Source organism: Salvia hispanica, chromosome 5, assembly GCF_029641045.1.
Source record: "Salvia hispanica isolate PSC_SH4W2 chromosome 5, Shi_PSC_v1, whole genome shotgun sequence".
NCBI lineage: Eukaryota > Viridiplantae > Streptophyta > Magnoliopsida > Lamiales > Lamiaceae > Salvia > Salvia hispanica.
In genome coordinates, this window is record NC_142696.1 from 34,206,877 (window position 1) to 34,328,772 (window position 121,896).

At 37.3% G+C, this 121,896-nt stretch overlaps 15 protein-coding genes and 1 long non-coding RNA gene across 23 annotated transcripts; 9 read left to right on the forward strand and 7 right to left on the reverse strand.

The window, feature by feature from the left end:
* Positions 1 to 1,999: 1,999 nt before the first annotated feature.
* Positions 2,000 to 6,831, forward strand: LOC125191072 (casein kinase 1-like protein 2). Its single transcript, XM_048088534.2, has 14 exons — positions 2,000 to 2,338; positions 2,413 to 2,453; positions 3,270 to 3,339; positions 3,439 to 3,587; positions 3,713 to 3,808; positions 3,897 to 3,967; positions 4,712 to 4,773; positions 4,873 to 4,936; positions 5,014 to 5,098; positions 5,178 to 5,304; positions 5,420 to 5,502; positions 5,574 to 5,637; positions 5,728 to 5,864; positions 6,067 to 6,831. The coding sequence occupies exons 1-14, from the start codon at positions 2,263 to 2,265 to the stop codon at positions 6,364 to 6,366; spliced, it is 1,425 nt and encodes a 474-aa protein (XP_047944491.2). The 5' UTR covers positions 2,000 to 2,262; the 3' UTR covers positions 6,367 to 6,831.
* A 419-nt stretch (positions 6,832 to 7,250) lies between these two features.
* On the forward strand, positions 7,251 to 9,044 carry LOC125191073 (uncharacterized). Its single transcript, XM_048088535.2, is given in 8 exon segments — positions 7,251 to 7,281; positions 7,284 to 7,435; positions 7,512 to 7,730; positions 7,937 to 8,023; positions 8,090 to 8,236; positions 8,470 to 8,496; positions 8,583 to 8,678; positions 8,751 to 9,044. Coding segments are annotated over 8 exon segments (960 nt in total). The 3' UTR covers positions 8,952 to 9,044.
* Positions 9,045 to 20,900: 11,856 nt separating this feature from the next.
* LOC125189035 (putative protein S-acyltransferase 17) lies at positions 20,901 to 24,605 on the forward strand. Its single transcript, XM_048086202.2, has 10 exons — positions 20,901 to 21,220; positions 21,308 to 21,401; positions 22,017 to 22,111; positions 22,196 to 22,363; positions 22,444 to 22,516; positions 22,588 to 22,640; positions 23,364 to 23,455; positions 23,547 to 23,599; positions 23,786 to 23,911; positions 24,005 to 24,605. Exons 1-10 carry the CDS (start codon positions 21,072 to 21,074, stop codon positions 24,278 to 24,280), a joined length of 1,179 nt encoding a protein of 392 aa, XP_047942159.1. The 5' UTR covers positions 20,901 to 21,071; the 3' UTR covers positions 24,281 to 24,605.
* Positions 24,606 to 24,790: 185 nt separating this feature from the next.
* LOC125189034 (lycopene epsilon cyclase, chloroplastic-like) lies at positions 24,791 to 29,114 on the reverse strand. The gene is made up of 11 exons (XM_048086201.2): positions 28,697 to 29,114; positions 27,437 to 27,605; positions 27,004 to 27,136; positions 26,772 to 26,882; positions 26,581 to 26,683; positions 26,199 to 26,342; positions 26,022 to 26,129; positions 25,830 to 25,926; positions 25,617 to 25,745; positions 25,221 to 25,353; positions 24,791 to 25,080 (listed from the first exon to the last, which is right to left on the reverse strand). Exons 1-11 carry the CDS (start codon positions 28,991 to 28,993, stop codon positions 24,915 to 24,917), a joined length of 1,590 nt encoding a protein of 529 aa, XP_047942158.2. The 5' UTR covers positions 28,994 to 29,114; the 3' UTR covers positions 24,791 to 24,914.
* Positions 29,115 to 34,166: 5,052 nt separating this feature from the next.
* LOC125191240 (THO complex subunit 6-like) lies at positions 34,167 to 38,678 on the forward strand. 2 transcript variants are annotated; one of them, XR_007171070.2, is made up of 13 exons: positions 34,167 to 34,465; positions 34,549 to 34,580; positions 34,682 to 34,771; positions 34,934 to 35,004; positions 35,148 to 35,193; positions 35,610 to 35,670; positions 36,126 to 36,179; positions 36,258 to 36,338; positions 36,757 to 36,796; positions 36,947 to 37,056; positions 37,537 to 37,652; positions 38,192 to 38,308; positions 38,399 to 38,428. XR_007171070.2 is itself a non-coding variant. In XM_048088755.2 (13 exons), the coding sequence occupies exons 1-13, from the start codon at positions 34,262 to 34,264 to the stop codon at positions 38,486 to 38,488; spliced, it is 1,107 nt and encodes a 368-aa protein (XP_047944712.1). In that variant the 5' UTR covers positions 34,172 to 34,261; the 3' UTR covers positions 38,489 to 38,678. The 2 variants fall into 2 exon arrangements, 1 of the variants encoding a protein (XP_047944712.1); XM_048088755.2 differs by having other exon boundaries at positions 34,172 to 34,465; positions 37,537 to 37,647; positions 38,399 to 38,678.
* Positions 38,679 to 57,655: 18,977 nt separating this feature from the next.
* On the reverse strand, positions 57,656 to 60,129 carry LOC148926697 (protein FAR1-RELATED SEQUENCE 5-like). Its single transcript, XM_089059219.1, has 3 exons — positions 60,084 to 60,129; positions 58,818 to 59,580; positions 57,656 to 58,655 (listed from the first exon to the last, which is right to left on the reverse strand). Exons 1-3 carry the CDS (start codon positions 60,127 to 60,129, stop codon positions 57,656 to 57,658), a joined length of 1,809 nt encoding a protein of 602 aa, XP_088915345.1.
* A 5,342-nt stretch (positions 60,130 to 65,471) lies between these two features.
* Positions 65,472 to 69,230, forward strand: LOC125186212 (uncharacterized). The gene is made up of 2 exons (XM_048082559.2): positions 65,472 to 65,668; positions 66,624 to 69,230. Exon 2 carries the CDS (start codon positions 66,719 to 66,721, stop codon positions 68,978 to 68,980), a length of 2,262 nt encoding a protein of 753 aa, XP_047938516.1. The 5' UTR covers positions 65,472 to 65,668; positions 66,624 to 66,718; the 3' UTR covers positions 68,981 to 69,230.
* Positions 69,231 to 69,736: 506 nt separating this feature from the next.
* LOC125186811 (Ribosomal L18p/L5e family protein) lies at positions 69,737 to 71,332 on the forward strand. 2 transcript variants are annotated; one of them, XM_048083263.2, is made up of 3 exons: positions 69,737 to 69,893; positions 70,567 to 70,673; positions 70,814 to 71,332. In XM_048083263.2, the coding sequence occupies exons 2-3, from the start codon at positions 70,578 to 70,580 to the stop codon at positions 71,264 to 71,266; spliced, it is 549 nt and encodes a 182-aa protein (XP_047939220.1). In that variant the 5' UTR covers positions 69,737 to 69,893; positions 70,567 to 70,577; the 3' UTR covers positions 71,267 to 71,332. The 2 variants fall into 2 exon arrangements, with proteins under 2 accessions (XP_047939220.1, XP_088914401.1); XM_089058275.1 differs by having other exon boundaries at positions 69,739 to 70,673.
* Positions 71,333 to 71,504: 172 nt separating this feature from the next.
* LOC125187144 (Pentatricopeptide repeat (PPR) superfamily protein) lies at positions 71,505 to 73,930 on the reverse strand. Its single transcript, XM_048083673.2, has 2 exons — positions 73,751 to 73,930; positions 71,505 to 73,609 (listed from the first exon to the last, which is right to left on the reverse strand). Exon 2 carries the CDS (start codon positions 73,527 to 73,529, stop codon positions 71,817 to 71,819), a length of 1,713 nt encoding a protein of 570 aa, XP_047939630.1. The 5' UTR covers positions 73,530 to 73,609; positions 73,751 to 73,930; the 3' UTR covers positions 71,505 to 71,816.
* A 3,250-nt stretch (positions 73,931 to 77,180) lies between these two features.
* Positions 77,181 to 79,075, reverse strand: LOC125186142 (uncharacterized). Its single transcript, XM_048082476.2, has one exon. The coding sequence runs from the start codon at positions 79,021 to 79,023 to the stop codon at positions 77,311 to 77,313; it is 1,713 nt and encodes a 570-aa protein (XP_047938433.1). The 5' UTR covers positions 79,024 to 79,075; the 3' UTR covers positions 77,181 to 77,310.
* A 7,452-nt stretch (positions 79,076 to 86,527) lies between these two features.
* Positions 86,528 to 88,143, forward strand: LOC125189090 (protein ANTAGONIST OF LIKE HETEROCHROMATIN PROTEIN 1-like). The gene has a single exon (XM_048086285.2). It carries the CDS (start codon positions 86,614 to 86,616, stop codon positions 88,036 to 88,038), a length of 1,425 nt encoding a protein of 474 aa, XP_047942242.1. The 5' UTR covers positions 86,528 to 86,613; the 3' UTR covers positions 88,039 to 88,143.
* Positions 88,144 to 100,011: 11,868 nt separating this feature from the next.
* On the forward strand, positions 100,012 to 103,506 carry LOC125188236 (protein phosphatase 2C 50-like). 5 transcript variants are annotated; one of them, XM_089059006.1, is made up of 6 exons: positions 100,012 to 100,147; positions 100,372 to 100,574; positions 101,151 to 102,034; positions 102,120 to 102,464; positions 102,568 to 102,673; positions 102,938 to 103,506. In XM_089059006.1, exons 3-6 carry the CDS (start codon positions 101,237 to 101,239, stop codon positions 103,270 to 103,272), a joined length of 1,584 nt encoding a protein of 527 aa, XP_088915132.1. In that variant the 5' UTR covers positions 100,012 to 100,147; positions 100,372 to 100,574; positions 101,151 to 101,236; the 3' UTR covers positions 103,273 to 103,506. The 5 variants fall into 5 exon arrangements, with proteins under 5 accessions (XP_088915132.1, XP_088915131.1, XP_088915134.1 ...); XM_089059005.1 differs by having other exon boundaries at positions 100,028 to 100,147; positions 100,348 to 100,574; XM_089059008.1 differs by lacking the exon at positions 100,372 to 100,574 and having other exon boundaries at positions 100,034 to 100,147.
* A 104-nt stretch (positions 103,507 to 103,610) lies between these two features.
* LOC125188237 (mitogen-activated protein kinase kinase SIPKK-like) lies at positions 103,611 to 107,176 on the reverse strand. Its single transcript, XM_048084998.2, has 8 exons — positions 106,899 to 107,176; positions 106,730 to 106,814; positions 106,269 to 106,403; positions 105,255 to 105,479; positions 104,989 to 105,171; positions 104,558 to 104,778; positions 104,044 to 104,089; positions 103,611 to 103,963 (listed from the first exon to the last, which is right to left on the reverse strand). Exons 1-8 carry the CDS (start codon positions 106,967 to 106,969, stop codon positions 103,874 to 103,876), a joined length of 1,056 nt encoding a protein of 351 aa, XP_047940955.1. The 5' UTR covers positions 106,970 to 107,176; the 3' UTR covers positions 103,611 to 103,873.
* A 1,870-nt stretch (positions 107,177 to 109,046) lies between these two features.
* LOC125190891 (pre-mRNA cleavage factor Im 25 kDa subunit 1-like) lies at positions 109,047 to 110,668 on the reverse strand. Its single transcript, XM_048088307.2, has 7 exons — positions 110,541 to 110,668; positions 110,404 to 110,445; positions 110,044 to 110,122; positions 109,896 to 109,969; positions 109,737 to 109,820; positions 109,553 to 109,663; positions 109,047 to 109,305 (listed from the first exon to the last, which is right to left on the reverse strand). The coding sequence occupies exons 1-7, from the start codon at positions 110,559 to 110,561 to the stop codon at positions 109,234 to 109,236; spliced, it is 483 nt and encodes a 160-aa protein (XP_047944264.1). The 5' UTR covers positions 110,562 to 110,668; the 3' UTR covers positions 109,047 to 109,233.
* LOC148926698 (uncharacterized) lies at positions 110,459 to 112,479 on the reverse strand. Its single transcript, XM_089059009.1, has 5 exons — positions 112,290 to 112,479; positions 112,098 to 112,190; positions 111,111 to 111,181; positions 110,954 to 111,016; positions 110,459 to 110,877 (listed from the first exon to the last, which is right to left on the reverse strand). The coding sequence occupies exons 1-5, from the start codon at positions 112,363 to 112,365 to the stop codon at positions 110,614 to 110,616; spliced, it is 567 nt and encodes a 188-aa protein (XP_088915135.1). The 5' UTR covers positions 112,366 to 112,479; the 3' UTR covers positions 110,459 to 110,613.
* A 7,117-nt stretch (positions 112,480 to 119,596) lies between these two features.
* Positions 119,597 to 120,980, forward strand: LOC148926699 (uncharacterized). Of its 2 annotated transcripts, none has more exons than XR_016130516.1 (3): positions 119,597 to 119,870; positions 120,025 to 120,117; positions 120,537 to 120,980. It is a non-coding gene; the product is annotated as an uncharacterized LOC148926699 (long non-coding RNA). The 2 variants fall into 2 exon arrangements; XR_016130515.1 differs by having other exon boundaries at positions 119,604 to 119,866.
* The last annotated feature ends 916 nt before the right edge of the window (positions 120,981 to 121,896 follow it).

The window sequence follows — 121,896 nt, forward strand, 5'->3', positions numbered from 1 at the left end:
CGAGCGATGGATCACAACAACGAGTCTAGTCCAGCGACGAGTGGATCCCAGACTCCCACGGTACATGTGGGATCTGGATGGGGGCAGATGGGCCCGGGGTTTAACATCCCTTGGAATCAGATGATGGGGATGATGGCTGGTGCGCCGGGGGGGGGGGGGCATGGGGGGAACCAGGGGGTATGCCGTGGGAGATGCCGGGCGGCGGGCAGGGGAGCGGCGGACAGTCAGCGCCCGGGTGGGGGGGTATGCCCCAGATGCAGCAGCAGATGATGGGGATGATGTGGCAGGGCGGGATGCAGCACGGTATGCATCCCGGGATGCAGGGGGGGTGCAGGGGTCACCGGGAGGGGACACGGTATATCGGCCCTCGCTTGATTTTTTGACGGCTTCGTCTCACACATCGACCCCGGTGGAGACGCAGTTCTCTGGCGATGACCTTCTGTCATTGCATGATATGGGGATCGATCTCGGGGAAGATGATACTCCCGTTCCACTGACGCGGGCCACACCGAAGAAGAAGACGAGGGGGAAGGGGAAGGGCAAGGCGGTCGGCGAGTCATCGCAGCCCGCTGCCCCTGGCCAGAGGAAGTGGACGGAGGATGAGTACGCCGGGGTGGCCAAGGGGTGGCCAAGGGGTGGTTGGAGGTGTGCGACGATCCGCTGGTTAAGAACAACCAGCGGGTCGTCAACATGTGGTCGAAGATCAGAGCTGCCTATAGGAGGCACTGCCCGCACGGGAAGGACTTCAGCAACGAGGAGGTCCGGAAGGGGTGGGAGCGCACCAGGGCAGCGGTGGGCCGTTTTGCGAATTTGTACGCCAACGCCCTCCGTCAGCTCAGAAGTGGGCAGAATGAGGACGACGCCCGGAGGATAGCCGCGAGTCAGTTCCCCTTGGAGGGGAAGTATAAGGAGTTCACCTTCTGGGAGTGCTTCTTGTTGTTGAAGGACTCCGAGAAGTTCCGGGCGGGGTGCGACGCTGGGTGGCCGAAGAAGCAGCGACTGAACTATAGCGGCGACTACAGCGGCAGCAGCGGCGGATCCCACGACCTCCCCCCGGATGCTGAGGAGTTTCCATCCCCTCCTTCATTTACTGGTCGCCCCCGCCCGGTTGGACAGAAGCGGGCGCAGCAGGCTGCGAGGGGCGGATCCCCCCTATCGCCCCAGGTCCAGTCCTCCGCCCTCCCACCCGCCCCACTCGAGTACACTCTCCATTCGCGTAACCAAACGCGGGCTCAGATGTACAAGATCTTCCAAGAGTGGAAGAACGCCACTGACCCCACGGAGAAGATGTTTCTTCACGAGATGCTTGAGAGCATGCGTGTTGATTTGGAGATCGCGAGGGCACGGCTAGGGGGTTCCGACGTGGGCTCAGTTACCACGGGTGGCGGCAGCGGCGGCGGCGACGGCGATGAGGAGTAGAGAGTGGCGGGGCTCGTGTGTTGAAGCCCTTTTTTTTAAAAAAAAAATCATGTACTTTTTTTTTAAATCTTTGTACTTTTTTTTTAATGGAATGGATTATTTTTCCCGTATATATGTCGTAAATTTAATTCCGTATTTTAATCGTAATTTTAATTCCGTGAATGTAGTATATTTTGAATTATTTTTATTGCGGCTGACCTATGGTTGACCTAAATCTGATGTGGCAGGTCGTTTTTTTAGTGTTGTTGACGTGGTAGGGGAGAGAATGACTGGCCTATGGCTGGCCTAAGCACCATTGCAGATGCTCTAATAAAGGAATAAAGGGTAATTGCGGGTTTACACAACTCGATTAGCAGTAAAAATTAGACTCACGTGATAAAACGCCAGGTTGGATGGAAAAGGCATCACGTGATTCACGTGACGAAAGGGTCCCTCGCACGCAAACACCGAACTCAACTCCAACCCATATTCCGTAACGAGAATCAGAATCCCACGCCCCAGCCAGGCGCGTGTCCACACCGCACCCTACAATTTTAGAAAACCGATCAAAAAAAGCGAACACCTTCAACACTGGCAAAAACACGCACACAGTAATATATACGTTTACACATGTTATGAAGAAGTTTTTTCCCCTTTCTTCTATCTCCCCCCTCCCCTTTCTCTAACTACTAACCCTAGTGCCGCTGCTGTTGGAAGTGGGAGTTAATCTCGTTCAAATCGTTTCACTTGTTAGATCCAACCCATATTATGCAGCAGCCGAGATCCATATGTAGGGTTTGATTGCCGCCTAATTTGACGTGCGGAGTGGAGAATTTTCATCCAGAAATCCGAGGGTTTTTGTTGATGGAGCCGCGAGTTGGAAATAAGTATCGATTAGGTCGGAAGATTGGCAGTGGATCTTTTGGAGAGATCTATCTTGGTAGGTTTCTTTTTTTCAGCTGAATTTCTGGTCTTTGGTTTTCTGTGTTACTAATTCACCTCCGGTGTATGCAGGGACAAATATTCAGACTAACGATGAAGTTGCAATTAAGCTAGTAAGTCCTGCTGCTTTTCTAATTAGTTTTAATATGTTTACAATCTCATCTTCTTTTGTTCTATGGTGAGGTTACTCCCTTTTAACAGTTATGAATATTGCTTCTATCTTGGATTTTTCACTATTTGCATGTGTTTGTGTTCTTGTGCTGTAAGGTTGAACTTGACTTGTTTGACTTGTATGCTCTTATGGGATTAATCCAGTCGCATTTTATGAGTTTTGGTTGCTTTGACTCTTGTTTTGTTCATTTTGATGCAACACGAAGATATAACCTCAATCCATATGAGAGGTGGCTACAATATCCTTCAGCTTTAGTTTTCTCATTCCTTACTTCTCGGAATTAATTGCTTTTTCATGATTGCGAGGTTTGTTGTGTCTAGGCTTTCCTGATATTGTAACATTGCAGAAAACGTAACATAACATATTTTCTTCACCACAGCTTTACTTGGTTGTGAAGATGTTTCTTATTTACCCTGTATTGAAATTGACGGTGCTTGTAAAACTACCACTAGGAAAGCACATTTCTATCATTTGATTGAGCAAAGGAGAAGGATTTCTTTCAATTTTCTGTTAGATCACCTCCAACCTTTATTAACGTACCTTGTGGTTACAGAAAGACGGAAACCATTGCCACTTCAAACCTTTGTATACTTGCTCTTGTTCAGTTATTAAGAAACGTAATATAAACAAGTGGCATCATATTCAAGAAATTGTGTGTGCTGAGAATGTTAAGCTTGCAAATTCAGCAGTAGCACACTAGTATTGATGAAATCTTCTTGGCTATTATAGTTTTTGATGCCACGTTTGGTGTTTTCAGGAAAATGTGAAGACAAAACATCCTCAATTGCTCTATGAGTCAAAGTTGTACAGAATTTTACAAGGCGGAAGTAATTCTTCAAGCAGCACATTCACTTTGTTGTTTGCTTACTGACTAACTTTTTATATCAATCATGTCACGGACTCTAACTTTAGCCACAACCCTGCAGCTGGTATACCGAATGTAAGATGGTTTGGCGTAGAAGGAGACTACAATGTTCTGGTTATGGACCTGCTTGGGCCCAGTCTGGAAGATCTTTTCAATTTTTGCAGCAGGAAACTCTCTTTGAAGACAGTTCTCATGCTTGCTGATCAAATGGTCATTGTTTTCCTATTTTAGCTTTATCTCTTTTGTAATGCCATTGCCACTAAAGAATTGTTTTTCTTAGCATCAGTTTTGCATGTATATCTCTAGCTATAAGGTTTGCCTAATTGTTCTCTCAGATTAATCGTGTTGAGTTTGTCCACTCAAAATCATTTTTACATCGGGATATCAAGCCGGATAATTTCCTCATGGGTTTGGGACGGCGTGCCAATCAGGTCCTTATATTGCCAATAGTGTTTTTTTTTCTGTAATAGTGGGTTTTGTTTGCTGAATAAAGTTTGTTTCTGCTATCATTATTATTAGGTCTACGTCATTGATTTTGGTTTGGCAAAGAAATATAGAGACAGTTCTACACATCAACATATTCCTTACAGGTAAGATGAGCATCAGTATTTCAGCAGAAGTTCAACATATGGGAGATTCTCATGATTCTTACTCAATTTCTCATATAGCTCTGTGCATTGAGTTTGATTGTTTGATTTCAAGTTGTGCAATCATCAGTCATGTATAACAGCTTTTTTTTTCTTCCAAAAAATGAGCCGTGTATAAGATCTTGGGCGTATAAACCTGTTGTCTTGAATGAATTTATGTTCATAGCTTTGATAAAGAAATTAAAAGTTTGCAAACTAGTAACTGAGATACCTTTGTGTGTGCGTAAGCATGTTAATATCAGTGGGAACAAGACTCGGCCTTGTTGATATCTATTGGCTTTGATAATAAACATTAGCTATATAGCAATATTTACTTTTAAATTCTGATATACTGAATGTCGTTTTTTATCTGTAAGATATGATCTTTCATCGATCCAGTCTGTATAGGTCAAGATCATCATGTCCAGTTTGAATATATATTCAAGTCCCATCTTGCTTTCACTTCTAGACTGAATTGTTAAGTTGTGAAGTGATAAGTATTATGCTCCATATCACTTTTGCTTATAGACTAGATTGTTTTCACCCAAAGTAAGTACTGAGTAATATGCTGGAGCCTGGAGCAAATCTTTTCTTGTGTCTTTGAACTCCAAATTTTAAAGAAACTTATTTTTCATCGAACTTGTCAATTGTGGATTCAGATTTCTCTGTTTGAAAAAGTTAAATTTTAATCTACTGCAAACACTGCAGGGAGAACAAAAACTTGACTGGGACTGCACGATATGCCAGTGTGAATACTCACCTTGGTATAGGTATATTTCTTTATCTTGCCATGATATTAAAACTTGATTACTAGATTGATATCAGGTAAAATCACTGCTTTATTGAGATGCTATTGATATTGACCATAGAACAAAGCAGGAGAGATGATTTGGAATCTCTTGGATTTGTGCTGATGTACTTCTTAAGAGGAAGGTAAACAGTAAATCATATAGGAGTACTATTGTTTCTATTTATCACTTGGAATTGCCGATTGACATATCCTTGTACAGTCTTCCTTGGCAGGGACTAAAGGCAGGAACTAAGAAACAGAAATATGAGAAAATAAGTGAGAAAAAGGTCTCAACCTCATTTGAGGTAAGTTTATCATGGAATATTGTCGCTGGACATGCTTGCTTTAGGTGTTTGTATAAATGCTGATTTACATTCCTTCCAGGCCTTGTGCAGGGGATATCCAACTGAGTTTGCATCATATTTTCATTATTGCCGTTCACTGCGCTTTGAAGACAAACCAGATTATGCTTATCTTAAGAGGATATTCCGTGACCTCTTCATTCGCGAAGGTCTGGATATTTCTTCCAGTTTTCCGCTTTAGCAAACACAATTCTATGGCACAATTCGTTGAACTTAGAAGGGTGATAGAGAGGTTAACTGTTTCCTCAAATGTCTTCCCTGCAGGCTTCCAGTTTGACTATGTTTTTGATTGGACCATCTTAAAGTATCAGCAGTCTCAAATGGCTGCTCCTCCTTCACGGCCTCTTGTAAGTGTCCACAACCTTTTAAGCTTTTGAAGCATAATATCTAAATTTATGGATCTCTTTACTTCTTTCAGGGCCCAGGAGCTGGGACAAGCTCGGCTCTTCCCCCTGCAATCCCCAGTGGTGAACGGCTGCCTGGTATGTCGTGCACATTTGTACTTTTTTTTCTCACATTGTGTGGTTTCTATTGATCTGGCATTTGAGATCTCTCCTTGTTTGACCTCACAGGAGGTGATGAAGCAGGAACGCTGGTTGGCCCTTCTTCGGGAGATCCTGCAGGAAGAAGATCTGGGCAGATTATAAATTCTAGAATATCCAGAGAGAAGAGTCCAGCTGCAAATGATACAGCAAGCAAGGATGCTGTGGTAAGCTACTAATTTGTTTTTGTTGGGATTTGATAAGGTGCTTGGATTAGTGGATGAAATTAGAAAAAAGATATATCATGATAACCCAGAATCATATAAATTAGACATACTGTCAAATATAAATGTTGTCTTATCTAGTGATATATGAAATCTTGAATTTTTGGTGTTATAGTATTGCTTCTTAGCTCATTTAATTTTGCAGCTGTCAAACTCCACCTTCTTCGGAAGGTCTAGCGGAACACTGAGACGCGGTACTGTTTATGGAAGCCGCGAAACTTTTACTTTGGGAAATGATTCTGATCCTACTCGCTCTAGGACCCCTGAGGCTAGTCCAGCTACTGCAAACAAAACATCAAGTGGGCAAAGAAGCTTTCCGCAGGGTGGATCCTCCAATGCGAAGCATACTTCTTCTGGGGTGAACAGTTCTAGCATTAAGAATTATGACTCTACAATAAAGGGAATCGAAGGTTTGCATTTTGATGATGAGGAGAGGTTTCACTGAAAAACAACAGTAAGCACATGCCTGTAAATCATCAAAAAAAATGTGTGATTTGAGCTGTGAGGGAATTTGAACTTTGTTGGTAATCCAACTCAACTCACTGTCACTGGTAGAGATGTGAATTGAAACACAGGAGATGAGTTGGTGGTTGAGTGGGTAGTAGGGTTGCGTTTATTGGAGTTGGGAGTTGTAGTGTGGGTCTATTTTTTCCATGTGCACTTCTCTTCTTCAGTCAGGTCTGCGGCTGGTCTTGTGTGTAAAATTGGCCAGTGGTCGTTACAAAGTTATTACTACCAATTTCAGAGACTGCAATTTTTATTGTAACCATTTCTAAAAAAATTGGCGCCACTTACTTTTACTGCTTACGCATCTCTGTATCCTTAGATATAGTATATTTGAATAATTGCAACTTGCAAGTTTGAGTGCACTTTTCTGTTTGTATCTATTGAATTTGTTGGCTTTAAATTAGTATTGGATACTGGTCTTAACAATCCTAAATTTTAGGAAAATCCTGTTGTATTTCCTAAACTTTTAAAATGATGTTATAAATCATAGTAGCAAATTTTTAGACTGGTACCCATTCTTCATATTTGATTGATTTATGAGGCACATTTGATCCTATCAAGCGAATTCAAGAATTATGGGTTGGAAAAAATGTAATTTGACTAAAATACAATCACATTGGATTAAAATCTGCTGAAAATTTTGTATTTACTCTATCTTTCTCAGAAAACCGAAAACTAGATACCGGTGGAGGTTGAGGACATAAACGACACCGTTGGCGCCAATTATCCTCTCTCACAGTGAGTGGTGGGGAAAAAAGAAACTATTACTAGGACTATTTCTTCCCAAAAAAAAGGAGCAAATGTTGAATACTTTGGGGGAAAATGGGTGGCGGTGTGGTGATGTTTGGCAGCGGAGACGGCGTGGCTGCAAAATAGTGAGTGGAGTAGAGAGGTGGCAAGTGCTCGAGCAAGTGGACAAGGAATTGAGCAAAGGCGATGAGAGGGCTGCTCTCAATCTCGTCAGGGCCAACCCCGCCGCTCTCCGCTGCTTCGGCGCCGCCCGTCAGGTGATTAATTACTTGCTTTTATACTCGAGTAAAACATTATTCATGAATAGTTAATCAAAATTGGGGATATTTGCAGATTCCACAGAGGCTGTATACTCTAGATGAGCTGAGATTGAACGGGATAGAAACTGCATCTCTTCTATCCCCAGTCGACACCACGCTGACCTCAATTGAAAGGAGCATTCAAGCCGCTGCTCTTTTGGGGGGGACTGCAGTGTGGAAATTATTTGACCTCACCCCTCAGCACATCTTTTTCATCTCTCTTGGATTGCTGTTCCTCTGGACTCTGGATGCGGTATGCCCTTTCGGATAAGCCATTGATGTTTTGTTAGGATCATGAATTGTATAATAAATTTGTTCATTCATATAATTGCACTGGCATTGCTCTATCTCTATGGTTGCATACATCATTTCCTCTCTCTTGTTGCAAAAGAGCTTATCATGCACTATTACTTGCTGCTTTCTTTACTATACTATCTTCTCTGAAGTGATCATGCATAGGTTTCTTTCAACGGCGGGGTCAGTTTCTTGATTCTGGATACGCTCGGCCATTCTTTCAGCCAAAAGTATCATAGTAGGGTTGTTCAAGTAAGGTTCATCTATGTTGATACGCTCCATTCCATTTCGTTGCTCTGAAATCTTGGTATGATTTAGCACGAGGCGGGCCATTTCTTGATTGCGTATCTGCTCGGGATCCTGCCAAAGGGCTACACTCTCACCAGCTTGGAAGCTCTCAAGAAGGAAGGATCCCTTAATGTTCAAGCAGGGACTGCTTTTGTAGACTTGGAATTTCTTGAGGAAGTGAGTCTATTTTAATTAACTCAAATATGCCTGCCTCTATCATCGCAAGGGCTGGAAAATTAATTTAGGAATGCTACTTTTATGGAATGTAGAAGATTATTGGTTGTCTTATCATATCATGTTATTAGCATAGCTCTTTCAGTGATGCTCAGAAAGTGAAGCTAGAGTAAAATTTCTATATATAAACATATGCTTCTTTATCACGTTTGATTTGAATAGTTTTTCTGATTCAGGTGAACACCGGAAAAGTATCAGCCAGTGTACGGCTCAGCCACCACACTTGTACTAGTATAGTCCTTCCATTGAGGGTGTACAGAAAACGACTGATTTCGATGCTCATTTGCAGACACTCAACACATTCTCATGTATAGCGCTAGCTGGTGTGGCAACAGAGTATCTGCTGTTCGGTGCAGCAGAAGGCGGTCTCTCAGATATCAATACGGTTTTCTTCTTCTTGCCTTCTTCATGATAAAATTATTTTGAGTTAGATCTAAGAAGGTTGTATTGTTGATAGTTGGACAGACTACTTGGGAGCCTCGGATTCACTCAGAAGAAGGCCGATGCCCAAGTGAGATGGGCTGTTCTGAACACTATCTTGCTTCTCCGTCGCCATGAAAGAACTCGAGCAGTACTAGCAGAAGCCATGGCTGAGGGAAAATCTGTTGGCTCATGTGTTGACATGATTGAGAAATCCATAGATATTGCAGAGCTCTAACCATGATTGAGAAATATCTGCTATCTATTTGAACAATATGACTTATATGTTTTATTTTTTGACTAAAATCCATTTTTAATTTTTGGTCCTCAATACTACGAATCAGTTCATTTTAGCCCCAAATGTGACAAAACCATAAAATTTTAACGACCAACTCAATTTTAACTCAATTAAATTTGTGCTATAATTTTTTATAAATTGGCCCTCAACAGTATAATTTGGCTTATATTTTCATTTTTTAAATTTTTGCAATATGTCTATACAGTTTTGGGCATAATTTTGAATATTTATTAGTTTTGGGTGTCATTGCAATTAATCTAAATTTAATTTTAGATACAACTTTTAAATTACATACGGCAGTTTCAAATGTACAAACTATAAATGTAATCCACGATGTACAAAAAATAATTTTCCAATCATGCATTTAGGAATTTGTATTAGTATGATGTAGTAGTATTAATTTTCCACTAATGCATTTATAACATTCAAAATAAAACAATTAATTTTCATTACTATAATGTATTAAATGCACACATGACTATTAGCCGTTTAAATTATATTAAACTTTATTCCAATTTGTAATGTATAATATGAAATAAAATAGTTTTAAATTTAGGAAATTAAAATATTTTTTTAATCTTATTGTAAGCGGAGTAAATGAAATATTTTGAAATATAATCCTAATTAATTTATAAAGAGTACTATAAATTTTTGTAATTGAATAACTGAAAAACCATATCCTTGAACGTTACAGATTTCCAAACATAATTGAATTTATCGTGCATGTCTTTTGTGCAAATCTAATTTGCATATTAATTATTAAATCAATATGATGTTCTCTCTCTTTCATCTCCTCTCTTCTATTTATAGTAACGATACCAGCATGCATACCATAACCGAACTTCTGGATTATTTTCTCCAATACTCATATTAGTTGCGGATCCAGACCCCGAAATGGCGGAGAAAAAAATATATTTAAATATTACATATTTAATTTAATATTATTTTTAATAATAAAATAAATAAAATTATATTAATATTTAAGTAGCACTAGCTTCGTTAATAAAATAAAAACATGCATTAGTTTGCAAATATGTATTACTCATTTAAAAATATAAAATTATTATAAATATTATATACATTCAAAATCAACGTAAATACTATATACAAAAGTGATATAAGTAGAGCAATAAATATTTAGATTTAAATATTTAAATGTTTATTTTATTACATAGAGAATAATTAAGATGCATGGATCACAAATTATATATACAAAAATGATATAAGTAGAGCAATAAATATTTAGATTTAAATATTTAAATGTTTATTTTATTACATAGAGAATAATTAAGATGCATGGATCACAAATTATAAGTACGTTAAAAAAAATGCTCTTGTTGAGGGTTGATCCCTTGACCTCTTAGAAAAAAACCAACACCTAAACCATTAGACTACTCCATTTTACATGAAATTTATTGAACACAAAGTATATTTCTAAACTCCACGGAGGGGGCGGATATGCTATTTTCGGCTCGATTCAATGGAAGTTTAGGCTCTCCGAACGACCGGGAGGGCTGCTCCCTAGATCCGTCACTGACTCCAATATCTCCTTCACAATCTTCTGTTACTTCTCTACCATAACGGACTTGATCCCAGCCCTAACTCAAACTCCCACTCTTTCCCCGATCTTCTACTCCGACTCATTCACCTGCCCGATCTGCTACTCCTAGTCCTACTCAGACCACGACACCTCCTCCCCTTTCACCTCCCCGATCTGCTACACCTTCCGCTATTCCACATTTTGATTACCAAGTGAGGCAATATGCATTATCCTTATCTTTTTCATTTTAATCGGATTTGCATCGATCGGAACGACATTTTTATTCTTTGATGAAAAACCGTATTGGTACGTGCTATACTATTGTTACCTGCAATTTTCAATTTTGTTTTTCTCCCGTAAATTGCTAGTGACCTTTTTTTTTATATTTACCTTATTTTATTGTTATAGGATTAGTATAGTTGGGCTGTCATATATGCTATTCTTGGTTACGGGAAAAGGAAAATGGAGTTGCTCAAAGTGAGACCAGAGCAACCGCTTGAATTAATTTGGGTAGGCTTATATGTTTTAGTAACCATCATAGTCGGATTTCTGATGGAAATGTATGAGCAAAACTTCAAAGCCTTTTTCTTAATTGGCATTGGAGTTTGGTCACTGACCATGATTGTGCAGCCGGTGATGGACTATGATGTGATACAACTGTTTGTTTCCCTACCACTATCGATGACTTTGTTTCATTTCAAGTGGCAATTATAGCCGACCGTGCTCCACCTTCCCAAAGCTTATATGAATGAAAAGGAAGCGATTCCCATTTGAGGAGGTTGGCGGCGTCGCTAGTGTTTACGGAAATCTTCATTGCCATTGGACTGGCATCAAAAAGCAGCGTATTTGTACTGTTGCCCTAATCTCCATACTGGTAAGTTACCTTGTAATGGATATATGAGATTTATGTTTATTTGATATTAACGATTCTACTTTGTTTCTTGGTTTAAGATGGTCTGGGATCCGAGTTGTCATTTTTAAGGATAGGGAGACGGGAAAGGGGAGTGGCAGGGATGGGCCGATGTCGGGTGAGGAGAGGTACGAGGAAAGGAGGTGATTCTCGGGTGAGAAGGCTGGCATCGAAGCTGGCGTTTACGATCATCTTCCTCGTCGTCGGACTTGCGTCGACCGGTAATGTCTTCCTACTTTTACTCAGAAATCCGTATTGGTAGGTTCGCATTTAATCAATTTGAATTGGATTCGAGTTTGTTAGACGTTTTCTTGGCTTTGGATTGTGGTCGATCCTGTCATTTTTGGGTGAGGGGCGTTTGTATATTCGCGTTGGTTGGTGGATTCGCCGCTGTGGAGGGCGGTGGCGCGGTGGAAAGGGTGAAGAAGTAGAAGAGGAAAGGAGGGGGCGTGGGTATTATTGGTGGAATTCGCCGTTGTGGAGGGCGGCAACACCACGAGGAGGTTGTGGTTTTCACCGGCGGTGGGAATAGTTACATTGGATACCTTATTAATTATGTTAATTGTTATTGTTTGGGTGTTAATATTTGTCGGCTTATGAATAATTTGCCGTGGTTATTTTGCATGCTCAGTATCATGGGTGTGCTGATTTTTGGGGGCTTAGCATACTTGGGCTATAACTATAGAGACAAAGCTTTCATGAGGGAGAGGGCTGAGCATCCTCATGAAATGGTATACCTTTACTCATCACTAGAGCCGACTGTAATAGTCGCATACATACTGGAGGTACACCAACTAGATTTTAAAGCTTTTATATTGATTGGAGTTGGAAACTTTAGTTTAGTAATGGTAACACAACCTGTAGTTGAAATATGATTTCCTCTCAAAATGGATCCTACTCCACCGCCTCAACCAATCACTAGTAATCTGCCACATCCTCCACCGGGCACTAGTAATCATCCATATCCTCCACTGGGCACCGGTAATAAGCCACCTCCTATAAAAAGCACTAGTAATCAACCACTTCTTCCAATAATTGGCGGTGGTTATTTTGCATGATCAGTATCATGGGTGTGCTGATTTTTAGGGGCTTAGCATACTTGGGCTATAACTATAGAGACAAAGCTTTCATGAGGGAGAGGGCTGAGCATCCTCATAAAATGGTATACCTTTACTCATCACTAGAGCCGACTGTAATAGTCGCATACATACTGGAGGTACACCAACTAGATTTTAAAGCTTTTATATTGATTGGAGTCGGAAACTTTAGTTTAGTAATGGTAACACAACCTGTAGTTGAAATATGATTTCCTCTCAAAATGGATCCTACTCCACCACCTCAACCAATCACTAGTAATCTACCACATCCTCCACCGGGCACTAGTAATCATCCATATCCTCCACTGGACACCGGTAATAAGCCACCTCCTATAAAAAGCACTAGTAATCAGCCACTTCTTCCACTGGGCACACTTCTTCCACCGGGCACTACCTCTTTCACCGGGCACCACTTCTTCTGCCGGGCACTACCACTTCCACCGGGCACCGATAATCAGCACGCGATCTGATAAACAGACCGTCGCCTTTCCGATGATACTATGACTTGAAATGAGGCGATTCTCGTTTAGGAGGCTAGGATCATCCGAAATTTTTGTCACTATCTACGAGTTGGTCTACAAGTTATGTGTTCAGAGTTTTGATTCCTAACGAAGTGTTCATCACATGTATGCATCACAATCCTAAAGTAACTAATAGTAGTAATTTCTAAGTGTGAGCGATTGTCGAATTTTTTTTAAATTCATTAGATCTTATTTTTTTTATAAATCACGTCTTTGCACAATAAATGATTGAGATGATGATGATATGAAAAAAAGAGACGTGTGACAAATTTTAGTGGATTTAAGTTGAGAATGAATTGACCCCCTGTCCCATAAAAATATAGACATTTAGGACGCCACGAAAATTCATGGAGTACTACATAATAGGTAAAGTAAGAGAGAGTTAGAAAGAAAAAATAATTATATTATTGTTAGCGGAGAATGAAGTTCACTTTATTAGAAAGAAAGGAGTTACAAAAAATAGAAGGGGATATTTTTATGGGATAACCCAAACTGGAAAATGTCCTAATTTTTATGGGACGGAAGGAATAATATTTTTCTAATTTGGTTCCTAATATTTAAATAATGTAAGCATAACTCCGTCCGTGCCAACTAAGTTGAGTCACTTCTTTAGGATTCCAAGATTAAAAAATTAAGAAATTATATTAAATAATAATAATAATAATAAAATTAGTTTAAATAAAGTTGATTCTTAATACACCACTATAAAATGAATATTTGGATTCCCTATTTAGTAAATAAAATTCCATTTCCAATATAACACGATGACTTTTTCATTCTCCGTCGACAAAATAGGCATTATAAATAATGTTTTAATTTAACAATAACGAATGCAATTTGAAGCTTATTAAAATATTTTAAAAAATTTATCTAAAAAATACATACTATATTTATTTAAAAAATAGCACTGATGCTCTCGCTAATAAATCTAGCTGAATTTGGCCGGTTCTAAGTTTTTGAAGAGAACAAATATATACTCCTACTTTCCAATTATTTTCTTATCATCACCAGTTACAAATTTTATTTTTCTAAATACTATGAAAATTAAGTAATTTCAGTTTCACCTAATTGAAAAGAAGAAAAACAAAGTAATAATCTCGGCAGCAGTAAGTGACGAAACCAAATTTCAGTAGAATGAAAGTAATATATTGACGGTTAGCCGAAAATATTACAGAACTTGCTCGTGAGAAAAAACAAATTGCTCTACTAAATATTTTTCTATATTTATTATGAAATCTTAGAGAATTGGGCATAATTTTGAATTATGAATTGGACATAATTTTGGCTAAATCTTCAAAATCCACCTGTATTAGCCAATAGACAACGTTATGCTGTTAAAATTAAAGTGTCAATTATCGATATATTATTTGAAAATGCCTCACCCTTATGGTACACGATAAATGCCAATATAAATAAATATGAAATATTTGCTTAAATTTTGGTAGGGTGAGAATTTTCAATATGGATAGCATGAGTTGTGATCAATGTCGAACCTTCTTAAAGACCGAACTAGAGACAAATTTGGGCCACTCAATTTTCTTTATTTTATGATTATAATTAATTTAGAATTAATGTAATATTTTATTAAATTAAAACGTTTTTAATTAATTTTTTTTAATTTTTTTTAAAAAAATTTTTAATATTTTTTTATTCGATAAAAACTTGCTGGAGTAAATAATGAACTATATTCACTACATAATGAACTAGATGAATGTATGCTATGAAGTAATTTTTCGCATTCATTATATATTGAATTTACTTCAACTGAAAGATAATTATGTCATAACACATTATGAAGTAATAAACAAATAAAATGAAGTAATAAACTAATGAAATGAAGTAGTAAACTAATGAAATGAAGTAATAACATAAACTCAACTAAAAGATAATTATGTCATAACACATTATGAAGTAATAAACTAATGGAATGAAGTAATAAAATGAAGTAATAACATAACTGAATGAAGTAATAAACTAACAGAATGAAGTAATAGCATGACTGAATAAAGTAATAAACCAACGGAATGAAGTAATAACTCTAAACTCAACTAAAAGATAATTATGTCATAACACATTATGAAGTAATAAACTAATGGAATGAAGTAATAGCACGACTGAATGAAGTAATAAGTTCATAACATACATTCATTTAGTTCATTATGTAGTGAATATAGTTCATTATTTACTCCAGCAAGTTTTTATCGAATAAAAAAAAAATTTAAAAAATTTAAAAAAAAAATTTAAAAATTTAAAAAATCTAAAAAAAAAAAAACATTTTTATTTAATAAAATACTATTAAATTAATTGTAAATTAATCATAACCAAAAGATCAAGAAAAATGAGTGGCCCTAATTTGGTCTCTAGTTCGGTCTTTAAGGGTGGATTTGTGGTTAATAGGACTCGCCTCTAAATTCAGTAAATCGTTATACAATATTTCGTTTAAGTGATATCAAAATACCGTGGGAAATATTCTTTTACACCGAAGTTATGATATGTAATTATTTATAGCATGATATATAATTATTATAGGATGATAATTGAGAGTTTGATATACTTCATCCGTCTCATAAAAGTATGGGCAATGGTTATGACACGAAAATTAAAATAAAATTGATAAAGTAAGAGAGAGAGAAGGAGAACAGTAGTTAAAGTACTGTTAGTGGATAGTGAAACTACATTATTAAATTGATATTACTTTCTAAAAGTGAAATGCATATATTTTTATGAAACAGACGAAAATGGAAAGTGCACATATTTTTATGAGACACCGGAGTACTAAATTTTGATCATTATATGTAAAGTTATCGATTCGAATGTAAAAAGTTTTCAAAAAAGCAAAGATTATGAATAAGTGAATAATCTTAAGGTGGACATGTGTTATTAAATCATGTTTCATAAGATAACGAAGGAATGGTATATGTTTTAGTGATGGTGAAAAGGTAATTACAAATTTTGTAATTTGAATAACACCATTATACTAAGTTTTGAACATTTCAAGTAATTAAAGTTAACACCTCTAAGCAAAGCAAACTAAGCAAGGGAACACTATTGGGCATGCCTAAGAGACGATGATGACGACGACAATAGACAGACAGACATATTTAATTAGTCTTTTGAATTAATTTGAAACAATAAGCCTTTTTCATATTTGAAACAGTAAAGACTTTTTATGCATAGGGATGTCAGTGTAGTCCGCAATCCGTGGGTTGCCTGAATAACCCGCCAAATTTATAGGGTTAGGGTTGAAAAATAATAGTCTGATAAAATTATAGCCCGATTAGCCCGCACCCGATTAACCTGCAACCCGTTAGGGCCAGACCCGAAACCCGATGGGCTGGCCCGAAAATCTGATAAAATTTTTATTATTCTAATTTTTAGGGGTGTCGAAACGGGTAGCGGGTACTGGTAATCCCGAACCCGACACGATACCCGGTGGGTATCGGGTACTCGTTACCCGATAGAATCGGGAAACGGGGTGGGGTCGGGTATAATTATTTTGGGTTTTGCGGGTATCGGGTATCCCGATACCCGACCGGGTAATCCCGATAGTCCCGAAATACCCGATATGTATATTAATAATTTTTTAATTTTAGTACTTGCTGAGTGAGCTGGCCTTAAAATCGTAATGTAATTTTTTATTAATAATATACTTATAAAACGTGTTTTTTAAGTTTTTAACTTTTGTTTAGTTTGATAATTATCGGAGTAATTGTTAATCCAAGTGGGCTTCGCTGAAATCTCAAGCATATGGATACTGTAGCAAAATGAAAAAAGCAAGGATTTTTGTTGTATACTGTGTGACAGTAGCTATGATTAATCTTCTTAACTTACTTAATCTTCTGGTTCCTTATTTATTCTTGAATATAGATGTATACTTTAACATTATAAAAGATTAATAATTTTAACTTAAAAGTTAGAAATAGACGAAGACAAAGAATCAAAAAATACGTGGCTTGATCTCAATTCTCAACAAAATTAAATAATAAAAATAAAGTTTCAAGTGAGACTATTACGTTAAGCGATTAGTAGTTTTGAAAAATCATCTAAAATATACTCCCTCCGTCCCATAAAAGTTGAGTCGTATTCCTTTTTAGTCCGTCCCAATAAAGTTGAGTTATTTCCTTTTTTAACTAAAGACAAAACATCTAATCACTCTTACTGTATTCCATCATTTACTTTACTCTCTCTTCTCTTTCATACTTTTTTCATCTCTCCTATTAAGTTAATATAAATTCTTAATCTCCGTGCCCAAAAGTTTTGTCTCAACTTTTATGGGACGGAGCGAGTACAAATAATATTTATGAAAAAAAGAAGATTTGAAAAAGAAAAAAAAAAATGTTTCGGGTCGGGTACCCGCGGTGTCGGGTGCGGGATACCCGATTCGGGTATCGCGTAATACCCGACCTGCGAGACGGGTATCGGGGCTAACTTTTGGGCCAAAATCGGGTGCGGGTATCCGACTCGTCGGGTGCGGGTACACGCGAATACCCGTTTCAACACCCCTACTAATTTTTACTCCTAATCCGACACTTAATTCATTGATTAATTTTATAATATAGATAACTAAAAAAAGTAACTTTCAATTTTATACTATTAAATATAATTATATATTAAATATTATTAATATAATAATTGATAAATAAATTAAAAATACTTCAAATTCACTAAAAAATTATTTAAATTTCTAAAATATGCATTAAAATTTCACGAAACATCTCAAATATTAAATATTTGATCGTGTTTATGATTGACTTTAAGCATATAGCTCAAATTTAGCATAATTAAATATTTTACATTTTATGAATATAAGGGCCCGTTTGATAACTTAGTAATGCCTAGAAATAGATATGTATCTCCACATTTCCATCTATTTGATAACCTATTTAGCCCACCACACCGGCCCTTGTTTTTTGATATGGCCTATCTAGGCCCTCTGAAATAGGCTGGAAATATATGGATTTGTATCTTACGATTTTTGTGGGATAGCAATCTGGACTTGTATTGTCTTCCTAGAAATTGAAAATTATACCTTTCATACCCTTTGTCATTCCTTCTATCCATAAGCGTCAACCTTCTTTCATCTCCCAAACTCTACTTCCATCCCCATCTCTTCTCCAAGGAAATCACACCGACATCTACGAAATTTCTTTGGCTGGTACGGTCAATCAAGTCAAGGAGCTCGAGAGGCAGCTCAAAGAGATGAAGTGTTTCCAAAATGCTGACATGACAAAAGTCGACATAAAAGCAGAACAATCTCCAATTGGATCTCAAAGAACAGAGATCTCATATCCGAATCCGCCATTGAAAGACACGCAGCTAATCGGTCTCTTCAAGGAGAAGAGGCCTGATAAGGCTAATTTCATGCATCGGTAATGTGCGAAAAATGTTATAATTTGCTGGGTCTAACACGCTTCCTAAGCCAGGTGTGTGAAGAAAATCGCTAGATCAAGGAAGTAATGAAGGAAATGGTCTAGCGAGAGAAAGGAACGAAATGAGCAGGATTTACAAGGAAAATTGGCGTGACAGAGGAGTCTACAGCTGAGGGCAACAAAGTCATTATCTATACCTCGCTGGGCCCACTCAAACGCCTATATATAGAGAAGAGCATGCAACGCAAAAGGGAGTCTTCTTCACAGTTTTTTTCACTCTTCTTAGCTCACACACTTTACACACACTTGGGAATGGATCTGGGGTAGTCGTGATCGGCGGGGTACTTTCTAGAAAATCTCGTGTTTGGCAACACCGTCGAGTGAGGGCGAAGATACAATTACCTTTAATTTCAGTTGTTTTGCTTGTTTTCACCGTCGAACTTCACTTTTGGGAGTCGACCTTGATGTTGATGATGTTTAATTGTTTTATCGTTCGTGGATCTGCGTTTAGCTGTTTAATTTCAAGTCATTTTGCATAGATCTCTCTGCTGTTAGTCTATTTCTTCAATTGTTATGTCGATCTCTGTTTATTTTGATGTTGAGGTGTTTGATGTGGAATTTGGTGACAGATATGTGGTTGTTTGAGTATTCAGAGTTCCTGGCTTAAATCTGACGTGATGGAAGGTTTCTGTTGTTTGGAGTTCATGTCGGACGCTTGGATCCGGAGTGGATTTAGCGTCTGAGGTTGGATTCGACGTGTGGAAAGATAGTTGTTCGATAGATTCTGTTTTTTTTCCTTCTTGATTTCTATTTTACTTCGTCTAGAGTATGCAGATCTGTTAAGTTCTTCATTTGTTATGCATTAATTTGATTTCAAGTCAGTTGCTCTGTTTTAATTTTGCTTATGTTTTCTTTTTCTTAAGAAGTTTTACGCAATTTTGGTTGTAGAAGACGATGTCACTGTCAGTTAGTACGAGAGTTAGTTATTCTGCCAACTTTTCAGTCGTACCTTACTTTCTTTTAGACATGGTCCCCACAGTAGGTTTATTTCCTAGATCTAGCTGTTAGTTTAAGAATTTTTTTAAAGGTTCCCAAGTCAAGTTAATTTTGATTTTCCTCAACCCAAGAAAATGCGTGGCAGCAGCCAACACCAAAAAAAAAACACTCCCAAATCCTTGAACATGAGTATTACGCATCCTTCTCTGTGAGATCGATCCCTACTTCCCTATACTAGGTTTAGTAAAGTGGTTGAGGGTTTTTGAAAGAAAAAGTGCTCTGTGTGTCCGACGACCGGTATTCCTCGCGACCCACGAGTTCCTAGACCGAGTGATCTGGTGGATTTGCTGGATCTAGGGAACCTGCTATTTCCTATTTGAACACGCAGAGACAAACCAAAACCTTTCAAGGCCTCACACTGTTAGTTCGCAAATATTCCTGCATTTTGACAGATTGCAGCTCACTCCACCAATTAGGCTCCGATATTTCACAAATTACATCGAATCTGGAGAACAAACAACATACGTAAAAGCATAATCATCAGTCCAAATGGAGGGGGGGGGGGGGGGAAAGCTCGGCTGGAAACAAGATGTCCACGAAGACTTTCCCCAATTCGGAGATGGGAGATTGGTTCCTTGGCAGGGAGGATGAGTTGAGCAACTTGTTCATTACCTAGGGAAAGACACAAAGGATTGAATTATATCAGTTTGGAGAATGGGAGGCTCAGACAAGACCGCCATTGCCATGAAGCTTTACAATGAGACGACAGACTTTAATCTGTGGGCGTCAGCAATGTGAAAGTCAGTTGGGGATTATTAACATCTAGAAGGGTAAATATGAAAATATATATTATTATCTTGATACATAAATTTTTAAATAAACATAGGTGGCTGATATAGAATGATTTAACTAGCTTATCAAACACATGGAAGTAAAATCATTTTGTTCTATAACTAGGACGTGAATCTACATCGGGCCCTATCTTGACAATATCCCACACTACTTAACAAACGAGCCATAACTAATTTTCATCATTATTTATTGGATTGATTGCATGTTAATTTTATCTGTAGCAACTCGATTAACCCATTAGGCTAGCCCGAAACCCGACCTTTTAGGGTTAGGGTTGAACTTTTATAACCCGAAAGAAATCACAACCCGACTAACCAGCATCGATTGGCCTGCAACCAGATTGACATCCCTAGTTATGCGGACAAATAACTTGACTAAAAAAATACTCCCTCCGTCCACGAATAAGAGTCCCATTTTTTCATTTTGGTCCGTTCATGAATAAGAGTCCTGGTTCATAATCACCATAAATGGTAAAGAGACCCCACGTTCCACTAACTCATTCTAGTCACGTATCATTTAAAACTAATATATACAAAAATAAATGTAAATAAATAAATCCAATAGAAATTCACGACCAAATATGAGTATGGAATAATTTAACCAAATCCATTGAAAATATTACTCCGACGACTCAAATAAACTGCTTCATCAGTCTAATTTGAGAATGTTGAATTCGGACAAACCAAAGTTTAGGCTAATTTCTCAACTAATCCCGACCATCTAAATTTCAATTTCAAATTGAACATTCATCCCTTTTGTGCTGAAACCCAATTTGATGGCACTCCAATGGCTGCTGGTGTGCCATGGATTAGCGACGCTGTTGGTAGTGGTATCATTCCTGTGTGGTCAGTGGCCAATTTTTGAGGGCACCTTCATCCAGCGCTTCCACTTGTTCCTCACTTTCGGCGCCTACGACTATTTCCGGTCATCCTTCCCACTCTTCTTATAATCTTATCTACTTGTTTCTCATTCTTCCTCTCTCTCTCTCTCTAATAAGTAATTGCGATGCAGCCGATTTGTGCTCTTCTCTTGCGGCTCTAGGGCCGTCGATGCGCTTCACTCTGTTGAGTACTTCTGCTGCGACCGTCCCAACCCTATCATACAGGTACAGCTTCCTTTTCTTTTGCAATTTATGTTATGTTTGTTGTCAAAGTTGTGTTTTTTCCTTTGATTTTGCACATATAGAGACACTCTTGCTTTATGTATTCTTTTTTATTCAACTGTAGATGTAGATTTTGCATGTTAATTATTGATTTTACCGCATTTGTTTTTATTCAACTATACATGCTCATGGATTGTGCATAAATGCTTAAACACCTTCTTAACATCTTCCTAATAGGACCTGTAGTATAAATGCATGATCTTTTTGATCCAACAACATCATTGTAGTATTTAGTTTGGAAAAACAAAAATCTCACTTTTTCCCCCATTTTCTGCACATAGTCTGACACCTCTTGTTACCGTGTCTTCATCAGGGAGATACTAGGAAGATCTTTTTCTTTATCTGCAACTATTTTTGGTATTATATTTGAGCTTATGGACATTCATTTGGTCTATTTGGCCATAAAACCCCTCTCCAAGTGTTGTGGTGGTCTGAACTAAAAAATTAAGTTAAATGTAATGCTGAACGGAGAAGTAACAAACGTATTAATGCCTGAAGAACAACTTTCACTGTACGTAAAGCTGTTTGGTTTTAAGATTTTATTTTTAATTTATGCAGTTGATATATTTGTTAATTATTGGATCAACGTATTACATCATTGCAAAGTCATCCTTTGTCTACATTCCAGGGTATTATATAAGTGGAATGCACAGGTATATTCTGTATTCTTATGGCTGATGTTTGTCCCCTTAAGGAAACATATTTGTTACCTTACTCTGGAAATTATGTATTATCAGGTATACAAGCTTCTTGGCAGTTGGAGTGGGTATTATCCTCTTTCTGTTGACTAGCTTTTCTGATCCAGGGGTTGTGAAATCTTCCAATGTTTCTCTGTACCTCTCTGCTTATCCATACGATAACATTATCTTCACAGAGAAAGAGTGTGGTACATGCAAAATTCCTAAGTAAGCTCATTGTTCTGGTTTCAGATATCCAGAATTATTCTAACAAATTAAGTAGTGGATTTTGATTCTTGCATTACCAGACCTGCTAGGTCAAAGCACTGCAGTATATGTGATCGCTGTGTTGCTCGTTTTGACCATCACTGTGCATGGATGGTATGTATCACTGAATTCCTTTTCTGAAATTTAGTATCTCATCCAGATAATGTCATTTATTTTTGTTCAAGAACAATTGCATAGGAGAGAGGAACAACAGATACTTCGTGGCATTTATTCTTTGGTGAGTAGTAAACACAGACAGCAAAATAGAATGTTTAAGCTTGCTGTTTCTCTACGATTCCCTTTTGGCAATGTTTGACACATTTCTCTGAGAACAAATGAGTGTATGAAAATAAACACTGTAGTTTTCCTCATGATTTAGCTGCACAGAATTGTGCATGTGGGATCAGGGACGGAGCTAGAAATTTATGTTGAAGGGGGCAAAAAAATATATAAGAGAATTATAAGAATTTGAGGAGGGGCATTTAGTGAATAAATTAAAATAAATAAATTTTATTACAGGTTAAGTACATATACATAGGGAAAATTGAGGTGGGGCATTTGCCCCTTCTAGCAATAAGCTAGCTCTGCCCTTGTGTGGGATAACTTTTCAGTCGTCTTAATGTCTTACTTACACTATTCTATATATGATGCACTAATTTTAAGGGGGCTATATTCTGAGTTGCAGAATGTGAAATTATTTGAGACGAAAATCTTAAGACAGAATGCATAAAAACAAGGAGGTATACCAGAACTGAAAATGGGTACAGAAATTAGAGATGGTCAATTGTAAGTGGCAGAGCTTTAGATGCTGACATCAGTTAAGAAGCTTCATTGGTCTGATATAATTTTCAGATGAGGACCTTCCATGATAAAAATGTGGACCCAAAATATCAGAACCTCATTATTATGAGTCTCTCTTGCTCTATGGTTTCCCTTAAATTGTATCTTAATGCTGATGCAGGCATTTCCTCATCTGCATGTATGGAATTCTTGCGCTTGCATTAATTCTTGCTGGTAGGCTGAAAGACTTGCAAGTTGTCCACATTCTAACAGGTTTGGTTGGTGCTAATCCATCCTTTATTTGCCATGGCTCTGAGTCTTTGTCTAATGATAAATCTATTCTCTCATTCTGTGGGTATTGCAGTTTATTATGGCATTGAAAATTCTTACAGAGAGTTGGCCCCACTTGTTTTACAGGTAAGTTGATTAATTTGATCTCATTCTAGATAGTTGCTCTGCTAGCTTGAACAATCCATCACCACTTCAATTTGTTTTTAACTGCATGTTGACAGTTCTCTGTCGGCGAGTTTCAATAATATCGGTTCTGTGAAAATATGCTTATTCAGTCACGCATTCTGATAACGATCATCTGTCTTATGGCAGTGGTTGTTGAACTCCCATAACACACAAATCCTTGTTATGGTGTTTCTGGCTGTTATTGCTCTGCTATTAGCTGGTTTCTTCACATACCATGCCAAACTCTGTCTTACAAACACTACTACAAATGAGGTATATTTGTCTCCTCACATTTCATTCCACAGTGTTGGTTTGCGCTCAGTAATATACCCCTTGAGTTCGCTCTTATCTGGTGTTAAACTTCAGAGCTTTAAATGGCAAGAGTACCTGAGCTGGCAGAGGAAGGTGAATGAGGCGAAGACGAGTGCCGAAGCTCTAAAAGCTAGTTTAGGCGAACTAAATCAAGAAAAGAAGCCTCGGGAGAGCAAATGGAAGACATTCTTTAGAAGATCTCGTCTGGAAGAGATACAAGTGGTTAAAAACAACATATATGACAAGGGATACCTTCATAATATCTATGAGGTGGTTGTTCCCTTCTCGTCAAGGCGATCATTCTTACTGATGAAATCAAAATCAGGTTAACTCTCTCCTTGATTCGATGTATCTTGATTTTTGCTAGCCACGCGCATTGCATCCATCCGAACTTAATCCTCACTTATATCTAGGTCATTTTTGTTACTGCAGTCTTGTTTTCAATTTTCTTTGCTGGAAGATTACTTTTGAGTGTTATAGATGGAGTAGAAAAGAGATAGAGATATATTTTGGAGTATTAACAATACACCTTCCAACTTAGAAAACTTAATCGTCAAAGGATGTAAATTTGTATTTTATGTAACAAACAGTTGTAAATGGATTTGTACTTCATGGGCTGTTACAGCTAGCAATTTTATGATCTCTTATAAATTAATATCATGCTCCATACATCTAATTTTATATTGCCCTTTCACAACGTTAATAGTCGTTATGTAATATTTTCAAACACTTTGATAAAGGGTAAAATTGTCAATGTAACCGTTGAGAGACAATGAACATATCACTGATCCAGCTTGGTACGATCTATTATGCATTGAAAGAGTAACATTTATGAAAACATAACCAAATGTGAGTATATATTATAAGCTAGATATAAAAGTTTATGTACATTAGAAGCCAGACAAGTGCAATCTGAAGGAGGATATTTAGATGGGAGTGGAAATTTGGAGTGAAACATTGTAATCTATAATGTAATATAAGTTTTTACCATAATTCCACCTGTAGGATCAGATATGAGATGATTGATTAGGCTCTTTCTCATGTCATTGGGCGCTATCACAAACATATACAGTGCAAACAAGAGGAGATCTCCTGACGACAGAGTCGAGCCGAGAAATCCCTGTGACATCCTGCCAGATTAACAAGCTCAGACTCAACAATGCCACCAAATAATAATCAAACTTTAGGCTCTCTTTTGTGAACTTGCTACAGCATGAGATAATGTTCGATGCATCAATGGTTCAAAATGCTAGTATTACATCATACTAACCATTTAGGCAAACGGAAAAATGAGTGGAAGAAAGTCCTTATGCCCTCAATATCCAGTTGCAGTATGAGGGCTAATCCAAAGAGGAAGAATGCTCGTTGTCTTTTCCTCTCCTGCGGCCAAAGGGCATTCCACGCTGAAATTTGACAGACATTAGAGCTTTCACAAGTACGTTTGTCTTGCACAGCCATTGACAATGCAGACAATGAGTTGAGTAAAGAAACACTTAACAGATTAAACGGAAAACTAGCTAAGAGAAGCAGTCTGAAATCATGCACAACAGGTACACGTATCTTTACTAAAGTAACAAATATGAGGTTCGAATGCATATCAAGACTCAAATGATAATAAGCAGGCAATCAATGGCATATGCATGTTTGTTTTCATGTAACTCTCTACCTTGCATTGAGATATTCTCCGAAATTCTTGAGCTGACGAGCATGTTTTTAACATGGTCTTGTCTCAAAATATTCGCAATAACAGATGCATATTGTGGAGCCTCTGAGAGGGATCTAACAACTGAGTAGCCTGTTTCACGAAAGGATATGTTACGACTCAACTCTTTCATTCAAACAATGATCACTAAGGTGTTCATTTGTTCTGTACTATTACCTGTGGCTGGATGGACCATGCTAGCAGCTGCACCAAAGGCGAGGTTCCTCTGTTCAGTGTTCGGCAAGGATCCACCAACTGGAATATAAGACCACTCCTGCACAACATTCATGCATCTGTTAAAATCTCAAGGAGCATGGAACCAAAGGTTCTTGTTAAAATAAGGATACACTGATAAAGCCAGGGAAGTACCTCCTCATAAGTTTTTGCAATGCGGATTCCCATAGTCTCCAGTCTTGACATCAGCTTATTTTTTAATAGGTCAAACGGCATTGCATCTTTTGATGCTAAGCATGTTTCCTGCTTAGCATTTATGTTAGTTCAATACTCCGGCAATATAAAACACTGTATGATAAAGTTTGATCAAACCTCAAAGAAAACTCTTGTGGGGGACATAGGCATGGCATAAAGAAATGTTGGATATTGTGCTTCCATGCATTGGACTTTATGTTTCCAGTAGTCTCTATAATCCATAAAAACCATCAGGCTGGGATCGTATGGATTGTTTTCCACCTGAAAAAATAAATATGCATAGATATAAATTGGTAAGAAAATGGTTATTGTGATGTTCAATTCAAGAAAGTACACATAATGGCATCATGTATTTAATATAAAGTTTATAGATGAATGCGAGTATGATACACCAGCAAAAATAAGTAGTATTAAAATGAAGTCACTATCTTCAGTTGGTGAAAGTTGCTGTGTTAGATATCAACAGCTTTAATATTTTAGACTTTTTAAACATTCCTACCTCAACCTCGATTCCATAGGCTGTCTGGACTGAAACCCTTGGACCCCCAACCTCATACTCTAGGAGTTTCCCTGAGGCCGCCCCGGATGCTACAGTAGCAAGCCTGTAAATGTGAGTCAGAGGCACAGGCAAAGGATAGAACTAAGTTCTTCACAAAGTATACTAAACTAAAAGACAGACAATAGGCACACCTGCAGGGAATCACAACGTTTCCTTCACATTCTACAAGTCTATGACCGTCTGAAGCTTCAATAATCCTTTCCACTTTCGTGTTAAGATATGATACACCTGACTCGACACACCTAAGAAAATTAATATGAGTTACAAACCTATTACCGTGATCTGTATGCAATGTCAAATATGTAACGGATATATTATGGGAAAAAAAGCTAAAAGAAATGCATTCTCCCTGATAAAGTTTACCTTTTCAGTAACTCTTCATGGAGCAAATGGCGACTTACACGTCCATATGCACGGCCAATATAAATGGGGTTGTCATCTAGATACACAATAGTATCCCGCCAGACATGTTCAATGCAGCATTCGAGTCCTAGATCTGTAAAGTGGTAAATGAACATCATGGTTAAATAACCATATAAGAAAGGTGAATGGTGGTAAAAGAAATATGGAAAATGATCACAGTGTTTGCTTATTCTGTTAGGAAAATCAACATGGTACAGTCGCAACCATAAAATTTATTGTCGTAAAGCTCTGTAGCAATCAAAATGCAAAATAACTGAGAGAGATTTCCAGTGAAGGATTTCATAATGCTTATGATGTGAAGTATTATTGAGCTGACATGCCCTAAATCATTTTGTTGAGAAATCAATTAATGGAATGGCATCAAGATAAGCACCTTTGAATTCATCTTCCCAAACACCATAATTATTTGTAAAGGGAAGATCAGGCCCTATAAGCCCAACACTGAGACCTAGCTTAGCTGACTCAGCCACAAGAGCTAGCCCTGCTGGTCCGCAACCGATTACCACCAAATCCAGCACATTCTCTCCAGTCATTCTTGGTAACTGCAGACATGATGACAGACACGCTGATAAGAGTAATGTGGAGTTTCCTTAAAATTAATAAAAGCATAAGGGAGAACATACATGTAAATTAAGTGAAGATAAATTTCCTGTTTGAATTCATACTATATAAAATGACTTAAACTTCTTGATCTACAGCTCTGTGTTTAAAAAAGAAAAGCCAATAGAGAATTTATAGTTCCATATAAATATATAAAAAATATCTGCGTGCATAGACATTTAAAAGTTTGTCTTCCTTACGCATGGTAAACTGTGCTGGAGCTAGATACCACAGCAACCTGTGACTTTGTATAAGATGAAAAAGGTCTCCTTACATGAAGGCCTCAGACCATTTTCCAAAAGATTGAAGCCTCAAATTGGTGCCTAGTCGTGAAACTGAGAACAGCGTGATAATAATTGGCTCAAATTTTCATGCATATAATTACTACTCCTTCCTCCGATCAATCCAAGACGTCCACCTTTCCTTTTTAATACAATGTCACACTCAAGATATCCACTTTTTATATATTAAAATAAATCAATCTCTCCTCTCTCCTCGTTAAAATATTCAATACATTTTTCTCTCTACTTATTTCACCAACTAACTCCTCCTAAAATCCCGTCTCATTCAAGATGTGGACTGAGTGGATGGGAACCAACCGAGTAGTATTTTAGGTTTCAAACGTAAAGGAGTAGTACACGTAAAGGAGTAGTAGTACTACATATAGATATCTGATCCCGTTAGGAAAATCCCTTGCCACAAATTAAATGCTTGCCTACTTCTACATAACTTCATTTGTAAACGAAACTCATTCAATTATATCTCAGTATATACACAAAACCTTGTAAAATTCTAGAGTGGTTTAAATTGTTAGAGAGCCGAAGAACGGGAAGGAGATCACTATCACGACAGCGATTCATCAAAATCCACTACACTGAACTCCATAATTTCCTCACAAAATCGAGACTCTCTAAAGCAGAAAGCGAAAATCACATTTCGACGAGCACTAGTCCAACACGCATCTAATCATATCGAGAAAAAGTTAAATTTTGTAAAATTGAGAGATAAAAGGCGGGAAACGAAACTGTATAACCTTATCCGCGAGCTTAGACTGGTGATCCATGGCCTTGTTCTGCTGCATTTGCACGAACAACAGCTCCGAGCCTCCCGCCTTGACGTAGTCCTCCTCGTCGGCGAAATCCTCCCTCACAGGCAACGCGAGACAGCTGTCGGTGCCGCCACCGCAGCGCAGACGGAAAGACGTTGATCCAGGGGCATGAGGGTTTGCAGAAAAGCCTAGGTCGTTGGAGAGGCTCCTCATCTTCTTCCGCCTCGTCGGATAAACTGAGATGGCCATTGCCGCCAAGTTTCTCGCTGCTAAACTCTCCATGTCTGCTTTAGAATTGGAGAGAGGAAAAATGCAGGGAAGGAAGTGTAGAGAAGAGAGAGATGGGAGGAGATTGGTGTTGAAGCCTCTAGCTCATGCTCTGCGTAACGGATAGGGGGAGGGAACTTATGATTCGCACGCCACGTGGATATATTTCATTGGATGGCATCTGGAATGAGCTTAATCGGTTTCAGAACTTGTACTGCATTGCAAAAAGACTCTGTATACTTATAATTGTATGAAAAGTGAAAAAAATGAGATCGAATTTATTTCTATAATAATTGTTGACTGAATATTAAATTTTTATTTCTTTTTACTTTGACTGGGATTATGATGAGATTGATTCTAATTTTTCTGCGATAATTTTAGTACTATGCTCATTTTTTTAAAATAAAAATTATTTTGGTTTGTCCATTAAACTTAAAAATATTTTATTTTAGAATTTAACTAATTTTTCTTTTGATCTTGCTTTTACTTTGTTAATTGTACATTAAAATTTGTGTTATTTTAAAGATTTTGATTTTTAAAGAACAGAAATAGTATTAAACACTCATGTAATATGACATGAGGAAGAGGATGGCTGCTGTTTTAATTTGGCTATATAATTAATAGGATCCCAGTAATGACTTTGATATTAGTATAATAAATTAATAGAGGCGGTTTCAAAGTCAAAATAAAATTAATACATCGTCTCCTACATTATTGGTTTTTCAAACCAAGAGTTCGAAGAAGCAGAATTTCAAAATTTGGATCAATAAAAAGAAATTGGTCGAGCTTTAACTGCAAACTAAAAGAAATTTGTAATTGAAATTTTTTTAACTACCTTCAAACGCTATGTCAAAGATCGTGGGCTTTGCTTCTAAGTATGTTCCCATTTTAAGGATCAATTTTGGTTTTACTCATTGAATTCATTACCTACTTAACTATGACAAACTAAAAATATAAAGAAGGTGGACTATGAGCTTTGCTTCTAACTTAGACTTTCCCAGCTATTAAGATTATTGCAGTGGTCGCAACACTTGTGTCCACTTACAGTGTTTTATCTCAATAGACTGCGAAAAGTCCATGGGAGGACAACCCAACTAGTAGTATAATCAAGGCTGAAGCAATACTGTTGCCTTTTAAATATTTCATTTAATGAGTAATTGCATTCCTCTTATGTATGATGCTAATATGCAATGATAGTTGAAGCATTGTCTACTCTTAAAGAGACAAATGAATCACTTCTTGGTACAGAGTATAATTTGCCGAACACTTAAACCACCATAATTGTCTCAAAAATTAGTTAGAAGGAGCTTAGTTTTACTAGGAGAGACCAAACATTTGGTATGGTTCTTTAGATTAAAGTCCAACTTATATAATCAAATAGTAACTTGTTTTATTTTATTTGGGATTTCAACTAAATTTTCACAATCGGCATTGCCTGGACTACTTTATGTCAATGGATTTAAAACAAGAAAGTCTTTGCTATAGTATATGGTTTGCAGCAAATGCATTAAGTACCACACAGTTTTAGGCAATCATTGTGTGCTCTAGATTTAAGATGTTGCGTGGACTATTCTAAAAACGAAAACTGGGTATCTTGGGACTTTTTATTGTAATCATGCATCTGGAAATTGTATATCCAAGGACAGACTTTATTTTTGGAATTTTTTTTAGGACTTGGTGAAACATTAATACCTATCCAGGCAAAATACCGTTTTGCATTTATAATTATTGTTCGGGGAGTGTTATATTGCTAACTCATAACTTAATTGCTAACTACAACTAAATAATAATCATTAGATATTCAAATTAAGGGCTTTGATCATTAATCCCTAAATGTTAATACGATCAACGAAAATCGTCAATAAGGCCATATGATTAATTCCAAAAAATATCAATAGGGGTATTAATGTCAATTAACTACATGTTTATTTATAACTAACTTTTAAAAGAAATCTCAAAACTTTAAATTCATATAACATATATCAAATTAAAGATAATTTCATAAGGATTCCAACGATATCATACATGCATATGTAACGACGTCAAAATTTGAAAAAAAAAATTGATTTTTTTAATTTTTTCGTACAAGCAGAAATGTCAACATACTATATAAAATACGTCAATATAATGCATGTAGAATGTCAATATAAGCAATGGGTTACCATTCTTAAAGCATTGTGTTGACATTCTCAAAGCATTGTGTTGATATTTTCGGAACACTATATTTACATTTTAATCCAAAACTAGGGGTGGTTCGGTACGGTATACCGTACCGGGAGTGCCATACCGTATACCGTACCGAAAGTTACGGTATGACAAAAACCATACCGATACCGTACCGTAAGTTTCGGTATACCGGAGTTCGGTATACCGGAAATTCGGTATGGCAGTTTTCCATACCGTTACCATACCGTGTTATCGGTATACCGTACCGCATTTCGGTATACCGTACTTTTGCGGTATACCGAACTGCGATATGGCATTCCGATATACCGTTATACCGTGTTTTGCAGTACGGCATACCGTTATACCATTATACCGTGAAAAAATCTATTATATCCAAAATATTAAAAAAAAATCTAGTTTTCAACTACTTCAAAAAATAGGGTTCCCGATTTTGATTCTTTTATTTTTTGTATAATAAAAATTCTTATTTTTTAAAATTGTTTAAATATAACATATATAAATATATAGTTATATTATATATATATATATATATATCAATCGGTATACCGGTATACCGAAGCATCGGTATATACCGAATCTTCGGTATACCGGTATATACCGGCATACCGAATCTTCGGTATACCGCGGTATACCGCGGTATGGGAAATCTTATACCGTTACCGTACCGATCTCTATCGGTAAGGTATCATACCGTACCGAAAACTACGGTATACCGAAAAAACGGTATTTTCGGTATTTTTTCGGTACGGTAAGTCCGGTATTCCGGTATTTCAGTATAATTCCCCAGCCCTATCCAAAACCCTAATTTAGAGTTTTTTTTATCTTTTTCGATTTAATTAATAAAAACGAAAATTACACGTGGCAAATTGTAGACCACGCGTTTTCTAAAATCCTATGGCCTTAAATTAGTTGTAGTTAACAATTTAATGATGAGTTAGCAATTGATCACTCCCCATGTTCAATATAATTCCTAACTCATCATTTAATTGCTAACTACAACTAATTTAAGGCCATAGGATTTTAGAAAACGTGTGGTCTACAATTTGCCACGTGTAATTTTCGTTTTTATTAATTAAATCGAAAAAGATAAAAAAAAAACTCCAAATTAAGGTTCTGGATGAAAATGACAATATAGTGTTTCGAAAATATCAACACAATGCTTTAAGAATGTTAACCCATTGTTTATATTGACATTCTACATGTATTATATTGACATATTTTATATAGTATGTTGACATTTCTGCTTGTACGAAAAAATTAAAAAATTTTGAATTTTTTTTCAAATTTTGACGTCGGAACATATGCATGTATGATATCGTTGGAATCCTTATGTAATTATATTTAATTTGATATATGCTATATGAATTAAAAGTTCTGAGATTTCTTTTAAAAATTAGTTATAACTAAACATGTAGTTAATTGACATTAATACCCCTATTGATATTTTTTGAAATTAATCATATGGCCTTATTGACGATTTTCGTTGATCGTATTAACATTTAGGGATTAATGATCAAAGCCCTTAATTTGAATATCTAATGACTATTATTTAGTTGTAGTTAGCAATTAAGGGGTCATATTCTAATGCTTATAGCACCCTAATCCAAAATCAAGACCAAATCTCCACCCTTAGATTTTAAAATGAGTGGATGAGATTAAATCTTACGAATCTCAATAAATAGTAGACAAAATATCAACAAAAGGGTAATATCGTCATTATGTTATCATATGAAAATTTGCGTGGATATTATATCAACATAGTGTATTACAAATATCAACAATATGACATAAGAATATCAACACATATTTATTGAGATTTTTACATGGTTTTATTGAGATTTTTATATGGTTTTATTGGGATTTTTTGATGTATTTGTTGATAAAAATCTGGTTATCAACATTTACGAAAACTAAAATAAAAAAATATCAAATTTCATCATCCGAACGTCGTCGGAACATATGCAATTGAGATCTCGTTGGAAACCTTATAAAATTATCTTTATTTTGATATATTTTTTGTGAAAAAATAATTTAAATCGAGAGAGTTACGTAAATTTAAAGTTTTAAGATGATTTTAACGAGAGGGAATTGACATTAATACCCTCTAATTTATTTATTACTTTTTTTTTTAAATTAAAAATATAATGCATATGACATTATTTCAACCAATCTTCTAATCTAATGGCTAAGATTTAGTCCTAGTTTGAGATTGTTAATTAGTTAGCAATTGATCACTCCCGCAATTAAGTTATAAGTTAACAATATAACACTCCCCTCCAATTTTGTTAAACTGTTAAATATATATTCGAGATTTTATATTTAAATAAGGGCAGCAGTCTAAATTTGCACGTAGAAATATGATACTAGTCTTTACAACTCAAACTCAGGCATGAGATTTTCTACTAAATTGTATATGGAGCAGAGAATGATTCTCCGCAAATTAAATGGAATTTAAATTGTAAAACTTTTTAGGCAATTATTTCATCTATCCTGGAATTTAAATTAATTTTGGGTTTACTATACCAAATGCAATTAGCTAAATAAGACAATTCAAACTTAGATTGGACGTTAGTATTCATCATTGTACGAGCACGTATTAGTTGTCACTCATCGAATAACATTCCAAATTATAGAGTCTAGATATACCAATTTGACATTATAAGTTGGCGTGTCCCACTAATAATTTTTTGACAAATGTAATCAATGGTAGTATATATAATTAAGAAATTAAATATATAAAAAATCTAGAAACTTTTCTTAACTTTTTTTGGCAATAATTTAAACTTTTTTAACATATTAATTAATTATAATTTTTAATATTTTTGATAATATAAAAAATTTAAAGCAAGAAGATTAAAGATGGAGAATTTTTTTTAATTTTATATGCAAGTAATTTGTATATATAAGGTTTTGACAATATCAAAAGCACTTCGTCTACAGCTGATAATAATTTTAAATTTGGTTCAAAATTATTACTTAACTGTATTTTAATATGAATACATTTGCTCTGCAACTGAATAAATTTGATTCAAAATTATTACTCGTAAGTCTAACTGTAATACTGCGTGAAGCATAGAATTTAGGAAGATTGAAGAAATGGGCGTAGCTCAACAAATGGATTGCCGAAATTGGGAGGAAGGTTCCTATAGAGACGTCATTTTGCAAGAGAGAGAAACCCTTTCTCGGACCGTTTTCCGGACCGCCTATGCTCCAAACCCTAATCCCAATCCCAATTCCGACCATGTCGTCACCGCTTCCAGCGACGGCTCCGTCGCCGCTTACTCCATTTCCGCCTGTCTCGTAATTCACTTACTTCTTTCTTCATGTCTCGTGTTTCTTAACTACACAATTAAGTTTCATTCTGTCAATTTTTGGCCATACAGGAGATGGGCTGCGGAAGCTCCAGGAATCGAAAGTGAGTCTGATTTCTCTTTATGCGCTGGTGATCATGCTCTTTCTTTATTGTTTATGCGCTATGGATTCATTTAAGGAAATTGACTCTTGTTTTGTGTGAAGTTGGTTAGCTGCAGAGCCAGAGTTTCTGATTCGAGGCCACGATGGGCCAGCTTATGATGTTAAATTTTATGATGATTCTTTATTGCTCAGGTATTTATTACTACAACACTTTTCCTTGCATTTTAACTTGCTGGGAGTGAAGTAGTCTTTGTAGAATAGGGTGCACACTAGCTTCTGTTTTCAAGTTATGTTTGGCTATATATAATGTGACCTATCAAGATAATTTTATTTTGCATTTGTGCTGTTATATAGTTGTGGTGATGATGGCCGGATTCGAGGGTGGAAATGGAATGAAATATTAGAAAGCAAGGAATCCGAGCATGGTAATTTTTCTTTTAGATCTAAATATGCATCATGTATTGATCCCTTGCCACAGAATCATTATAGCACCATGCCCTTTTGCCTCTTTGTGAAACACCTTGAGTATCTTTTGTTTCAAACTGATTATTCATTTACTATTTCGCAGGAGACAAGATGAAGCCAGTACTTGACTTGGTGAATCCTCAACATAAGTTAGTTATCTTATTTACAAATTAGGTTCTAAGATGTCTCTGGGAAGCTTTCTTTTATTTTCCTTTCCTTTCCTTATCTTATTCTTCTCCCTCGCTCTGCTTGAAGACAAGCAGACCTTAATAGTGCAGCCAAACCAACCTGCTAATCAAAATCAGCTTGTATAACCCTGACCTGTTCCAAAGAAAGTTAACCCATCAACCACTGTTGAATTTGTGATTGTCACTTTTTTTTACTGCTGTGTCCATCTGCGTTTGCTTATTATGTTTGTATTGAGAAGTAGTGCAGCTTCTAGAGTATTGAAACTGTTAGTTTTCTTTATTTTGCTTTTGTGATCCTTAACTCTTTGTCTTTTCAACTATCAATAAATTATGTTTTTTTATCAATAACTTCCTTGTGTTACTTTGTTCGCTTGCAGAGGTCCTTGGGGTGCCCTTTCTCCAATACCAGAAAACAATGCTATTGCAGTAGACTCTCAGGTGTGAATTACTCTTCCTGCTTTTAGATCGAATGCTGCACCTGCATGCCTTATTAAGTATGCTGCATTGACATGATTAGGTTTGTTTTATTTATTTGTGGTTCTAGCCCTTTAGGTGAAGATAACAGAAATAAATGTCAGTCATAATTATAATAATTTGTTCAATTACTTTGTTATTGGTGACTGGTGTTTCCCATCCCATACACATTATTTCAGATTAATTGAACAATTAGATACTTCTAACTTCCACTAACTGCATCAGCAGTTAATTCAGATATTGGAAAACTTATTTGCTGTAACATTATGCTTGCCTTATACTATTTATTTAAATGTTATCCGGTATTGGTTTATACAAATGAGAACTGAGACTATTTCAGCCTTCTTACTACCCAGATACTACTGTCCTAGATAGTACTAATACAATGTTAATTTGATGACATTTCTCATTGGTTGTAGAGTGGATCTATATATGCTGCTGCTGGCGATTCTTGTGCATATTGTTGGGATATGGTACAGAATTTCTTGATGCTATTTGTATAAAAATTAAACTTGAAAGGCTACTTTATTAACTACTGATGTGCCAATCAGGAGAAATCCCAGGTCAAGATGGTTTTTAAAGGCCATTCAAACTATCTACATTGTATCGTTTCATGCAATTCGAGTAGTCAGGTAACGAGTTCTCTTCTTTGTTTGCTGCCCCTTTATAACCTTTGATAGATTGGTTTCAGCTCTCCTGTCCCTTCTTACTTGCTCTCTCCCCTTTTCTTTTTTCTTTCTGATTTGCTATCAACTTTTCATTCTATAATTTTTCCTTACAGATGGAAACTAATAGAATGATTAAGAATAAGAGAGAAAACAAAGAGTTTAATTGGAGCTCTAGATGATAGTAATTTTTCAAGCAAATGTAGCTGGTGGAAAAGTATATATTGTAGTGGCTGCAGCTCACAGATTGAACTAAGAAGCTTTAAGGTTGAAATCCAAAATAAAATTCTCTTGAAGGAGGAAGGGAATCTCCATTTAATCCAAAAGTTTTCTTTAAAATTCTGTAATTGAGTTCTGAGTATTATTTTACCCTTTTGCATTTCAGATTATTACTGGTTCAGAAGATGGCACAGCACGGATATGGGGTATGTTACAACTGTATTACTATTTACTAATTACTATAGCTAACTGAGCATCTCTGCTTTCTTATGGGTTATAATTTTTTGTTTGGTCCTGTTTTACTCAATTTATTTATCAAATGATTTGACATTACTGGGTAATGTCTTGTGTCATAGATTGCAAGAGTGGGAAGTGTATTCAAGTAATTAATCCAGAAAAAGTAGGCTCAGGCGGTTCCTTTCCATGTGTTAGCTGTATTGCTCTTGATTCTAGTGAGAGTTGGTTGGTAAGAGCGGCTGAGCACATTGTGTACTTATATCTTCTTTTCTTTCACTGCTGTATTTGACATGTCAGCACATTATTAATCATGCAATTGAGTATGTACACACATCTATAAGATCTCCAGGGAACATAATTTTGTTTATAATGCGAAAAACATCTATGTTTAGCCACTTTTTATCTAGTTGTGGCCTAATAATTTGAAAGCACTTCCTGAACCCTGAATCAAGAATATGAACATCTACTTCTGAAATCAGTGAATGAAATTATTGGAAAAGATTTATGTAGAGATTCATTTACATTATTTGCAATCCTGTGTATTACCAAGGAGAGATTCTTTTCCTTTAGCTTGTAGTTTGAAAACTTTGAAATTATTTCTGAAATCATGCTGGTGAATGCAACAATGCCGACTATGAATACCACCTCCCCCTCTCTCCTTTTTCTCCTACCATTATAGTATATGTCATTTATAGCTGTATGTTTGCAGGTTTGTGGAAAGGGCCAGTCTTTATCAGTTTGGAATCTTCCTGCCCGTGAATGTGTCTCAGTTGCTAGAACTCAGGCTTCTGTCCAAGATGTTCTGTTTGACGAAAATCAAGTGAGGTCTTGTAAATTTCCGTACTATTTTACCCATTCTCCCTTGTCAATGAAAGCTCATAGTTCATGATCCAGAGCTCAAAATTATATTTTAGGCTCAGCTATCTACTCCTAGTGTGATTGTTATTCTCATGATATTTCTAGATATATAGATGATTGTTATTTGTGGTTGTATTTCATTTAAATAGAAACTTAGAGTTAGGAATTACCCACCTGTTCTTGTGTTATCTGCAGGCAGAAATCCAAATGTCTCTCAAATTATAACTGCTCAAACTGACAATCTTTAGGAATAAAATTATTCCTACCTTATACACCATTCTGGTATTGGATGGACACTGCATGATCTGTAGTTGCTATATAATGTGTGGCTTGTTGTCTGTGCATTGTGATGCCTTGTAGTCATGGAATTTTACTTTGTGAAAATGGTTATAGTTTCTCTATTGCACCGCCAGTGTTGAACAGTCCTATTTCTAGGAAGTTGTTTCATTTCATCTTTAGCTTCTGCTTTAGATTCATCTGCCTTACACGACAATGTCGTTTGTCAGATTGTAGCTGTTGGGTCAGAACCACTGCTCACACGATTAAACATGAATGGGGATGTTATTTCACAGATCGAGTGTGCTCCAACATCTGCATTTTCTGTTTCTTTGCACCCTTCGGGGGTAGGTTCTGTTCTTATATATCCTTTGTAATTGAATCTATGTATGATGATAAACAGCATAATAATCTCCTGCTCACTTTTTCTTTCCCAGGTAGCAGCGGTATCTGGTTATGGAGCGCTCGTCGACATGATCTCACAATTCGGGAGCCACTTGTGTACATTTCGCTGTAGGGGGCTATAAGTTGAGGATCATATTCATGGCCTTCTTTGTCAACATGAAATTTTATTTGTGTCATTTTTCTTTTTCATTTGATCATTACACTAGACGATAAATCTTTCACAAAATGTTTAGCCCCATTGTTGTTATGTTTACTAGACGAAAAATCATTCATTTTACTTTTTGTATTCCAAAAACTTTCTTCTTTTCGCAATCCGACTTTATTCCATTTGAGCTTTACTTTTTTATTCCCCCACTTTTTTATGTAAACTAAATTGAGAGAGTATATGATTTAAAGGGGAAATGTTAGCTTTTTTATTTTAACTGGAGTGTAACCCGTCAAATGATTGTGTGCTGTGATTCATAATTATTTTAATTATTTTTTTGGTCATTGCATATAATTAATCTTCACTCAAATTATTTAACTAAATAATAAATATTATATTAAATTAAATTAAATTAGTGGTATAGTTCCAACGATATTAATCTCAATTATTTTTAAATGATAATAGTAATTATTTGTTGGAGGTCATTTTATATGATGATATTTCCAGAAAAATACGATCTGAAATTTAAGGTTTTTGAATAGAAAAGTTATACTCTCTCTGTCCCATGATAAATGACTCATATTCCCTTTTGGGACGTCCCAAGATAAGTGACTCATTTCCTTTTTTGCTATTCTTTCTCTTACTTTTTCTCTCTACTTTATAGGTTGTCTAATCAAAATGATTCATTTATATTTTTAGTATAATTTTTTCTATCCAATTAATACATCTAACCACTATTCTCTCTCAAATTAAATATTCAACTCTCTTTCTCTTTCGAAATAATACTTACACCTACTTTTTCTCTCCTCATTAATCACATTAACCAACAACTACTCCCTCCGTCCCGCTGAAGATGACACGTTTTCCTTTTTAGTTTGTCTCAACCAAGATGACACATTTCCTTTTTTGGAAACTTTCTCTCTCCAATTAACACACACAACCACTTTTTTCCACCCCTATTAAAATATTCACCTTTCTTTCTCTCTCTATTTTAATACTTCCACCCACCTTTTCTCTCTCCAATTAAACACATTAACCAATTACTCCTAAAACCCCGTGCCGGCTAAGGAATGTGTCATCTTAGCCGGGATAGAGGGAGTAATATAATCTCATACTACCAATTAAGAAATGTGTCATCTTAATCACGACAGGGGGAGTACTTACTAGTGTATTATTAACACTCAATTATTATAGTGCGGACTATTCTATCTGTCAGCGATTCTATCTGTCATTTTGGGTTACATATGATTTAAAGTCTCATTTATTCTTTTTTTATTTTAGGTAAGTGGACCCACCATTCAACTAATTCATTACAATCACATTTTATTAGTATAAAACAAATACAATACTATATAAAACTAGAGCTTATACTCCACTAACTCATTTTCTCAATTTTTTTTTACAAAATCAAATAATTTTTTAATGTAAAGTATATTCTCAAGAATCATATTCGGATATTACCCTAATAACATTATTTTCTTAGCATAGAAATGGGTCTCACGACTAGGGTTGGGGAAAAAATACCAAAATATCGAGATACCCGCCTTATCATATAAAAAAATATCGAAAATACCAAATATTCGGTATATCGTGATTTTCAGTACGGTATGATAACGTAACGAAATATTTCGGTAAGGTAACGGTATGAATTTTCATATACCGCTGCATACCGAAATTCGGCATATAACGTAAATTAAGGTATATACCACAAAATATAAATATAATTATACATACCAGATGCTTTATTGGGTCCTCTTATAATGCTTATAACATCATAATTCAAAATTAAGACTAAATCTACACACTTAGATTTTAAAATGAGTGGATGATATTAAAACTCACAAATTTAAATAAATAATTGACAAAATATCAACAAATGAGTAATATCTTCATTATGTTATCATATGATAATTTTCGTGGTTTTTTTATATCAACATAGTATATTACAAATATCCACAATATGACGTTAGGGTTTCAACACAAGTACAAGAAAATACAAAATATCCACACTATGACGTTGGGGAAAAAATACCAAAATATTGAGATACCCGCCTTATCATATTAAAAAATATCGAAAATACCAAATTTTTGGTATATCGTGATTTTCAGTACGGTATGATAACGTAACGAAATATTTCGGTAAGGTAACGGTATGAATTTTCATATACCTCTGCATACCGAAATTCGGCATATAACGTAAATTAAGGTATACGCCGCAAAATATAAATATAATTATACATACCATATGCTTTATTGGGTCCTCTTATAATGCTTATAACATCATAATCCAAAATTAAAACTAAATCTACACACTTAGATTTTAAAATGAGTGGATGATATTAAAACTCACAAATTTAAATAAATAATAGACAAAATATCAGCAAATGGGTAATATCTTCATTATGTTATCATATGATAATTTTCGTGGTTTTTTTTATATCAACATAGTATATTACAAATATCCACAATATGACGTTAAAGTTTCAACACAAGTACAAGAAAATATCAATACAATTTTTTGATATTTTACATACACTATATAAAGATTTTTTTTTTGCATTTGTTGATAAAAACCTGCTTATCAACATGTACGAAAGCTGAAATATAAATTATCAAATTTCATCACCCGAACATCGTCAGAACATATGCAATTGAATCATTATAAAATTATCTTTAATTTTATATATTTTTTGCGAAAAAAATAATTTAAATCAAGAGAGTTATGTAAATTTTGAGATGATTTTGATGAGAGAGAATTGCATTAATACCCTTTAAATTTATTTACTAATTATTTATATTCAAAATATAATCCACTTAGCATTATTTTAACCATCAGATCTCTTAATCTAGTGGCTAAGAATTGGTATTCATTTTGGATTGCTAATTAGTTATCAATTAATTATAACCCATATTTTATAGTAGTATATGTTAGTTTATAAAATCTATTGTAAAATATAAATATAATTATGAATAAAATATATTTAATACGTTTTTAATTATAAAATATAAATAATATTCTAAAAACTTAAACTATCTATTTTCATTGATGTTGAAAGTCAGGTATACCGCCAAAGTACGGTATACTGAACTTCGGTACAATATACCGGAAATGAGGTACGATATCGATGTGAAATTTCGCTATACCAAAAATTTTGGTAAGGTAAAGATATGATTTTTTCGCATACTGAAAATACTGTAAGGTATACGATATGGTGGTTTCGATAAGGTATGCTGTACCTATCCATGCCTACTATAATATACTCCATATAGCATGACGGCTTAGTAATGGTAGGGTAAGAGCCTAAGCCTGTAGTTCTCCTGGTAAAGGAAGGGCGGCTCGGGCCACGGGCTGTTCTCAACGCGAGCGTAAGTATAGGATGGCGGACCCATCCCATTGTTCTCAGCGTAAAATCGTACAATGCTTAGCGCCTTCGATCTCCTGGCACACGCTAGTACTGCACCTACGTCACAGAGCCCAGTGATTGCCAAACCTCCGTGCATATTGAATCCGCGAGCTTTAATCTCATAAATTCATTTTAAGATATAATGGTGTGAGATTGGTCTTAGTTGTGATTGGATATTATATTCATTTTAACAGATTGACTATTTTACCCTTTATATATTTAATTATATTTATGGTGAAATCACGCCGATAATCTCATATATTGGATTAAAATACGAAAAATTGTTCCACTAAAATGCATATTTGATGCACTATTTATTAGCACTAAAAATACCTGCAAGCATACAGGGTAGATCTAGTATAAATAAAGGTCAGTACCGGGATATCGAACACAGGGAATAAGATTGCAACTGACTACCATATACTAAGCGTCATATACTATCTAGAGACACAGGATTTTTGAGTTTGGTTTATTAAACTAGACAGAAAATAAATAAACAAATAAAAGAAAGCATAAAAAGAATTATACAAAATAGGCGTAAGAAAGTATAATTTTAGGATTCAAAACACAATTGGCTTCCTTGAATTACGGTCTCTAGAGTTATTAAGTCGGTCACTTAACTAGATTAAACCCCCTCCCGAGGTGAGAAATCCGTAGATTAGGTGTAATAATTGAAGTCCCCTTCTAATTCTTAGACCTAACTCCTAAAAGATTGTAAGACCAATGACCTCACATGAAACCTCAACTCTCCCGAGTTCTATTGAATTAAAGTGTGAATTATCCCTCGTCTAAGTCAATTATTTCGTCTCCCGAGTACTCTAATCAACTCTAGCATGCATTCAAAAGGTAGCTAATCAATTGAATATAGAAGGCACAAGGATAAATCAAATAACTGCAAGAGCTAACACGGAAAATCAATTGAATTTTTTTTTCTGCAGAAGATGTTCTACTCATAGACAAGTAAATACACCAATTAAAGTACAAGACAGGAAAGAAATTGATAAAACCCAAGGTTGAATCTTTATCTGCAGAGAATTGGTGAATCTGTAGTATGGAGATGATTTTGACCGGAGTTTGTCTCGGATGCTTGGATCCGGAGTGGATTTAGCATCCGAAGTGTGGATCTAAACAGGGGAATTGAATTATGCATGGATTTTGAGTTTCTGCTTTCGTTTTTGTTTTACTTCATCTAGGAGATAGAAATCTGAGTTTTTTTTTTGTTGTCGGCGTTTTCTAACGTCCGATCTGTTGGTCACCGTTGAGTTACAAAGTATTGTTCTGTTTTCATCATGTTTTAGTTAAATTCCGATGATGCTCTGCGTTTGTAGGTAGTTAGGCTTAGAATTGGTTATTTTGCAGCTTTTGGTAGTACACTTCTATTTTGGGAAAATGGTCCCCACTGCATGCATCGAGTCTGCCTAGCTAGATTAGGTAGTGATATTACTAGATCTAGGAAGTTGGTTTGAAGATAGTGATGATATAATGTCAATCTGTGTTACGTGGATGTTTTCCTGTTCCTAGATCTAGAGATAGTTAAATTTCTTTTTCCCTGTCTAGTATAAGTTCCTCAATCCAAATTTGTGTGGCAGTAGCCAAACCACCCAAAAGCCCTTTAAATGCATGATTTCGCATCTGTCCTCGTGGGATCGATCCCTGCTTCCATATACTAATTCATAAGTATACGCGGGTTAAGGGTTTTGAAGTGATAAACTGTGTGTCCAACGACCGAGGTCTTTCAGCGTTCCGCGAGTTCCTAGACCTTGTGATCTAGTGGATTCTGTGGACCCAGGAAGCTTGATATTCCATATTGTGCATGCAGCTAAAAGGTCAAGTCAAATGGCGCCGTTGCCGGGGATGGATGGCGTTTGTTTTGATTGTGTTTAGATGGTTTTTGGTGTATATAGTTTAATTTCTTTCTGTTTCGTTATTGTTGTTTCCAGTTTATGAGCGTGGGCTCCCGTTTCGGAAGTTAGGTTAACTCATCTGGGTCAGGAAACGCCCGATACAAGTGGCAGGTCAAGGAGTCTACATCCACTGTCACCACCAGATCAGGGTTAAGAACGAGAGATCCATTTCCGTTTGATTCAGAAAGTGAAGAGGAGTGAAATTCGTCGGGCAAAGAGGATCCAAAGTCATCATCAGAAACAGAGTATTCAGAAACAGAGGAGGAGACAGTTGGTGATATGGCGAACGTGGCAAATCCAGATCCAGAGATTGGCTCGCTGACTGTGCATCTAGACGGTGAGCCAGCCCAAGCCATTGTTACCAACCAGAGGCAGAGGTCCATCGACATCAAGACTAACGTGCTAGGGGGTCTTACCAACGTTCTCTGGACGAAGGAACAAGTGCCCATATGAGTTCTTGAACGAGTTCGGCAAACTGTGTGGTATTCAGAAAAGGCCCAACGATACGACTGAGGAGGATTATCGCCTGAGAGCAATTCCGTTTGCTTTGAAGGGGGAAGCCAACACATGGCTGTTAAGGTTACCTCTGGACTCGATCTGAACCTGGAGGGATTTCAAGTTGGAATTTCTGGATTATTTTTTCCCTTCGAACAAGACAAACGCTCTGAAGAAGGAGATCCAAGAGTGCAAGCAAGAGTATGATGAGTCTCTAAGCTCTTACTGGTCCAGGTTCAAGGGATTGTTGGATGCCTGTCCGAACCACAGGATGATCGAGGCAGAGACTTACTATCTGTTTTACGAAGGAGCGAACCCTGAATCAAAAGATTTGATGAATTCCTTGAGCGGGGGAAATTTTACCAAGAATAAAGCAAGTGAAGCCAGAGAAACCTTGGGGAGATTGATCGAGGCGAAGAAGGCCTATGATAACCCGCAGAGCATTATGAGAAGGAGATCGGCCAATGCAGTGACAGAGCAAGGCGATAAGAAAGTGGAGGCCAGGATAGATAGGTTGGAGAAAACACTTTTAAGTGCAATTGAGAAGTGCAACCATCATGCCCCACAAGAAAATGAGAAATCCCCGGGTCCAGAGGAAATGAGAAAATGAGAAGTGCAACTTCAACCTTATTACGGTCAACCCTGTGAAGGAGAGGCCTAGGCGAATTCGATGGGAAGTTGGAATCCGGATGGAAGTTGGAATCAGGGAAGGCAAAGGGACGCCCCATGGAGAACTCACCCTAATTTTAGATGGACTGATAACGATCCAAATCAACCGCCTCCACTGCAGATCACAAATTATTCACACCCTCCAGAGAGACAGTTCAACTGGTCAGGAAGGAATCAGGAGGGGCAGCAGCAATTGGGATACAGGACTCAGGATCATACTAATTTGGGAAACATGAATCAGAACAATCCAGTGAGCTCCTATGTGCCACCACACTAGAGGAATAACCAAGGAAATTACCAGAATTCCCAACCTAACTACCAAGGGAATCAAGGATCTAGCAACCAGTACAATAACCACCAAGTGAATCAAGGGAATTATCGGCAGAACCAGGGACAGAACCAGGGTCAAGGGTCGAATTCGAATCAATCCAACTCCAAACCACAAAGGAATCTGGATGACATGGTCCATGACCTAGTGAATTCGCAGCAGTTCATGCAGAATAACCTGCATTCCAACAATGACGTGGTTCACAAGCTACAAGACGCCCAGTTGGAACACAAAGCAGCCATGGACATGATGGCAAAGCAGCTGTCCCAGATTGAGGTTTCTTTGAATGAGATGCGGGGAAATGAAGGAAAACTTCCTGCTACAGTCAAGCCACCTGACCGATCAAACATTAGACAGATCACCTTGAGATCCGGGCGGGGTTATGAAGACCGGCGATGGAGATCGATGAAGACACACCCTCTCAGGTAAGTAAGTGGAAGGAGCCAAGTGTTTCACAAGGATAGCTCTAGGCCCAGAAAAGCTCAGATTTAGGATGACATCCAGAGGGAAGATTTAGGGAGACCGTTACCTCAAGCAGCTGATCAATTTTTTCCTGGATCCAGAACCTGAGTTAGAGAGTAAAGGAGTGAGTAGGGAAGCTGGCGAACCCCCATCTTGGAGTTCCACAAATGCGGTAAAGCGAGCGAAATCGTTTCCATACCGAGGGGAAGCCAAGAAAAAGAGGGATGATACAGAGGACCTCATGGAAATTTTTAGCAAGCTGGAAATAAACCTGCCTTTCTTGCAGGTCCTGAAGATGCCTACCTTTAGCAAGTTCATCAAGGAATTCATAGCTGGGAAGACAAAGCCGAACGAAAAGATTGTGATCGGGGAAAATGTATCCGTTGTGATACAGAAAAGAAGGATGCCTTCAAAATGCACAGACCCAGGTATGTTCACACTACCCATTTCTCTAGGGGACATTAGAGTCGAGCATGCCATGTGTGATCTAGGGGCATCTATAAATGTTTTACCGCTTTCAATATACAAGAAACTGATAGGAGTTAGGATGGTCGATATGAAGGTGGTAATCCAATTAGCGGATAGGACTTGCATCTGTCCTAAAGGCGTGTTAGAAAATGTCATAGTTAAGGTGCATGATTTTCTATATCCTGCTGATTTCTATGTTATCAAAATGAATGATAATGAGTCTGCTGAGTCTAGTGGCGTGCTCTTAGGGAGACCGTTCTTACGTACCGCTAAGACCATTATCAACGTCTTTGATGGAACGATTTGCCTGGACTATAATGGGGAAAAATATACATTTAGCATAGACGAGGGAATGAAAAGGCCATTAGATGTTGAAAATTTATATGCTATAGATGTTATTAATCCCCTGGTCCAAGAATATCTTGAGACGGAATTGATGCAGGAACAAATTGACAACTCGGAGTTGAGTCATTTAATCGACCGAGAAGTTGTAGGGTGGTGTGCAACAATGAATACAATGGAATTGACGGATGAGGAGCTAACAGAAGCCATCATGGAGTTTTGCAAAAATCCCAACTCAGCTAGATCAAGGGGATCAGCCCATGTGGCCAGTTTGGAAAATTCTCCTGGATCTGGGAAGGAGACAATACCTGATGTTGCAGAGAAAAATCCCTTGCCCCAGGGGACGAATAACACCAAGAAGGAACTGAAGACACTCCCACTAGGTCTCAAGTATGCTTACTTGGAAAAGAATGAGATATTCCCAGTGATAGTCAACAATAACTTGACCGAGGAGCAAGAGAAGGAACTATTGGAAGTAATAAAACGGAACAAGAAAGCAATAGGATGGACCCTCTCCGATTTAGTAGGAATCAGCCCTGATCTCTGCATGCACCACATCCGGTTAGAGGAGGGTGTGAAGGCTCATCGAGAAGCACAACGGAAGCTGAATCCGAACATGCGGGAGGAAGTTCTGAAGGAGGTATTGAAATTGCTCTCTCTAGGGATCATCTACTCCATCCCGGATAGTGAGTGGGTAAGTCCAGTCCATATGGTGCCCAAAAATTCAGGAATACAGGTTGTCAAGAATGAAACGAATGAATTGGTGCCCACTAGGCTTGTGACTGGATGGAGGATGTGCATCGACTATAGGAAGCTGAATGAAGCCATGAAGAAGGATCACTTCCCTCTACCCTTCACTGACCAGATGTTAGAAAGGTTAGCTGGCAAACAGTATTTTTGTTTCCTTGACGGATACAGCGGTTATTTCCAGATTTACGTAGACCCAGAGGATCAGGGGAAGACCACATTCACGTGCCCTTTCGGTACGTATGCATACCGAAGAATGCCGTTTGGGTTGTGTAACGCACCAGACACGTTCCAGCGGTGTATGATGAGTATCTTTTCGGATTTGCTTGAGGTATGCATTGAGATATTCATGGATGACTTTACCGTATATGGGAATTCATTCGACACTTGTTTGGCCAGCCTTGACTTAGTATTGAGAAGATGCCAGGAGAAGGACCTGGTCTTGAATTTCGAAAAATGCCACTTCATGGTGTCTGAAGGTATTGTCCTTGGTCACGTGGTCTCTGAGAGAGGGATACAAGTGGACAAGGCAAAAGTGGATGTGATATCGAAGTTACCTTACCCCACAAACCAAAAAGAAGTTAAAGGCTTCCTGGGTCACGCGGGATTTTATAGGAGGTTTTATTAGGGATTTCGCGAAAATCGCGGAACCGCTCACCCATCTGTTGCACAACGATATGGATTTCGTCTTTGACGAAGGATGCAAGCAGACTTTTCAATTGCTTAAGGACAAACTCGTGTCAGCACCAATAATCAGGGCGCCAGACTGGAATCACCCTTTTGAGATAATGGGCGACGCTAGTGACTTTGCTGTAGGAGCTGTCCTAGGTCAAAGATAGATGAGAAAAGTTATGTGATCTTCTATGCATCTCTGAATCAAGCTCAGAAGAACTATGATACCACGGAGAAGGAAATGTTGGCTGTCGTGTACTCATTCGAGAAGTTCCGACCCAATCTGCTTGGATCGAGGGTCATTGTTTTCACAGATCACGCAGCGATAAAGTACTTACTGGCAAAGAAGGAGTCTAAACCAAGGTTAATCCATTGGGTGTTGCTTTTGCAAGAGTTTGATTGGGAAGTGAGAGATAAGAAAAGAACAGAGAATAGAGTTGCCGATCACTTAAGCAGAATTTTTCAAGGGGAGACGGAAGAGGCCATACCCGATGCTTTTCCTGAAGAGCATTTGTATTATCTTGGGGAATTCCCTAGACTGATCAGTTGGAAGGCAGTTTTGGCATTAACCGGTCCAGGAGAATCCGACAAGGGGAAGCGAACACTAAACGCAGAACCATGGTTCGCTGACTTGGCAAATTATTTGGTCACGGGAGAGGTGCCAAGTTCAGAAGAAATTTCCCGGGCCCAGAAGATGAAAATAAAAAGTGAGGCCAAATATTACTTTTGGGATGATCCTTACTTATGGAAGATGCTTGATCAGATGCTGCATTCCCGAATGGGAACAAAGAGATGTGTTGAATCATTGCCACGCCTTGGCGTGTGGAGCTCACTTTGGACCAAGGAAAACAGCGAGGAAAGTATTAGATAGTGGGTTCTACTGGCCGACGCTTAATAGGGATGCCTTCGAGTTTTGTCAATATTGCGAAAGGTGCCAACAGACAGGGGAAATTTCAAGGAGGGACGAGATGCCCCAAGTCCCAGTGATTGTCTGCGAAATCTTCAACGCATGGGGGATGGACTTCATGGGACCGTTTCCATCATCCTACGGAACACATATATATTGGTCGCAGTGGACTATGTGTCTAAATGGATAGAAGCCAAGGCTACCACGACATGTGAATCGAAGGAGGTAGTGAAGTTTCTGAAAGCCAATATCTTCAACAGATACAGAGTTCCTCGAGCCATCGTCTCGGACCAGGGAACACATTTTTGTAATCCCACCATCGAGGCTCTGATGAGGAAATATGGTGTGCACCATAGGGTATCTACCCCCTACCACCCTCAGTCTAACGGCCAAGCAGAAATTTCTAATCGAGAGATCAAGGCAATACTGGAGAAGACAGTTAATCCCTCGAGGAAGGACTTGAGTAAGAGGCTCGGTGATGCATTATGGGCCTATAGAACTACTTTCAAGACTCCTATCGGAATGTCGCCTTATAGACTGGTATTTGGCAAAATGTGCCACCTGCCCGTGGGTATAGAACACAAGGCATATTGGGCAGTCAAGGAGATGAGTATGAAGCCTTCGGCTTGTGAAGAGGAAAGAAAGTTATAGTTACAAGAGCTGGAGGAACTAAGGCTGGAGTCTTATGAGTATGCTATGTGGTATAAGGAAAGGACAAAATTATGGCATGACAAGAATCTCCGAGTCAAGGAACTCCATGTGGGACAGAAGGTGCTCCTTTTCCAATCCCGGCTCAAGCTGATGCCAAGAAAGTTGAAGTCTAAGTGGATCGGTCCATATACCATTGTCGGCCTCCGCACGAATGGAGTTGTAGAGATCCAGGGAAGTGCCTCTAACTCTACCCCTTTCCTTGATAATTCTGAGTTGTGTGTAGTGGAGGAAGTGCCACTACGTGCACTCCCTATTATCACCTAATCAGACAAGGAAGTATTCTCGATGAACTCCTGGGTCAGGTAAATTGGTTTACGTTTTTAATATATACACTAAACCAGGGGATCTCGGGAATACTTAAAAGGAATGTGTAAATAGTTTAATTGCGTTGTGAAAATAAGTAAAAATCCAAACAAAGAAAAAAAATCTAAATCTTCCAAAAATATTTTCGAAGCACCAGACTCCGTAGGGAAATCGATTTGTCTTGTATTTTATCCTCGACCTAGGAGTCTGGCGCTTTCATTTTTTTTATAAGTGTAAAGTCGTGGTCAGGAAGAAGAGCCGGAGCTGCCGGCGAAGAAGAAAGTAAAGATGACCCGACCCGGAATCCCACCCCAGTCTGGCTCTCGAGGGGGCCCGACCCAGAAATGAATTACCCCCACATGACCAAGTAACTTTTATTTTTAGTATTAGTTTAATGTTTGTTTTTTTTAGTATGTCTTTGTTATTGTCTGTGCTTCTGTTAATTATTGCTTTATGTGTCTACCTTCTCCCACTTAGCCCAATGCTTGGTCTAAGTGTGAGAAGTTTGTGTTTCCAAGGCATGATTTTTTTTGGTCTTCTGTTTTAATGTTGTCTTCTCCCACTTAGCCCGATGCTCGGTCTAAGTGTGAGAAGTTTATTTGGATATATTGCCTGTTGTATGTTGGATTGACTGCCCTGTTTCCCCCCTTCACGACGATTGCTTGGGGACAAGCTTGAGTGAAGTGGGAGGGGGAGGGGAGTCAGTGCTTGTATGTGTTTAGAATGTTAAGAGTCGTTAAGTCTAGGTTTTGTTTGTGTCGCATGAGCTGGTGAATATAATACGGCATGATCTCCCTAGTGAGAGCAATTGAAGACAAGATGTATTTCAACTTTGAAGCATTTTCCTTTAATAAGCCGAGGTCAGTCTGGATGAAGTAAGAACGATAGAAGATGCCTTAGCTGATCTAGTTGTGAAGCCCCACTATAAGAGCGAGTTATAAGCCTAAAACATTTTTGAGCTAACACATGTGAAACGGGGCCGCCACTGAATACTTAGGGAGAAGAGTCCCGAAGGAGAAAAAAATAGGGGAAAATTGGGTTATGAAGGTATAAGCTGGACGAAGTCCAGAGAGAAAATATATATGTATATATATATAGGGGTGCACTAGGGTGCCACCATAGTTAGGATAACACCATACCACCAATATAGCCCGTTAGATCTCATTTATGGACGCCTAAGATTAAGTTTCGTGAAAAAACACGGGTTTGCAGTCTACTGTATTAGATATTGCAGTCTACCGTATTAGATATTGCAGTCGTGGTAAACTGTAATATTGTTGTGGTAAGACTGCAATGTTCAATGAACAGCACTGCAATCTGGTAACGTAAAATTAGAAATTTCCTATTTTACCCCTCCGTATTTTTACACGTGGCAGCATGACAAGCACACGATTTTCAGATCCAATTGCCTAAAATGGTGGTATGGTGTTACAATAAAGAGGGTTGTCATATTAACACATCCCTATATATATATATATATAGGGGTGCACTAGGGTGCCACTATAGTTAAAATAACATCATACCACCAATATCCACCCTTAGATCCGGAAATCCAACGCTCAAGATTTAATTTCGTGAACAGAATTGAGATTGCTGTCTAGTGTATACCGAATTGCAGTCCGGGTCATTTTAGTCATTTCAATAAGATTCAAATTAGGGTTACCCCCAAATTCGCCTTCATTCTCTAAATTCGCCTCTCTCTCTCTCCCCAACTCTTCTCTCTCTCCCCGACTGAACCTCTAGACCGCCGAATCTCCAAATCTCCGATCAAAATCTCATCCCGCCGCCTCCACCTCTAGATCCCGCCGCCTCCAACTCTAAATCCCGTCGCCTCCACCTATAAATCCCACCGCCTCCGCCTCTACACCGTGTAACTTCAATTTCCAGCCACGACTACACCGTGAATCGCGCGATTTAGGGCTAATTTCTGGAATTCCGAACGCCTACAACAAGTAAACGGTGAAAACAGTTCACAAGGTATGTTAATTGGATTCCATTTAGGGTTGAACGAAATAGGTTTCCAGAATGTTACTTTGTTGTGAATGCAGATTTATGTATGTGTATTATTCATTCAATTGATGCCTTGTTTAATGTTTCGATCTGAGGTTTTAGTCTGTTTTTGGTGATTTTCGAAATTTTATAGCTATTTGCTTCATGTATAAGGGTTTTTTAACACATTGTGACGGACTATTGTGATTTTTTATCTATTGGATTAAGTATTGTTGTACTCGAAGTGAATTGCTGATTTGGTGATTTGCTTAGTTAGTGATTTGCTTGTATTAATGTATAAAAGGGGTTATGTTACTGCATGATTCATTTTGTGGATGATTTGTATGTTATTGGTTTAATGCAGTGTAAAGACAAATTAAAATGGCAAGAAAAAGAGCAAAATCACAGATAGAAGAGGAAGAATCTAGAGGGGATACAAGTGAAGCTGATACTAGACCTAATCATGAAAATATGAATGAGGAAGAAGTGGAAACTGAAACAAGCACGAGAATAAACACGAATGAAGAAATAAGAGGACCTGGAGGTGAAGGTATTGTGAAAAATCTTGCAGTATTACTTGTTATATATTGCAGTGGTCATTTATAATAATGCAGTCTTATTTGATATATATTGCAGTAGTCCATTTAGAATACTGCATCATGATCTTGCAGTTTTCCATATTTACACAATTGATTTGGATTATATGACAGATCTTTGTCTGACAAAATTAGTCTATATATGAGTTAGTGCAAGTAACAAAATAGATAACAGTGTTTACTGTATAGATTAAATGAACTTTTGCTAATTTTAAATTCTATTTCAAGTGATATTAGTTATAGCAATTATTGATAATTCATACCTAAATCATGACATGATTAGATACTTATCATTCTACTAGTTAAAATGAGGGACCAACAAATAAGATAATTTATGTCATATTGTTGTGTTACTTCTTATACGTTGCAGTGCAACATTTAAAATAATGCAGTCTTGTTTGTTATACATTGCAGTGCACCATTTAGGATAATGCATCATCTTGCTGTTTTGCATGCTATATTGCTTTATTTAATGGTATATATTGTTGTATTGCTTGTTATACATTGCAGTGCATCATTTAGAATAATTCATCATCATCTTGCAGTATTTGTTGTTCTATATTGCAGTCCATCATTTATAATAATGTAGTATTGATTTTTTTTTATTTTTATTTTTGTAGTTTTGATAAGATTAAACAAGGGTGTAAATGCCCTGCTATTCAGATTAAAGCCAGAAATATTTGGAAATACCATGGAGTATCTAAATGGAAAGCAAAAAAGGGATATAATTGACCTGGGGTTTGGGGCACTTCTGAATTTCAAGTTAAATTTCATACCTCCAAAACTGGGATTCTGGGTTGCATCATACTTCAATCCCATTGCTTGTGGGTTACCTATAGGAGGGCCAGGGACAGAATGCAGGCACATCGACGAAGTTGATGTGCATCTGACGCTTGGCCTTCCTAAAGGAAAAAATCGTATTGAACGGAAACTCCGGAAGCATGATTTGTCGTGGATGGAAACCATTGCAAAGTCTCTTAAAAAACCAAGGAAAAATATATATGTTGATGACATTGCCATCCTGATGTTGAATGAGGTAGATGGTGGTGACCAATTCAAGAGACTGTTCTTGGTGCTCATGGAATACTGTTTTATAGAGACCCCAACAGATGGACCTGTTATCCCAAAGATCCTACATATCTTGGATGATTTGTCAATCATCCATGAATACAATTGGTGTGAATACGTCATCAATGTTATGTTAGATGTGCATAACAGATGGCTGAACTCCTATAGCAGATACTACACTGGTCCAATAGTTTTCCTTATTGTAAGTGTAACTTTCTTAAAAAAATTTTTAAAAAAATGCATATACTAAAGTTTTTTATGCTTCTGTATGTCAGGGATGTTATGTGGACAGGATGATAGTAGGAAGAAGAACAGTTGAACGACGTTTCCCATCAATTAACATGTGGGAGTTGGAGGCGTTAAAAGCAAGAGAAGCCCTAGAGATCAATGCTGGTGGATTTGGGCTGGTTACTATGATGACAGAATGCCACAACAACTTGTTGATGATGACAAAGCATTAATCCGAGCGCAAGAGCAACAAATCTTGGATGAGGTGAATGATATGGCCGGTCCTTCAACTTCAGCAAAAACAAAGCAGCAACACAACGAGGAAATAGAAGCAAGGAAATTTACTGCTGATGTCTATCGTGCTGCAAATCTTTTGGCTGATGGAATATTCAAGTTTGCTGCTACGTTACATGCACCACCAGAGCACATACGTGAAATGAATAGTTTTAAGGTAGCATCTTCAGTGGGGTTGATAATGCTGACTAATGGAAAGAGAGAGAAGAGACGGATGAAAACAAAAGATCAAGTTGAAACACTTGCTCAAAATTTGGATGACGAGGATCTGCAGAATCCTGACTGGCTGGCAGCAATCGAAAAAATGATGAGTGCTCTAGATAAAAAAATTGAATTGGAAAATTATATGCCTAATTGGAATCTGTTTGATGGTGATGACAGTCAAGTAAGTTTTTCTTATTGATAACAATATGTGGTTTATATATATTGTATTTGAAATTTCACTACACTTTTGCAGTTGGAGATTGTTCATAATGATGGTTTTATGGATATGCAGAATGTGCAAGCACAAGGTGGCCAGTCGAGAGGTGAGAAATCACCTGTTGCAGATCAAAGTCGTGGAAAGGAAAAGATGGGTGATGCAACTGAAGCATGGAAGGAGCCTTCACAGGCTACGTGCCCATCGAGCCCAGCTGCAGCTGCTGCAACAAATGAGCCTTCAAAGGATAAAACTGATAGTACATCGGCTCCTGCAGAGGTATAATATACATTGCATAACACAGTTTGAATTGTTGCAGATTAGTATATTATATATTTCACATTATAATGCATTTGTGTTTGTGGCTATTGTAGAATGTCTGTGAAGAACCTTTGAAGCCTCCACAGGGAGTGAAAACTGCAGCTTCAAAGGACACGCAAAAGGCTGATGCTGCATCAAATATGAATGATCCTTCCAAAGAAAAGGAGGAACATGTATATAATGCATCTTGCCAAATTATACTATGCATTCTTAAGTTTAATAATTGTAATATTGTTTGCTGTAATTTCCAACAGGGACAAAAAACAATCTACACCCGTAACAAGACAAAACATAAAGTAAGTGATGCGATCAAATCTCCTTATGCTGTGCGTGCAGTTACAATGTCAAACAAACTGACGGGGGATGAGAGGGAACTGTATTTTTGGTTGATGAGTACTGAAATCAATGCCACATACGTTTTCGTATAAAATTGTTTTTAATACCAAGTATTTATTCAATAATTGTACAGAATGATAACATCCTACATTTTGTAACAAGGAGCTGATTGTATTCAACATCAACAACTTCAAAATTACTCATGCTCAACTAATGTCAATGCTGCCATATGCAAGGATCCATGTTGCAGTCATAGATGGGTGGAGTTGTTACTTAAATTTGAATGAGAATTTCAAGTCCCGTACATCACCCAGCAGATTGTTTCTGTCTACTTTCACCTCCGTATGTCTCAAACACTTAATGCATATTAGACTTCTCGTATGGTTGTCCTAATTCTTATTTTCTTTGGCTGCAGAGTGGTACAGTTGTGGACCCAAAGACTGATTGGAGCAATGATCAGACAAAGGAGGTCTTTCATGAAAGAATCATTGATGAGCTGAAGTATATCCAAAACTTCAAATGGAAAAATTACAGTCTGGTAATAAACTATCAATACATTGAACTACAATATGTTTCTTAGTGGAATGCAATTAAATATGCTCATTAGTATGCACTGGGTTTTTTTCCCTATATATGCAAACGACCACTACTATGTGGTTTGTTTTGATTTCTTGAAAGCAACAATCTGCGTGATAGATAATGTTAGATCAGAAGAAGCTGATGTTGGGGTTAGATATGGCGACCAAGTCTATAGGCTGGTAAGCAAGCAATGTTACATATGTTATTCTGCAATATACAGTATATAAATATGCAAATATCATCAGCTTGACAATTCTTATTTAATAAATTGCAGATAGATTTCTTTGTCTACACTCTGGAAAAGTATGGTTGTGCTAGCTACGGTCACATGCTCCAAAAAGCAACTGTGAAGGTTCTAGAAATGAAATGGAGTGCTAAAGAAGACACTACAGATTGTGGCCTGTATGCAATGCGCCATAGGAGACTTATATGGGCATGAAGGTCACTGACTGGAAATGTGATCTGACAAACAAACAATCAAGGCCTCTGCAGCTTCTTCGAGCCAAATATTGTACAGCAATGCTGTATAACAACAACAATAGGGCCTTTAGGTGTGTGTCAAGACTTGCCTCACATCAGTATACAAAGGCAAAAAAGACAAGACCGATTGATGTGGAGAATATGGTAGCGGAGTACAAGAACAAACCATCTTGGTGTGCCTCACAATGAAAATAGGGCCTAAGGTTGCTGCAACAATGTAGTCTTGGATGTTTGCCATGAAGTCTTGGATGTTTGAATGAACTTGTGCTGAAACATTTAGTTTTATAGTTTTATTTTGGGGTAGACAATGTAACTGACTTAATTTGGTTTGACTTTTTATCCATAATTGTTTTGATGGCAGTTACTCATAATATGCTTGCATGCTTCAGATTAAATACAGATCATATTAGTTTCTGGGTGTAACAAAGTGTTTAGGACCTATTTTGATTTGAAATCTGAGATTCAGTTAGAGCAGGGATATCTATTGGGAAATTATTGCAGTGTAAATGTCATGACTTTGCATAAAAGAAACTTAAAAGAATCATGTAGTGAATGAAATTAATGGAATTTGAGTGAACATTTCTTTAAAGTCATGTGATGTTTTCCTAGCACTTGAAAGCTAATTATGCTTTGGTTGTAGAGAATACTGACTTTAAGGTTGTGTACCACCTAGCTATACTCTCGTTCTATTAAACTACATCAGAAAGAACAATTGTAACAATAATATGTAAACTGCAACATTGCTGTGGTAACAGCAATATTCATTGAATAAGACTGCAATATAGTACTGTAAAATTTTGTAATTAAAAAAGATTGAAGTTAGACTATTTAATGGAATAAAAGGCAACTTGGAAACAATAGTATAAAATTAATAGTAATGAAGGAATAGAAAGAAGAAAATAGTGTGTCTGCAATCGTTTCATTAGACTGCAATATATCTACCCTAATACTGCAATATCTTCTGTATAAGACTGCAACCTGATAATGTAAAAATGAACTAACAATTTTATTTTCCCTTTTGTCGACCACAGTTCCTAGAGTCATGGTGACCAAATTCGCCACATTTTTTACACTGACGCAATGGTTTGCTGTTCAACTTTATAACCTTTTCCTTCGCGGACACCAAACGGCTTTTGGAATCACTTTTCGAACCTTTGGTGGACACAACTGATGGTGGTTGTACTCTAACCACAGCTGGCTTTTCAGCAAAATAGAAATCTTTAACTGGCTTATCCTTGTCTCCTGAAGATGGTTCATGGATTCTTGTCATAAGACTCTTCCCAAGCTCATCAATTCCAACTGAAAACAAATCAATGATGGCACTATCAGCATCAAATTTTTTCATGTAACTGAAAAATATGTCAGCAACTTTATTCTTTGACTGTTGGTTTGGATCTGATAAAAGTTCAGGATCTGTCAAACATCAAGCTGGTCCACGAATAACATCAGCTAAGGCAGTCTTCAACCACCTCACATGGAAGTACTTATCAGGTATAACCTTCAAAAACCTGTTCTTGAAAACCAAAAATATATGACTACAAAGAATTCCCTCTCTCCCAAACAATTTGCAAGAACAGGTATACGAATCCTCACTGATCGTGTAGGTAACAACCCAAGATTTACTATACTTGTCCTTTATTGTGGAGATCTCTAACACATCATCTTTCAACAAACCATCAGTGCTACAATGGTGCAATGCGTCCACTATCTCACGTTGCACTCTCTTGAACATTTGATCAGTGTACTTTGTTGCAGCATGCTTTTCTAATACCAACTGACTGGAGAACGGTGGTATAATAGTTGAATCCATATAATCTAACGTCGAGCTAGAATTTCTCTGTGCAGCCAAGGCATGATCAAAATTCATGATGAACTCAACTAGATTAGAGCGAGGTCTGGTGAATGTTTTATAAAAGCTATTCTCATACTCGGAAACAAACGTCGTCCTAATAAGAGACCCCATGGGAAAGTCTCTAAAATATGCAGGGACCCACATCTCTCTATCGTCAAACATTGTTACAAACCACTCGACATGAAGAAGCTCATAACGCTCCATTATCCCCATCCATGAATCTTCAAACTCTTCCGGCTCTAGTACCTCAGACCACACACAAGCACTAATCTCTTTTTTCAACTCTTCATCTTCTAGACATCTCCTTGGAATTTTGTCGGTAAGTTTAAGCATAATGTGCCACATGCACCATCTATGCTTTGTATCCACCAAAACATCACGAATAGCTGCTCTCATACCTCTATCTTGGTCGGTAACAATCATCTTAGGAGCTTGACCCATGGATTCCAAAAAGTGCTTGAAGAGCCAAGAATAAGATTCTGTGGTTTCATTGGATAAGAGTGCAGCTCCAAATGTGACTGGCTTTCCATGGTTGTCCTTGCCCGTGAAGGGTGAAAATATCATGCAATACCTGTTTCATACATGTAAATGGTAGACTACAATATTAGAGTCCAAAAACTGCAATATAATACACAATAGACTGCAAATATTAGAGTCCTAATCTACAATGTTATCCAAACAGAAACCTAACACATGGAATGCAGAATTTATATATAAACGAACAAGGCATTACCTATTGGTATTGTATGTGGAGTCGAAGGAGACAACATCACCATACAGTTGATAATTCCGCTTAGATATTGCATCGCACCAGAAAAGCGCTTTCAACTCTTTTGAACTCCCAAGCTGATAGTGATATGTGAAATCAGGACATGCCTTCTTTTTCCTCGCCATTTCATCTAACAACATTTGTGCATCAGAACCTTCGACATAAGTTTTCAGACCTTGGACATAATTCCTAAGTTCTGCCACGGTGATTCCAACAGTGTCATAGCCGCCCAAGAACTCATTCAAGAATTTGAATATCATGGTGGGTCCAATATTGGCTTTCGTGCAGTCCCATATGAATCGCCTGTGTACTTCACCCAACCTACGGTTAATATGCATGTAACGTCTAAACGGAAGTTCAATCATACTATGATTGTGAACTTCCACAAATTCTTGAACAACATACCCCAAAAATCCAGCGTCAAATACATACTTGAGTGATATTCGCGCCCTACATTCACACCTTTTGGATGTGCGTCTACGTTTGGTTATAAAACCCTCTTGTGCATGCATCTCATCCATTTCAATCCCCACCTTCAATCCCTCTCTGTTACAAACAAGATATTGCCACGTAACAACATCTCTAGTAGATTTGATTCCACGTTTACGCACATCAAAACCAGTTTCACGACCATAAGCTTCATAAAAGGCAATACCCTCATCTAATGAATGGAATTTCTTACCAACATAAGGACCGAGTTCGTCGGGGCATGCTGGCACACATGCAACTGGATAAAAAGATAAAACATGAGGCAAATTAGTTCATATACAATTGACTGCAATAAACGATAAGGTGAACAGCAATGTGATACACATAAAGCAGCAATTATTGCATAAAAAAATCTAACAGCAATATGACAACAATTACTAAAACTATTAAACATAATCAGAATGAGCAAACAGAACAATTAGTACTACATAATCAGAATATAACAAAACATAACTAGGCAATTAAAATATAACAAAACACAATCAGAAACAACAAATAGAACAAACTATGCAACCATATAACAAAACAGCAAGATGTAATACGTAAAACAGCAAATCATACAAAACAGATTCAGAAACAAAGCAACATTCAACAAAAACTTTCCCTACAATCAAAATCACAAAATACTCTTCAATCTGACAAAATTGGCAAACAATCCATCACTAAATATGACAATAATCCATAGTGCGACAGAAAACACATGAAAAATTGATCGAGAATTGAGGTAATGACGAAATCCACCTGCTGGAAAAACATCCAGATCAAAATCGATAATTGATTCACCCATATTTGAACGAATTTATGGAATGGATTCCAGAAATAACAGAATCGATTACAGAGATCAAACTGAGATGAATCGCACAGCTCGTGTCATTGAATTGGTCAAATTGAGATGCACTCAAACTGGATTAAACATGCTGGGTGAAATTTGGCGATAGATATTGCAGAATCGTAAATCAAAATCGAAATTGGTTGAAAAAACTGAGATGAATCGCACAGCTTGTGTCATTGAATTGGTCAAATTGAGATGAACTCAAACTGGATTAAACATGCTGGGTGAAATTTGGCGATAGATATTGCAGAATCGTGAATCAAAATCGAAATTGGTTGAAAAATTTGAAGAAATCTAGCGACAAATCCAGAAACGTTTGAGAATGGAAGGAAAGAAGGGTAGCGTGAATCTGTTTCTGTATCAAATTATAAAGAGATTTCCCAATTTGTCGTTCAGCCTTTTAATTTGATTAAACAAAAAAAAAAGAGCTGCCACATGACAGCTTAGCAACGGTCGGATTTCCAGATCCTAGGGCCCCTAATGGTGGTATGGTGTTATATTAAATGGTGTTGTCATTTTAGCACAACCATATATATATATATATATATATATATATATATATATATATATATATATATATATATATATATATATATATATATATATATATATATATATAAGTGGAGGTATAAGTTGGACGAAGTCCAGGGAAAATATGTCTAAGGGCAGGAAACAATAGTAACCTGACCCAGGAATAAAAGGGGAAACGAAGTGTAGGAAGGAGAAAACTCTCATAACCCGATGCTTCAGTGGTATGACAATAACTTACGAGGGATTCGGTCGTAACATCTCTGTGAGGAATGAGTGATCGAGTGAATCCAACAATTGGGAAAGTAATAGGCTATCTTGACGAACCGACAAATTGATTAGGTGGAAGAAGGGAAGAGGATAATTTGGAGAAGTGCAGCCTGTTGGATTGACCTTAATCTTGTGGGGACGGTTGCCTAAAAGTTGAAGCTAGTTCATGCATATGTGTTTATGTGTTTTCCTGTAAGTGTTTTGTCATTTTGTGTGTCAGTTTGTGTCTAGGTCTAGGAGTCTGTGTTAAGTTAGAGTCTAGAGAGTCTCTCAGGGGATAACCATGCATTGAAATTCGCCTTATTTCTTTTTCTTGTCTTTATACTTGAGGACAAGTATGGTTTAAGTGTGAGCAGTTTGATAAGGCTAATTTCATGCATCGGTTATATGATGAAAAGTCACCATTTACTGGGTCTAACACATTGTTTAAGCCAGGTGTGTGAAGGAAATTCGCCAGGTCCAGGAAGAATTGAAGGAAGTGGACTAGCGAAGGAAGAAGGCGAAAAATGAGCAGAATCGAGAAAGAAAATGGCTAGACGAAGGGAGTCCGAAGCTGAGGGCAAAGAAGACAATTCAACACAAAAAAAAGCCTCTGCTGGACCCACTTTCACGCCTATATAAGAAGGAGCATGCAACACACAAAAATATATAGCTCTCAGCTCACACACACACACACACTTGGGAAATGAGAATTCTGCGGTAGAATAGAGGTCTCATAATCAAGAGAATATGTGCAACACCGTCCTCAAGGAGGACGAAGATACAATCATTTATTTTTTCAGCGTTTATGTTTTGGATTCTGTCGAACTTCGCCGTTCGAAGTCGATTTGTTCGTTTGCTACTTGCTGTTTATCTATAAATTTAATTTCATGTTATGATGATGTTGATTTTGTATTGATTTATGTTGATTCGGCGTTTTGAGGAGTTTGTTCCGGAGGTTTGATTATTATTTACTTGATGGATGCTTTGCGTACTTGATCTGGGGAATATGAGTTGATCTGTGGTTGTTGTGGTTTATCTGCAGAGAATTGGTGAATCTGTAGTATGGAGATGATTCTGACCGGAGTTTGTCTCGGATGCTTGGATCCGGAGTGGATTTAGCATCCGAAGTGTGGATATGAACATGGGAATTGAATTATGCATGGATTTTGAGTTTCTGCTTTCATTTTTGTTTTACTTCATCTAGGAGATAGAGATCTGATTTTTTTTTTGGTTCTCGGTGTTTTCTAACGTCCGATCTGTTGGTCACCGTTGAGTTACAAAGTATTGTTCTATTTTCATCATGTTTCAGTTAAATTCCGATGATGCTCTGCGTTTGTAGGTAGTTAGGCTTAGAATTGGTTATTTTGCAGCTTTTGGTCGTACACTTCTATTTTGGGAAAATGGTCCCCACTGCATGCATCGAGTCTGCCTAGCTAGATTAGGTAGTGATATTACTAGATCTAGGAAGTTGGTTTGAAGGTAGTGATGATATAATGTCAATCTGTGTTACGTGGATGTTTTCCTGTTCCTAGATCTAGAGATAGTTAAATTTCTTTTCCCCTGTCTAGTATAAGTTCCTCAACCCAAATTTGTGTAGCAGCAGCCAAAAGCCCTTTAAATGCATGATTTCGCATCTGTCCTCGTGGGATCGATCCTTGCTTCCATATACTAATTCATAAGTATACGTGGGTTGAGGGTTTTGAAGTGATAAACTGTGTGTCCAACGACCGAGGTCTTTCAGCGTCCGCGAGTTCCTAGACCTTGTGATCTAGTGGATTCTCTGGACCCAGGAAGCTTGATATTCCATATTGTGCATGCAGCTAAAAGGTCAAGTCACTTATGGCGGGACGAAGGGAATATTTCTTTAATCTATGCACTTTAACTCTTTTGGTATTTCACACAATCTTTAAAAGTGGTCTTAAAAATCAACTTTTCAAATTGTGCGGATTTCCCACAATAAAGTTTCCAGCGTAAATTTTTCCTAAATGAAATGCTGATACTAATTTTAGAACATCCATATCATCATTAGTTTCATCTTTCCTACTAGATGGAATGTAGTTCCTGAAGGGGTTGGCAGCGGAAGCGCTTACATAAATCAATTACAAATAATTCAGATCTATTTAGCGGATTATTTAGACAAATTCTATTCGCGTAATTATCTCACGTATCATGCTCATAACTCAAATAATAACATGCTTTAAATTAATTGAAACCTAAAACATGTTTTTCTAAGGTTAAGTCATTATACCTTGATGATTCTCCAAAGAATCGAAGATAGCTAGCGCCTTCTCCGCGTGAAGATCTTTAGTACAAAACCACGGATCTTCTGACTGGTTCCCGGACTGTGAACTGATATCAGGGTGGGCTGATCTAACCAGTGCACTAGGACTTAAATAGAGAAGACAGAAATCCTTTCCCTCGGAGGAGAGAAAATTCGACCACCACTAGGAGTAGGGGGGGCCGAAAATTTTAGAGAAAATAAAGTGTATTTTCTGTCTCCTTTATTCTCCTATTTATAATAAGTCACATATTGGGCCCAGACAGGGATCTATGGAAGGCTTTGGATATGGGCTCCTCCAATTAGCTTTTTACTAATTAAATTAAACCCAATTTAATATAAGCTTAAAATTGGAATATTACGAGCAGCCACTACAGAAGTAATATTGCACTCCCCATCCAAATCCGAAATTATAAGTACTTCGGGTTTCCAATACTTTATATTTATTTCTCGCGCTTAATATAGAAACATCCATTAATCAATTATTGTCTGCTATGGACTTAATTAATTAATATCTTATTCATTCCAAGAGAGGACTCAACAAGAAAATCTTATTTATTATTCATAGAGTAATTAAACTCCAACTAGCTAGGTTCCGAATAATAAAACCTTATTTCAAGCTTCTCTTAAGGATGTTATCAAACGAGACTCACCTCGCGCACGATTCAACATAATAGCAATCCTAGCACCGCTAGATATTAATCACCACTACCCAATATACCAGGCTTATTAGGTTGCGAAAAACCCGCACCATTTGGTAAGTCAAAGTAGTGCATAATCAATACCGTATGCTCAATGCTAACGTACATTGATTGAGAAATAATTTACGAGACCTCGTCTTTCAGTAGATAGCATAAAGACCGTCTCGCTGTTAGATCCATTCAGTGCTATACCACACCAACGTCATCTTATTTCAGTAAGGCTTAGAAATAATCGGACTGACATTGCAACCTTTCACGATAGGTAGTCTAAGTCTATCTAGGTTGTGAAATTATTCTTTTTCTTTGTTTAGCACTGACCGTGTTACCTTAAAGTGAACGACGCCCACAACCGGTCTACTAAAACAAAGACTTAGACTTTGTTAAGTTACTTATACATTTAAATATGTAATAAACATTCATTAAATGTAAAACATAACAACATTATGACAAAAATAATCTGTTTATTCATTTGGAAAATAAAATAAGAGTTTTAACAGGATTCAATCACTCGAAAGGTGATTTCTAGTATACAAACTCTAACAGTTCCGACTATTACACATAGGTTTTTTGGCGTTCAACGTAGCCAAATTTATGTTGAAAACTTTAGTGTGGAAAATTCGCACAATTTGAAAAGTTGATAATTTTTAAGACCACTTTTAAAGATTGTGAGAAATACCTAATTTTGTGAAAGTTCATAATTGGTCAGAAAAATCGTGAACTATAGTGTGCATACAATGATCTGATAGCCAACATAGTAGTTTGATAGTCGTGATGACAAGGTCCTAAATTGGTTTGCATTGTTGCACAATATCAATATTATTGTCAGTAGTAAGACGCCTTATTTTAGTAACTCCATCGGCCATGATATGCTCTTACTCCCTTGTCAGTCCCACATTTACATTTTGACGGTAGATTTTTAAACTTTTATCAAATTATAATTTTACATACCAGCTTTATATATAATTGTAAAATGAATTTTAAACTATTGATTTATCTTTTTACAACTAATCAACCTTCCTTGTCTTCTTAAATTTTAAATTAAGAAAGATTGATGAGGTGTATATAAAATGAGCAATGAGATGAAAGTGTATACACCAAATAATTTTTTTTGTTTAGTAAGTAGTATAATATAATATCGTTGCATTGCCTATAATGTTACATCGTTTTTGTTGACATTCGATAGTTCTATATAAGTACATTATCAAGTTATATCAGCACTCAAATCCTAATTGATTGCAAAATTAAAACAAATAAATTATTAATTGATAGACAAAATTTAAATATTGTTAGTAAAAAGCAGAATTTGGAAAGAAATAAGTTTATAAAAAATAATGAATTTGTGTCAATTTTTTCTCATCTAAAATAAAAAAATTGAATAGTTTTTTTTTCTCAAAAAGTAACAACTCAAGGACATTGGGCTTTGATCCAGTTAATGTTGGCCCAATTCTATTGTCTATAATATAAAGTTGGCAAATTGCATTTAGAGAGTACACGACAATATGCAACTTCTCTTGGCTGTATGTACCTACTCTAAGTGGCATACTTCATTTAATTTTGAGGCAAATGAAATTACTCAAATATTCTTCTCTCTCTTAGCTTTTCCCCAAAAATTTTCACTCTACAATTTCCCTCCACTCTCAAGTCTCAACCCTCATTTTGCACGCAAATTTCTCTCGCCCATTTCACTCTGCATCTTCAAACTGCTTCATCTTTCAATTCACGGAACAGATAAAAGGTGAGTCTGGGTATATGATCACCTGCATGTATATATTTACTTGTGTTTGCTCTGTGAATCGTCTCCTGGTTGTAGCTTCTGTGGTTGTTTAGGGTTGTGTGAGTATGCAAATTCACAATCTCGTCCGTTTCTAGGGTTTTGTTTGATATTCCAGCAATTCGCCTTCTGTATGTTACCTCCTTTTTAAAAAAAAATTCGCATGCCTGGCAGTGGCTTATTAACTCTTTCCATAGAGCATAAAATCAATAATGACATGGTGCTAGTTTTGCTCTGAGTTGACATCCTGTGTTTGGACAGAGAGCCATAATTTATAAAATGGTATGCAGTTTAATTACAGACTTTGAAAAATTTCAAGGAGTTCCCTTTTAGTCTAACATTCTGGCTCCTTAAGATTGATTGTTGTTGTGTAAATCTGTTACTATTAAGTGTATGTTTGTTATAAGATAGTTAGGAGCAGGGCAGGGCCAGGGATTCAACTTAGGAGGGGAAAAAACATATGTGAGGAAATTTTGAGGAGTTGAGAATGGGCATTTGCCCCTCCTAGAGGTCATGTGGCTCTGCCACTAGTTAGGAGTTTGGATATCTGCACCAGTGGTTGAAGTTATAAGTCTGTTTCTGCATGATGATAAGTTACAAGCAGGGCATTGAGTTCAAAGCTACCTCTGGAGAATATTTTAACTCCAATTTTGTTTTGTCCACTAAATGTGCCCTGTTATGTAAATGCCAGACCAGCATGCATGATTATATCGTCTTTTTTTCCTGCATTTGTCTTAGGCTGTGGAATTCCACTTGTATCTTTTTCTCTATATCTAACTGGGGTTCATCAAACTTGTGTTTTAACTTATTGGTACCAAGCTTTACCCATAACTATTTCTTCTGAGAACTTTACCCATAACTATTACATGTGTGTTTACTATAGAGTATTGTTTTATAAAAAGTGTCAATTTGGTTGCAGGTCGTATCAACAAGAAGAAAACTCTCTACGTTGCCTTTTAATAAGATTGTTTGGGGTATTTCACTGCTACACAATCTTGTATCTCTATATTATCAATGGAGTGCAACAAAGATGAGGCTATCCGGGCCAGGGAACTGGCTGAGATGAAAATGAAAAACAATGACTTTGAGGGGGCTCAGAAAATTGCACTGAAGGCACAGAATCTTTACCCAGAACTTGAGAATATTACCCAGCTGCTTAGCATCTGTGATGTTCATTGTGCAGCACAAAAAATGGTGTCTGGATCTGAAAAGGACTGGTATGAACTTCTTCAAGCTGCAAAGTTTTCTGATGAGATGACAATCAAAAAACAATATCGGCGGCTTGCTCTTTTTCTCCATCCTGATAAGAATCGATTTCCTGGTGCAGAGTCTGCTTTTAAGTTGATCTGTGAGGCAAATGCTGTGCTTTCAGATCCCCAAAAGAAGTTTTTATATGATCAGAAGATCAGGGTACTGGTTAGATCTGCTCAAGTAGTTCCTCCACATCATCACTTAAAGAAAACTCAATGTGGACCTGAGGTCAAAGTTACCAATGGTTTTCACAGTATGAATCAACATCAAACCACACAGTCGAGCTTTTCTGCCAGGCAGGAAGTGTTCTGCACAAGTTGCCCATTTTGTTGTTTTAAGTACCAATTAGATAGAAAACATGTGAACACAACGTTGCGCTGCCCGAAATGCTTAAAGAATTTTAGTGTTTTTGAAACTGGTGCTCAAGGTTCTCAGAACGGGATACCAAATTATGGTGGAAGTAAACAGGGTGTTCAAAATGGCATGGGATATTCGGCATCGCAAATGGCATCTCAGTGGTGTGCCAACAAGCAAACAGTTCGACCCCAACCAAGTTTTCGGACAGAAACTATTTTCAAAGATAAGGGAGTAGAAAGGGCTGCAAATGTCAATGGAGACTTTAAGGCCAAAAGAAGTGGAAAGGAAGATCGGACAGGCAGTGGTGATCGAAATAATAGGAAAGATGGCAACAGAAAGAACAAAAGGAAGGGGAGAAGAAGGGGTTCAGATTCTTCAGAATCTAGTGAGAGTTACGACACCTCCAGTGAATCTGATCTAGAAGATGTCAATGATGTTGCAACTGATCCAGATTCTGGACCTACTAATGTCCAATTTCCACGAAGATCTTCTCGAAAAAGGCAGAATGTGTCCTACAACGAAGGTGCTGGTGATGATGATGATGATGTTGCTGTTCCTGGGTCTTGCAAGAGATCTCAAGGGAACAAGTTACCAGAAGATAATGAAAATGGGCAATCCAATGCTTTGAATGGAGAATCTGTGAAGCATGAGAATCAAAATGGTTTACATGCTGATTCAGAATTTTCCAAGTCTGAGAGTAAAGAAACAGGATCTGATACTGACATAGAAGTCAATACAAAGGAAAAAGGCGGTTGTACGCCAAATGTTGGTACTGATGCGGTTGAAACTGAAATTGGCTCTGACTGGGATGCACATTCTGATGATTCGGATAAGGATGAATTTGAATATGATGATCCAGAGTTCAGTGATTTTGATAAGGATCGTAATGCCAACTGTTTTGCTGTTAACCAGTATTGGGCTTGTTATGATTCAGTTGATGGCATGCCAAGATATTATGCAAAGGTGAAGAAGGTACAACTCTCTCCGTTTGAGTTGTCCGTCACATGGTTAGAAGCTGAACCTGCAGATGACACTCAGAAGAAATGGATAGATGAAGATTTACCTGTTGGTTGTGGTGCTTTTAGGCTTGGCAAAGTTCAAAAAATGCCAAGTAGACTCATATTTTCTCAGCAAGTGCCCTGTGAGAAGGGTAAGAGAGGTTCTTTATACATATATCCTAGACAAGGGGAGGTTTGGGCTGTATTTAAGGACTGGGATTTGAGCTGGAGCTCCCAGCCTGCTAGGCACGGGAAGTACAAATATGAAATTGTTGAGGTGCTATCGGATTTTAATACTTTGTCTGGTGCAAGGGTTTGTTACTTAGACAAAGTTGAAGGATTTGTGTGCCTTTTCCAGAGAAGTTGCCAGAGCATGACCGAATCTTTTATGATAAGGCCCGATGAAATGTACAGATTCTCACACTGTATTCGTTCTTACAAAATGACAGGCTCTGAAAGGGAAGGAGTGCCCATTTACTCTTTTGAACTCGATCCTTCAGCCTTACCTCTGAATCCAGATCACTTGTGCTACCCCGCCAAATCAAAGATGGGAACTGATAAGATGGAGCCTGGAGTTAATTGCGCTCCACCAAAGTCCGATAAAGGAAAAAGTAATGTTGTGGGATATGATACGAAGGTGTTTGTGGATCTGGAGTCCTCTGATGGGTAGATTTACGAAGTTCAGAGGTCCCCCCAGGATAGATGAACTCCAGGAAATTTTAATATTGGAATAGAAACCATGAGGCATTCACCTGCTGATGAAAAGCAAGTTGTTAGAGCTGCCTTGAGATCACAAGGATGAGAACATACTTTTTTTATTAGCTTTGCAGGTGACATGGTGTATCATTTTGAATCAGAATGTTGATAATGTAATTGAAGTTATATTTTTTACCTACTTCTACTCTTTCCTGATTTTTGTAGTTGCTGTCTTCTGTTCTGAAGCAGAGTTCTTTATTCTCTGTTTATGTCTTCTTTTGAGATCTCTTCAATTAAATTAGCTTCAACCCTATTATTCTCTGTTTAATGTGTATTACACATTGCATTGTTTGCTGCTTTTGGAAGGTCTCAAGTGAGATAGGTTGTCTCATTGTTTGGCTGAGTGTTTTAAAAAGTGAGGATGTTTTTATAGAGACTAAAATACACATTTGTTTTTTGCTTAAACGTGTTTTCATATGATGGAGATGAAAAAAATCCGCCTCAATATGAATAAGCTTTGTGTCACGGGTATAAAATGTTGAAATCGAAAGTTAATTTGATTTCCAAAAAATTATAAATTTAAAATTTCATGAATTTAAGAAAATAAAAATGTAAAAAATATTTTAAAGAATTATTGACTTTGCTTAGTTTGGAAATTTTCGAAAGAGAAAATATATTTTTAATGTTTTATTTTGAATAATCAAATTTATGATTTAATTGGTTACAATTCTGAGTTGTGTTTCTACTTTCTACACAACCCAAATTGACACCTTGTTGGAGAGGCCCTACTTCCTCCGCCGCGAGTCTGCCGCCGTCTTCTCTCCACTAACCCCCATTTAGAGGCTTGAAGAACCTAGTTTTCCCATTTTCGATTCTTTCGAAATTAGGTAAGAACTTCACCTTTCTATCATTAGATTGTTTCTTATGTATGAAACTGATGGATGAAGAAAGGAACGAATGGTTCCTTCTTTTAAGGCTTGAGTAATTCATTTTATTTTTCTTGTTTTGACGGTGAATTTAGCTTCCCGGAGATAAACCAAGACTGAAATACAAAAAATAAAATTTAAAAATAATCCAACTTTGAAGTGGATTTGAGATTAGCTGACAAATAGGGCTTCACGGTTGGGTTTTTTACTCGGCCTGATTTGCTTAAGTTGAAGTTAGAAGATGACTCTCTCTTTCATGGCTACTGTTTGTTTGAAGAAATTGATAGGAATAACTTGTATCCCAGCATGTGATATGATACTTAGTTACTATACAAGAGATTGAGTTTGTTTATGTATAGATCAAAGGATAATTCAGTTTGGATTGGAAAAGTATAATCTTTTCTGGACCTTGTAATTGCTTGTTTGGTTTGAGTCCCCCTCTATTTACAAATTTATGGTGATGCCTGTTTGATCAAATTCATAGATGATACTTCAGTACGTTTCTGGCTTATATAGACGGGACGGCTCCCAACATGAGTTTTGTTTAAGAATGGTGTGCTTGTAGAGTTTTAGGGTGGGAGTGTGGAGATATTGTTATCTTGTTTTTCCTCGACTCTTTTGGCATTCTGTTTAGGTTGTGTTAGCATGTTGAGACTAGCTTGCCGCAAGTTATGTGCTCGTGTGGATGGAGGATGTGAAATCCGGTCATTATCACAGATACGCGGTTTCCACTCTGCTCAGGTGAATTTGTAGCTTTTCATTCATCATTTTTTGTCCATCTCTATGGCAAAATCCTATTCCATTTTGCTCAACTGGCTATCCTAAACAACTGAAGAATATCAATAGATATCGATTCTAATCTTAAGAATTGATTCTTGCAGCCGTCTTTGGCGCCAAGAAGCTTTTTTGGCGTCGAAGATTTTCTAGATGACGATAATAGCAGGCCATACACTTATCAAAAAGAAAAGAAGTCGAGAAATCCAAACAAGCACGTATCCTTCAAACAGCGTACCGTTGCTTACATGGAGCCGTTTACCCTGGACGTGTTCATCTCAAAGCGGTTCGTCTCTGCTTCAATCACCCACAGAGTGACATGCAAGCAGGTTGCTGTTGCTGGTACAAACTCGAAAGATATCAAGGCTGCACTGAGATCACGATCCGACATACCTGCTTGTTTGGCAATAGGTCAGATTTTGGCCGATAGGGCGAGAGAAGCTGACGTGTATACAGCTTCTTATACCCCCAGGGAAAGAGATAAGTTTGAAGGGAAAATAAGGGCAGTTGTTCAGTCCCTTATTGACAATGGCATTGATGTCAAAATCTATCTTGATTGATCATTTTTACAAGTCCTAGTTTTGTCAAACCAATTTCAAATTGTTAACAACGCTATTAGTTTTTCATTGTGCTCCATCATCAACAAGGTCTCTCTAATTTTGTTACTTTTAAAATTATTGTGGAATGTGGATTATCATATTTTCTTAGATGGTGATTTCACATTCATTTAGAAATGGATTGGTTTAAAGAAACGACGAAATCTTGGTAGATATGAATAGTACCGTGATAGAATTTTCAATTTGAGGGATTAGTTCCCCTATATAACATAGGGTGGAGAATAAGCACACTTGTATTTGATAAGATACAAAATTCAATATTTCGAGTGGAGAATCCATACATAAAAACTCCAAGAGCAGAATGAAGGGCCAAAAATCTGCATCTAAAGTTATTCTAAATCGTTCAAAAATAACGAGTTTCTTTAGCTTTCTCTTCTGCTTCCTACAAAAAAAAAAACCTAAAAACTTGCCCTTCTCTTCCTAAGATGAGCTCAAAACACAAGCATATGCCTCCCCTCGTTCCTGTCCGAAACGCTAAACCTACACTACCTCCCTAAAGAGAGAGCAACTCTCTCTCTATCAACTTCTTGCGGAGCTCTGCAGCTTCATCGATCATGCCTGCAGCATGTATTCCTAGAATAATGGTGGGACAAAAGATGGGATCACATTTTTTTCTACTTGAAATAAACAGTTTTACAACTTCAACAGCAGCATCCACTTCCTTCTTCTTGCATAACCTATGAATGATGAATCTATAACAGTTGTCCCTCACTCTGCGCCTGTTATACAACCCCATAACATTCAGCAGTTCCACGGCTTCCTCAACCTGATCAGCCCGACAGAAGCCCCAAATCAAGCATCGATATGTTACATCATCAGGGCGAGGCCCATGCTCCAGCATGTACTTGTACACCTCCATTGCCTTCTCCATCACTCCCTGCTTGGCCAATCCATCAACCACAATATTGTATGTGATAAGGGTGGGAGAGCAATTTGTATTTCTCAAGCGGTGAAGAATCTCAATAGCTTCGTCTATCATGGTCTCCTTACACAATGCACGTAGCAAGGTGTTATAAGTAACAATATCAGGAGAGCAGCCGTTTGAAACCATCTGATGAAAGTAGTCAATAGCACGATCAACCAGTCCCTCCTTGCACAGACCATTGATAATAATATTGTATGTTACAGATGTAGGAGGGCTCGAGCTTTCAATCATGTAGGAAAGCATCTCATCTACTTCGTCCCAACACCCATACATACAAAGAGAATGCAGCAGGGTATTGTACGTTATAGTGTTTGGTTCCATCCCGCGTGAAAGAAAGTTGCACACAACCAATGTAGTCTCTTCATAATTCCCCTGCTTACAAGTAAGATTGACAATGGAGTTATAGGTCACCATATCAGGATAACACCCCTCAACTGCCATATCCTCCATGATTTCCAGAGCCCGCGTGGCTCCAATTTTCTTACACACCAACACAATGAGGATCGTGTAACTGATCACAAAAGGAGGGCAGCCCTTTCTGAGCTGGTCCTTCCAAAACTGGACAGCCTCGTCACACTTGCCCTGATCGAACATGGCTCGTATAATTGTGTTGAAAGTGATGGTATCAGGAGGGCAACCACTCAAGCTCATGCACTCTACCAAATCAATAGCAACTTTGAGATACTTTTTCCTACACAAACCACCAATCACCATATTATAGGTTATAATATCAGGAATCCCACCAGTCATAACGACTAACTGAAGAACCTTATAAGCCCTATCTGTTTGCTTAGCATTCACCAGACCTCTGATGATGTTTATGCAGGACTGAAAATCCGGAATCTGGTTTCTGCGTGTCATGACATCCACCAACTTCACTGCTTCGACTAATTTCCCACGGCTGCACAAACTCTGGAGGATTTCATTGTTGGTCTTCTCATCATTCTCAAGGAAGGAACCATCCGAGGCAAACTTCAACGAATACGAATACGTGCTCGGATGCATTTTGCCGTTGAATTTCCTCTCAGATCCCATCCTGTTACCATTTGATTTCATCTCTTGTTCGCCACGCCTATCAATGCGCACACCTGCTTGCTGCCCTCTGCACCACAAAGAAGGTGTGAATTTGGCACCATTTGTATCAGCCTGCCGCAGAGCACATTTAGTTGGAACTGTAGCCCTTGAATCCGAATTTATATCTGCTTGGTTGGAGAATGAGTTCAGCCTATGCGAATTATGAACCTCAATCAAAGATTTATGCGGTGCAACTGCATAAGCCATTGCTGTTCCTCAATTAATTGAAAAACAGAACAAGCGTAAATGATCAATTTCTTGTGATGAATTCCACTTAATAACTCAACCTGCAGGAGGAATTGGAATTTGTATTCATACAATTAAACAAACTGCAATCGAAGAGTAGAGAAAAACTTTTAAAAAAAGTATCTAAATGCGTGTACATTTTCTCTGTTGATTGTAACCTCGAAAACGATTTCATCTCATACCTTATGACCGAGAAATCTGCTTGCGGCCGCGCGCTGCAGCTGCTCTTGTAAACTCCGCCCTCAGTTGAAATGGGACTGGACTTTCCTCAACCTCAAATTTTCTCTCACTACCATCTGTCTATCTCTCTCTTCATTCGATTTTGCTTTCTCGGAGTTTGGAAGGCCGGCGTAGTTGATTTCAAAATCGGAAGGGCTTAGAGCACTCCCAATGGAGTTCCCTAAAAACTCCCTTATTTCTCCCTAACTCCTGCCACATCAGCGCCACATCAGCACCAAAATTTATCCCCAGTTTTTAGCCAAGTGCTACATTGGTTTCTCCCTTATTTCTCCCTTATTTCTCCCTAACTCAACATTTCATTTTTACATCATTATTTTTTATATTATTTAATTTTCCCTACAAATGTATTTAATAAATAGACTAATAATGAACAATTCATCGTTGTATTAATCATTGGAAAATATAATACAACGAGAAAAAAAAAACTACAAATAAAAAACGCAAATAAACAAAGATTTAAAAAAAAAAAATCTAAGACGGAGGGGCCGGAGGGGCGTCGGGATCGAGCCCCAGCGTACTCTGCAGGTGTTGGATGCATTTCCAGAGGGCCGCCTTTTCTTCAGGGGTCCCGCCGCCGGTGAAGTACAGCGTGTACATCTGGGTCAGATTGGCGACATTGCTCGAATAAGTGGCTTTTTCTAAGTCGATGACGGATTCCGACGCGACTTCCGACGTTGCGCCCTTCCCCTTCCGCCTCCCCTTCGCCTTCTTCACTCCCTCCGGGCGCTCGTGCGGACCATCCCCACTCAAGTCGATGTGGGCCGCGCTCCCCTCGCTCTCCGAAACGCTAAGTCGCGAGCGCACCGATTTCCCGTGCAGCGCGTCGTGCATTCCCGTCCGGAATTTGGGGAGATCCTTCAGCTTATCGTAGATGTTCCAATACTTGAAGCCCTTCGTCGACAAGTACTGGCTACTATACATCCGGATGGCCTCATCTCGGACCATGTGCTCGTTCTGGCCACTCGTCATGTGAGTCATCAAGTTAGAATAAATACCGTTGAAGTGCCCGCAGTCCCTCATGAGGCGCTCCCAATGCCGACGGATCGCCTCGCTGCCATGGTCCTTCATTGAGGCAGTCTTGTGGCTCCTGTACTTCGCGGCAATCCGCTCCCAGAATATGATCTCAGTCTGGTAGTTGCTGCGCTCCGCGTCCTGTGACGTGTCCGCCCAGCAGTCGGCTATCAGCTCGGACTCTTGCAGAGTGTAAGTAGTCCTTACCCGCTTCGGCCTCTCATCGGAACCCGTATCAGTCGCAGCCGACGACGCCGGCGCCTTCCCCCTCCCGCTCCTAGAAGGCGGCTCGGTGGGCGTTTCTTCCACCTCGAAGTCCTCCGCGCTCAGTGTCGCGGCCTGAGATTCTTGGTCGCCTGGGGTTGATCCGGGGGTGTCGAACTGGGGCCGATACACATCGTCGGCTGGAAAGGGCATTCTGCCGGCAGAGTTGAAGTACGGAGAAAGTCTCCGCGCCGGAGGAGTCTGCAAAGGAGACGGACCCCCGTATGGAAGTTGGCCGGGAGGAGAACCCATCGCCAACAACGACTGCATCCACTGCTCGTTTGCTTCATCCGTGTTGGGAATTTGTGAACTCGACTCTTTCCCCTTACCCTTATCCTTACCCGATCGGGAACTTTTCTTCCAAAAGCTCATAATTTTGATGAAAATTGAAGATTGGGAGAAGAGATTGAAAATGGAGAGAATGAAGATTGTGGGTGATGAATGGAGGAAGTGGAGGAAATATTTATAGGGGTGGAATGTAAAATAGCCGTTGGGTTCAAAAAAAAAAAAAAAAAATTTTAATTATCGCCGATTATCGCCGAGCGTCGCCACAGTGGCCGGCGATCGCTCGGCGATAATCCGGCGTTAGAACGCCACTCGGCGAAGCAACGGCAACATTATCGCCGAATTATCGCCGACTTCGCCACAATGGCCGGCGATAATTCGGCGATAACCGGCGATTTATCGCCGAGAATTCGCCACCTCCATTGGGAATGCTCTTATGCTGGGGTTTTGTTTAAATCAACTTATGTTAATTTCTATTAAGTCCCTATAAATAAACGTTTGTAACAAAAGACACCTAAGTTTATATGAATTACAGATTTGGTTATAATCCATTTACAAAATTTTGTCAATACCCTTGAACATGCTCTAATACGATGCTACTTAGTTGACGTGATGTTTTTTCTCCATCTAATAAATTGGAGGTTCTAATAATCATATGATACCTAGAGGGATAGTCATAAAATACTAGTTCCATGTACTGTACTTACAAACTTCAAACTATGATTTGAACCGTTTAAAAATATCAATATATAACAAAATAATAATAAAAGAAAATGTCAATACAACATCTAGGCCTGGGGAAACGATTCTCGACTCTCGGTTAGGTTCTCAGTTAATCGAGAGCCGAATCTTATTTTTTCGGTTCTCGACTTCTCGGTTAATCTTAAACAAAAAAAATAAGGTTAGGGTTCGGTTTAGGTTAGTAGGTTTAAGCCAATCTCGGTTCTCGGTTCTAACCGAAAACTGAGATGTTAGAACCGAATAACCGATATTTTTTTATATTTAATTTTAGTTTTTTATATATTGATTTTAGTTTTGCTATTTCAGTTTTGAAAAGTAAAAAAGAAATGAAAAAATAAAAACTCTACCTATAGAAATAGAATCGTTTGTTGCCCGTTGCCATTAGCATATTCTGCCAATATGAATATTTTAGTATTTGAATTTTGTAGTGTATGTTTGTGATGATATTATAGTTTAATTATTATTAAAACCATCAGTAGTCTACCAATATGAATATATGATTACGATTTATGAATTTTATACTGTATTTAATGTTTAACAATTTGAAGTCTAGAATTTGAAGATGGAACATTATGGCTCAAATCCCAACGCATGCAAACAAATTTTTTTATTCTCTGTCACAGAATTTCGGTTCCTTCGGTAGAACCGAATAACCTGTCGGTCAGGACCGATCGGTTCCTCAAATAACCGAATCGACTTAAGATTCGGTTCCGGTTCTTGAATTTGGAAAAAAATGGATTCGGTTAACCGACTTATCGCTTCGGTTCGGTTCGACCGAATCCCCACCCTTAACAACATCCACCGTTGACAGTGTGTGATATTTTTTATTGTTGTTATTTTGCAAGATATTTAGCTTTTGCATTTGATTACTCCCGGGAGAATAATTATTGATTATTTTTTAAGAAAAGAAAAAAAAATTATGAGAATAGAGTAATAAAGAGTTCAACGTTTGATTACCAATCATAGCGTGCAATATGTAATTTCTTACTAGTTATTTTTAAAAATCCAAAAGATTGTGTGCTTTTTAATTTTAATTTATGAATTTTTTATTAAAATAATATGCAGGAATACTTATTTTGGAGATCCTTCATCCACTATTTTCTTATTTGATCACTTGTAATGTTGAAGAGAAAGAAACAAGTTGCTCTATCAATCTACCAAACTTTTGGATATGAAACTTTACAAGACCTCAATGAAACCCTTAAACCATGTAAGGAAACTGTGTGTAGTATTTGGTGCTACAAGGCGGCAGTGGTTTGGCACACAAGCACAGATTGTGAGCATATACAGCTGCAGGGAACATGTTATAAGGCCTTCCTTGTGGGATCTCCCCACACAACCTATTCACCCTGAAGCTCCCATGCTTCAGCTCTTCCATCCCCAGCAAGCTCTCCGGGATTCTCCCCGTGAGCTTGTTCATCGACACGTCCAGCCACCTCAACCTCTCCAGCAACCCCAAGCTCCCCGGGATTCGTCCTGATATTCGGTTTCTTGAAATGTCAAGGCTTTCCAGCTTAGTCAGGTCTGAAACTGAACTTGGAATATGCCCTGAAATCTCATTGTTTCCTATATTGACTACTTTTAAGCTGTGTAGGTGGTTGTTGATGAGTAGTTTAGAGAGTGATCCGTGCAACTGGTTCGAGTGGAGATCGAGATCCGTGATCTGATCCGGGAGTTTGATTGATGAGAGATCAGATGTGAGTAAGTTGTTTGAGATCTTTGTTGTTTCTAAGTTTGTCATGTTTGCCATGAAACTCGAAATCCCTTTTGTGAAATAGTTGTCGGATAAGTCTAATGTGGTTAAAAATTCTGGATTTGTGAAATTTGGAAGTGCTCCTTTGATCTTGCAGCCTGCAAGGTGAACATTGTACAGTTGCCTCGTCCTGATCCAGTCAGGAACGGTTTGTAAGTTGAGATCGTTGTAAGAAAGATCGATCGATAGTAGAGAAGGAAGCCCTTCCTCAAATGCTTTATTAGGCAGAGGATCTGTGAGCAAGTTTCTTGACAGATTCAGATTCCACAAGTTGTGAAGGTGTGCAATGGAATCTGGTACCGGGCCAGTGAGCTTATTCGAGCTTAGTCTCAATACTGAAACGGACTTAAGATTCCCAATTTGAGTTGGGATTCGTCCGGTTAGTAGATTTTGATTGATTGAAAGCTCAGAAAGGTTGGTGAGGCTGAACAAGGATATAGGTATCTGGTTCACAAACTTGTTGCTGGTAAGAACAAGATATGTAAGATTCGAGAGGCGTCCGAGAAAATTTGGGATGGATCCAGACAATGAATTGAAACTGAGATCAAGAAACTGGATGTTTCTCAATGAGTTAAAAGATGTGGGGAGTGGACCTGTGAGTGAATTGTTTGCTAGAGTCAGCTGCAACAGATTCCTTAAATTCCCCAAAGCTGGTGGGATCTTTCCTGTCAGAAGATTACCACTCAATGACATTGTCTGAAGGTTCTCCAACAGGCCTAAACTTGATGGGATCCTTCCATCCAATGAGTTATCTTCAAGAGCAAGGTGTTTGAGGTGTTTGAGTTTGGCAAAACTGTGTGGAATTGCACCTGAAATATGCTTCATTCCACTAATCACCAATACCTCCAAGTATTGAAGATTGCTAAGAGAATGGGACAGAGTGCCCTTCATGAAGAGGGTTTGTGATGATGGTGGCCTCTGCATGATCAGCTTGGTGACCCTTCCTTCGAAGCACTCGACGCCTTGCCATCCACCGCTGCAGCAGTCGCGGCCGATCCATGTGGAGAGGATGCCGGTTGTGTCGTTCGAAATGCCGGCCTTGAACTCAAGAAGGGCAGCTCTGTCATCCCTGTAAAAGAGAGGTGATGATGGTATTTTCCTTTGGAATGAAGGTGTTGTGAAGAATGCTGTGATTAGAAAAATCTTGATTAAAAACTGCATTATGTTAATGATGATTGTGATAGTAAATAATGGGTGTTTTAATGTTGGAGTGAAGTAGATACAAATTCTTGACTTCAAAATTTTTGTTGATTCAACTTTTGTGGTGCATGAGTGTGATTTGATCCACTAATTTCCTATTTTTTGGATGTTGAATTGTTATATTGCGTGATTGATGCTAAAATTTTGGACCACCTTAAAATTTATTATGTGAACTACCGGACTTTTTGTGAAAGAATTAGTCCAAACTCCAAAATCATTTTTTGTTCTGTAACAATTCATCTTTCTCTTGAAAAAATACAAATATTTTAATATACCATGATCAAAATTTCCAAGACGGGCTTCAACAAATATAATGTTTGGCTTAAAAAAAGACAAACAATGAAAAAAGGTTTCAGGTGAAAAAAATTGTCTAGAACTATCTCGAGTCGAACTTATGTGAAATTCACAATTTTTGTGATTAAAAATTTTAGATTCATTAAATCTGTAAAGTTTTACTCAGAAGTGGGACCGATGCCCATACGAATGGATAAGTTTTGCGTGAAGAAAGTTGGACATTCCCTTTTTCTTGCAGAACTATCGAAACACGCGATTTCATAAACCCACATTTTTGGCATGTGTTTGAACATTTTCGTAAATTTCAAACTGCAAGAATCTTTTAGAAAATGTGTAAAAGCGACACATTTTCTTCTCATCTCATTAATCAAAAGTCGCGGGATAAGATATTTACCTTTTAAATTGCTGCTATAAATTTAGCATAAACAATTTCACAGATGATATAGCTATCTTTTTTTGGTGCCAATAATTCATGGTAGATTAATTACAACAACTTTACCGAACATTGTAGTGTTTGTTAACTTATTTCTCTTTTAAAACTTATCAAATTAATGTTATTGAGCATGTATGTGCTTGGTAGTAATATTAATTTGTTAAAAATAACTCCCTCCGTTCCATAGTAATATAGTCATTTTGTCATTTCTGTACGTTCCATAGTAATAGAGTCATTTTCCTTTTTAGTAAAAGTCAACACATTTTTCCACACCTACTTTATTCTCTCTTCATCTCTCTACCTTTTTTATTTTTCACTTTACTCTCTTTTTACTTAACTTACCTAACACAACTTTTCTTAATCTTCGTGCCGAAAAGAAACGCCTCCATTACTAGGAACGGAGGAGTAGTAAACATATCGAGGAATATGTGCTCAATTTAGTGTTTTTTTCTACCAAGCATAAAAGTATTTATTTGTTGACAAATGTTGGATTAAATTACTAAACATTGACCGAGCTACTACTGTTCAGTAATAAAACTATTTTAACTACAAATAGTAGTAATACATTATAAAAGAACATGTTGATAATTTTGTGACTATGTACTTGATGAGCGCTCGATGAATTATCGATGGCCATGATACTTGATACTTCTAGATATCTGTACATGCTCGGTAATTATGTTTAACAAGCATTTGGCATGTTTAGCAAGCACGGATTTTAGTGACATATTTTCTTGGTTTGTGTATATACAAAAATATTTATATTTATATTAGAAAATATAAATACACATTTTTTTTTAAATTATTGTAAGCACATTTATATGTACTTCGTATTTATGTTTATCCCTAAATGCCGAGATGAGAAATTTATGCTATATGGTACAGTCTCCTCTTTGCTAAAAGTCTAAAACATTCCATCCATCACTATCGCTAAATTTAATGAACTACATTTATCAAGGTTTTGTATTTCATTTATTCTGTAAGCTAGTGTTATCAAGGGCACATGCACTTTTTGTCGTGTAGCAATCCTCATGCGAGATACCGAAATGAAAGTGAGATGAAGAATTAACAAATTAACTTCATCTATGCTTGAATCTTGATTAAATTAATTGATTACAAAATAAATTATGAAATTTTGTCAAATTCTGGTCAATCTCGTACATTTAAAAAGTGGAACAATAAATCATAGAGTTCAGAAAATTCGCAACTATCCCATATATTTTTAATTTGAGTGAAATTAACATTGATGTGTCAATCAAAATATGTACGCAAAATAATGCCGTCTGATAACATTTTCCGAACAAATCACTAAATTTAATTAAATTCCCATTGATCTCACACTTTTAAGAAAAACAAAAATATAAATCATAAACTTTGAAACATTTGTCATTCTTTCTTCATTCTTAATTTTGGCGAAATCATGACTGTGTATTAATTAGTCGGAAAATATTTATATTGACAAAGTAGCGTCGTTCGATAACACACTAGCTATTGCTAAAAAACACCTTCATCCTCACTTCTCTTTCTTCTCAATCCATATTGTTGGTTGGTAGATAGTATAGTGTTTGAGTTAAAATTAAAGAAATTACTTAGGAAGCAACAAATATCAATTAAGGAAAAGAAAAAAATACTTATTTTTAACGAAACAACGTCGTTTCGGGCATCACTGAAATACAATATATTTTATGTGGATGAGACAATTAAGAAAAATTAAAATTTTGTAATTAACATTCTATTTTAAAAATCTTACGATCACACTAGAATTTAATAATGTTCCATCATTTAAATTATTTCATTTAATAATAATAGAACAAAAATTATTTTATTTTTACTATTTTAAAAAAGTGGACCTCACAGTCCACTGATATTTTATTATAAAATTAATATATAAAAATATGATTTACATTCTACTAACTTTTTCTATCACTTTTATTTACAAATTCAAACAATTTCTTAAAAGCTAAAACTCATAGAACTGAGACTTCTAATGAAGACTGGGGGAGTGCTACTTCTTTATTATGTATATGCAATTTGAAAATGTTGTACTCCCTCCATTCCATAGTAATGGAGGCAAAACTTTTCGGCACGGAGATTAAGAAAAATTGTGTTAGATGAGTTAAGTAAAGAAAGAATAAAGTGGAAAATGAAAAAAGTAGAGAGATGAAGAGAGAAAAAAGTAAGATAGAGTAAAGTAGGTGTGGAAAAATGTGTTGACTTTTACTAAAAGGAAAATGACTCTATTACTATGGAACGTACCAAAATGACAAAATGACTATATTACTATGGAATGGAGGGAGTACTACATATCTATAATAGAAACCCAATATAAGGGTACTTTAGAATAAGAATCACTCCTTAGAGCATCCACAATGGATGCCCTAGTGGAAGCCCTAGTGAGGGCCCTAGTGGTTGCCACGTCAGCATGCCCTATCTTTCTGCAATGGTGGAGCCCTAGTGGATAATGCTCTATCTCTTATCCATTTTTCGTTTCAATTTTAATGTTATTTTTTTATATTTTCACATATTATAAATAGAAAAATTAAATACTAAATTAAATAAAAATCATGCATTACTTAATTTTTTAAAAAAATTATAAATTATATATTTAATTTTAATTAAATAAAAAATAGCAAAATATAAATAAAATATTATGTTGGAACATATATACTAAAAAGCATTTTTCGAGTTTTTGAATTTGATAAATTGCTTGTATATTGTAAACACTCTTCATTTAATGAGAATAATAAATGTTTTCTTCACACTGTGTATTTTACTTTAATGGGTATTAACCGTATTTAATTATATATTAAATTATATAATTAAAGCGCCGGAAAGTAAAATCAGTCTAAGTCTTCTACATTGAAGGTTGGGTCGTGGAACAGGTCATCACAGTAGGTGGCCCAACCGGTACCTTGTAGAAGTAAAACTTTTTCACAACCTAGATAGGCTTTGGCTACCTATCGTGAAAGGTTGCAGTGTCCATCCGAAAAGTCGTCTTTACCTTGAGAATGACTAGTGACACTGGTGTGGTATAGCATTGAATGGATCTAAAGTATAGACACGTCTTTGTTGCTATCTACTGTAAGACGATGTCTTGGAGATTTAATATTTCCTAATCTTTGTAATAATATAGGACACACGTAGTAATTAATAACTAGTATGGTGTCAGTTTTATTATTACATTGAATCGTGTGCCTGCGCGGTTTGACTATATCCCCAAGAGGTGTTCGAGAGAAGTTCTATTATTCGGAAACCCGGCCGGTTTGGATTTAATCCAAGAATAAATAGAAAAGGAAAAGTATATTTTTAATATACATCTCGTAATAGACAAACTCTTGGAAATAAAGATATTAATTAATTTAAAGTCTATAGCAGACTACAAATTAATTAATGGATATAGAAAGTCTTAGACACGGGAAATAATATATTAAAGAGGTTAACCCGGATTGCTTGTAATCACGGATTGGATGGGCGGTCAATATTTCTTCTATAGTGGCACAAGAAATATTCCATTGGCCTTATATTAAATTATGGGTTATAATTTAATTAGTAAAAAAGGTCCAATTGGGGAGGCCCAATCCAAGCCCCATAGATCCCTAACCTAGCCCATCATAAACTCTATAAATAAGAATGTAAGGAGATGAGACATATGTTATCACAAACCCTAGCCTCCACACTTGGCTTTCTTGTCTTCTCCTTCAAGATTCTTATAATTTCTAAGATATTCCTCCCACAAGGAATTTAGATCTATAGAGTTAAGGGTCATAGGTTAGAAGATCTTTGGTCTTGCATTCACAATCAAGCTTCAAGATCTACACGTGGAGAAGTAGCAAGCCACTTCGATTCTTTGGAGAATCATTGTTGTAAGTATTCAACAACATAATTTAAATTAAATTATGTGATTAATTGCGCAATTATATGTCTCTACATGTTCAAGCATGAAATTGAATCGACCCACATAATCACCTAAATAGATTCTTATGTGGATTTATTTGTTTTGCATTTTCCGCTGCGATTATCCCCAACATATTATACAACACAATAAATTTAAATAAAACACTTACATTAATCGAATAAAATGAGTAGAGTATAATAAAGGTCAAAATAAAAAAAGTATGTTGAGTTTGGGACTTGAACACACAATCTCTATAATCTTCCAAGATATAATTACCATTTGGCTAAACATAGATTATACATTGAAATCAAACAAATTTTTACATAAAGCAACAAAAAACTCTCTTTTAAGTGTAAAACTAATTGTCCCACATCGAAATCACAAAGAAATTTGGAGTTGAAAACCTATCTATAAAATTATCATTTGTCCCACATCGAAGTCACAATGAAAGTTGGAGTTGAAAACCTATCTATAAAAGGTTTACTCAAGTAATGCAATACTTGCTCATTTAGTGTGAAGGATTATATTCTATAAAATATATTCTTTCACTAATTCATGGATCCTTCTTTTAGTATGGATCGTTGTGAAATTATAGTTTTTATTTCAAGTTAAATAATGATTTTTTAATTTAAAAATCGATTTTTTGAATTAAAAAAACGGTTTTTATAATTAAAAATCAATTTTTTTATAAATTTTTTTTAAAGATCGGGCTTGGGTGTTTTGTCGCAATGGGCGCCTGATCTCACGCCCGATGAATCGGGCGAGAGATCGGTCGCGACCGAACTCTCGGTTGCGCTTGGGCGTGACCGACGCCTACAATGGATGCCCGACCACGCCCGAGCCCGATCTCGGCCGATCGGGTGCGCGATCGGGCATCCATTGTGGATGCTCTGAATGTTTTTAACTAAGACCAATCGTGTTCCGTTGGATCTAAATAGTGGATGATCCAGATTAAAGTTAATATGCTCTCTATCCTAAGGTAGTTGCATGAGATTTAAAAAAAATGATGTGTTATATGTTAAAGTTAAGAGAGTAAAGTAAGAGATAGTTAATAATGTAAGAGAATTGATGAGAAAGTTAATTAGTAGGGGAGATATTAAAGTATTTACTAAAAAAATAAAATGATTCGACTCACTTAGGACAACCCAGATAGAAATACGACCCATTTACCTTAGGACGAAAAGAGTACGAAGGATGGATCGGTTTACTGATCCACTCAGATGGATATTATGGAAAAGAAATAAGACGAATTTTATATATTGCATGTACTATTAGTTTACATCTAACTGTACAATCAATACACGCATCAAACTCCCTAGGGACAGGGATACAAAATTGAAGACATAAACCATAGTATTGCAAAATTCTGAAAACTAACTAAAATTTTATACGCGATGAAAAAAAAGAGTAAAACCCTTGTTCCATACTAGTAGAGCCATATTCTTACTTGTAATGTTCTAACATGGTATAATCATGTCAATTTTGGTAAAAACTAACATATTTAGTCTCTTACTTTATTTTCTACAATTTTTTATAATCTTCTCACTCTTCAATTATTGTTTTATTCTCTTTTACATTATTTTTCTCTACGTAACACACAAAATATTTATATCTTAATGTTAGCATAAAAATAACACCTCTATTCTCTTCAAAAGAATGGAATAATACCAAAGGAAACTAGGTATAAAAATATTGGGAAGTTACCCTGTTTTCCTTTTTTTTAGAATTCAATTTCCTTAGATAAAGAATCAACAATTTTAAACTTTGATCCCAGATTACTTTCCTAGTACTACAACATAAGCTACGATGGTTATACGATCCTAACTACTATATGATTTTTAAATAAATGAAATACTAGTACTACTTGGTAGTCGAATCGCACACGTGCAGTAAATCTTGAATAATTGAAGTGTCAAATTATAATACTCCATATTAAAGGTCAAGCTCAATGAAATTTCCTTTTTTTTCAGATTATACACACATTAACATCACATGCTTCAAGCTTAATCATGCTGATAGATACATTTGATAAATATTTCATTTATTTACTTCGTTTGAAATTTTCATTTAGCACGTTGTACACGACTTGACACCAGTTATTTAGTATGAATTGTAATTAGTTCGTTTGACTCATCTAAGATGACGAAACAATTAACAAAGATTAAATAATAGTTAGGTGGTGGATTAAAATATGAGGACATTCCTATCTTGGGAGTACTTAGTAGTTAATAGTACTTAATACTCAGTTACTTACAAGAACTACAATTTTAACTTCCATCTTTAAAGCAAATTTTCAGTTCGAATAAATATTAGTACTTAACTCTTGTTTATTAAATTTTAATTATAAAATCTAATGAAAAGCGAAATCATTAGATTTATTAAAGGGGAAGTAAACTTCCAGAAGTGAACTACTTTCCGACGTCACCCCTCTTATCACTTTAATAAATTTGATTCCACGGTTTTAGTAGAAAAGAATAAGACAATTAGCAAATTAAATATCATTAAGTCATAATTTAAGCAAAGGAGTGTAGTAGCCTAATAAAGAATCTTCAACTTTTGATAATAAACAAATAAATTGACGTTATTTGATCATAATTCCATGTGCGGATAATTAGAATTATCTACTCCACTTTGTATTTGCTGTTGTTTCCTCCCCACTTCATAAAATAGCAAAACGCGCCCCCAAACGCGTACACTACGTTATTAAAAAATCGAATAAAAAATTAAAATCAAAAGCGTGAGTCCAAGTCACCCATCCTCGAATCTTCCTCACCGCGTCTCTCACTCTCAGTCTCTAGCCGCGTTGATTTTCCCCCAAATATATATATACACCATTTTCATTTCCTCTCCTCATCATTACCAACGCATTCTCTCTTCTCCTCTCTCATATTAACATTTCATCGAACATCTTCCGATCACTGCAACTCTAATGGAAATCTCATCATTTCTACACCTCGACGACTACGCTTTCGCCACAGATTCGGATCCTAGCTTCATCTCCTTCTCCAACGCCAAGAAGCGCCCCAGATTCGACAACGATTCGTCGCTCGAAGACGTGCTAACCAATCTGCTCGCGTTCGACGCCGCCGTCGTCCAAGATAAACCCTCGGAAAACGCCTATTTCTCATCAGCCCCACCGCAGCATACCTCATTCATGATGAATTCCACTTCCAATTACAACCAATCAACAACCCCCAATTCCTCCCCCTCCAGAGCCTCCCCACAGCCCAAGCGCCCCCGCGCCGAATCCAGCCCCATCTCCGACGATTCGAGCGTCGCCGGCGCCGGCGGCCGCCGCCTCTGGGTGAAGAGCCGGTCGAAGGCGTGGTGGGAGCAGGTGGACAGCCCTAATTACCCCGAGGAAGAGTTCAAAAAGGATTTCCGAATGAGCAAAGCCACCTTCGACATGATCTGCGACGAGCTCGAGCCCGCCGTGAACAAAAAGGACACAATGCTCCGCTCCGCCATCCCCGTCCGCCAGCGCGTCGCCGTCTGCATCTGGCGCCTGGCCACCGGCGAGGCCCTCCGCGAGGTGTCGAAGCGGTTCGGCCTCGGCATCTCCACCTGCCACAAATTAGTCCTCGAGGTCTGCACCGCCATCCGAACCGTCCTCATGCCCAAATTCATCCAATGGCCCGACGAGAAGAGACTCCACCAAATCAAAACCGAATTCGAGCTCTTCTCCGGCATCCCCAACATCGGCGGCTCCATCTACACCACCCACATTCCCATCATCGCCCCCAAAGAAAGAGCCGCCGCCTACTTCAACAAGCGCCACACCGAGCGCAACCAGAAAACATCCTATTCCGTCACGGTTCAAGGCGTTGTCGATCAGAAGGGCGTCCTCACCGACATCTCCATCGGGTATCCCGGCTCAATGAGCGACGATCAGGTCCTCGAGAAGTCGTCCCTCTCGCAGCGCGCGAGCAGGGGAGCTCTGAAGAACACGTGGATCGCGGGGAATAACAGCTTGCCATTGACGGAGTGGGTGCTGGTGCCGTATAGCCACCAGAACCTGACGTGGGCGCAGCACGCGTACAACGAGAAGATGGGGGAGGTGCAGCGGGTGGCGAGCGAGTCGTTCATGCGGCTCAAGGGGAGGTGGAGCTGCCTAAGGAAGAGGACGGAGATGAAGCTGCAGGATCTGCCGGTTGTGCTGGGAGCTTGCTGCGTTTTGCATAACATTTGCGAGATGAGGGGCGAGGGCTTGAGTCCGGAGCTCAAGTTCGAGCTGTTTGACGATGAGATGGCGATCGAGAATGGCGTGAGGTCCGTCAATGCGTTGCACACAAGAGATCAGATTGCGCACAAGCTCTTGCATCATGAGGCTGCTGCAACTGCTTTCCTCTTGTAGTTGTTAAACACTACTAGGGAATTAAGTTTTTTATTTATTTATTATTATTGTACATTCAATTGAGCAATTGTCAATCAATACACAAACACTAAATTTACTGATTTAGCAACTTGGGTTAATTAGTTTGATAACAACTCTTCACAACTGAGGCATAATCTAGAGATTGTGATTTGGAACCCCACACCAAACTCTTTGCTTATTTAGAATGTTTCATTTTGTTTTGTTGATTTTTCATTGGTTCAATAGTGTAGGCTGGTCATTCTTCAAATGAATGGCACGCAATTTTGGAAGATTTATGAGAATTATTCTCTGTTTTCAAATTCCTTTCTTCTTGTTATTACTCAAAATAAAATGGAACTTTTTTTTGCAAAGAATTCGATCATGAAGTTGTTGTTCTTGATTTACTCATATACTGCTTTGTTTCACGAGATCAAGATTTCATAGCAATATTTGAAAATAGGATCTACTACTGTAATATTTAATGTGGTGATTTTATCTTGGATTTTTTTCACTATTTTTGTTTCGAACGCGAACTTATGGACTAGATTCAGTTGATCAACTTAGTTGGTCACATATAGTGGGCTGCTATTCAATTCAAGTACTGTAGTAATCATGATTAACGAGAAAGATACAATCTCGAAGGAACTTTCTACATAAAATAAGGTTGGCATTGAAGTGGATAAGGTTTTATTAACTTCAAAGTCTGTGTGTTTTAGCAACAAAAGCTTTGAAGTTTTTCATCTAAATTTTTTGGAAAGATTTATGGGATTAGTCATATCCTGCCCTCGTCATGGCATTTCCGTGCAATATTAAGTGATTCGTTTTTTTTTTTTTTTTACATTCCAAGATAATCTAATCATTTTTTTTTTTTACAAAAATCAACACTTTTTTAAGTTAAGGCATCCAATTAGCTCTAATAAGCACTTTACTTGCATTATTCATAAATCTTATAGGCATTTTTTAAGCAACATAAGTTCATATATATACTTATAACTTTTGAGCATTGGGAAACACTTCAAATACACTATTTATGAATTACATCCACTTTTTCTGGTACATTTTTATGTACTATCAATTAATTTGATTTACAAATTAACGAAAAATATTACACTTTTACCAAAATAATAAATTTACATAATCGAAGTAAAAAGAAATATAAATAATTGACACAAGATGTGTTTAATATATTATCCTGTATTATTACAAGTAATAATCAGTGATTCTTTCTTATTGTTAGGGAAGTCAATTTCATTGTTATCGAATACTCCATAGAACTCCATATACTAGCATAATCTGCTATATATGTACACTTCAAAATTCAAATTCAGTGTTCATTCAAATGTGTTGTGATTGGATCAGGCCCATAATATTTTGGACCTAATAGAATTTCAAGCAGGCCTAAGAAACCATTCTGCTCATACGGTCATACCTGTAAATTTCTTTTATAATCTCATATTTATCAACTGCCGTTTTTGTTAAACTAAACCATTACGATGATATAAGATGTTATAGGAACTCCAGTACAATAAATTAAATGAAAACTATGATAAAAATAACGGTAAATTACAGTTTAGTTGGCTAGACTAGACAAGTTATATTCGACATCTATTTAAATATTTTGTCTTGTTTTGTAGTAGTATATATTTAGTCTTTATTTTCTAGTCATTTATTTAGTTATGATGTCCGGGTTTTCTTTATTATTTCTTCTGAAATAGGACTGATTAAAGAAAGTCGAACTGCATATTATCTATGAAAAGCATTGTGTGTATATCATCACATGCAAATCAAGTTCTCAAAACTTAGTTGTGCCACTTTGAGTTCTTTGTGATAATGAAAAGAGCTAGAGTGCAGGAGAGTGTAAGGCAAAATAAAATCAGACTTCTCAGATCTAGAGAATCCGCAAGATCACAAGGTCTAGGAACTCAAGGAACCCTCAAAACCTTGGTCGTTAGTGTACACAATCTTACCCCTTGCTTTTCAAAACCCTTAACCCGCTATGCTAAAAAGAATTAGTACAAGAAAGTAGGGATCGAATCCCACAGAGATGGAGGCGTAAGTAAACATGTAAGGAGACCTAGACACTATTTTTGGCTGCCGCCACGCATTTTCTGGGTTGAGATTTAACTACTAGACTGGTGAAACAAAATACTCCACCCTAACAGCTAGATCTAGGCAGGAATAACGGAACATGCATGACGAAAAACAAGACGTACTCGAATTTTCCCAGAGCGGAAACAACTACTAGACCCGGTAAACGACTTCCTAAAACTAACCTAGACAGAGGAAAGATAAATCGTGGGGACCATTTTCCCAAATTGGCAAAGTACGAACGTGAAGCTGCAGATTAACTAACTAAAGGCTTAACTGACAATGACTTCATCTTCTCAAAAACCTTGATCACAAAATTACAGAGGAAATACAGAGTAAAACACAAAACGAAACAGAGCAAGCTAGATTAAACCGATTACTACGATTAACTACTGAAATTTAAACAAATCTACTATCCCTAGACGAAGTAAATAAGGAAACAGAATTTAAACATCAAGACCATGCAAACATGAACAGAACCAAACTCTAAACGCTTCATCCACTCCGGATCCAAGCCATCCACAACATACCACAGCAAATTCCATCTCCGATCACACAGATTCAACTTCCAACTCAGATCAATCGCAAAAACATCCAAAGTAAACAGAAAATGCAGCGATAACATGAAACAAAACCATAGCAGTAAATTCCATAGCAAAAGAGTGCAATATCCAACGGAAATTTAACAAGATACGGCCGAGCTTCGAACAGCGATGTCTCGGGAAATTCAGAAACATAAACTGAAAGCAGGAAATAGATTGTATCTTCGCCTCCCGTGGAGACGGCGTTACACAACTCCGATGAAATTTCTAACCGTGAACCCCCCAGAAATTCCCCCAAGTGTGTGTGTAGAGAGTGAGAAAGCTAAGCTAAGAGCTAAAGGTGATAATGATGATGATCATGTAGGTCGCGTGCTCTTATTTATAAGGGACAGAGCTTCTAGATTCTTCCTTGTGCTTCCCATTCTGCCCTTGTCCAGAATGCTCCTCCATCTAGTGAATTTCTTCCCTTTTCTGTTCGCTTCCTCTGCCAGCTCCTTCTCCAGGCGATTCCTTCTTCTTCCTGGATACGGCCTTTTCTCTACACACCTGACTTACAAAACCTCGTCAGACCCGGGAAATTGTAGAATTTAAGCCCATAACCAATGCATGAAATTAGCCTTATCAAATAACATTCGGCCCCTCCAACAAATGAATAGTTATAAATAGTGCTCAAATGATTTTACATAATACTCCCTCCGTCCGCCATTGTTTGGTTGATGGAAAAGTAAAGTTGGCAAGGAAAATGATTTCTGGAAAAATGAATCCCGGAAATATGATTCCTAATAACTTTACTTTCACTTGTTTGGAAAATATCAAGATTTTAAATTTATATTTGATTTAAACACCAATCTAAAAATGTACTACTTATTATTTTTTTATTTTTAAAAAAGAATAATAATATAATTTTTTTAAATAAATTATTAATTACAAATGATAATAATTATGTTATTATATTACGATGGATAGTTTAAATATGAATTATTCATCATAATGCATAATAATCGTAATAAATATGATTATTATTTATTATTATTATTATTGAATAAATTTTATAATATAAAATTTCACTAGAATTTATTGATTAATTATTAACTTATAAAATAAATATTATTATTAATTATTATATGATTTATATTATATGAATATATTTTAATTAAGTAATAAATTATTAATTAAAATAATAATATTAAAAATTATATATAATTATTGTAACAATATTTTTATAATTATGATAATTTTAATTATAGTTCTTTCTTATATTAAAATTAAGTAGCATGATTTATAATTTAAACTATTTTTAAAAAAATTTAATTAATAATACTAGTACTAGTAATAATAATAATTAATAAATATAGTAGTAGTAGTAGTAATAATAATAATAATAATAATAATAATAATAATAATAATAATAATAATAATAATAATAATAATAATAATAATAATAATAATAATAATAATAATAAAAAAATAAAAAAATTATACTATATTGCATTAATATGTAACAATCCTAAAACTGGGATAAAGAATACCTAAGAAAAGTTGGGATTCTGAATCCTGGAAAGTTGTACTAACTTTCCTTGTTCTCGGGATTCTGATTACTTTCTCAGTTTGATTAAAAACCAAAACAAACACAAGAATTTAAAATTTAAGGAATCATATTACTTTCCCAGACAGAATCCTGACAACCAAACATGGCCTAAGAGTCCCGGCCAATTTTGCGCACCTGATTTGTAAAAGTGATTAATAAATAGTTAAAGTGGAGAAATGTTAGAGTAAGAGAGAGAATAATTTTGTGAAGAGTCCTGAAGAGCTAAGGAAGTGTTCTCGTGCGTTTATGTAATATCTAGACTTCTAAGATCCAGAGAATCCGCTAGATCACGGGATCTAGGAACTTAGAGAACCCTTGAAACCCTCGGTCGTTGGGCACACAATCTTTTCCTGCTTTTCAAAACCCTCAACCCACTGTACTAAAAAGGACTAGTATAGGAAGTAGAGATTGAATCCCACAGAGATGGAGGCGTAAGTAAACATGCAAGAGAACTTGGACACTTGTTTTGGCTGCTGAAAGGTTACTAGTGTATTGTTTGTAGTGTGTTCAAAAGGAAATAACAGGTTCCCTAGGTCCAGCAAATCCACTAGATCACGCGGTCTAGGAACTCGTTGGTCGCAGGAAATCCCGGTCGTCGGACACACAGAGCACTTCTTTCAAAAACCCTCAACCACTTTACTAAACCTAGTATAGGGAAGTAGGGATCGATCCCACAGAGAAGGATGCGTAATACTCGTGTTCAAGGATTTGGGTGTGTTTTTGGTGTTGGCTGCTGCCACGCATTTTTTGGGTTGAGGAAAACAAATTAAACTTGACTTGGGAATCTTTAAAACTCCTAAGCTAACAGCTAGACCTAGGCGAAATTAAAAGAAAACGTTACAAAGGAAATTACTGCTCAACACTTGATCTAAGAAAACTGCTCTACTTACCTAGACCTAGGAAACAAACTGACTGTGGGGACCATGACTGAAAAAAAGCAGAGTACGTACAAAAAGCTGGCAGAATAACTAACTCTAGTACTAACTAACAGCGACATCATCTTCTACGACCAAATTGCGTAAAACTCATAAGAAAATCAACATGAACGAAATCAAAACAGAGCAAACTAGTTTTAAGTCAAATCAATGCATAATCAACGAAGAACTGAACAGATCTGCAGACGCTAGACGAAGCAAAACAGAAAAACAAGAAGAAAACTCAAATCCATCTAACAACTTTCTTTTCCCCCTTCGAATCCAACCTCAGACGCTAAATTCACTCCGGATCCAAGCGTCCAACACAAACTCCAACCAACAGAAACACTGCATCACTTCAGATTCGAACAACAACCTCCAAACAGTCAATAAACCACAGATCTATCACCAAATTCCCATATCAAACACCACAATATCAAAATAAAACAGAGATCGACATAATACTTGTAAAAATAAACTTCCAGCAGAGAGATCTACGTAAATCAACTTGAAATTTAACTACTAAACGCAAATCAACCAAAGCGAAAAGATAATAAGTATCATCAACAACCAAACTCGACTCCCAAAAGTGAAGTTCGACAGCAAAACGAGCAAACAACTGAAATTAAGAGAAATTGTATCTTCGTCCACACTCGGACGGTGTTGCAAACGCGAAACTTCTAAAGAAAATAACCCTTCGTACCCGACTACCCCAGATCTCCCATTCCCAAGTGTGTGTAATGTGTGTGAGCTAAGAAGAGAGTGAAAAAAAGTGATATAATGTGCGTTGCATGCTCTTCTATATATAGGCGTTGGAGTGGGGCCCAGCGAGGTATAGATAAGACTTTGTTGCCCTCAGCTATTGACTCATCTGTCACGCCTTCTTTTCTTTTAAATCCTGCTCACTTCGTTCCTTTCATTCGCTAGACCATCTCCTCCAGCATTTCCTCGATCTAGCGATTTTTCTTCACACACCTGGCTTGGAAAACGTGTTAGACCCAGCAAATTATAACGTTTTTCACATATAACCGATGCATGAAATTAGCCTTATCAGCTGCTGCCAAGCATTTTGTGGGGTTGAGACTTAACTAGTGGACTGGGGAATTGTAAATGCTCTATTCTAACAGCTAGACTTAGGCAAACATGACATGCATGACGAAAAACAAAACGTAAGCAAGATGACTCTCTATAGATAACATTTTACCAGACCTAGCGAAAATCTTTTCCTAAAAAAGCCTAGACAGAGGAAAGACAGTTCGTGGGGACCATTTTCCGAATTAGCAAAGTACAGATGAAAAGCTACAAAATAACTAACTAAAGGCTCGACTAACAACTAGCTCCATCTTCTCTAACGATCCTTGATCACAAAATGCAGAGAAAAACAGAGTAAACAATTAAGCTAAACAGAGCAAGCTGAATTAGACCATTAAACTATGATTAACTACCGAAATTAAGCAGATCTACTATTGCTAGATGAGGTAAATGAGGAAACAGAAACTAACATCATAACCATGCAGAAATGAACAGATTCAAACTCTGGACGCTTCATCCTCTCCGGATCCAAGCCATCCACAACAAACCACTGTAGTTCTCATCTCCAATCACACAAATTCAACCAGATTCAAACGATCAACTACGATCTCCACAGAATTCAACTCAAAACTCAGATCAATCGCTAAAAGCATCCAAAGTAAACAGTAATAACATGAAACGGAACCATAACAACAACTTCCATAGCTAAACAAGTGCAGATTCAACAGAAATTTAACAAAATAAGGTCGAGCTTCGAATCAGCGAAGTCTCGGGAAATCCAGAACGGAAACTTAAAACATAAATTAGATTGTATCTTCGCCTCACGTAGAGACAGTGTTACACCAACTGATTCTCAAACCATGAACCGTGAAACCCCCAAACCGATCCCCCAAGTGTGAGTGTAGAGTGTGAGAAAACTGAGCTAAGAGCTAAATGGATGATGATGGATGCCTTCATGTATGTCGAGTGCTCTTATTTATAAGGAATGGAGCTTCTAGATTCTTCCTTGTACTTCCCATTTTGCCCCTTTATCTAGAATGCTCTTCTGTCTGGTGGATTTCCTTCTTCTTGCTCACTTCCTCTGACAGACTCCTCTCTTTCTGGATCTGGCATTTTCTCTACACACCTGGCTTACAAAACCTTGTCAGACCCGGGAAATCACAGAATTTAACCCCATCATCAATGCATGAAATTAGCCTTATCAAGTCCGCTCAACATTATTCTCTCTCTTACTTTACCATTTCTCCACTTTAAAGTATCCGCAATGCAAATAGGCCAACCACTCTCTCTCCCTACCACGTCAGCAGCACTAAAAATCCACCTACCACATCAGATTTAGGCCAGCCATAGGCCAGCCGCAATAAAATAATTCAAAAAATACTACATTTACGGAATTAAAATAACGATTAAATTACGGAATTAAATTTACGACACAGATACGGGAAAATTAATTCATTTCATTAAAAAAATAGTACAAAGATTAAAAAAAAATACATGATTTTTTTTTTAAAAAAATGGCTTCCACACACGAGCCCTCTCTACTCCTCGTCGTCGTCGCCGCCGTCCTCGCTGCCGCCGTCCGCGCCGCTGCCACCCGGGGTATCTGAGCCCACGTCGGAACCCCCCAACCACCCCCTGGCCACCCCGGCGTACTCATCCTCCGTCCACTTCCTCCGGGCGGGGGTGTCGTCAACAGCGGGCTGCGATGACTCGCCGACCGCCTTGGCCTTCCCCTTCGTCTTCTTCTTCTTCGCCGCGGCTCGCCCCGCTGGAACGGGAGTGTCCGGATCCCCGAGATCGATCCCCATGTCATGCAATGACAAAAGATCATCGCCAGTGAACTGCGTCTCCACCTGGGTCGACGTGTGAGACGAAGCCGTCAAAAAATCCAGAGAGGGACGATATACCGTGTCCCCCCCGGTGACCCCTGCATCCCGGGATGCATACCCATCATCTGCTGCTGCATCTGGGGCATACCTCCCCACCCCTGCCCGCCGCCCAGCATACCCCACGGCATCCCCCCTGGTTCCCACCCCTCGGCGCTCCGGCCATCATCCCCGTTAGCTGATTCCAAGGGACGTTAAACCCTGGGCCCATCTGCCCGCCCATTTGGCCCCATCCAGATTCCACGGGTACCGTGGGAGTCTGAGATCCACTCGTCGCTGGACTGGACTCGTTGTTGTGATCCATCGCTCAATGATGCTCTTGTACAGAAAGTTAGAGAGAGAGAAAACTCGTTAAAACAAGTGGTGCAAATGAAAATGAAACTAAAATCGCGTTTATATAGGTTTTTAAAAAAATCAAAATTCGGCGCTGGCCGATCGGGCCGCCACAATGGCGGCCATCGCATCGGCCAGCGCCACGCCACCGGCTAGCCCACGCCGAAAATTTGGCCGATTTCCCGCTCGCCTACTCCAATGGTTCGGCTAGCCGACCGGCTAGTGACGCGAATCGGCTAGCCGGTTGCCTAGCCGGCATTGGAGATGCTCTTAACTATTTATTATCATTTTTACAAAACGGGTGCGCAAAAGTGACCGGAACTCCTAATGGCAGACGGAATGAGTAACCTTTTTACGCGACTAATTCACCTTCGAATAAATTAATAGTTAAAGATAGTGCATAAATAAATTTACATAACACCAATTTTATAGAGATTAATTATAATTGTGTTTTTAATTTTCAATTTAAAAACATTTCACTTCATGATAATTACAATTTTTTTAAAAAAAATAATATCAAATAAAATTTCACTTTATATATGTGTATAAATTGGAAAGAGATCATACCTTCCTATTGAAACAGACACTGATATATCATAAATAATTGTGATTGTAAGTGCTAATAAGTATGTACGTCTAGTGCATATGATCATTTTTTTTCAAAAAATGAAAGGTTTTGGGTATATTTTAGTAATTTGTTAAGGTAGGATACGGCTTATTTTAATTAATTTATAGCTTTAAAATGACCAATTTTTGTTTTAAATTTGTTACGGTCATGCCATTTTTCATTATTTAAAATTTGATTTTTCTCCCTTCAGAAGAGTATTTTTAAAAAAGAACTAATTAAGGAATGGTAACGAATATTACATGACAATAATCTTGATTAAACTAGATCATGAGTTTATAATAGTAGTATATGTTATCTTTCTAGAAGATAATGCAAGTTTATATTCGCAAATTCCTATTAATCCTTTTTATAATCCCCATACACTATTTTATCAAACTCTAATTAATAGACTATTCGTAATACAACTTTGACCTAAGAAACGAACAAAATTAATCTATAATATTATTTGTTATGTCTGAAATAAAGATCCTATCTTTGGAAACGACAACGCAAACGATTACGTCACGTGTTAGTCTTCCATTCATGCCACATATTGAAATGTAGATCACCAAACTTTATACTATAATTAAATGTCCGACAAATTAACCTCATTTGTCAAAGTAGCTTTTTTTCTACATTAAATTGGTCTGTGTAAATCGAGCATTATTAATTTTGTATTTGGTTGGTATTAATCAGGTAAATATCTATCATCAATGGCTTGTCAAGGTCATCTAATCAAATTGTGACAATACATGATATCTAATTTAGTTTGATTGTCCCTAAATCTTAAATTAATTAGAGGGCATATATTTTACTTCCTCCATCCAATTGTATATCTCACTTTCCTTTTTAGACTGTCCTAATCAAAATGACCCATTACTAAAAATGAATACATTTTTTATCTTTACTTTATTTTTTATTTTTTATTTTATTCTCTCCACTTGACACATAAAATAAAGTTATATAAAATCTTGTATCGCTCAAGGAAGGGATCATCTTCCTTGGAACAAAGGGAGTATAAGATTGGGCTCTCGATATATTTAGCAAATGAATGTTATGGACTCAATTCTTACATCGGTTGTGATAACAACTGGTGTGAGATATATAGACTAAATGAACTCTCTCTCCTAATAGACTAGTCTTTTGGGATGAGTTTTTTTGTTTGGTCTAGATCAATTGGTGTTTTCAATGAGAGTACAAACGGCTCAGAGTGATGGCTGGGCAACGAACGCGCCGTGACCAATGAGTACGTTTGCCGTGAACAACATGGTCATGACCAACGAGGACGTTGGCGCTTAAAGAAGGTCGAATGTTACAGACTAGATTCTCATATTAATTGTGATAACAACAGGTGTAGGGTATATATCTAGACTAAATAAGTTTTCTTTCTTAATATACTAGTCTTTTGGGATAAATTTTTTTATTTGGTCTGTATCAATAAAATAAAATAAAATTATCAATATAGACATGCACATGTGTTGCTGTATTTCGACAGCATTGAATCTTTAGCATAAATTTAGTTTTTTATTTGGATTGTAAGTTTTTTTTTGAGATAGAGAGAGATGAAGGTTAGTTAAGGGGACAATTCAGATATTTTCTTTCCCATTCGGAATTGTATTAAACAAAATAAATATTCTATTTTTACTAGTATGTTTTTCTAGAAATGATATTTAGCAGATTTATGAACCTTACTACTAGATGAAAATTTATATAATCTCAACCTCAAGCTAGCATTATGAAATACTGATACTCCATACATGAATTGAGATGTTGAAGTAAACAAGATTAGTACTATGTTTTTTTAACTAAACAAAATTATAGTATTGTTAGATGACTCATGATGCCTTTTATAAATGATTGCGTTTTTATTTTTTTTTAATAATGTCAAACTTTGTGCAATAACGATTCATTAATAATTTTTTATAGTAATGTCGGGTGATTCAAATTTAAGTATAAAAAAAAATCAAGAGGCACCCTAATTTAATGTAGCATTGCCCATGAGATGATATATGTATATTTCCAATATCAAATTCAATGTGTCCTGTGAATCTTATCGATCTTACAAGTTCATTTTGTGACTTATATTCTGAGCATGTTAAAATCTTTTATAAGTAGCTAATTATTGAAATTAAGGGTGTGATAACTGATATTGTTGAGGTAAAACTTTGTGTTGTACTATATGTGATTATCCCAAAGCAAACAAGTTTTAATTATTATTACTAATATAAACAGCTTAATAGCTCTGATTATTTCATGAACGAAATGAATCAGTTATCCCATAAATGCATAGACGAATTTCTAATTCTCATATTTCTGTTTGGAAAATTGCAATATGAATTTTTTCCCGAAACCAACAACATTTGATAGCCTTAGGAAAACGTTATATTTCCATATTTTTTAATACTACTAACATTATTCATTCTAAAAAAAAGCTTGTTCTGTTTTTTAACATTCTAAATTCACATTTATTTTTTAACCAAAAAAATAACTTCCTTTTGTTTTTTTAAGTAAGACGTGAGTGTAATGAGTTAAATGTATTGAGTATAAATTCGTCTAAGGAAAGTTGGAATGTTCATTAATTTGAGAAGATATTAGAAGTGATCCAAAAACAAATTCTTGCGGACTTGGCGTAATCGAAAAATATCAAATATCTTTATAGAAAACTTGGATGTGAAAAAAATCCACATTCACCGCTTCGAATTATTCAACTTCCGAAGAAAAAAAAAATTGTAGTAAATCATAGTAAGATCTTTAAAACAAAAAGGGGAAAATAACAAAAATGATGGTCAGTTCGTGGAAGCATGTGATTGGCAGACAATCCACAGATTTCAAAGGGTAAAATATTCATAAGAATAACAATAAAAAAAGATGGGAATTAGTTGAACCGAAAGGAAGCATTGAACGTAGGATGGGTGGACACATGTCCCCTATAGGTGGACCCCACTCTGCAATTGTGAATACCTTCTCACTGACAACATGGGATCAAATTTGGGAGTTCCACATTGGATTCGACACATAATTCCGATTTCTCTCTCTTTTAATTAATTGTTTATCAAGAATTAAGGGCAAAAGAAGCTTTTTGTAGGCATGAGTTGTCACTGCTGATTTGATTTGCGACGGTAAGCAACTACCTTCCTTGTATGATTGACTAATTGTTTATTTATTAATATTCCATATCAAAATCAGTCTTTCTTTACCATCTTTTCTCGGGACACGTAATATCTCCCCCTCGCTTCTTTTCTTGTGTGTGTGTGTGTGTTTGGAAGAAATGCATGTGATGCTTTTAAGGGACTGATTTTTCTGAGGGGGAATGTGATAGGTGGCATTTGTTGCTATTTCACAGAAAATTTTGAGTCTTTGACTGTGGACTTGTGTCTCTGGGGTGACATCTGGTGATCAAAGCTTTGATTTTTAACACTTGGAGACCCTAAAGATTGCAGTTTTATGGGATTCTCTCTCTTCTTTGTATTTCAAAATTCAGTCTTGCTAGACGGAAGAAACAAATCAACATTTATTTTTCTGGGGTGCCTTCTTCAGCCTTGTAAGGTATGGATGTGTTCAAGAATTTGTTTGTCAGTGTGTGTGAGAGAGAGAGAGTGTTTTTAATGCAATCTTGTTCTGTTTTGGTATGGATAATCAGAACCCCATGTGTAAAATGAACTGTGATTATGTCATCTCTTGAGTTTATATGGTTGAAATTGTTGTAGATAAAGAGGAATATAAGAATAGAGATTATTAAGATGCCTAGTGGTTGCTGACAATTGTATTTTTGACACATTGATTCCCATTTTAATTCTGATGCATGTTCCATTATTGTTTACATATGATTGATTTTTTCTGCATTATGAACTGTGGCAACCTGGCAAAATCTCTCTTTCTTCAAAATCTCCATTTTGATTAGGATATTTAACTTGTTTGAGATGCTGAGACTCTGTAGATATTTTTCTGCATTATATGAGTTGCAAAATCTCTGCTTTTCTGATTTATATTCAAAAGGTAATTTTGATTGGATTTAGTTTCATTGTGGGTGTTGTGGATGTTGAGCCTCTGCAAATATTTTTCTGCATTATATGAGTTGTGGAAATCTCTATTTTCTGATTTCAAAATCCTCATTTTGATTAGGGTTTAGCTTCATCACGGATGTTGAGATACAGTAGAGAGCGTTGTTGAACAGTGGTATTCAAATTGAGCTAATTGTCCAAGAATTGATGGATGAGATTTCTCACTTCATTGCCCTTCCACTTAATCGGATAGGCGAAGAATCGTTGTATGCAACGTGCGTTGACATTGCTGGGATTAACCTGATAGAAAAAACTTCGAAAAATCTGTTTCTTGAACCATCCATGACCAAGCTGCCTTCCATCTCTCTGACCTCCGAGAATAGGCATTCTCGATGTTTTGTTCCTCACAATGGAGTTCTGGTTAGGGTAGACTCGAACTTAGATAAGTCCAAGGATGATATAGATCAGGATTGTAGGAGTAGGCAGAGCATGATTTTTAGCAGCACCATTAACCATGGACTCAAGAACGATAATGATCCAATGGGCCATCCGTTTCTCAATTCTCAACGTGTGACTGATTGCCCTAATGGCATTTGCAATGAGGATATCATAGATAGGAAGATCAATATGTCTCAGAGCATCAAGAGATCGGAGTCATGGGTAGCAACTGTAGCGTCTGAGATAGTTGATGATCTAATTTCTTTGGAGGAGATCGGTGAGGCTGTCGGGATTAGAGAACCTAAAAGGACCTACTCAACTTCACTCATTGAGGTTACTGAGGAAATGAAGATAAATAAGCCAAATGTTGCTTTCAATTTACCACCTCTTTGGGGCCTAACATCTATTTGTGGGAGAAGGGCAGAAATGGAAGATGCAGCCGTAGCATTACCGCGATTTCTAAACATTCCTTCTCAGATGTTAAGCGACGCCCCACTTTTTAGCTCCATACATAAAGACCTAGTTGGCCATGTATATGGAGTCTATGATGGCCATGGAGGTTGCCAGGTAAAGATTCAAAATGATGTCTGTTTCGGATTTCCTGTTTATTAGTTTAGCATGTCATGTAACCATAGAACTATTTGGTGTATAGGTAGCTAACTACTGCAGAGAGCATATGCCTCTAGCGTTAGCCGATGAGATTGGTGCGGCTAAGGAAAATTTGAAGGTTGAAAATGGTGAGCACAACTTGAAGGAGAAATGGCTCAAGATCTTTCAGAATTGCTTTCATAAATTGGACAACGAAGTCGGAGGGTTCCCCAGAACTGATGATGACATTGCTTCCAACCTTCATGAACCTTTCGCCCCAGAATCCGTTGGGTCCACTGCTGCTGTTGCTATTGTTTGTTCCACGCATATCATTGTTGCAAACTGTGGTGATTCGAGGGCAGTGTTGAACCGGGGGAAGGTGCCCATGCCATTATCCATCGATCATAAGGTAGCTCTTGATTTGTTGGACTAAATATTATCTTGCAGATATTCATGCATTGTCAGCAAATACCATTATTGGTCTAATGCGATGCTCTGATTCTGGTTTTCAGCCAAATAGAGAAGACGAGTACTCAAGGATAGAAGCTGCCGGAGGCAAGGTCATCAATTGGGATGGATATCGCGTTTCAGGTGTCCTTGCAGTGTCAAGATCCATTGGTATGCCAATCTTCTTTCTTTTCGTATACTCTATCGTGTGATCCAATATAACCACTAATGTAAGGCTTGAAGCTCAGTTGGGATGGTTAACAATCTTAGGGTGATCATCTTAGTTACATTGCAATTTTTTTAACAAATGTTATCATATTTGTTTGTTCTGTATGTTCTTATGATTTGTTTATCCCTTGCTTATTAGGTAATTAACTCATCAAATGTATAAGTCTGTTCAACTCTATTAACTTTGCAGCATCTCATCGTGTGTAGGTGATCGATACCTGAGGCCGTATGTGATTGCAGATCCAGAAGTAATGTTTGTTCCTCGCACAAAAGAGGACGAGTGCCTTATCATAGCTAGTGATGGTTTATGGGATGTGATGACGAATGAGGAGGCGTGTGATCTGGCCCGAAAGAGGATACTGGTCTGGCACAAGAGGAACGGAACGACGCTCACCAACGGGCGAGGTACAGGGAGCGACCCCGCTGCACAAGAGGCAGCAGAGTACCTCTCGAAGCTTGCTTTCAAAAGGGGAAGTGCAGACAACATCTCTGTGATAGTGGTGGATTTGAAAGCTCAAAGGAAGTTCAAAAGGAAAACGTGACGCATGGAACTCATTGTCCTGCCTAGTGAGCCACTGAAATTTTCGCGTCGCTGGAAGTTTGCGTGTTGAGCAGTCGACAAATTCCTGCAAGGTAGCAGTAGCTCTCTAGAAAAGCATTTTAAGATGATAGTATAATTTAACCAAGGAAGGATGTTGTTGTACATATAAACCATTTCTGTTAAAGCAATTGTGACTTTTTTCCCATTCTATTGATTCTGTGTTAGTTGTTGCAAATGGAGATAAATCTAATACTACTAACTAGATTCTTGATGAATTTACAAATTTGGCAGAATCTTCATTAAAGTTGCCTAATTCATTAAGATAGATTGCCTTCGAACTGAAAATCACAAAATGGGTTCATTTATATAAAGGTTACAACTTACAACATACTCACACATAAAGAGAATCAACCTCTACCCCCTTGAGAGCACATGAAAATTCACTAACATACAAAATTACAAGACCGGGCGAACTCTTTCTTAGTAACGATGCACAAATAGTGATTTCAGCAGCAGTCCTGAAATGGGAGTGCCTCATCTGGCCTTCACAGCTGCGAAGACGGCCATAATATGCAGTAATGCAGCAATAGACTGAACCTTGATTAAAGCGTGGCCAGTGAAGGTCCTGCACTGGTGAAGTACGCAGCAAGATCAACATCATGATTGTCGTACTTAGTAATGAAAGGGTGTGCCTGAGTTTCACGAAACACAAAAAAGTTAGTTATCAGGAGGTCCATAAACTGAGTTTAACCAAGAGGGTGATGAGATATACCATGAGTTCATTCGCTGATAGCCTATCATTAGGATCCTTTTGCACACTGAGAATCCAAGTTTTATATAAGATCAGTTGGGAGGGCTAAGTTACTATAGAAGTATGTAAGCAGGTAGGGGATGATGACAATTCAAGAATTCAATAAATGAGTAAGAGAATATTGAAATAAAGAAGTTCAATTAATTTCTACAGAAGCATGGCATCACACTTAATGAGAAATTCGAGCAAGTGAAGGACCAGACAAGTTTCCAGAATGTATGTCCTTAACTTCAAAGTAAGAAAATGATTTTATATAGGGAAATGCTATTGTTTGTTTTCCAAACATCTGATTCACATAAAGCTTTCACAATTATTTTTGCATAATATTGTCTGAAAACATCAAATTTTGACTTTACTTGACAGTGAAATGTGACTCCGACGAGTGAAGTAAAGTCACCATGGTATTTAAACCATTTTTAGTACACTTGAAGCCTGGGGGAAATTTTATCAACAAGTTTTAGATTCAGTGTATTACCATGCAGAAATAAATGAACAGAACTCCGGAGAAAATAGATCTGGAGATGGACGAGGAACAGGCTTATCGACAATGGTTTCCATTAGCTCGTAGACATTGATCCATCCCTCTGCCTGAGGTGCGGAATATGGAAATTCTCCTGTTGCACACTCGAGGAGAACCAAACCCAGGCTCCAGATGTCACTTTTATAACTATAAGTATCTCCGATGATTCTCTCTGGCTAAGCACACAGAACAAAAATAGAGAGTTCAGAACAAAATTTGGCTATGCATCGAAAATACAACATAAGAGTGATAAGAGCACACATTTGGAGATGAAGGTGAGTAAATTTGTTAGCACGTTTATATTTATAATCACAGGAAAGATATTAGCATAAAAGACAATGATGTTGGTGGATATTGTTAATTCGTGTAATGGGAAGAGTACTCACAGACATGTAGTTGTAAGTACCAACGAAAGTATTAGCTTGACCCAATGTGTTGGCAAGTATTGTACTGACTCCAAAGTCGGTGATCTTGCAATCACCTCTGTGGTTTATCAGCAAATTTGAAGGTTTCAAGTCCCTGTGGATGATATGTATTTCGTGATGAAGATACCAGAGACCTTTGAGTACCTATAATGCCATGACGGGGAGTATATTATAACAAGTATTAGAAATAGATTACACAGTGTGTGTACATGCGCAATAGCCAGTACCTGTTTGCAAATTGCAGCCAGATAAGGCTCTGGGATTTTATTGACTTTCTTAAGGAAATCTGCAAGAGACCCTCCATCCATATACTCCAAGATGATGGAGATTGCACCATTATCATAAAATGATTGATAGCAAATCACGACATATGGGCATTGAGATGACTGATTAATTTTGAGCTCTTGAGCAATGTGCTTGCGAGCAGACTCCTCGATATTCATTTGAATAACCTGATGTCATTCAAGAAATCAAGAAGATTGATGTCAGTGGTTGTCATGCATCTCTGTCACATATTATTTGCAAACTTAGTCAAAGGAAAACGAAGTCTATAGTTTAGTATAATTACATTCCCAAAAATAAGGTTTTTTTTTTCTCTTGGTGATAAATTCTTTATAACTCAAGGACATGACCTATATAGTCAGCGTAACAAAAACTTAAGGGGACAACATTAATACATTAGATATAAACATATACGTGTGTGTTTTCTTGAAGTAAGTTTATCACATCTAGAAATTGAAAGAAATGAGACAGCAGTTAGAAGTGACAGATGTAGAGAGGCCTCAAATTGGATAGTGTAGAGAACAAAACAATACTTTCAATATGGGGTATCAATTTATAAAATACATTGATCCCACATTTTAAAAATAAAATAGCATTTTCCAGTACAACAAGGTTTGGTTCTCTTGATTATAGTAATATAGTGAGGTGCAAATTACTTCAGAAGAACTTATGATAACCTTGATGCACATGTGTTGCATTGACATATTCCAGTATTCCACCATAAACTATGATTATGTCTTATAGATTTAGGTTAGACTTGGAAACAAGTAGACACACAACAATGCTTTCAGATAAGTAAGTATCAAACTCAAATTTGATAACTTAGGATAGGCTAGTATCTATAAGGTTACTTTCAAATGCCTTCTCTGTAACTGTCAATCAAACATGAACAACATAAAACTTAACATATCTCTTTACAAATATTATGGTGTATGACAAAAATTGAAGTCCTTCAATACCTTAAGTGCAAAAAACTGTGCCGTCCATTTGTGTTGCACCAAACGCACAACACCCCCATTTCCCTTACCAATGACTTGCACTGCATCAAAGTCAGCTAAGCTCAACTGGTTATCCGTCGGCTGTATCAAGGTTGGCTGAAACGCAAAGTAAGCACAGAACATAAGTGCAAGTTTCCATGGATGCATGGTTCAAATACTTGTATCAAATCCAGCATAGTTCAGACTCGAGTTTATCAGAATATGATTATCTAAACTCTCTCAAATGGAAGAAGAATCTTCCCTAGTTTAAACCAGCAAGTAAACACAGTTCAAATTCCAAATGCCAAATCGAGGCTCGAAAAGAAAACCCCCTCAATTCCTAAATCCCTACTATGTATCAAAACAAACTCGACCAACAATTAGGATTAAGGAAACATGACATTGCTAGATACAAGTGAGCAAAATGAAATCGATCCACTTACAACTTCAACTTCACTATTGGAAACAACCCGAACTCCATCCCTATTAACCAAGAGATCGCCGTCCTTGAACGTTCCCGACCCAGTCCTGCACAAATCAACGAAATCCAAATCAATTGAAATGAATAAACGATAGAAAAAAAAGAAAATTGAAAGGAAAAGGAAGTAATACAGAAATTTAGAGATGTCATCGGGAGGGGGGACGGAGAGCTTGAGGTTAGGTGCCAAAGACCCTTTCTTCATTATCTGGTAATCTTTGGCAGCAAGGCGAAAGGTAAATTGACGAAAATTGAGGTTAGGTAAGTGTATCAGTCTGTGCAAGTGAAGTGAATTGTTTAAGGAAAAATGGATAAAAAGAATGATCAAATGGGGGTAGAGAAAGAGAAAGAGAGAGGAAAGCTCTTCACTTTCAGTTGAAATTGAACTCAGACCAGTCTCCCAACATTTTCTACCTACTTTTCTTCTTTCTCTTTTAATACCAGGCCAACTCTAATTTGTCTTCGCCCGCCCTTTCTTTTTTCTTTTTTTCTTTTTTTCTTTTCTTCGGTTTCTATTTTAAACTATTCCCTCCGAGACATTTCATTTTGCGTACCATTTTGAAAAAATAATTATTACTTCCATCCGTCAAAATTTGTCCCATTTTTTCATTTTTATCCGTCACCCAAAATTTATCTCATTTTGGTAGTGGACCTCATCTTCCACTAACTCATTCCTTCTCAAATTTTATTACTACTCCCTCCGTCTCACAAAGATTGTCCCATTTTTTCATTTCCGTCCGTCCCACAAAGTTTGTCCCATTTCATTTATAACCATTTTTTGTAGTGAACCTCATATTCCACTAACTCATTCCTACTCACACTTTATTATAAAACTAATATATAAAAGTAGGACTTACGTTCCACTAACTTTTTCAACTCACTTTTCATTACATTTCTTAAAACCCATGCTAGGTCAAAGTGGGACTATCTTTGTGGGACGGAGGGAGTATAAAATTAATATATAAAAGTGGACCCACAATCCACTAACCTTTTCAACTCACTTTCCATTACATTTATTAAAATCCATGTCGGGTCAAAATGGGACAAATTTTAGTGGACGAAGGTAGTATAAATAGTTAAAGTGGAGAAAAAAGTAAAGTAAGAGAGAGAATATTGTAGATAAGACTCTTTTCTACATTATTTTTTGTCTTACTTTATTCTCTCTCTGCTTTAACTATTTAATATGATTTTTTCAAAACAAAAGCAGGAAATGAAATGTCTCTACTACTATGAAACGGAGGGAGTACTAGTTTTAATTATTCTCTTTCAAACAATTTTTGTTCTATCTAGAGTCGTACATTAAAAAAAATTGTCTAGCTAGAGTCATGCTACAATTATATTCAATATAAATTGTCGTATCCCTCGCTGTCGTAACATAGTGAATCGAAAGATTTTTAATTTTCATTTATTTATTGCTCAAAAGGAACTAGAACTAATAATGATATCACAAAAACTTAAAAATGACTTTGAATCAATAAACTGTGGATAAAAAGAACACCTTCCACAAGCGCTGAAATTAGAAAATGTGGACCTTTTATCGATAGTTGAAGATGATATTTCAAGTCCAAAAGTCAATTCCATATAGACAGACAAATTTTAATTAACATTTTCCAAACTTTGATTTTCAGACTATTATATGATTGGCTGGACACGACTGAGTTTGATGAATGCCATACTTTTCTCCAATCCTACATACTACTGTTCATGACCAACAAATGGATACAGACTCATTGAATTATTCATAATCCATTTTAATAAGATTTTCTCTAACTAGTTCTAGTTTCATTGAGGTAGTGGTAGATTATTAATCAGGTCCTAAAATCCTTTGGTCTTCGATTTGTAAAGCTTAAAAAAACAGGCAAGGGTTTTCAATTTCTCCATCGAAAATATGTGTTGACCAAAATCTAAAATGAATTATTTTCAAAGAAATAACTAATTGAAAGCAACTTGAAATCACGAAACATGATTCTGGAAAAGCATGATGTCACTATGTTTGATTTCGAAATGATTTTATTAAAATAATGTCAGTTAAAATTTCAAAATATAACAATATGGTAATTTGTAATTGTGTCTTGTATTCTTGTTTCACCAATTACACGAAGAAACGGTATTGGTGAAGAAGAAGAAAAAAAAGAAAGTTATACCTGAATTGACTAGTGGGAAGATCACCGGGCCATTGCATTTTGCTAGCAAAAATTCTAAAGCCCGGCCCACATGGCCTATAAATCTAATACAAAGCCTATGGTCATGTAACTGGTGTTATTGGAGTATATTACACTGAATTAACACATCTAACCCCCATAAAATACCATGATAGTATCATCTTTAAACTGTGATTTTGTCCAAATCATCACTAACTATAGTTTATACAAACAACAGTTCAATTGCAATCCCAACTAAATTCAAATTAAACACATTCACAAACCTTGCCCAGTGCAATGATATTACTGCCCATTCCACCTCAAAGTTTTAAGGTTCTATCATGTTGAAAGAACATTTGGATAGCAACTGTGGGACTCCAGAGACTATCGGACCATAAGTCTGCAAAGGAATTCTACGTGTACTCCACCTCCAACGAGACCAGAAAAATGTAAGCAACCAATTAGCAGATCTTGCCTTAGATTAAAGAGAGTTATAAGAATGCGGCGGATAAGTCATTTTCCTTTTGTCATGATAATAAGTATTCTTCTTTGATCAAGGAAAACTCTAGTGCCGATGTTAATACTTAATAGAGGTGGAGTACTACTGTCTCTGATGATTGGAGCCTAAACTCACTAAAGCTACATACCTCTCCATTCTCATGAAGTTGGCACAATGGGATAGCGAGAAGTCTGAAGTTCTTAGGAACAATAAACCTTCTGCTCGGTGGCAGCTTCACAAGATATAGTTTAATGCACTCCTGAAATTGGAAAACAATGTACAGTAAAACACTTTTGGCAGCTGTGAGAATGTAAATGAGATATGAATATTACTTTAGGCCTCTTTATATTTGGTGGCAAATACGGATAAAGCAGGGACTCAAAGTCTCTCCACCACATACCAAGGCATTCTCCAACCTGGATATTAAGCAACGGGTGAGTTTATAAAACTGCAGTACTCTAATCACATTATAGCGTTAAATAAACACATACCTCCCATTCAGGATCACGGCTACCTTCACCAGCACATAGCTTGCTCGAGAGCTTGTGTATTAAGTAGTCAATATCTAAGGCAGAATATGACACAACTTGTAAGACTAGCAGAAATATTCCAATCAATTTTGAGACCCACTTGCATTACCTGATTCACCACCACGAAGTTTGTAAAAGGAGTTCTGAACTTGTAGCAACAAGAGATGGGGGTGTTTGAAAAGTTCTACCTGCAAGATCACTTATATAATCACAACACAGCCACAAAAGGTGCAGACTGTCCATTCTAAGCAAAAGGTACGATACTTAACTAGAAAAAAGATGATGGAATTGCACAAAGTTTTATCACATTACTAATAAACCAAAAAGAATCCTGCGTGCATATATTGCAATCTATTCTCTCTCCCTATCTCCTTCATGGCCATCTTCCTATCATATGTTCCTATATTGAATATGTATCTCGACTATCGATATACTCATCTAATTTTCTAATCATATGAGTATATAGAACCTCGAAATCAGAAGAGGCACAATCGACCAACATATAGGCAAACTGCAAGAGAAAATTTAGCAAAAGTTAACGATTTAAGTCTCTATATATATATATATAAGAAACATTGTGACTAAAAACAACATAAATGATCAAACCAAATGCTTAAAACTCAGCATCACCAAAATCCATAGCTGAAACAATGTCAAATCTTGAGACTTTTGTGCAAATTTAAAGCTCGATGATTTTGGCCTTCCGCTTCTTCGATTTTCGACATGAAGAATCTCCTGCCTTCAACCCGAGCTTCGCAGATTCTGAGCCGGCTTCAGAATCTGATTTGTGATTCCCATCTTCTTCGTCATCACTGCTATCTTCGTCTTCTGATCCACTGCTGCTCTCCTCCAGACGAGCTGGTGGCTGATAACCGGCCATTGCAGACTCGGCTGCAGCAACTGCCTCAGGGGTGTGAAGATCAGCAATACCCAACATCAGATCCTATCAACAAGAATAAGTAAGAAAATAGTATAACCATAAAAGTCTCAAACTTTAACATAGTATGTATACCAATTACCATCTCGATGTATGTAGACTCGTCTCTGCTGATCACTTCAATGTCATAGTTATCGGGACGATCCTGCATTTAGTAAGAACCACGGTCAGTGCTCGTGTTTGAGAAACTAAAAATCAAATATAAAAGGTAGAAACTAGAAACAGAAGCAAGATCATGCCTTTGCATCCTCCATCAGTTTCTTGTTCGATTCTGATAAAACTCCTAAGAAGTCTTTCACCTTTCCCAGAACTGCAAGTAGCAAGAGACTTCCCCCATTACTATCGAACCAGATTTCACCCAAGTTCAGTTATTGAAACCACATGTTGCACAATTAGCATTCAAAAAGTAGTCAAGAATGTAATCATCAATATTACAACCACTTAAAGAAACAAGAGCCTCGATCAGGTGAACTGCGATGACAAATCAAACCTCATATGATACGGAAGTTTATACGTGCAAAAACTAACAACTTCAGCAAATCACTTCATCACATGCAACTGGTTGGATCAACAACCTCTTCCATTCAAGCAAAAAAAGCACACATATTATAATAGGTACCTCACCCCAAGGTTCAAACAGGTCAAATTCATCATCATATGCAACTGATTTGGATCAATTGCCTATTACATGAACTCTACATATCAAGCAATGCCACTTTTTTGCAGAACCCGGATCAGGATCACACAATCAATGGTGGAGCATTAAACTAACAATCTGATGATAAGTTATCAAGAAACTTAAGATCAAATCTAAAGCAGCTACCAATAACCCTAAACAGCTTGTCTAACTTCTTGTGTTCGAGTAAAAACATGAATCAACTTATCCTACAAATTACAAAACATGAGCTTGTTTTATTAATGTTAAAAATCCAAAACAGAAGCAAAGACACCATTTTTTGCAATGAGATTTCCTACAAGCATCACATTATAACAACAATCTGAAGTAAATTATTGATAAAAAAAACATCAATTAGTAACTTATTTCCCCAAAACACGAGCTTGACTTTTGAATGTTTAAAGTCCACAACAAAAGCAAAGACAGCAATTTTGCAATGAGATTTTCTACAATTTTGGGCAATACATTAACAATATGAAGTGAATTGTTGATTAAAAAACAACAAAGCCGATAATTTCCAAGAAAACACAAAGGGCTTATCATTTAGTACATTGGCTCTTGGGCAGAGGAGCCGTGGTGGGCTTCTGACGAGAAGCATCAGAAGGAGTAAAGGTGGGATCTTTCTTGCATACAAAGAGTGATTCTGCAAAATTGGCACACGCAAATCTTTTAGAAGAGGGAAACACAAGAAAGCTGAAGAAGAGAAAGGAATATAAATCAGTTGAGGAATGAATTCTGCTACCTAAGTTTGAGGCGGAGGAGACGCCGCCTCGCTTGGCCTCCAGCTCCAAGAGGTCTTTACTAGTGTGTTCCGCCATTGAAACCAGCGGCGGATCCAGGTCCGGATACTACCGACCCACGGCGCCAACTCTCCTGCCCCAAGGCTCGGGCTCGCTGCGAAGATGATAGAGACAATTGAATTCTTATCTAGTAATTGGTGCGATTTTCCTTCAACTAATCTTTTGTTAAAATTCTAATATCTTGTCCCACATCGGCTTGGTGATGATCCTAGCTTCTCTATATAAGTGTGGATAACCCTCCCCCTTATGAGGCATTTTAAGGGGTGAGTGACTCATTTCTAATATGGTATCAGAGCAGGGCCCAAGTCGATGATGGTTTATCTCTTTATCTCTTCTCTTGCCTACCCACGTGAGGGGTCCCCCTTATGAGGCACCATCATCTCTTTATCTCTTCTCTTGCCTACCCACGTGAGGGGTCCCCCTTTAAGGGGTGAGTGACCCATTTCTAATATGTTGAAATTAGAAAAATAAAATGTAATTAGTTAGCTTTTTATTAGTTAGTTGGTCTTTTACTTAGCCTATATATAAGGCTCTTAGTTGCAATTTGTTGTAATTTTTTCACAATGTAGTCAACAGTGAAACACGTTTTATCCTCTCGGTTTCGACAGTTTCTTCTTTACAGTTTTTACTTCCTTCTTCAATGGAGTTTTTCCCAAATCTCCAGATATCAATTCTCCATTTTCAACATGGTATCAGAGCGCAATTGCTGCGCCTCTGTTTTCCTCTGATTACCTCTATCCTTTTTTTTCGTTTGAATCTTCATAGTTAGGGTTTGTTATTAAAATTGGATCGGTTATTTTTCTTTTCGTATTTCTTCCGCGAGCTTCTAACCGGATTCCGATTTCTCACCGGTGCTCCAGGTTTTTCAATTTCTCTCTTCAAATCTCTCTGATTTTTCAATTCAGATGTTTGAATCGGTTCGTTTTTTGCTTCTCACTCTCTATTTTCTCTCTTTACGGCGTTAATTTCCGCCGATCTGAAATTTCGGATCTGTTTTCTGTCTCGTTTTCGTTTATTCATTGGATTTGTATGATCCAAGTTTGTCTCTCTCCGATCAAAATCGGTTGAGTTTTTCGTTTTGAGAATATGTTTTCTCAAATTTGTTGTTGAATCTGAATATGTTTTCAGATTTATCTCTGGTTTTCCGATTGTATGTCGGATGATTGTTTTGTTGTTCACCGATTGTTCGGGTGAATCTGTTTTTTCTAAACCTTTTTCTTCAATCTCGTCTATGACCGAAGCTTGGTTGGTGGATATGTTTTTGATCTTCATTGAGGAGTCAGTTTGCTAGATTTGTTGTTTGTTTGGGTGAGGAAAGGCTATGCTTCTATGCGGCGTTGTTCGTATTGGTGTTGTGATTGTTCTTGGTCATGATGCTCAAGGATTTGAGGCAGATTGTTGGCTTTGCAGCAAGTTTGCTCAAGCTGGATGGTTTTGTTGCTTCATTCATGGTGTTGTTGCATTATTCATGGTGTTGTTGCTTCATTCATATTCAAAGTTTGAAATTAGGGTGGAAATCTACTGTCACAGCTTTTGCTACTGCTCAAACTGCAGAGATCCTACAATGTGGTGTTGTTACAGTTGTTGTGATAAGTCTTGATGCTCAAGATGGATTCCCTACTAAGGGGGAGTTTTGAGATCACTTGCAAGGAGAGTTGAAGTCCTCGTTGCTGGTGCTGATGTGGTACAGGGAGTTTTAAGATCACTATCCTACAAGGAGAACTTTGTATGTTTTTTGTTTGTTGGTTTCTTCATTTCCTTGGCAAGATGGTTGCATTTGTTTTGCTCTCATCTTGAGGGGGAGTGTTGAAATTAGAAAAATAAAATGTAATTAGTTAGCTTTTTATTAGTTAGTTGGTCTTTTACTTAGCCTGTATATAAGGCTCTTAGTTGCAATTTGTTGTAATTTTTTCACAATGTAGTCAACAGTGAAACACGTTTTATCCTCTCGGTTTCGACAGTTTCTTCTTCACAGTTTTTACTTCCTTCTTCAATGGAGTTTTTCCCAAATCTCCAGATATCAATTCTCCATTTTCAACATCTTTGATATCCTTCAAAACCAAAATAACATGGGAGGATAATATAAATCCACAACAACAACAAAATCGAAATTCCCCAAATTAATGGAAAAATCAACAAGGTTAAAAGGTGAAAGCTTTAGAAATGTGAGCTTACTGTTATCGACGTTCGATATGAAAATTCAAAGTCGTAGGTCCCCTGTGATGCGGCGGTTGAGGAAGGCGAGGCAAGCGGTCATGAAGTGTTACGGTCACAAATTAAAGAAGAAGCTCAGCTCAATTGACTTAATTGATATGCCAGCTGGAGGGCCACATCAGCCTAAACAGAAATGAGAGAGAATGAAAGTTGAGGGGTCTAAATGCAAAGGGGAAAGAAGGGAAACAGATTGGGTATACATGCAGAGACTCTCTTCTTCATCAGCATCATGAAAAATGTGTGTTGTGTGCGCTGAGCGCTTGGGCTGAGGATCGTGGATCCGAAGCATTCCTATCAGTTCTTCTATAGTTAATCTTTCGTTCTAGTATCTCAATTCCTTTTGTAGTTGTGTGTAAACATTCTATTCCAACAATTATTAATACATTTCTTATCTAGATCTTTCCTATTTGAGTTTGCACATTTGATTTTGGATTAAGTTGCATCAAATCATGGAGGTGATTATCGATTGGAGCTCTTCTTATGGCTTGGTCTCTAATAGCAGAAAAAGGATGCAACGTGAAGTAGAGCTGGAAGAACTGATGAGGCAGAGCGATGGAACTGCGGGTCGGGTTGAAAGGAACGTCAGTGAGAGAGAAGCGGCAGTTAGAGAGAGAAAGGGAGATAGAATTGGGTGCACCGATCTGGTTGGTGTAGCGTTTGATATACTCATAAGTCATAATTATGTTTTAGATTGGACTGAGTAGTATGGTTAAAATTTAGTTGTATCTAGCATATTGTAAAATATTAAAATTTAAATGCTACGATATTATTTTATCTTTCCCATGGAAACAATGATACGTACTATGAAATAAAATAAAATAAAAATAATGTTACGTACTACTCATTTTAATTGCTGCACACCATTAATTACTTTATTTTTAACACATTTTTGTATTTTAATTATGCAGAAGTAGTATTATTTTTTTTCTGATATTCAATTTTTAATGCTAAGCTTCTTTTAATTATCTCTGCATTATACTCCATAAATATTAGTTTAGAACAATTTGCTTAAGATTATATCCATATGGATATCATTTTTTAAAAGGGATATTTGCTTAAGATTATATCCATATATATGGATATCATTTTGTTGATTGAATATCTAATGAATTATTTATTTTTTCAAATAATTTTATTTATTTACTTTCGTATTTTGGATTTCTCAATTTTTTATTTGTATGACATATTCTATTTATGTTTTTGGATTGATAGATTAATAGATGTAGAAGTAGAAGTATGTTTTTTAAATCATTATAATCTTATATTCTTGATTTACAATAATTTTTATATTTTTTCTATATATTTTTAAATTTGATTTAATTCCTTTTAAGTATATTTTCTTATTTTTAGAAAATCATTTGGCCCGTGCATAGCACGAGTGGTAATACGAGTTACTGCTAATACACGAGAATACTTACAAAATATTTATGTGGCATAATGGCATAATGCCTATCGATTCTTTAACGCCTAATAAGAGCATCCGCAGCGGGGGAGTGTCCGTCCGTGCCAGGGGCACGCCCCACCGCTGACTCGTCCGTCCGTGTCAGCGGCACGGCGCTACTCTTAAATAAGAGCATGTCCGTGCCGCTGAGCAGCCTTACGTGGCGGTCTACCAATGGCCAGCGGCAAATTTGATTTTTTTCTTTTTATAAAAAATGAAATTAATTAAAAAAATCGATTTTAAATAAAAAAAAATATTTTCCCACTTTCCAATAAATTATACTTTTAATTTATATTTCAATTTTTTCCCCCAAAATTCACATTTTCATTTATAAATACTCCCACTTCAACACAAAAAAATTCTCACCACACTAATTATGTATTTTTTTTATATTTTAATGTATTTTTATATTGTAGAAATATTTTAGTAATTGAAGTATTTAAATTGAATAATAGAATGGTGAGACTCTTGAGCTTATCTTTGCGGAAGGCATGGATGTGAGTGTTATGCTCTTGTCTAAGGACAATGAGTAAAAGTAGGTCCGAAACCACCTCTGTGCTCTTATTTAAGAGCACGGATGGATATGCTCTGAGGAGTATTCATAACGCATTTAGTTTTTTTTCATTATTATTGATTTAATTGTTTTGTTTGTCTTATCCTTAGTGAGACTAAGAGCATCTCCGGTGGCGCCCCTCCCACTAGGACTTCCACTAGAACTTCCCACAAAAACTTCCTGCCACGTCATCACTAGGACTTCCCATTTTACTGCCACATCACTAGGACTTCCCTGCACTAGGACTTCCCACTAGGACATCCACTAGGACTTCCCGCAATTATTTAATTTACGGAATTAAAATATCGACACGGAATACGGAAAAATTCGAATACTTCATTAAAAAAATTACATAATTTTAAAAAAAATTTACATAATACCTAAAATTACATAATCATAACAAATCGAGAAATACAACCCTCGGCTCTCACTCCTCCTCGTCCTCGTCCCCGTCGCCCGTGCCGCTGCCACCTCTGACGTCCCCGCCCTCAATCTCGACGCCATAATCATCAATGGGTGGCATTCCTAAATCGCGCCAACATGCATCGATCACATCCTTGCACATCCTTTTGTATACGGGATCGTGCGTGCTAAACCACCTATGCATGCTCTGCATCAGGGTCTTCGTTAGCTGCGCTCGGGCGAGACGGTCGTTTAAATCTGGGCTTCAGGGGCCTCCGATTTGACCTCGTAGGACCCGCTGCCGCTTCCCCTCGCCATCCGCTGCGCAGCCTTTTGCCCCATTGGGCGACGACGACGGCGAGAGTCTGATCGTGGGAGCGGGGACACTTCCTCGGCTTCGGGGAGCTCGTGCGAACCAGTACTGCTGCTGTACTCACCGGAAGAGTTGATCTTCGTCTGCTTCCAGCCCGAGTCGACACGCGCACAAAACTTTTGCGAATCCCTGACCACGAGAAAGGCCTCCCATTGGTCAAACTCTTTGAACTTCAATTCTTTGTCGGGGTACTGCGACAAGGCCCGTTTCTTCACATCCTCCTCAGACATGCCGCTGGTTGCCATGCACATGTTGTTTTGGTAGAGGCCGGCAAAACGACTGAGCTTAGGCCTCAACCGATCCCACTGTTTCCGGCATTGCTCGGGAGTGCGAGGCTTCGCCCCAGCCGGTTTATGTATGAGGTATGCCTCACTAATGCGATGCCACAATCGGTCAACATACTGGTTCGCCCCGACATAAGGATCCTCGACCACACCGACCCAGGCCTTCGCAAGCGCGGCATTTTCCCACACGGTCCTGATCGTCCTCTTCTCCCGCTCATCCTCACTCTCCTCCTCCTCTGCCCCCGTGTGCGAGGAAGAGCTCGGGGCTTTGCCCTTGCCCCTACCCCCGCCCTTGCCTTTGCCCCTACCCCTTGCAGCAGGCTCTGCCTCATCAGGAATCTCACGGATCGGCGATAGCCCCAACTCCTCAAAAGAGAAAGTCTCGAGGCCGGCGTACTGAGTCTCCGGAACAGTACTAGGGGAATCATCGGCCAACAAATCTATGTATGGGCGATAGACAGATTCCCTAGGCGTCCCCGGGCTCCTGTGCTGCATCGACCCACCCACCCCGCCATATTTGGCGGCGTACCGCCCATCCCCGTTGCCCCAGGCATCATCCCACCCACCCCCGCCAGCGTACCGCCCATCCCCGTTGCCCCGGGCATCATCCCACCCACCCCCGCCATATTTGGCGGCATACCACCCATCCCCACTGCCCTGGGCATCATCCCACCCATCTGACTCATCCAATTGTACATATTGTAGAACATTTGGGCAGTAATCCCCGCCATCCCCCCAATTTGGGAATTCATCCCCGCAAAGTTTCCCTCCGTTCTGGCAGGGAACGTGGGTGTGTTTCCTCCGCTCGTGGTGGGGAAGTACCTATTGTACTCCATATTATAGTAGATCTGAAATGAAACTTGTAGATTAGAGAGAGAAACTTGTCAACACAAATGGTGTGAATGAAATGAAGTTCAACGAGCCCTATTTATAGAGTTTTTTTTTAAATATTAAAACTCGGACGTCCGACCCTCGCCACAGTGGCGGACGTCCGCCCGCCCATGGGTCGGACGTCCGAGCCCATCCGACGGGCATATGGGACGTGTGTGTCCGCCCTTCTTCTTCACTACGGCGGACGTCCGGTCGGACGTCGGCGACGTCCTACCGCGATGTCCGCCATTGGAGATGCTCTAAATTCAAAATGTTATAGCATGTGATAAATTATTCAAGATACAATATAATTATAAATTTTTTTAAGAGGACTGATCGTGTTATCTTACTTTTAGTAATTCCTATTTGATTTTTTATTGATTAAATTGGTCTTACTTTATACCACTGGAAAACAAAATATATGTTGAAGGAGTGTATTTTATAATAAAATTTGTGAAGTTAGAACCGTGAAATAAGATAAAAGATGATTAATTGAATGATATTTTGATGGTATAGAATGAGAAAGGGGTGTTTGCAACTATTCCCAATGAAAAGAATTTGAATCGTTATTTAGAAAAGTAAACTATACCGAACATAAGATTGTGATATTTATATTTTATGTATTTTTGCAGAATATATTTAATATTATTCCATTCGTCCGCCATTAGAAATTTCATTTCTTGGCAGCACGAGTTTTAAAAAATGTTAAGAAAACTGAGTGGAAAATATTCAGTGGAATATAGGTCCTACTTATATAGTTTTAAATAAAATGTGAAAGTGAATCAGGACTCCTATTTGCGGACGGAGGAAGTAGTGTTTATTAGTATCTTGTTTAGTTCGACCCTATGATTAATAATTCTTGGATCCGCCATTGATTTAAACCGTGCAGAGGAGAGAAAGAGAGATGGAGAATAGGCGATGCAGAGAGCTAGGTAGATTTTATTTAGGGCTTGTTCATGTTACACTAGAAGTGCATATATGGGCAAATATGAGCCCATATCTTGGACTAAGTGGCTGTTCAGGTTTCTCCATTATTTTTGTCAAAGCCCGCTGATAATATCTGAGCCCGCACTGTTCAATTGAATAATACGCCTAATTCAAAACAGGCGAAGAAGCTGCTATTTATTTATGGTCTCGGAAATCGGATCCAGATTTACAACAAAGAATACCCTTTTGCCCCTGTTATTTGAAAATCACTCCCAAATGATATATCTTCTCCTCATTTGCAGTCTTCACAAAAAAATGCACTAGAACCCTAGATCTGCGATTCAACACCGTCAAAAAATTGGTTCGCCTCATACAAAGTTCGTCGGAGTTTGGCTTTCCCCCGACCTCACCGGTTTACAGAGAGGCAATGACATTGTTCCCCTCCGATTAGCTCAGTAAGTAAGGCCTTGCTCACCTAAACGAAAATATGATTTCTTTTAGCTATTCCTCCCAAAATATGATTTTGTTTAGCTATTCCTTTGAAATATGATTTGGGCGAAATCAGTTTTAACACTTTCCATAATTTTTTGGTGTTTCTCGACAAATGAAATAGATCTAAGTTGCAACCGTTCACGAAAGTTTACAAAGTGTAGGCCTCGATCGCATCATCGCTGCTCTTTACTCAACCCCAACCCTTGGTACTCAGGTATATATATATTTTTTAATTTCGTTACTTGTATAAAAAATTTATGCCACTTTGTTGATTGCTCGGTTATAATATCATTTTCTTGCATATCATATATGCACTTGTTAGTTGTAATTGGGTTTCTACATGACCCCACTTTAGGCAAATCTGAAATTACGGTTTGTGTTCAGCCCACCATCCACTGTGAAGGAATTTTTATATATGGATGCAAAAGTAATTCCATTTCTGTGTTGAAAATTATACATTTTGTTTGTATAATTTTTATTTAATGCCAGTTGCTTACTTGCTCGATGTCGACGAGTCCTTTGTCCACCAAATATATGCGAATATGCTTGATGCTTGATAAGGCTAATTTCATGCATCGGTTATATGGTGAAAAACACTATATTTTACTGGGTGTAACACAGCTTTTAAGCCAGGTGTGTGACAGAATCGCTAGATCCAGGAGAAGCTGGAGGAAACGGACTAGTGAAGGAATGAAGGAAAAGCGAGCAGGATTGAAGGAAAAGGAGGCTAGAAGAAGGGAGTCAATAGCTGAGGGCAACAAAGACTATCTATACCTCGCTGGGCCCCACTTCAACGCTTATAAATAAAGGAGCATGCAACACACAAAGAAAAATACAATTTCTCTCTTAGCTCACACACAACACACACACTTGGGAAATGGGAGTTCTGGGGTAGTTTAGGGTTTTAAGGGTTTCATCTTCAGAGAAAGTCCGTCGTAACACCGTCCGCGTAAAGGACGAAGATACAATTATTTACTTTCGGTTCTTTTGCACTTCATTTCGTTCGAACTTCACTTTTGGAAGTCGATTTGGTTGTTGCTGTTACGGATTATCTATGCATTCCATTACTTTCTGTTATATTGGTGTTATCTCGTGTTGATCTACGTTGATCCTGTTTTTTGAAGTTTTATTTCGGCAAGTTGCATGTTAATCTTTGTTTTTGTCACTTTGGTGCTTGATCTGGGGAATTTGGCTGCAGATCTGTGTTGTAGTCGTTGATCGGAGGTTGTTTGTTGAATCTGAAGTTATGGAATGTTTTTGGCCAGAGTTTGTGTCGGATGCTTGGATTCGGAGTGGATTTTGCATTCGAGGTTGGATCTGAACAGGGGATTCAAGTTGTGCATGGATTTTTGAGTTTTCTATTTCCTTTCTGTTTTACTTCATCTAGTAGTCGTAGATCTGTTTAGTTCCTAATTGTTCTTCGCTGAATTGTTTAATTCCAGTCTGCTCGTTTCCGATTACGTTTCATACCTGTTTCTTCTGAGTTTTGTGCAATTTGAATTGGAGAAGATGATGTCGCTGTTAGTTAGTACTTTAGTTAGTTATTTTACCAGCTTTTCGTCCGTACTCTGCTTTTTCAGCCATGGTCCCCACCGTCAGTTTATTTCCCAGGTCTAGGTAATTTAGAATAGTTTCTTAGATCTAGTGATTGTCCCGATTTCAATTTACATGCATGATTTCTGTTTTGCCTAGATCTAGCTGTTAGCGTAGCAGATTTCAATTCCAAGTTTAGTCTAATTTCCTCAACCCAAAAATGCGTGGCAGCAGCCAACCCAAATATAATTTCCAAATCCTTGAGCATGTTCATTACGCATCCATCTCTGTGGGATCGATCCCTACTTCCCTGTGCTAAGTTTTAGTATAAGTGGTTGAGGGTTTTTGAAGAAGTATTATGTGTGTCCGACAACTGAGATTTTCCAACGACCAGAGAGCTCCTAGACCCTGTGATCTAGTGGATTTGCTGGACCTAGGAAACTTGTTATTCTTTTCTGTG

Coding starts and splice junctions, on each gene's coding strand:
- LOC125190891 (XM_048088307.2), bottom strand. CDS start 110,561: ATGCTGAGTTTTAAGCATTTG. Junction 109,664..109,736: donor CAAATATAAAGAGGCCTAAA/GTAATATTCATA, acceptor TTCCAATTTCAG/GAGTGCATTAAACTATATCT. Junction 109,306..109,552: donor AACTTCATGAGAATGGAGAG/GTATGTAGCTTT, acceptor ATTCCTTTGCAG/ACTTATGGTCCGATAGTCTC.
- LOC125191240 (XM_048088755.2), top strand. CDS start 34,262: ATGGGCGTAGCTCAACAAATGGATTGCCGAAATTGGGAGGAAGGTTCC. Junction 34,466..34,548: donor ACTCCATTTCCGCCTGTCTC/GTAATTCACTTA, acceptor TTGGCCATACAG/GAGATGGGCTGCGGAAGCTC. Junction 37,057..37,536: donor ATTCTAGTGAGAGTTGGTTG/GTAAGAGCGGCT, acceptor GTATGTTTGCAG/GTTTGTGGAAAGGGCCAGTC.
- LOC125186212 (XM_048082559.2), top strand. CDS start 66,719: ATGGAGTGCAACAAAGATGAGGCTATCCGGGCCAGGGAACTGGCTGAG.
- LOC148926697 (XM_089059219.1), bottom strand. CDS start 60,129: ATGGGTGAATCAATTATCGATTTTGATCTGGATGTTTTTCCAGCAG. Junction 59,581..60,083: donor TCTGGATGTTTTTCCAGCAG/GTGGATTTCGTC, acceptor CTTTTTATCCAG/TTGCATGTGTGCCAGCATGC. Junction 58,656..58,817: donor TCCACATACAATACCAATAG/GTAATGCCTTGT, acceptor TGTATGAAACAG/GTATTGCATGATATTTTCAC.
- LOC125188236 (XM_089059006.1), top strand. CDS start 101,237: ATGGATGAGATTTCTCACTTCATTGCCCTTCCACTTAATCGGATAGGC. Junction 102,035..102,119: donor ATGGCCATGGAGGTTGCCAG/GTAAAGATTCAA, acceptor TTTGGTGTATAG/GTAGCTAACTACTGCAGAGA. Junction 102,674..102,937: donor TGCAGTGTCAAGATCCATTG/GTATGCCAATCT, acceptor CATCGTGTGTAG/GTGATCGATACCTGAGGCCG.
- LOC125186142 (XM_048082476.2), bottom strand. CDS start 79,023: ATGCAGTTTTTAATCAAGATTTTTCTAATCACAGCATTCTTCACAACA.
- LOC125188237 (XM_048084998.2), bottom strand. CDS start 106,969: ATGAAGAAAGGGTCTTTGGCACCTAACCTCAAGCTCTCCGTCCCCCCT. Junction 106,404..106,729: donor CCAATAGTGAAGTTGAAGTT/GTAAGTGGATCG, acceptor TTTGCGTTTCAG/CCAACCTTGATACAGCCGAC. Junction 104,779..104,988: donor GTACTTACAACTACATGTCT/GTGAGTACTCTT, acceptor CTGTGTGCTTAG/CCAGAGAGAATCATCGGAGA.
- LOC125187144 (XM_048083673.2), bottom strand. CDS start 73,529: ATGGCTTATGCAGTTGCACCGCATAAATCTTTGATTGAGGTTCATAAT.
- LOC125186811 (XM_048083263.2), top strand. CDS start 70,578: ATGTTGAGACTAGCTTGCCGCAAGTTATGTGCTCGTGTGGATGGAGGA. Junction 70,674..70,813: donor GCGGTTTCCACTCTGCTCAG/GTGAATTTGTAG, acceptor TGATTCTTGCAG/CCGTCTTTGGCGCCAAGAAG.
- LOC125191072 (XM_048088534.2), top strand. CDS start 2,263: ATGGAGCCGCGAGTTGGAAATAAGTATCGATTAGGTCGGAAGATTGGC. Junction 3,809..3,896: donor TGGGACGGCGTGCCAATCAG/GTCCTTATATTG, acceptor CATTATTATTAG/GTCTACGTCATTGATTTTGG. Junction 5,865..6,066: donor CAGCAAGCAAGGATGCTGTG/GTAAGCTACTAA, acceptor TTAATTTTGCAG/CTGTCAAACTCCACCTTCTT.
- LOC125189034 (XM_048086201.2), bottom strand. CDS start 28,993: ATGGAGAGTTTAGCAGCGAGAAACTTGGCGGCAATGGCCATCTCAGTT. Junction 27,606..28,696: donor AGTCTAAGCTCGCGGATAAG/GTTATACAGTTT, acceptor TCATGTCTGCAG/TTACCAAGAATGACTGGAGA. Junction 25,081..25,220: donor TTTTTCCGTTTGCCTAAATG/GTTAGTATGATG, acceptor TTAATCTGGCAG/GATGTCACAGGGATTTCTCG.
- LOC148926698 (XM_089059009.1), bottom strand. CDS start 112,365: ATGGCGGAACACACTAGTAAAGACCTCTTGGAGCTGGAGGCCAAGCGA. Junction 112,191..112,289: donor CTCCTCCGCCTCAAACTTAG/GTAGCAGAATTC, acceptor CCAATTTTGCAG/AATCACTCTTTGTATGCAAG. Junction 111,017..111,110: donor AACTGATGGAGGATGCAAAG/GCATGATCTTGC, acceptor TACTAAATGCAG/GATCGTCCCGATAACTATGA.
- LOC125189090 (XM_048086285.2), top strand. CDS start 86,614: ATGGAAATCTCATCATTTCTACACCTCGACGACTACGCTTTCGCCACA.
- LOC125189035 (XM_048086202.2), top strand. CDS start 21,072: ATGGCACTCCAATGGCTGCTGGTGTGCCATGGATTAGCGACGCTGTTG. Junction 21,402..22,016: donor GTCCCAACCCTATCATACAG/GTACAGCTTCCT, acceptor TAATTTATGCAG/TTGATATATTTGTTAATTAT. Junction 22,641..23,363: donor TTCGTGGCATTTATTCTTTG/GTGAGTAGTAAA, acceptor ATGCTGATGCAG/GCATTTCCTCATCTGCATGT.